The sequence below is a fragment of the Triplophysa dalaica genome, chromosome 8, assembly GCF_015846415.1.
Source record: "Triplophysa dalaica isolate WHDGS20190420 chromosome 8, ASM1584641v1, whole genome shotgun sequence".
Classification (NCBI taxonomy): Eukaryota; Metazoa; Chordata; class Actinopteri; order Cypriniformes; family Nemacheilidae; genus Triplophysa; species Triplophysa dalaica.
Genome location: NC_079549.1, coordinates 15,615,629 through 15,759,807, shown reverse-complemented (window position 1 = coordinate 15,759,807; position 144,179 = coordinate 15,615,629). Strand labels below are relative to the sequence as shown.

The 144,179-nt window shown below is 38.6% G+C and overlaps 3 protein-coding genes and 1 long non-coding RNA gene across 10 annotated transcripts; 2 read left to right on the top strand and 2 right to left on the bottom strand.

Annotated features, from left to right (window-relative positions):
• Positions 1-124: 124 nt before the first annotated feature.
• On the bottom strand, positions 125-919 carry LOC130428000 (uncharacterized). Its single transcript, XR_008907380.1, has 3 exons — positions 787-919; positions 454-505; positions 125-252 (listed from the first exon to the last, which is right to left on the bottom strand). It is a non-coding gene; the product is annotated as an uncharacterized LOC130428000 (long non-coding RNA).
• A 7,469-nt stretch (positions 920-8,388) lies between these two features.
• gpr183a (G protein-coupled receptor 183a) lies at positions 8,389-11,243 on the top strand. The gene is made up of 2 exons (XM_056755061.1): positions 8,389-8,543; positions 9,557-11,243. The coding sequence occupies exon 2, from the start codon at positions 9,574-9,576 to the stop codon at positions 10,678-10,680; it is 1,107 nt and encodes a 368-aa protein (XP_056611039.1). The 5' UTR covers positions 8,389-8,543; positions 9,557-9,573; the 3' UTR covers positions 10,681-11,243.
• A 3,741-nt stretch (positions 11,244-14,984) lies between these two features.
• gpr18 (G protein-coupled receptor 18) lies at positions 14,985-18,278 on the top strand. Of its 3 annotated transcripts, none has more exons than XM_056755193.1 (3): positions 14,985-15,072; positions 15,422-15,929; positions 16,556-18,278. In XM_056755193.1, the coding sequence occupies exon 3, from the start codon at positions 16,577-16,579 to the stop codon at positions 17,564-17,566; it is 990 nt and encodes a 329-aa protein (XP_056611171.1). In that variant the 5' UTR covers positions 14,985-15,072; positions 15,422-15,929; positions 16,556-16,576; the 3' UTR covers positions 17,567-18,278. The 3 variants fall into 3 exon arrangements, with proteins under 3 accessions (XP_056611171.1, XP_056611170.1, XP_056611172.1); XM_056755192.1 differs by having other exon boundaries at positions 14,987-15,072; positions 16,506-18,278; XM_056755194.1 differs by lacking the exon at positions 15,422-15,929 and having other exon boundaries at positions 15,060-15,072.
• Positions 18,279-30,701: 12,423 nt separating this feature from the next.
• Positions 30,702-128,474, bottom strand: dachd (dachshund d). 5 transcript variants are annotated; one of them, XM_056754813.1, is made up of 12 exons: positions 127,597-128,474; positions 81,925-82,040; positions 75,217-75,378; positions 62,254-62,426; positions 61,793-61,928; positions 59,707-59,781; positions 58,873-59,007; positions 42,851-42,993; positions 40,307-40,454; positions 38,105-38,248; positions 36,960-37,028; positions 30,702-32,808 (listed from the first exon to the last, which is right to left on the bottom strand). In XM_056754813.1, exons 1-12 carry the CDS (start codon positions 128,154-128,156, stop codon positions 32,768-32,770), a joined length of 1,902 nt encoding a protein of 633 aa, XP_056610791.1. In that variant the 5' UTR covers positions 128,157-128,474; the 3' UTR covers positions 30,702-32,767. The 5 variants fall into 5 exon arrangements, with proteins under 5 accessions (XP_056610791.1, XP_056610789.1, XP_056610790.1 ...); XM_056754811.1 differs by having other exon boundaries at positions 42,851-42,996; positions 127,597-128,472; XM_056754812.1 differs by having other exon boundaries at positions 30,702-32,805; positions 42,851-42,996; positions 127,597-128,471.
• Positions 128,475-144,179: the final 15,705 nt, after the last annotated feature.

Below are 144,179 nucleotides of genomic sequence, written 5' to 3'. Positions count from 1 at the left end.
TACACACAACATAACTTAGAAAGCTTAAAGTGTGCAATCAGTTTATTCAAAAGAAAGAGGTTACAAGCAGAACATCAAAAGTAATAACATGCACTACAGTCAGTTTTACTGTATTTGTAAATTAGTAAATTAATCTTTAAAATAAAATTCTAAGGACACTGGAGGATGTGGTGGAGGCAACAGATAAGCTGGAAGCAAGGCCAATGTAGCCTGAGACAGGGCCAAGGCTGTCATGTGAGGAGGAGGCAGCTGCTGCACAAAATAGATGGAAAAACAGAAGTAAATTGAATAGCTCATTATGATAATTTAGTATTTTTGTGTTAATTTTAATATATTTTTTAATATGTTTTACTAATAATCCTTTGTACATGTATTATTATTAATATAAAAAGGCTATTTTAGTTGTATTTCAGTTACGTGATATCTACAGTATAAGAAAGTTATTTAACTGACCTGGTTTCACCTGCTGTAAATTCATTCTTTGGAAACTACTTCAAAAGTGCCCCTACGGTGCAAAACACACGCACGCACGCACGCACACGCACGCACGCACGCACGGAGACAAACACACGACGCACACACATTGTTCAAATTATTCTGTTCCCTTCCACACTTACCCTCACAGAACACATTAAGCATATTTTATTTAAAAATAAAACTCAATTTAGTATGTTTACTGAGCGGATAGTCCTTGTACAGAACCTTTACAAGTACACACAGCTTATTTTCAACGTTGTATATACAATGTCTTGTTAAAATTGATTTCGTTTTTAATTGAACACTTACCCTTTTCTTGATCATTTCTTTTCTCATCTTCTATCCTCTTCTTTCTCTTCTCTGCACCAGACTGATAGTGCCGCCTTATCATTTTTAATCTTTGCACAGTTTAAAGCTAACGCACATGATGATTGACACTGACACAACGAGCAAGTCAATTTTCAGGCACGGCAGGGGCCCCCTAGTGGCCACGCAGACCCCATGCAACGCCTATATCGCTTATTAGGTAGGGCCGGCATTGCCCACCGGATCCCCACCACCTGTATACACCCAGAAAATGACACTCTCATAAAATGTGTTCTTTACCTGCAAACTCACATATTATTTACTGAAATATGATTTGATTTCAATATAATAGCATATATAATTGTATTTGTAGATGCAGAGGAAGTTCAAGTGCATGGGTTAAAAGCAAGCTCTTAAAGGAGTACTTCACCTCAAAATTAGCCCCCAACTAACCTTCCATAGAGGGAATTTAATATATGGTCAGATTGGTTAACTGTTGACATAAGTACGATTGTTGTGTTCATATACTGTATATGAAATTAACATAAAGTGAGTCAAAATGCAGAAGTTTCCAAATTAAATGCACTAAAAGGGTGGTAACCACCCAGACAAGACATGTAGAAAACCATACCAACCACATATTTACTTCCAACCCCATTTTTAATAAATTTAGGATGTCACGTTTCATCGTTCTAAATACTGGTGTTTTTTTTAAACATGTATGCTTTTGGCAGATACTGTTATCCAAAGCAAAATGTATGTGCATTCAGATGTGCTAAAAATTACATATTTTTCACATTCAGCTTCCTGTGTGTTTGAAAGTATTTAGTTTGCAAGGGGAGTCAGCACTTGAAAACCATAGTTAATTTCAACAACATAATCTTGTATTTCCTCATTGGAAGCCCTGGGTGTGAAACAACCGTGTGTTACTGCCATCTAGCGAATCAACCCCATAACTGCAAACCTATGGTAGAATTGTTTTTTTTCTGTGAAATTCTTGAACATCTTTGAAAATCCTTTCAGTTATACCTGGTAACTTTTGCTGTCACATCACTAGCCGCTTTGAAAAATGCACTGAAAACGCTTTGAATCACCTATCCAAAACACAGCTGTTAAAGTCAAAATAGGCCTATCCCAAAGCAAAATTACAATGTTGTAGTTAATAAATAAATCTACATATAGGTTGTCACACTTTTTGCTTTAGCATCTGTAACTCTTGGAATTTTTGAGCTTGAGTCCTTGAACTTTTATACACATATCATTTTTGTGCATTAGGTGACAGGTAAGTAGAGATTGACAGCAGAGCATTTGGTGGGTGAAGAGAGGAGAATCGGATCGGCAAAGCATATATTGATATACTGTACGGTGTGCTATAGTATGCAATTTCATGCCATGACAACCATTATAACATATAAACAATCACAAATAAAAAAAAATCTGTAAAATCTATAGATCGACGGGCACAGAATGACATGCCCTCAGCCTAATGCTATACATCTCTATATAAATGTATTTATTTTATTTATTAGAAAGTCACAATCGAGAAATGCTAATCTGTGATATCATGCATCACTTTAGAAAATAGAATTTCAAATGTATGTCTAAACCCCATCTATCTCTTAGCTTGTGAATAATACCAGAAGTTCTGTGTTTCCACAAAATGCCATCAGTGAGTTGTCCGGATACCGCGGTAAACATGTTTTTCGTTCACCAGCTAACCCCATACCAAGTTGTGTGAAGTCAGCGAGAACATGATTACCACAAACTCTAACTTCCTGCTGGGGTGTCACAACCTTCAAGACCATTGCTATCAAATCTTGCATTTTAATTTAACAAATGTATACGAAACGCAATGGAAAACACAAGTACACAAAATACACAAGTTCATTATTGCTTGCTGAAGATATGGATTGCAAAAACTATTTTTTATGATTTGCCACACAAACTTCATTTATTACAAACCACTGCTAATACAAGGCAATGGCGGAAAGATTTCAATCACAGAATGCTCACTGCTATGCCATGCCATTTACTGCAGTGTAACTGTTCATAACATGCAAATCATTTGTTGCTGTAAGCTTTCTAAACTTTCTGTTCAACAGATGTTAAAACGGATTTCCTATTTGTAACAATATATGATTCACAGTCTTTTACAAAACCATATTGACTTCCCCTTTATACTGACCAGACAAAAAAGGTGTAAACTATAAACTCACTAATTCTGACTTCCTGTGTGCATTTATTTTGTGAATAGCTCTTTTGTTAAAAAAGAAAAGAAGATATATTAATTATTTATCAAAAGTGTAGGATGAAGGCGGTACTCGTCTTCCTTTCAGCCGTAAAGCCTTTCAATAATATCATGGCCTCTTTTGGAGACACACCATCACATTATTTCGCTTTCTATCTTTTTTTTTTACGGCTGATAAGTTGGCGCTATCAGTTCATCTCAAAAAAACATGTGGGTTCTGTGACGTAAGCCTGGACAAAACCTTCAGGAGAGGATTTTCTTCGTATTATCTTCAACTTCATGACACTCAAAACGGAGAAGTCTGTTTCATTCTGACTCAAAACAGAAACTTTTATCTGTTATGTTAAAGAAATGAAATGATTTTGTTAGGCAGTATGCTGATCTCTGTGGTGTCAGTGGTCCTTATGATATTACCACATGTCAACAACGCAGTACAATTGTGTATAAAATATTTTATATATATATATATATATATATATATATATTTTCTACAACGTACTCTATGCTGCTATTAGGATCCAGTCTCTGTCCAGATGATTTAAATAGCAGCAGTTCTCAGTCATGCCAAACTAGCAGACACAGACAGCCTGGTCTCTCATGTGCGTTTGACTCACGCTGTTCTGACTTTCCATTCAGACACAGTCAGACAGACTCATGATTAAGTATGCTGTATGTACTATAAATAGTCTTTAGCAGATGCTGATATTCAATATGTCATGCATATCTGACCCAAACTGGGTTGAATTTAAAATGACTTTCATCATAGATATCACAGATTAATTTCTATTCCTGGACACACCCGTTATAGGATCATGTTTCAGTTTTGCATTTTGCTGTAGGTGTGAAACCACCCTGTTATGTTAGATAAAAACATGTCTTTAAAGCAATGTGCTTTTTGAGTTGTCACCTTGGCAGTGCAAAAGCAAGGGTGTTGTGCTCCACAATGTGTTTGGAAACGGGGTCAGTTTGTAGATAGAAACAGAATTGTTACTTTGTGTTAGCGGTTTCCTATTTGTCATCATAACTTGTTTTTTATACAATAAACTGGAAAAAAGATAGACCCTAACCTCACCATAAACCCTGTTCATGAAAAACTCTTTAATGGTTTTTCATACCAAACAGTAAGCTTAATGAACTAACAGTTTAAAAACTTGTAAAAACAAATTTAAAAAAGCTTTCTGAATGCTTTGTTTATACAGTTGAAAGAAAAAGTATGTGAACCCGTTGGGCTTACTTGGATTTCTTCATAAATTGGTCATAAAATGTGTTGTGATCTTCATCTAAGTCACAACAAAGAGAAACACAGTCTGCTTAAACTAATACCGCACAAACATTATACGTTTTCATGTTTTTATTGAACACAACATGTAAACATTCATAGTGCAGGGTGGAAAAAGTATGTGAACCTTTGGGTTTAATACCTGGTTGACCCTCCTTTGGCAGCAATAACCTCAACCAAACGTTTCCTATAGTTGCAGATCAGACCTGCACAACGGTCAGGAGAAATTTTGGACCATTCCTCTTCACAAAAGTGTTTCAGTTCAGCAATATTCTTGGGATGTCTGGTGTGAATCGCTCTCTTGAGGTCATGCCACAGCATCTCAATCGGGTTGAGGTCAGGACTCTGACTGGGCCACTCCAGAAGGCGTATTTTCTTCTGTTGAAGCCATTGTGTTGTTGATTTACTTCTATGCTTTGGGTCGTTGTCCTGTTGCATCGTCCATCCTCTGTTAAGCTTCAGTTGGCGGACAGATGGTCTTAAGTTTTCCTGCAAAATGTCTTGATAAACTTTGGAATTCATTTTTCCATCGATGACAGTAATCCGTCCAGGGCATGAGGCAGCAAAGCAGCCCCAAACCATGATGCCCCCTCCACCATATTTCACAGTTGGGATGAGGTTTTGATGTTGGTGTGCTGTGCCTTTTGTTCTCCACACATAGCGTTGTGTATTCTTTCCAAACAACTCAATTTTGGTTTCATCTGTCCACAGAATGTTTTGCCAGTAGTGCTGTGGAACATCCAGGTGCTCTTTTGCAAACTTCAAACGTGCTGCAATGTTTTTTTTGGACAGCAGTGGCTTCCTCCGTGGTGTCCTCCCATGAAGTTTAAAGTCCATTCTTGTTTAATGTTTTCCTTATTGTAGATTTGTCAACACAAATGTTAGCATGTGCCAGAGATTTCTGTAAGTGTTTAGCTGACACTCTAGGATTCTTCTTCACCTCATTGAGCATTCTGCGCTGTGCTCTTGCAGTCATCTTTACAGGACGACCACGCCTAGGGAGTGTAGCAACAGTGCTGAACTTTCTCCATTTGTAGACAATCTGTCTTACCGTGGACACATGGACATCAAGGCTTTTAGATATACTTTTGTAGCCCTTTCCAGCTTTATGTAAGTCAACAATTCTTGATCGTAGGTCTTCTGAGAGCTCTTTTGTGCGAGGCATGGTTCACATCAGACAACGCTTCTTCAGAACAGCAAACTCAAAACTGGTGTGTGTTTTTTATTGGACAGGCCAGCTTTAATCAACACATCCAATCTCATCACATTGACTGGACCCCAGGTTGGCTGACTCCTGGCTCCAATTACCTCTTGGAGGAATAATTTGCCTAGGGTTTCACATACTTTTTCCACCCTGCACTATGAATGTTTACATGTTGTGTTCAATAAAAACATGAAAACGTATAATGTTTGTGCGGTATTAGTTTAAGCAGACTGTGTTTCTCTATTGTTGTGACTTAGATGAAGATCAGAACACATTTTACGACCAATTTATGAAGAAATCCAAGTAAGCCCAAAGGGTTCACATACTTTTTCTTTCAACTGTACATAGAGTAAGTGAGAAAGAATTTGCGTGCTAATGAACAAAACAATTTGTTGGTCAACAAAACCAATGATTTAAAGCGGCCCTGCAACGGTGTTTCTTGCTTTCTGACTTCTTTACAATGCTGTCTTCTCATGCTTATCATGGTCAACTTGTAAAAAAAACGAGTTGGGCGTGTTACATAATATTTCTGTGCTCGATACACTTCCCAAGCAATCGTACATGTATCGGACTGTTTTTTTCTAACATATAAAACTGTTTTGTAACAATTGTTCTTAGTCCCTTGTTGGACAATTCAACCCGAAAAGCACACGGCACGGCCACGCGGCAGCAAGGAGAGCAGGAGAAGGAGCGCAGACGTCTCTTTCACTTGTAAGCCGGAGAGATAGAGAGCACATGTTCGCAAAATTCAGGTGTTCGTTTGTTCACTGCATTTGGGTGATGAATGTTATATAAATTGTGGATATAACGCTGGATTTGGAGATCGTTTGAAACTGATATATGGAGCCGTCCCAGCGATAAAAGATGCCGGACATGAACCGCATGCGGTGAGTGAAACTGATGTCTGTGTTTTGTTGACAATGGGTGCGCACATGCCCCTCCCGTACGCTCCGTATATTTTTCGGAAACAAACTCACAGCTGAATCTATCTTTTTTAAATGTGATCAAGCTAAATACTCCTCTCCAATACGAAGTATGCAATACTACTCTATAGGTACTCAAGATTAATTTGATATTGGCAGAAACCACGTGTGTTACGCCCGCTTTGAATTATTTGTGAAAAAAGGTTTGAAATTTGAAGAGTAAATCTGTAAATTAAATACAGAAAAAAACATTGAAATGCAGACATCTTGCCACATTGCAGAGATTAAACAATCTCTAAAAACTCTTAATATAATTTACAGACATTTGATAAAATACCTCATCATACAAGTACATGTGTAGAACAGGAGTCCACTCATTTTGGACAGTAGTTTTGAAAAAAATCACTTTCACTTTCTAACCACATCAAACAACTTATTGATGAATAATTTCCAGGTGAAAGGTCACCTCAGGAATAATTAGTCATTCCTTTAAATGTCTATGTGTTGGAGTGGAGGTAAGACATTTTGATTGCGTAAATGTGAAGTGTTTAGCAGAAGATGGAAAGATTAATCAAATACCACATCCTCTCAAATGTTTTGCAGGAAGGTAGTTTTGAGAAAAGGGTAACCATTAGTGGAAAATAACAGGTAAAGTTTTATTTAAAAAAACATGTCAGAGTTTGGCAGTTTTCTAAACATAGATATAAGACTTCAGAAGCTAAACCCTCTAAAAGCCACCTCCGTCAAAAAATGAGATTATGATGTTGAGTGAATAAACTATAATACTTATAGACTAAATACCCCACTCTGCCCAGTCTGAAATATCTGCTACAGCAGAAAGTAAATTGAGGAGCCTGATGAAAAATATTTCAACAAAAAGTTGTCTGACGGATTTTGCATCTGAATTCTTATGTGATCAAGTTCATGTTTGGCAACCATCCCATCGTTTTAAGCTCTGACGAATAAAAATATTAAATTTGACTCAATACTAGAAGCTATAAAGAACAAAATCATGGAGTGTCGTCTGTAATGTCACCCCTTATAAAAATAGATCTGTTACTTGTTCTATGTGCATAAAAGTCATACAACAGAACTACTGGGTTGTTTGGTTTAACAAAATTAAAATGTATGCACACAGGTGCTAATGTGATGTTTACACAGGGAAGTCTTTCAAAAACTAGCAGATGCATTTTTCAACTGCTAACAATAGAACGAAGAACTGGCCACTTTCACAACTGCTGTCACACCCTGTCGATGCTGAACACCATAAAGAATGAAATTCATTTTAAGAGAATTAGAACTTTATTCCTTATTCAAAACATCCCGTTTAAAAACTCTGTCTAGAAATCCTTTGCTACCGTCATCAAGTTTATTTCATCATTAGTAACATTTGCACTTTGGTTGATCAAGATATTTATTATTCTGAATTAAAGGGATAGTTCACAAAAAAAAAAAAATCTGTCATTATTTACTCACCCTCATGTCATTTCAAATATGTGTGACTTTCTTTCCTCTGCACAAAAGAAGATATTTTGAAGAATATACAGTTTTTGGAAAATGACGGTACCCATTGTTTCGTACAGACACAAAACCAATGCAAGTCAATGGGTTGGTGGTCATTGTTTGGTTACCAGCATTCTTCAACGTTTCTACTTTTGTGTTCTGCAGAAGAAAGAAAGTCATACAGGTTTAAAATCACAGGAGGGTGAGTAAATGATGACCAAATTCGAATTTTTGGGTGAAATATCCCTTTAACAAGCACATAAAAATGTTTTCTGCTTTTTTGAACTCATTATTAATTTGGTGAATGTAACAATTTAAATAAAGAAATCAAAAGAAAAGAAGTGTATCAACATGTGTCAAAAAGACATCTTCACTCGACAGAGAACTTCTGTGAAAAAGAAAAAACCTTGATCTCGATCAGCTATTCAGGAAACTATGTCGTCATAGTAACTAAATATTACAGCAAACGGCATTTCACTGCTCATTGTGAGTGTGCGAGAAAAACGTGGCTAATGCTGGACCAGGAGGCGCTACTTCTGACTCTGCCATGATCAGACCACTGGATAAAACAAAAGCACAAAACTGGGGCGTGAGAAAGCATTGGTAAGTTTATACGCTAGGATATGATTTTATTATGAATGATTATTTTAATACCTAATCATTTGTATTAGAAGTTAAAGTCAAAACGATTAAGCTTAATTTTACTAAAAGTTTAAGAATTTATGTCACTTAAACTGGACATTAATTAACTTCTTATACACAAACTTGAATTTTTTCTCATCAGTTTTTGCTTTATACAATTGGAATGATGTAAGTTATATTTTGTGATATTTTCATGACTATAAATAAATAAGGAAATTAAAAGTTGCTCAAGAATATGAAATGTATTGTACGTAGTTTGCTGTAGTGGTTGAGAGCATTGAGTACTAACACATGATGGGAAACTTCATTGTGCTGACTGATGCACATCATGACTAAACCTTTAACAATGTGATTATACTGCGATACACTAAATAAACATACTGACTAAAATAAAGTTGATTTGCTTAAAAAAATGTACAGTGCCTCTGTCTGTCGTAAATGCTAGAAGAAAATGTGGTTAATGGCATAGCAGAAGTGCAGGCATTACAAAATCACCATTACCCCATCATTAATAAGTGTTCTCTACAACGACTCGTTTCCTTTAGTCAAGGTTTTTGTTGACGATTTTTACTTCCCTTTGTGAAGGGGCAAGATTTTGTGTAGGACTGACAGGAAACACATTTCACAGCTCTAATAGCGAGTTGCGCTTGCTGTAACTGTCAGTTTTTGCATTTGTGCTGATGATTGATTTCAAACTTCCTTGCCATTCACTGTGCTCTCACACATTTCCTCAGAAAGACCTTAAACTGATCTCACTTATATTTAACTTTAGAGTCATAATGAGTTTAGATGAGAATGTTATGAAACCACACCTGGCTTGTGGTGTTTTGGTGTACAGTGTTCTGTTTACATGAGCTAACCAGTATAAAAGGACAAAAATGTTTTTTACTTCCTTTGTGAAGCAACAGAGAACCAATAGAAAAATGAAGTGTGTTTTCAGTATTGTAGTAATGCTTCTGTTTTCCACTTCTCAGATTTCACAACTGCCCAAATGGCTACGATAACAGCTCCAAACAGCACATTCAACAATGACTCCCTCGCCTGTACCAACCTGTATGACCATCGTAGTTGGGCTCATATTTTCTTGCCCATCACGTACTCCCTAATTTGCATTGTGGGATTCTTGGGCAATGCCTTGGCGCTGCACGTCATTTGGCCTAACTTAAAAAAAATTAACTCAACCACTCTCTACTCGGCCAACCTGGTGGTGTCGGACATCTTGTTTTCCCTCTCTCTGCCTTTGCGTGTTTTTTACTACGCTAAGGGATTTCACTGGCCGATGGGGGAAGGGCTTTGCAAGGCGATAGCTCTGCTGTTTTACATCAACATGTACGCCGGCGTCAACTTCATGACCTGCTTAAGTGTCGATCGCTTCATAGCTGTGGTTTTACCCTTGCGCTTCTCTCGGTTTCGAAAAGTTCACAACGTTAAGTACATTTGTGTGGCTGTCTGGGTACTGGTCTTGATGCAGACCCTCCCTTTGCTTTCAATGCCAATGACGAATGTGGAGGAGAGTGAACACACAACTTGTATGGAGTATCCCAACTTTGAGAAGATCCAAAACTTACCAGCCATGCTCATCGGGGCTGTGCTCCTGGGATACGGCATTCCGGTGATCACCATACTGGCCTGTTACTCCGCCCTGTGCTACAAGCTTCGCTTACTAGCAAAATCCAATAAACTCACAGAGAAATCAGGTCGCAGTCGCAAAGCCATCGGCGTGATTTGTGCTGTCATTCTTGTATTTGTGGTTTGCTACAGCCCCTATCACATTGACCTCCTGCAGTACATGGCCAGGAAGTTGCAGTACAAACCAGACTGCTCAGAACTGCATAGCTTTCAGATCTCCCTTCACATCACTGTCTGCTTGATGAATCTCAACTCATGTCTGGACCCTTTCATCTACTTCTTCGCATGCAAGGGCTATAAGAAGAAGGTGCTCAAACTGCTTAAGAAGCAAGTGAGCATGTCCTTTTCAAGTGTGGTCAGGACTTCCCCGGAGGGCTCTTCTAAAGATATATTTGCAAGCGAGAAATTACAAATGAACAATAGAACCTACCAGAAACCCAGAAGCAGCATGGTTGGGGATGATGATTAAGGGCGGAAAGGGACTACACACACATTGACACATCACCAGATGTGCTCAGATGACTGTGTAAGACATTCTCAAAACAACACAGCTCAGTTCTTACCTCTGGATTTTTTATCACAAACTTTAAAGCTAAATGCCAACATTTTGGGGGAAACATGTTTTGGTCTACGAAGATTATTGCACATTTCTTATTGTATTAGGTAACTTGGTCTGATGTTTTTAATTGCTTTTTGAATAATAAAGACTATGAGAAATATGAAAAGGGCTGAAACAACACAACTTCATGTGGTCAGTTGGTGACCCAGGGGATTCACATGACCTGTACATACTGCATATTTAATGTCAATTCTAATGATAATAATGTTAAAATTAACTTCACAAAATGATAATTTTCAGCAATAAAAGTCACAATAATGTTTTTATCAAATGGAGTCATGCGCAAAGGCAAACTATTCACTGATCTCTTCTTAAAGGGGTCATATGACATGGCTTAAACAAATATGATCGTTTGTTTTAGATGTAATGCAATGTGTACACACGACTTAAGATTAAAAAACTTATTTTCCACATATCGTGCATGTCTGCATCATCTCTTTGCCCCGCCTCTCTGAAACGTGCAGATTTTTACAAAGCTCATCGCTCTGAAAAGTGAGGTGTGCCATGATAGTCCAGTTAACCATAACCAGGGATTGGTTGAAAACTGCAAGCGTGTGACGGAAATGTAACACCACTTACCATATTTGGGTTCCAAAGCAATTGTACTGACAGGTACGCCCACCTTACTTGCGTATACATTTGGGTGGTCTTGGTCAAATCATACCACGGACTGACGTTGATGTGTGGTGGTGTGGTTACACGAGGCGCTCCAGGCAGGTCTGGGTAGGCATTTGCTTTAAGATAGAATGCACCTTTTGTTTCCGACACTTAAATTTTAGGTGTCTAATACAATCATGGGCAACTTATAACCGAAAAGTCACAGAAAAAAACATAGTCACGCCACATGACTCTTCAAGTTCTCTCTCACTAGTACACCTATTTTTTATTATTCATAAGCACATGGCAATGGGTGAGTTTATTTCTTACTCAGTATGAAAAAAACTTCAGTTTGGAAAGAACTGGACCAAAAAGGAAATCAATGAGTAAACTAAGACAGTTGTTTTGAGACGCAGAGTGTAGGAATAAGCAGAAGATATTTAAAGTAGCCTATTCAATCACAACTATATTGCTAGGGTTGGACTAAAAGTCCTAGAATGCTAATAACATACATATTATCTTCGATCATCTGTATGAATTAATTAATACGTCACCAAAATGTACAAGTCACTTATGCTTGCGTTCAGGACTATAACTGAATCTGCACCGGCATACTTTTACACCCTGCTACACATCTACACCCCATTAAGAACCCTGCATTCAGCAAACCAGCAGGGTCTTGTATTGCCTTCTCATAAGGGCAGTAAATCGCTTTCCCTCTCATTCTCCATCACACCTTTCTGGTGGAACATTGTTCAAAACTCGGTCCGGTCAACCACAACATTCAAAAAATACTTAAAACCCATCCTTTCTGTGAATACTTGACAGACCAATGAGAAAAAACTAACCCTCTCTCTTTCTCTCAAAAAGAAGTGGTCTAGCTTCTGTTGAAAATAGTAACTTTGTATTAGCACCTATTGTATTAATGACTAAATATAAATGTAGGGTAATACATAAGACCAGTCCTTACTATAAAAACCCAACTACATTTAATATACATTACAAGTGAGCCACGTTTAATTTATTAAATAAATAAATTCATTACATAAATAACTTCATTCAGTTATTCGTCCACATCCTGCCACCTCACACTGGGGGGCAGCAGAGCACAAGTTACAACGCCTTGTAGTGGAGTACAATTCATACAATGCATTTACGACAAATGGCCGAAAGAGGGAGACATAACCTAAAAGTTACCTAAAAGACAATTTCGTAAAACTTTATTTATTTTCCCCATAGTTGGCCTACTGGTTAAAAATATGAGAATTATTAACATTACCTTAAATGGTTTGTTGTAGCGTGCCTTTGAGGAATTTGCTCATCTGAAGGTTAACATGCCATGTATGCTTTGCAAACTTTAAACCAGAACTGTGTTTTCAGTATTGTAGTAATGCTTCTGTTTTCCACTTCTCAGATTTCACAACTGCCCAAATGGCTACGATAACAGCTCCAAACAGCACATTCAACAATGACTCCCTCGCCTGTACCAACCTAAAGTTACAACAGTTGTGCCCTTTAGAGAGTTACCTTGATGTCACTTAGTTGATTGTAGTAGTAGTTAAAGTAGTTATATTAGTAAGGTATATGAATTCCTTTAGTTTAAATACAGAAATAATGTTTAAATACAAATTATGGGGGTTATGTTCCATTCATGAATATTATTTATCATATTAAATACCACGTTCATGCTACAAATGACAGTTCAAAAGTAAAACTTACATTATCTTGCTCATGCCCCATGTTTCAATTTGAGTCAATGTAAACAGTCAGATGATTAAGTCATTGTTTGGTTATTTACATAGTCGCTTCTCTGTCATGTAAAAATCCCTCTTGGGTGCCTCCTTTCTAGACAGAAGTTGAAGCATAACTTATAGCCTACAGTAATAGAAAAGTGCTTCAATGCCTTTCGTCATTGTCTTCAAAAAAATTGAAAACTGTAACTAAACATAGAAACAAGAACATACATTAAACATCCTGACACGGATTCATAGGTCAACCTGTTTAACCACATGCAGTGAACTGTGACACTGTGGCAAGTGTAGATAGTGGTAACAGAACATTTATTTATTTTCTGTTGCTCTGTACTTAAGTTTTCTTCATTAATGAATTAAAGTGTCTTTTAAAACTAAATGTACATCTTACAGAACCAATCTTGTTTATAAATACTAATAAATATAAAAACTAATAAATTATAAAAACTAATTTTTGCAACAGCATCAACTTACATTAAGATAAAACCTATTTTTACTTGTATTGCCAAGTGATTGCATTTTCTTAATATTTATAATTTGTAAAAAAAATAACCACATTTCTTTTAAAAGATCATAAGTTCAGATCTGTGCAAAAACAATGTATTTCATATTACAATATTTATACTTTTTATTCACAACTATCACATATGTGCTCATTTTCACTTCCTTTTTTTAAGGAGGAAAGGAAATCAGCAATGTTCGCTCGGAGACAAAGCAGACGTTCCTCATTTCACAGGCCGTAAGTTCATTTCCTTAAATTCTTACAACAATCTTTACCATAAACACAAATTCCAAAGTTTTCAATGTTAACAGAATAATGTTTGTGTGTAGTAATACGCAGTGTAAATAACAGTTGACTTCCTGGTGTGGGTGGATGTTGAACAGAGGAAATGTCATACAGCATTTGAAGGGGTGAATGAATCATTGTATAGTGTAGGTGTAACGTTGGCCCAACTCTTTGAGGTGGGGTAAATATTCACAGTGAAGCATACTGTCTACTGTTATAATGGAGAATATGAATACAAAGCCATTGAGTCATATCTGAACGGTTCCACTACACTTAAATTACATGAATAACATAGCGGGTAAAAAATCAAATATATCCCTTCTTGCCTCAACCCAACCTCATCCATGGATGGACCTCCAAACTGAAGCCCAGAGTCAAGCAGAAGACCATTAAGGTCATCATCACGCTGTTCATTCAGGTGCTGGTGTCTTTTGTGCCTTTTCATATATGTTTTGTTTTCCTACAGGGGCAAAGTCAAATCATAATAAAACTTTAAATTTATGCACTTGGCAGACTCTTTTATCCAAAGCGACTTACATTGTATTATACATTTACACGACTAAGCCACCTCATAGGTATGAATTCCCATCAGATTCCATTGATATATTTATGTATTTATAGGTTTGAAAGATATTTTGTATCCAAATATGTTGGATTGAAAGTCGTGGTATAAGTGGCTTGAAAAAAAGTCCCGCCGAGTGACACGAAAAAAGGGGAAATTCATGAACATGAACCAATAGATTTAATTTCGAGACTATGTCACAAAATCCTGTGAGATTGTTTTGCACATCCAATTGTTTGAAATAACAACAATAAAAAATGTTGGTTAAAAGACATTGTAAAAAAAACTATGAAGAATTGATTTACTTCAGATAAAAGGAAAACAATTGTCTACAGATGTCATTTGATCATTTATCTAATTTGATACGCTTGCATTTGTAAGAGCAGATTTTGTGATAAAAAATGATTTAGAGATACCGCACATATTACCATACTTTGCAATGATGTTTAGTCTACCTGCCTCTACACCGTAACATATTTGTCTGCAGGACACTTCAAATGTGTTGGTTTGACACCAGATGGGAGCTTAAAAGGAGAGAAAACAAAGTAAGCCATATGAAGTTAGTAAACAACTATTTCAATGTTTTGTGAGATGTACACAACTGTCTTAAAGCAGTAATTGTCCCCAGCAAAGTAATTGATAGTCATATACATGGAAGCTGGTTTGTGCTGGTTTAAGCTGGCCATGTGCTGGTCCTCACCTGGTTATGTGTTGGTTTAAGCTGGTCATATACCGCCTCAGAACCAGCTTTAACCAGCACATGACCAGTTTAGGATCAGCTTATGACCAGTTTAAACCAGTACATGACCAGATCGAACAAGCAAATGGCCAGCTTAAACCAGCACAAACCATCTACCACACTTCAAAACCTACCTAACCAAATTTTTTCAACAGGGAAAGTGATCTGCCCATCTCAGGTCTAATGATGTTCTCCGTGTGTACTTGAGGTCATAAGATGGGCTGCAGTTTCAAACATACATTACAAAGATCTCATTTCCTGTTCATACACCAACAACCTCAGCATCCTGTGTTTAATTAAAACTCTTCAACACCAGATGCCTTCTGTTGCCACCTGCTGTGCGCTGCTCCCAGGAGAGCTAATGCTGTGTGACAAACCCTATTTTCCCAATCAATAACCAGCATCAAAATCTGTCACATCTTTACTTCTCCACCATTTTTAAACCGCATATGACACACTGTAGGCTTTAACACGCATTACAGGAAACAAAGGGGCTTTACAGAAACCGAAAGAAAAAAAATCTAAACTAAATTAAGACATCGTTTACATGACTTCCTTAATGTTAGAGCCGAGCACCACGGCGATGGCACATTGCAGCTGTCGCCCGCATAATCCTCAGAATAGTTATGAATCCAACGCACTGTGATGTGATGGATCGCTGAGGTGGGTATATTTAAAACATACATTCTGTTTAGTCTTTTATTGTTATTTTGTATTATTATAATTAAAACTATAGGCTTAGCAATTTGAAAAACAATGCTCTATGGCAAGATGTGAAATCTTCGTAAGATGTTTATTTAATTATATAGTTTAATGGATATATTTAAATATTGTTATTGAATGTTATTGAATCTTTTAGGGCACATGATGATTCAACATTTCAATTCAGACAACAGTCACAATTCAGATAGAAGCAAATGTTGATAAAAGCTAAGAACGTTAGCCCAAACGTTAGTACAAAGTTTTTCATATTTATGCAATAAAACATTGATTATTGTGTAAACTTGGAGTAAAACACTCGTTGAGAATCATTATGTGCACACACTTTCATTTTCACCAGCTTCTCTTTATAGCTTTTTTAATTCTCTTTATTTAATACCTTGAAGATATTAATACTTATCAGATCCAAAAAATCACTTGAAGCATGTTTTGACCACCAACTGATAAAAAGTCTGTATGTTGTGTATGTCAGTTGTGTTTTCCATTTGTGCTAATACTACTCCATTCTGTTTGTTTTAGATTCATTGTACAAAGAAGGCACTTAAATCTTACATGGATTTCTTTTTTAGGGTACAATCTTGCAAACCATAATGAATCAAAGCTCATCTTCTCTTACCATGGAGAACCATGTTCCCCAGGTATACCGGACTGCCAGCATAGTCTTCTATGCTATAATCTTCACCATTGGCTTGGTGGTTAACTTCACTGCTCTCTGGGTCTTCGCGTTGACCACTAAAAGACGGAACTCGATCACTGTTTACATGATCAATGTGGCTTTAGTGGACCTGATCTTCATATTAATGCTCCCCTTTCGAATGGTCTACTACAGTCAAGACTACTGGCCCTTTGGGGATGTGTTCTGCAGGATCAACGCTGCGCTAACTGTCCTCTACCCCTGCCTGGCCTTGTGGCTGTTCGCCCTCATAAGCACAGATCGCTACGTGGCCATAGTGCAACCACGGCATACCCGAGAACTGAAGAGCGTCCGTAAAGCGTTGCTGTCCTGTGCGGGGGTCTGGATCATGACCCTGGGTAGCACGGCTCCTCTTGTTCTTCTAGATAAAGAAGATCCAGACCGCGTCTCAAACTATACCACTTGCATCAAGATGCATGACATCATCTACCTAAAGCCAGACTATCCCGTCCACTTCACACGTCTCATCTTTTTCTTTCTGGTGCCGGTTTCCATCATGGTGGGCTGTTACATCATCATTGTCGACAACCTCATCCACGGACGTACGTCCAAACTGAAGCCCAAAGTCAAGCAGAAGTCCATTAGGATCATCATCACACTGATCGTTCAGGTGCTGGTGTGTTTTGTGCCTTTTCATATCTGCTTTGTTTCCCTGCTGATGCAGAGCGACACGCCGGGTTATAATACTTGGGGGAGCTTTACCACCTTTTTAATGAACGCAAGTACAGTGCTGGATATCATACTCTTCTACATTGTTTCAAAGCAGTTTCAGGACCGTGTAATGAGCGTCATCCTGTACAGGAACTACCTTAGAAGCGTTCGCCGGAAGAGCCTTCATACCAACAGCGTACGCTCACTGAGCAACCTCACCAGCGCCATGATCTGAGGATTACATCTGATAAGAACATCAGAGATTGTACAATTTTGTTCATTTTTTTAGCTTGAATGTAAACATGTAAATTGTTTTTGGTGAGATTGATTTTCATACAATTAGGAACTAATGCCCATTCCACACATATCAAAAGAGTTTAATGAGTGACTGTAGTATTGGTATGTATGAAATTTGTGAGCACAAATGAGAAATATTTGATGTTGTCCTATTTTGACAAGAATATAGTGTTCTTGCTAGTAAAAATCCACATTTATTGAATATTGTTTAAGTTTGTATGTTTAAGGGGTCACTTTTTTTTTTTAAAGCACTTTATAATAATAGGTTTTATGGAGAATTCTGGACAATTTGACTGCATTTCTTTTACAAAAAGCTATGAAATAAGAAAATGTATCAGGCCGATCGCAATAAAAATTCAATTGAATGATATGCTATAAAGCTTGATTTAATGTTCTGTAAAATAACAGGTATTATATAGAATGCCAATAGGTGGCGCTACTGCACAGTGCACGTATTTGCGACCCCAACAGTGCTTTGTCTCAATATCACCATCAGGTGGTGTCATGTAATAACAGTCTAATATTCCATGTGCATTATGTTTAAAGTGGCATAAGATCTGCTCATACTTTGCTGCGTTTTTCATTGTTTCTTTGTTTTCAAGTTTCCATAAAAGACCTGAATACTGATTAAAAAAAATTAAGAACCATTACCCACATATTGATGTTCACTGCAGTCAACATTTTTTCTTAAAACAGAGCCCACCAAAGACACTGTATAAGAAGTCTTTTACCTCTAATCGTTCTGTTTTGGCATTACAGATACAAGACTTCAAACCCCTTCAGCTTATCGAGAACTGTCAACTTACCTTTTCATGATTAACTACTGAATCAATCATGTCAAGAGGAAAACCATATCAATTAAATGGGCAATGCTGGAGTTAACGTGCCTCCAGTAAGGACGGGTTAAATGGGGACGGTTGTGTACGCTTAGATCCTGCAGAATTTGATAAGCAACAAAGGCACTGCATTAAATACCTTACAGAGAGGATTAATGATAACACAGCAGGGGAAGGTGAGTGGTTGCAGAGCCAGGGGACCAATATATTGGTTTATCTTTCATTGCACTGCACATGGAACAGCAATTGCAGTTTTGGAAATGTGATTTGTTTTGCAAGATCAGTTTTTCTGGCATAAAAAAGACAAGAATGTCTTGATTAAAAAAGTCTGTATCATGTATAACATATACAGGTATGTGACTCTGGACAACAAAACCAGGGGTACGTAGCCTGGAAAAAAAATTGTAATCGCAAAAAATACATTGTAGGGGTAAAAATGACTGATTTTTCTTTTATGCCAAAAATCATTAGGATGTTAATTAAAGATCATGTTCCATGAAGATATTTTATAAATTTTCCACCGCAAATATATTAAAACTTTATTTTTGTGAGTGGATAGCCTTTAATAACTTTTTTTGCACCCTCAGATTCCAGCTTTGTAAACGGTTGGTGTTCCTCCAGATAGTGTCCTATCCTTACGAAAGAACATAACAATAGAAAGCTTATATCTTCAATTTTCAGATTATGTAAAAATCTCAAATTCGAAAAATTGGTTGGTTTTGTCGTCCAGGGTCACATATGGTACCTGTTGATCAGGACAGTTTAAACACAGCTTAAACCACATTGAATTATACTGGCCATGTGACTTAATGTTATATATCCAAGGTTAATTTAGCTTTAAAACACATTTATATAACACCGTTGGTTAGATGTTGTGTGACAATAACACGTAAGTGAAACATTGGGACGAATAACAGCTCTACTGTAAATTAGAGACGTCTACAGCAAACACACATCACTGCACCTGATGCACATCAAAGTATAGTTAATAACATCTGACAGAGACAGACACTCTCTGAGCAATTGCAGTCTTCTGTCCAGCCCGTATGATGAATTATCTGGAAGCTCTCTCTGTAATTTCGAATCTTCATAACAAGTGCTTTTGCCATAGGAAAAATTAATGGAAACAAGATTGTCTTTCATTTGAGTTGATTTAGCCGCCTCGGCAGCCAGATGTCTCGCTCTGGGAATAAAACAGTCGGTGCTTAAACAAAGCCCAGCTAAAACTACCTTTTTTCTGCCGCTCGTGTTACAAACAAATCAGCCGGCGCACAATGGCCATCTGTTTGTTATTTGATATGTGTGAATACATGTTGTAATGACTTTGTTTGTGAATCAGTCAGTGCAGTGGAACACACGAGAGCTCTCCAAGTGGCGGAGTGTTTGGAGCTAATCATATAATTGGACACAATAGTCAATGACAAATGGAGTTGCGCGGAGCCAGCCAGCTGGGAAGTGAATATGTAATCATTGTAAAATCATATCATTTTGCATATTTGAAGACAGCTTAATAGAGTTTGCTTGTCAGCACACTATCAAGTGATGATCAGAGTGGGCCCGCAGTATTTGTTCGGTGGGATATTGCTCGGCAGCGTCTCCGGTGGGTTCAATCGAGTGGGTACAGCGCTGTCTTTATGCCTCAGCTGTTGCACAGTTTATATTGTGGTATGGGAATTATAATGGGATTCGGATGTTTGTGAGCACTTATAACAGAACCAAATTCACAAATCAAATAAGACACATGAATTGATCTGGAGGTGTTGGATTTCTGTGTCATCAGACCGCTCGAGGGGGCTATTATTCATATGCACAGTTTAAGTCTCAATGTACCCGAGTACAGGTGGTTTAACTATAGACATGTAATGACTGATGAACCTGCTTCAATGTGACGCCTAAACAGTTAAGCAATATTCATGATACTACAGTACAAAGTAGCTTTAAAGGGATAGTTCACCCAAAGAAGAAAACATTTCTGGTGCATCAATGACTACAGTTTTTTTGTAAAGTTGAACAAAAAATAAGATAATTTGAAGAATTTAGAAAACAAACAAAAAATCTTCTATGGTAGTCAAGCCCAGAAATCTCAGTTGCTAACATTTTTCTAAATATTTTTTCTTTGTTTTCAACATAACAAAGAAATGTATAGAGGTTTAGAACAACTTGAGGTTAAGTAAATGATCGCAGACATTTCATGTTTGGGTGAACTATCTCTTTAAATGTATACATGGCCAGCTTTGCTATCTTATATCCACTCAAACCCTGAACATATACATTACCTCTCACTGCAATTATTTTACAAACTTGTGTCTTAACTCATTTGGACATTTTATTATGATCTGCTCATTACTGTTTTTTACAAAAATGTGTACGATTTAGATCATTTACATCCATGCAAATTAGTAGCCATGTAAAATATCGACTCATTCCAATGGGATCAAGTTAATTTATATTATTAAAAGGGATAGTTTACCCCAAAAGGAAAATTCTGTTATCATTTATGTTATTCCAAACATGTGTAAGTGTCTTTCTTCTACAGATTTTCTGAAGACTGTTGGTGCCCCATTGACTTCCCCTGCATGGACAACACTACAGAGACATTTCTCAAACAATCTTCTCTTGTGTTACAAAAAAAGAGTCCCTTACAGGATTACAAAGACACGAGGGTGAACTACACCTTTAATTCTATTCAGAAACCCATAAAAGCAAGTCAATACAAACTCTTCATTTCAGAGAAAAATCCTGTGCAACTTAAAATTTGAGTTAGTACTTAAAAATTGAAAATGTAAATTTTGTATTATATTATATACAATGATTTCACCTTTTCAGTGTCCTTTTGAAATGACAAGCTGAGTTCAAGAGCCCGATAAACAACAGCATGGCATTGTTCAATACACGCTGCCTGCCAAGAGAACAGATACATAAAGATTTGACATTTGACAGAAAGAGCATTATACTAATAACTACTTATGCAGGGTCAGCTGGACGGCACCATGTGGTCAAGCTTCCGAGAATCTGGCCTGAAAATTCCAGTCAACACCTCAGTCTAAAAACATGCCAAATGTGCCATTTTGGCCGAATGAATTGAGGTGGATAATGGTGTCGAACACGATTTGATGGTCTCCTTCATTAGCTCCGCAGCCCCAGAAATCTCCAAAAATGCCTCATACTGCCGTATTTACCCTCACTAGCTAACACGTTAGTATTTTGTCTAGTTAGAAATGGAGAAAAGCGCTCTTTACTCTACATTACAAGATATAATCTCACTGAAATAATGCGTTCGGTGCTACGAGTCCCATTGACCCGTCAGTTAGCAGTGAAGAGGTGTGGAAAATGTACGGCTTTGATTACAGCTGCTGCTATTTTAGCGGACGGGGCTGTTGCTGATCACACACAGAGAATAGAAGCACCATTAGAGGGCATAAATAATGTACAGTCCTTTTTCTACCCTACTCAGCTAAGTGCCTTGAAACCTTGGGCTCTAGTTGTCAGTTTTTCAATAGATTAGGACAAGATTTATTTAAAGTCTGTAAAGTAGCATGTTCCCGACAGCGTTCAGGGGGATCGAGTGTTGCGCGCAAAAGCGCGCCGCCCCGGTTTTAATTGTAGCATTGAGAAGCAGACAGGCCTCGTGTCAGATCGGCTAAATATTTAATTCGTTCTCGCTTTAACTTCCCCGTGATCCATCGTATAACACCAGCGGAACACGGAAGGTGGAATTACAGCAGGGATATAAGAGACATGAAAGTTGTAATTCCAAACACGGCCCTTGCTAAAGCCCACAAAGAGAGATTTGTGTTAAGAGGAACGGATCAGAGATTTTACTCTCTTTCTGTCTCTCTCCATCGCTCGCCGAATTCGTCTTTCTTCCACCCACTTCCTTTAATTCTCGCTATCTTCTCTCTCAACCCGTCCTCCTCTGCCTGTTATCCTACTGAAGTTACAACGGAGAAAACAATTAAATCCAATTTAAAATTCGACTACATGTCTGTGTCATACCTCATTATGAGTAGATTTTTGGTATTCACAATAATTGAAACCTGACGCGTTAAGTGTGCAGGCGGATTCCCACTGCTGGGCCAAGGGAAAGGCAAAAAAACGAATGATTTTGTGTGTCTGAGAGAAAGAGAGAGAACACTAGACCTCTCCGGCGTGACAGCCGTGCGCAGGCATCCGACAGCGGGCAGGGTTCTTGTGCGTGCGCGTCACGTAGCAGCCTCCGAGAGCTCAATTACAAGATTGATACTCAGAGAGGAAACTTCATTTTGCTTTACAGATGTCGACACCGCCAGAGAAAAGCGAGGTTGTTGTTTAACATAAGGCGGTTTTGTGGAATGAGAATAAGCTCATGTGAAACTAAGAGGGCTTTTATTTTTCTCTTATATTAAATGGAAGAGTTCGTCCTGAAAATAACAATTCTCTCATCCTTTACTCAGCCACGTGTCATTTCAAACCCATACGATTGTCATCTTTTGAACAAAAAAGGTCATCTTAAACTCCGGCTGCTCTTTTTATTCAATAATGTTAAAAGTGAACTGAAGCAAACAAAATGTATGTTAAAAGTCGTTCATGTGAGTTATATTAGTCATTAGAGTCATATGATAACAACACTCAGGTAAGTAAACAATGACAGACTTTATTAGAGGAACTTTGAGCTTTTTTCTCTCTTTTTCTCCCTTTCTCTCATGTCGATTACAACACTTGGAACAAAGAAACTCTACATTACATTTGAGCACGGGCCAACGTCTGAAGTTCTGAGAACATCTCTGTTTCGCTTCAAACGCGAGAAAGACCAAAGGGCCATTTCTATATTTTCAACTTAATTTGATTACCCGCCATCCTGTCTCTGTGAATGATCTGTTTTGCCTCAAGAGAATCTTTTAATCACTTTTCTCTCGTACCGTCGTTCCACTAAACGTGCCGCAACTGTCTTGGACCGTTCCCAACCACGCTTGATTGAGAGGTAAAAAGACATTTGGGAGAAACTCTTGCTCGTGCGTCGTCAAAAGAACTGACAATTAGTTTACAGTGGCAGTACAGAGATGCTCGCTGCCTGCCTGGTCGCGGAGATGCTTTTGTCTCTCGTCCTCCATTAAGAGAGCCATAAAGGTACCGAGAACAGATGGCTGCTGGCCCGCTCTGTCCTGCATCTTTTCGCAACTGCCACGGATCCTCTGCGTCCATTAATCTTCTCTTCCGTATTCCTGTGACACAACTATATTAAACAACTCAGTAGAGAGAAAACGAAATAGAAAAGTGGGAAGGAGCCAAACAAACCGGCACAGCTGTCAGGAAGCCGAGAGTGAACCATCAGTCCACAAAAACCCTCTCTAAACGCTTCTGTAAAACAGTGCGAAGAAAATCATTCTGCCTTGAACCCGACCCCATAAAAGTGGTATCCGTGGCCGGCGAAACAATAAATGCTCATTAAAAGGCAGCTGCCAGAGATGTTGAGGACTTCACAGGCCTGGCTGGAAAACACAAGCACATCTGATTCCAATAGTAATTGAAGAAGACAACTGTTTCCGGCTGGGCTGAAGCTGGGGAAATTTACAGTGCGGATGGCAGGGCTTGTTAGAGGCTGGACTGCACAGTAGCTGAGGCCTGTTAAACACAGAACTTTGACTACTGTGCTTCAATGTCTTATTTTATCCTCTGTATTTTTAACTACAACCTGAAGCTCGGACTGAGATCTTTGTAATGCCACGAGATATCTGAAGCCCACAGCGTTATTTGTGCACATGAGAAAAGTTCTCACAGTGCATTTAAGAAAGACATCAGTGTGTATGTTTTTCCGCAGGATCAAACCCATGACCATGGTGTCGCTTGCGTTAAGCTCCACCAAATGATCTACTAGAACTGTAGCACGTTTGTCTGTGCTAACCGATCTATTGATTAATGTACGACATTAGCTGTGATAACCTTATAAAGAAAATTCCAAACGGTGGCCTACAATGATGGCATCTACATCAGTGGTGCATGAACAAGTTTTAAAGAAGGAGGGGGTTAGAATGGGCGGAAAGTGATGTTGAGCTCATGAATAATAATTAACCCATGCTAATGCTGCTATAGATGATCTTTAGGAAAGTCTATAATAGGGAGCCGCAGAGATGACATATTTTTGTAGGTAAATGTGGAATGATAGCACCGGACTGGTTCCCTCGACCAAAAGCTTATACTTTTTTCCCATTGACTTTTGGAAAATTACAAAAAGTAAGATAAGTGACTAACAACGTCTTATGAGGTTCACACGCTATCTTTACAAATGAACACAACATTTGTTATTTTTGAAGCCTAAAATCGCCCGGAAGTGAAAAGCTAACATAAGGCTAATAACAGACTACACATATACAGTCACTCGATATCAACATCACCATCGCCAAACCGTGAGGTTGCTTCTGAATGGCTGTTACAAAATTATGTAATTAATATTCTTGAGCCATTCATAAGCACGTTTATGCTGTATTGGCATTGAGATACAATATGAAGCAATATTTTTTTTTAAGCAATTCATTTAAATTATAATTTTTACTTTTTTACTGTTATTAACTTTTATTTTTAAAAAGATTAATTTAAGATTTACACTAGTTGGATTTTGAAATGTCAATACTTAAATGTCAACAATTGACATAATAATAATAATAATAAGTTAAAATAGTCAACAGATCATTGATTGGTGCGTGAGTGAATGAGTGAGTGTGTGTGCCCTGCGATGGGTTGGCACTCCATCCAGGGTGTATCCTGCCTTGATGCCCGATGACTCCTGAGATAGGCGCAGGCTCCCCGTGACCCGAGGTAGTTCGGATAAGCGGTAGAAAATGGAATGGAATGGAATCATTGATTGGCTACATTATATAAATGTTATGCTTTCCTGAAACATAAATGCATGACAATTGTTTATTTACTTCTTACATTTAGATTTAACACAACACATTTATTTTTCTGTCTGACTCTCTTGGACACTGCATCTCTGGAAATTCCATGAATTGACACAATCACATTCAGCCAGAGAAAAAAACAGTAGCCTACTTCAGACAGCCTACTTTTTCTGATTAAATATGTAGTAATGTATTTAGGAAAATCTCAAAAATTCATTTCTTTATGTGATAACCTGGATTTCTATCACTGTTTTCATGCATATTATCAACTCTGTCAGTTTATCACATTGCTGTTGAATGATTTTGTGTTCCTCTAAAGGTTTGATTTTGTTGAAATTCAAAAAGACTGGATTGGAATGGGCACAACAATACATCTAGAAATGCTGATCTGAAATGAAAATTTGTAATAGTCTCTGAATTTTTTTGAAAGAGATCATTAGCACAGAGACCATTTGCTAAAAATATACAAAACGAAAACCCACAGCAGCGAATAAGATCTAAACCACCATACACAGATTACATTTGTGTACATCCCTTCTGATGGAACAACCCTGACTCTTTAGCTGGACACATTAGCGATCCTAACGTTACAAACCTACGATAGAAATAAACTCAATCATATTCAGGCAGAAATAAAAATCCACAGGCAGCAGTCCAGTGCTCTGCAGAGTGAGGGAGGTGGCCACTCTTGATGGGCTTTTTCTCCATCAGCATGCTGAGCTAAAAATCTGTTGTCTGCGGCAGCGGCGTGCAAAACACATTAATGCGTTCGAGGCCACCATGACTTTATGAGGGACAAATATTTCAGATCGCGGCTCTATTTGGCCCCCTCTGCTGCATGTCCAGAGCAGTCACTGGCTAAATTGAAAAATCAATTCCAATTTAAATGATTGGAATAAAGAACTCCTGGAGTCAGAGATAAAAAGCCTGTCTTCTCCTAGATCCCCTTTAATTGGAAAGTCATTTCTTTAGGGTATTCTAATGGTTCTGAGGGAAGATTGCAAAGCAAAGTTGATGAGCGGGAGGAGGGTTAATAGCTTCTGTATGTGTTTTTTGGATGCGCAGCTCAGGCTTCGCGCCTCGTCCTCTCGCAACACGTGCACGAGTCTTCCTCTACAAACAGGCAAAATGAAGAAAAATCCCTGGATCAAGAAACGTCAGGATGGCTTTGCACTCCGAACACTCTTTTCGGGATGGTCTCATAAGGGAAATATCACTTTAAGCACTTATACCCAACCACCAAAACATTGGTCCTGAGCGTTTGGATGATTCCGGCAAATTCTTTTTTGTGTTTGTTTAAGGAAGGAAAATGTCTTTTTTATGTTATTTATATTTAAAGTTTGGTTGGGTTTGTTAAATCAATACAAACTACACAATATCTTCACAACAAAAAAAGGTTTTCAAAAGATTTCAGGTCGTAAATCCCATTTTGGTTATGGTTTACTTTCATTTCATGAGCATACACAATTATGAACACTTCTTAGGTTTATTATAATAAGACGCAATAAAAAACACAGTTTTCTTTTCATTACCGACATAATACCTGAACTGTTCACCGGCCACATCAGCGCGTAATCTTTAATGGGTTGTGTTCTCACTGTCATCAGTTGGCGGAGCACAAAGTGCTAACATGAGCAGTTGTTATTGAAGAAGAAATAATGGTCATTGGAGCAAGGCTCTATAAAGTAGATTACAGAGGCAGACAGGATATTTACAGATACTGCAGAGGTCAGTCTGTGTGTCTATGCTGAGAAGATGTGTGCTAGTCTTCCTGTGGAGCGGTGGGGGGGAAGGGTTGTGGGGGGGACGTGGGCGTGCGGAGGAAAAACACACAAGAACTCCGGTTGGTTTCATTTCCTGGGAAGAAAGAAAAAGTTAAAAGGTGGCCCCCGAACAAATGAAACTCAATTTCACGGCACATTATCCTTCCCTGTTCCTTTCTCCTGGCTTTCATTTTCATTAAGACCACAGACAAGCATAAATTAATAATTACTGCCCGAATGTCTAAATGCAGGCCGCTCTCCTGTAGCCTTTCATTTTCCACTGTGGCCTTGCATGTTCATGCTTGCAAAATGTTAATTTAGATAATGTGGCCTGCCCCTTGTCAGATAATTCTGTTTGGTGGTTCCACTAATACATAATGGTCTTTCTGATTAGATGACATTAAGTCTATCTTGTGTTCAATCAAGCCTGTGCGATTTCCTTCCTCGCCGACTCAAAGATGAGCAGATGAAGAACAGAGTCACATGGCCGGCGAGTCTTTGATACCTTTTACTTTACGAACTGTGCTGAATGTCAAATGAGGAAGAGTAATTATGTCTGACTAACAAAGGCTCAGACAAAACCAATGTTACGGTTTGGTGTACCTTTGAAACAGGTATTAATTGGCGTCTTGGACGTGCAATGGAAACGCTTGTCTATAAAGAAACCGTATACCTCAACGTGTCTGAAACATTAACTAGCATTTGGATAAACATGTGGGTGGGGTGTCAATGCGCTATTGCTGCTGTCTGCAGTTTTATTACTAGAATAAATGAGCATTTATCTGTGCTACAAAGTCTAGTTATTTGTTAATGAACACAACTGCACTGTATAGGAGAAGCGTATCAAGACTTCGGTGTTTTCATCTTTTCATATAGATTATAGATTTAAGGCCCTGATTTCACTAATACTGCAGGAAAGCTACATTATAAAATTGATGCTATAGAGATTTAAAACTATCATCAGACACCAAAACTGCATTCTCGCCCTAGTTCAGAGGATTCACCCAAAAATAAAACAGTGTCATTTATTCACCCTTATGTGATTCAAAACCTCTATACACCTATTTCTTTTGGGGAAGACAAAAGCAGATATTTTGAGAAATGTCTTTGTGGTTTTGTGTTCATACAATGGAAGTCAATGCACCAGCATTCTTCAAAACATCTTTCGTGTTCCGCAGAAGAAATCCAAACAGGTTTAGAAATACATGAGAGCGAGTAAATAATGAAGAATTCAGATTTTTGGATGAACTATCCGTTTAAAGCCTCTGCATTTTGGGATAGAAACACATGACGCTTCACAGATGTCGCTACAACTTTTAAACAATGATCTTTGATGATTACATCTATGGGCATGTAATAGAATATGACAACCTTAAGTATAGCACTTAAGTCACATGGAGTTGTAATGGCGGTTTATAAATTTTGGAGCATAAGAGGGAAAATAGTGTCCGTTATATTGTATAGGAGTAAAAAGATTCATTCTAACTCTCTCTTTGAAAATGTACACTTGCGTACATTTTCCAAAATATCTCTAAACCTGATCCCACCAAAACATCACACTGGTGTTAAAAGTTAAGTGATGTTTTCCTGAGTGTGTTGAATATTCATTCAATTCATCCAAGAAAACCTTTACAGAACAGTAATCTTCATCTTCACTAAACCGATCAGTAGTGCAAATTTGAGCACGGCTGAATTAGAGATGTGTGAAATGATCACCTCTGGAGGATGTCTTTATATGCATACTTGAAACAAGAAAAGCACACACTCCAAAGTGATGACATTGACACGGTCCATGTTTAGAATGAGCAATGCTCATCATAAAAGAGCTCGACAAGGGACGCGATTACAGCACCGTGGATATGTTGGTGTTTGTGCCTCAAAGTCATGTTCGCAGTGAAATGAATTTATAAAAGTATGTGCAGCGATATGAAGCAGCTAGCCGGAGGGCCGAACCTCGCTTAAATAGCTGGAGCAGAACAAGACATTAAACAGCTCGTAACTACTGTATACTTCTGTATGAGACAACGGAAATACATTATATTCTCAGATAAAGAGAATCTTCATACATCGCAGGGATTATTGTACAATATACTTATGTCACGTCTATACCAACTAACACTGTAAAACACATTTAAACAAGCAGGCGGATAAGGAAAAAAGCAAGCTGATGGACAACGCATTTGTGGCTTCTTTCCTCCACAAACCCCAACAGTTCAGGTTTCACCAGTGAGTGACGGAAACCTTTTATGCTGGTGAAAAAGCCTAACTTGAATTACAGTCACCATTGATTGCCACTTTATATGTAGTTTTTCCAAGGTTGATAGAAACTTTAACCTCATTTTCAATAAAGAAGAAAAACATGAAACGTTCCAGACCTTGAATTTTTACAATGCTGTGTTGAATTATGCAGAGATCAGTCAATTATTCATCTCGAAGGCTCTCTGTTACAGCCACGCTTTCAAAGGCATGCAAAATGGACCTGTGCATGGCCATGCTGTGTCAACAAATTTCCATCAGAACTGCTTACGACAGGGAATTGTCATTCAGTGTCAATTCTGGCTATAAGCTTTTATACATTTGAATTAACACTAATATCAATTAGGTTAAAAACAGTCAAGTGAGCGACACATTCTGTGTCAACATTAACGGGATAGTTCACACTTTAATACAAATTCATTCATTCTCTTTTCACCTTTGTAATGTTTAAAATCTGTTTATGGCTCTTTCTTCTGTGCAACACAAAAGGAGACAAAATGAGAAATGTCTTAGTGGTTCAATGGGGCCCAACGTTGTTTGGTTACCAGCATTCTTCAAAATATCTTCTTTTGTGTTCTGCAGAAAAATATTCATCCAGCTTTGGAATGACATGAGGCTTCGTAACGATGAAAGAATGTTTAATTTTGGATGAACCCCCCCTTTAAATGTCAATTTGTTTAGTTAATGTCAGTTTAGTGCATACCAGTTCATCAATACAGAACCTAAAGAGCATTGAAGAGATTGTAGTTTTTTATGCACATTTTGAAAGAGGCATTTCCCAAGAATATTGTGCCTATTCGGCTGGAAATAGGAAAGGTATTATTTCTCAATCATGTGTTGAGCAGAATGCGTGCTCACTGTACTGAGCATGAGTGACTTTATTCTGCTAGATATTGTCATTGCTCAGTAACACATGTTTTACAACTCAACCATGAACAATTTTGATTGCCCTTCAGATTAAAATATTAGCATGCTGCTTATGCAATATTACATGCAGTGTTTTGTATGAAGCTGAAATTTAGTTTCTAGGGGAGGATTCTCGAAGGACTTAACACTAGTAAATTCACATGTTACATTCGTGTAGTCAATTCCAATAAACACACTGACATTTGATGGTAAAGCAACAGTAAAAAATGCATTACAAGTACATATTTAGATTACTTTGTTGCAATTTTTTACCATTGTTTATAAGGCCTAATGAGTAATTTAATACAATACAAACAAAAATATCAAATATAATGTGTTCATAAAATTCCAAAGATTTAATATCTTGAGGTTTTACTTTTAATAACATTAACAATCAATCACTCTTGGTTGCTTATAATGACAATTAAAGTCTAATAATCAGTGACTCACAAATATTTTATTACCATGTTTAACACCATAGATTAGAAAAGAGACACACACACACTCATGCAACACTCCACAGACACGCTAAAATGCATGTGTGCAGACACAAGCACCTACAGGCTCACGCACACACACGCTCTTATTACAGAAGACATGATCAGAGAAGAGGGAAAAGCACTTTAAAACAAGACATCCTTGTTATTTCAATATTTATACGTTTGCTTTACTGCCATAGAAAGAAATAAGAAACAATATGTTCATAAATCTTGCTACAGTGTTTACTTCACATGAAAGAAAAAACTAAAAGGCAAGTCCTCGTTGATGAGGTAAAAGATACTTTAGTTTAACACAATAAACATTTGAATTGTTACAGACGGAAAACAAATGAGTGACAAAATAATGTCTATGATTATAGTATAAATAGCTGCCCCGTAACATTTGATACGTCTTTCTAATAAAGGATCCTTTCAAAACAACTTTCTTGATTATCCAATAAGTGTCTTATCACCATCATCATCATCATTATGATGATCTGTGAGGTACAATGAAAAAAGCTTTAATGTATTTAATAACAGCCTACCATTAATTGGCACAGTGTCATTTTAAACTCAAACAAGCGAAGCTATATTGTTTCGCTCTTTGTTTAAATCTGTCAGATTCGGATAGCCATAATTACCTTATTTTTGCCTTTTTATAGGCTGCAGTTTATTGTTTGAAAAGGGATTTCCCATCATTGTTGCCAATTGGTAAAAATGCTACTTAACTTACAACTTGAAAGAAATCTTTAAAAAACATCTTAAAAAATGAGGATTGTTATGCTTCCGTAGTTGATATTTAATTAATTTAAATATGCATTTTTTCAAATCTTATCCATGTTGGACTTAAAACCTTCTTTCCATCTTATCCTTTATCTTTAAAATGGGCTAATATTATTTTGTCTGCGACTTTAAGATGGAAACCTGTTACCCTGTATTGAAACCACTGACTGGAATAATAAATATCTTTTTACTGTGACACAATGAATATTAGTTATAAGGGGCCGACCACTGAGGGAAACACACTGAATTGACCGCAATGATCTTTACAACATTTTCATGAAAATGCTGAAATCAATCCATATGGTTCAGATTTATATCACTGCAAATGTAGCGGTTTATAGATAGTGGTGTTTACCTGCTTTTTCTGGGTGTGAGTGAATAAACCCTAAGTACGTAATTTTTCAGCACAGTTAAGTATTTATTGAATAACATGAATTCAGGACAACACATTTACATGCCTGCATGCTTCCTCACCATAGTGGCAGCGAATTGAAAGAATGATGGCTCAGAAACAAAACAACTCTATAAATTCAATATAAACGTTGGTATTGTGCTCCTAATAGATCTACTGCATACACAATACCAACTTTTAACATTATATACAAATACCAAAGTGAGTGAGTTAACCTATCTTCTGTTCTTGTATATACAATAATGATAGAAATAATGATGAAACTTGATTGTTTTTTTTCTATTTTAGAAAACATTAAAAGCAAATATTAGTCACTTTTGTTGATCAACATATATTCAAATTCACATTTGTCAGAGGCTCCTCTCCGAGTTTGGATCTTTAACATCTTGGCAAACAATTATGACATTAAGGAATTATGCTTTTTTTCTCTTTTTAATACAAAACAAAACCTCTGAATCAGATTGATTTTTCCGAAGCTTTCTCGCTGGTTTAAATACAGTATAAAAAATCTTCAGTGCTGTGAATTTGTGGTCAATATTATCACCGAGTGTACCGAGCGGTACGTTTTACTGTGCTCAAATTGTCACCATTGAAACAGCCAACTCATGATATCCAATCCCCCAACTGGCAAAATGAAACGCTTATATCAGTGAGAATAAGAGTCCTAATACTACATTCTGTCTCAATCCGTCTTCCACACCAGGGCCAAGCAAACACCTCTGATGGACCTCTATGAGCGCTTGACCTGTTTCTGTAACTAAATTACCCTGCGAGGCAAATCGGGAGAATCTTCATATGACATGTGATGCCGGTCCTCAACGCCACGCCATCAGTACATCACTGTGGTTTTCAGAAAAAGTCTTCCATCTGCTGACAATAAAACATAGGAAGAGAAACACGATAAGCATTAAAGAGGTTTAAGTGTGTAACCACCATTATTATTAAACGCAATTCAAATGTTGATAACCGATGTCATCATTTAAACCATCTCTGCATATTAAAGTGAAATTATTGAAATGACACATTTAACCTTTAAGCAACTGTTACGCGATCCAAACACAAATTTTGAGAATACCGACACCGCTTGAAACCCTGGATTAGCTCGTGTCCTATGTTTAAGACATTTGTTCTGACATGCTTGTTTGAACACAAAAGTGCACTCATGATGTAAAGCACTTCAGAAATCACACATCTTCTGCAAAGATTGCAGCCGTTACGTCTGCAACGCTCCAGTTTCTCTGACACCTGCAATCTAATGAGCTTTGTCCATTTCCAAAGATCCTTCATGGCGAGCGCATGCCTGAACGGGCAGCAGCTCTCTTTGCCACCGCTGGTAAACGCATCTGTTAGGCATGGCTCAGGAGCTATGTTTGACGTTTATTACCAGAACATTTCCTCCATGTTTGGGAATACTGCATCACCGCCTTTAAGCAGTGTTTTCTCTCGCTGGCACTGCGACTAAATAATTTAATCCTGATGAGTGAGACGACAACAAAACACACATAAAGTGGTGACGAATTAGAGAAGCGCTGTGATTGGCTGAAAAACCATGATAGGGGTGATACAGTAGGAATATCTATTGCAGAAGTGTGTTGGTTAACATGCTGTTTTGGTGAGATGAATTATATAAAATGTAAAAATAAAACTCCCATGATCACGGTGATACAAGCTGTGCACCACCTAAATGCAAAGCACCCTTTGCACATTTTTGACCAAAATCAACAAAACAAATGTTCATCTGACATATGTGTACATAGACCAACCACATAAAAACAGCACAGATGGAACACAATATTCTATCAACATGTTTTGTGTAAACGCCCATCTGGGGCATTTCTATGCAAACAATGATCCATGCAATAAATTGCCATTTCTTTGATTAATTAATCGCCTAATCGTGTAAATTAATCAAATTAGAATGCATCGATTGACGGTCACATACAATATAATATCATAAATCAAATTTTTTAGTATGAATCTGATGCGTGTTAATATACTGTACATACATTTATAGTGATTCACCGTGGCTGGTGTGCAGAACAGGAAGTTGATTTGGGCACAGAAAAACAACAGAGCTACAGCAGAAGAGCCGTGTCTCAAAGGCTCTGCTCTATGACCCGCTTCACTGTAGAGTTATGAGTAAAAAGTCATTACAGGTCTAAATGTCCCAGGATGAGCAACACAGAACTATAAATAATAACTAAACCGAGGATGGACTATATATAGCATTTATAGCAGTATATAGCATAAAACGTTTTAAAAAGCGGATAAAAAATCTTTAAATTATAATAGATAATCTTGATATTATTTAATAATATGGGCCCCCTCGAAAACGAGATGCTTCATTTTTAGGGTTTACCAATAAATAAATAAATAAATAAAATACTGTAAGTACCATGATGAATTTGGTCACAAAATGGTAAATATTGCAATTCTATGTCCAAGACTTCATCGACCATTATAGCAATCGTATGTGAGGTATTTTTCAGATGATATCAGATAATCCGCTCATGAGATGAGATCATCCAAACACCTGATTCTGAGAGCCTTCATTTGTTGGAGATCATCACCCTGAGACCAACTAACAAAACCACATTACGATTAAACCCTGGAATTATTGATTCTACAAACTAAAATACTAACGGCACAGATAAACCCGAAACCAAATGAATGAAAGTACGAATGACTTGTGTAAACACGAAAACAACGCAATTGCTCATGGTTTTGAGAAAATCAATTTCAGAGTGTTTGATAGCATGTTAGTTTACGAACAGCTAATCTTAAATTGACAAATTAGCATATTAATTCTGGATCTAATGGAGTGTAGCTAAACCGTCATGCGCAAACAGTGGCAGGAAATCTTCTCGAGTGGGAAAAATTGTATGACTGCCATGTTGTTTTGTGAAAGATCCCCCTCATTAAAATATGTTAAAACTTTGGTATTTTTATATTCAAATCGAGATGAAAAGTTCATTAAAGAGGATAAATATTTCATTAGATGGTAAATAAAACAAAGGAAATTTTTGGCTTCTCTCAGCACAAAATTCCTTTGAAAGATTAATTAATACATGTAAATTATGCAAATTATGCCCATGCAAATATTTTATGAAGACAATTAAGGGAACCATTAATTACTGCCTTTTTTGCTTCAGTGACATTCATTCATTTAATTTTAATTTCACTTTAACTGTTTTGATGTTTAATCTTGCAACAAAGAACTTTATCTCCCCTCGCAGGGTCGTGTAAACTCGCAGAAAACATCGCGAGGCGAGCGGTGAGAGTCTGGAGGAGATACCGGGGAGATATGTTCGGTATCACAAGGAATTAGTGGCAAGATGTGCTCCCAGAAGCACGGAGCCAGGAAAAACAGTCAAGCTTATTCTTGGAACGGATTCAAAACACTGGAAAAGCAATTAATAAACAGAGACTGTGTTAATATAGCAGAATTACAGAGTGTGACAAAAGACAAATAGAAATAATTAGTTCTCTGAAATTATGCTCTCATTATTATTTTTTTCCTTAACAGCCAAGTGTTGAAATTATAGCACGTCTCTTTGTTTGTTGTATATGGATCACGGTAGAATATTTTCTCCTCACATGCGAGTGTAATTTATCAGCATCTTTTTTATGTTTTTGCCATTCGTGAGTAATTATTCCACACTATTTGCAGGCCACAGTACCCTTGACACGGACACCAAAAAGGTTGTTGTAATTAAACAGGCATGCATTCTATTTTCTCCCCCCACACACAAACACATGCACACATCTTATGGCCAGCTTTGTATTCAATTGGTCAAGGACATTGACATAAGATTTTTTTGAATCAAAAGATTGTGTTGGGTCAAATAAAAAAGCAATTGAAGATAAATTAAAAGACTATGCTAACATGACACTAACCTTTTGAATCTTGCAATTCAACAGGATTTTGATTAATTTGTACAGAACCATCATGCCCATCATTATCTGTAAAGGAAAAATGACTCTTCCCTCACACACTCAACGTTAGTATTATGCTTTTTATATCTCAATTTATTTTTACTCCGATTTTTCTTCACAAGCACACTTGCAAAAATTAACTAGGCTAATCAAACTAGGTTACGGGGCTTTTTACTTGTGATGGGGTATTAAAATGCCCTTTCCCACATTTCCACACAGTATTTTCAATGGGAAATTGAGAGCGCTCAAGACAAAGTTTTTGTGCCGCATGTGCTGCTGGGTACAATTAAAACAGACATCTGAGCGATCTAACACTTAAGGTGTAGGTTGAAAGACTGTGACTGAAACACAGGCGAGTGTATTAAGCACATTTCTGGGGTTTTCTTTTACAAGTCAACTCTGACGATAGCAGACCAAACCATGTCTATAAATACGCATAAACCCATAAAATATGTGTGTGTGTGTGTTTATTTGAATGGGCGTGTTGTGCTCCTGTGAGCTAACTCCACTGTGGGTCATCCTAGGATAATGAAACTTCTTATTATGCTCATTAAATTGCATTGGTCTCAGCGGTCCAAAACATAGTCAGGAACGTACTGTCAAGGGGGTCTATCTTTAAAATGATTCTGTGTCTTATATACAAAGAATCTTATCTTTCAGCTTCATCTATCGAGCCTGACTGCGGCGTATAAATACTACAAAATTCTTTTTCATAACTTAATAATATCTTAATATATCCCGCTGGTAAAAACTACAAAAGCAAAAGCACAATTTTAATTGACTCAGTGGGCTTGTTTAATGTTTAATCTCCTTTGCTTAATATCCCTCACACGCCCACAAAGAGTCAGGTCTCCCACCTTGCAGACCGCGTGCCATTATCGCATCACGCACTTTTGCGGGACGAGACCATTTTCTTTGGCTAGAAATGAATCTCTTGACAGATCCAAGTGATCTTGACCTTCCTCTTGAACTCTAGGATCCGTGGCCCAGATGGCAGACTGCATGCATGAACAGCAGGCCGAGTTAAAGCGAAGCTCATATACCGGAGCTGCGCTGAGATTTATAGTCTCCACAAAAACACGTACCTTGTATTGTCCTCTCAGCATCTGTTCTGCCACTGCTGCGGTCAGTCTCTATCTCCTGGGTCAACGAGTCTGGCAAAATGAAAAGATAATGACGATTATACATCCATGACATCTGTGCTTAATTAGGAAAGTTTTTCTAACCTCGTCTTTCTTGAGGGGTGGATTGCTCGGGTCAGGGCGAAGTTTCGACTGATCACCGGCTAAGTGATGTTACGAATACTGAATAGGGCGGCGGTTTTGCTACTTTGCCTGATCTTACAAAAGCCTAATGCAGATGTGTCTAATGCAGTACTTTATATGCAACATTTTTATTACAACACCTTAAACCTTTTAAGGTCTATAAACGCTTCATGTATTCAGCTTTTAGACAGCTGTGAGATGTATATGTTAACATTTCAAATTCATCAAAATCAATCAGCCTATGAAATTTTGACAGCGAACACTCAATCACTCAGGCTAAACCAGATTTGGGTCAAATGTGTCAAGTTTTTCAGTGAGAGTTACAACACGTGGTTTTTAAACAACATTTTATACTTGTGCTTGCTTTTTGTCATGCAAGGTTATTTCAATGAAATTTGGACATGTACATGGCTCTCTGGAATTCTAAATGGTGATCAGTCCATCTGCATTCTGTTGACAAATATTATTTTTCTCTTCAACATTTCATGAGCAGTAATATAATATTCTGTTAAGCAGAAGGATAATGTTCAGTCAGCCTGTCACATTTTTACATTTGACCGATGATCAAACCTACTGCCCTGATGGCACACATACATCTGGGAGTCATCAATCTGATGTCTGCATTTACATCTGCAAGACGTATTTGTTGATTGTTACCCATCAGCAACACGTTTACAATTAGATGTCTAGAAGACGTCTGTAAGATGTTTATGAATTAGAAAGTATGTAAAACTGCCTTATCTAAGACGTTTATCAGATGTTTTTACACAGCAGATGTTTTTCAGATCTTTAGCAGACATCTTACAGACCTGTGCTATCTGGGTGTATGATACAAGACCAAATCATCATCACCACTTTTTTTGTGATAATAAATATATACTGCAACAAATTTATTATAGCACATTTGATCACATTCAATTTTGCATGTCTGTGTTTAGATGAGTTGTCATCAGAGCAGGTCTCACCGTTGAGTGATCGGAGACTTTCTGTCGGTGACGTTTGTTTCAGAGATTGCTCAGCTTGCTCTCGTCGCTTTGACTCGTATTCTAGCGCTTCTTGCAATTTCCTCTTCGCTTTCTTCTCTTTCTTCAGTCGCTTCTGAATAATTGCTGAGCACAAAAAACACACAAGAAGCTACAGTTGATTACCGGTTTTCTCATAAGCAGGTAAAACTGGTCATAAAATCTCATATGCAGAAGTGAAAGAGAAGGAGCCCGTTTATAACGGTCAGGGAGAAAATATTCATATAAAATGTTCTCATTCAATGAAAACGGACTGTGTCATTAGCAAAATAATTGAGCCAGCGATAACCTGGATTAACCTAGGTTAAAATGCTAATGAAAGGGGGTTAAGGGAAACTTTCTCTAAAGAGGGAGAGAAGACACTCCGAATATTAAACAGAATAAAGCTAGAGGGCCAAAGCGCATTTCTTAGGATCCTTCTGTGAAACTAGCTTATTAAGCTCAATTTGATTCATTATGTAGAATAAATACATATAATATGAGCATATTAAGTCACACTTAGTAATACGTTTGCGCTGCGAAATTCGAATCATTTACTGATGTCAAAATATAGATTCATAATTATGTTCATGCGATAAAAAAATACAATAGTGTGCGTAACTAGAGGCCATCTGTAATGCACATATCGCTTTTAATCTCAAAGAGAGTTGAAAATTATTAGCTAAACTATTACAAATCTGTAGTCCAATCATCACTTTCCCTTGAGAAATATTGTGACTCATTTAGCAACAGTTACCCTATAAATTACTTATTCATATTTTCATGAGTTTAACCACATTTACTTGAATGAAAGCTGTGTGGATCTTTCTCATGCACCCTGTGCATTTACAAGTTGTCTGTGTATGTAGTTACGGTAAAAGTCCTACTGCACACCTAATCAATATATGCTTGTGTATTGATCGTAATGTGAATATGCCTCATTTTGCTCAATTTATGAGCCTGTCTCTATCATCTGGCACCATTATGGAGACGTGCATGCTTTAGTATGACTGTAATCAACAGCCAAGATTGTAACTTTGCTTTTAATATCGGTTTCATGTGAAAAATAATGCTTTGAAGTTATTATTTTAATCAGATGGTTTTAAATGTGAGTTGTGCCTCTCTGTGCACGCCATCATGGGTGTTTCAATTCAATTCAATTTTATTTATATAGCGCTTATCATAATGTGGATTGTTCCAAAGCAGCTTTACAGGAGAAAAACAGAAAATGTAAAACACAGTACAGTGCATGGTGTTAATAGAACAAGCTAGATCATTCTAGTAAATAATATCTAATAAATGCAGTCTCCCGGTGAGCAAGCCAGCCAACAATGCCCTGTGGTGAGGAACCCAAAACCCACTGATAAATAAATGGAGAAAAAAAAAACTCAGCCGGGAGGGCCAGATCTCCTCTGACGTGTCACAGCTGCACTCAGTTACTTTGATTTAACGTTACTGTGTAAAGGTTTATAAAGAATACCCGTACACCCCAGGTCTCCTTACATGGAATTCGCCATCTTGTTTCTACAGTAGCCCTTAACAGACAAAATGCTCTACTAGTGTGTTTCGTGAATATGTTATCTCCTTGTCAAAGAAGCCAAAACGTGACAACATCTTAATCCTGTGACAGCCTCCATAGTGCTTAAAAAGGCAAGGGTAAGCGATGGAGTGAGCCGTTGGTTGCAGTTTGCAACCTCACCACTAGATGTCGCTAAATTGAATACACTAGACCTTTATTATACATGTGTTTTATCAGGCCTCTTAGTTTATCAGCTCATCTAAGTATTCACTACTTACTGAAAAATGTGATTTATTACTTACTGATTTATTTTTAATAATACTTTAACTGGACAACAGGCTGGAAATACAATTATGTGCATGTGTTGGATTTACAGGTACAAAAAATGCGCTTCAAAATGTTCTTGGATGCAACAGAAGAACCTTTTGGTTCCATGCAGAAACTTAAACATCTGTAGAACATTTCTGCTTCGCCAAAGGTTCTTCGTGGCGAAAAAGGTTCTTCAGATTATAAAAGTAAAAAGAGATGATTCTTTAAAGAACCTTTGGCTTAATGGTTCTCTGTGGAACCAAAAATGGTTCTTCTCAGGCATCGCTGTGAAGAACATTTGAAGCACCTTTATTTTTAAAAGTGTGATTGTTACACACCTCTGTTCTTTTGCTCAACAGCCAGTTGTTTCTCCAGGGTCTCTCTGAGCTCTCTCTCTCTAAACAGCTCCATCTTCAGCTCCGTCTTCTCCAGCTGCACTTGTTTCTCCTGAGCGCGAGCGTTATCAATCGCCACCTTCAGCAAACCCTGCGTCAGGAGACAAACATACTTTACAGTCCACACGCACTACACCTCCTCATGACTCAGTTACCTGTTTGAATGAATTACTTTTTTTTAAAGCAATGGTTCTTAATAGTTTAGGAGATAAGATGCAGGTTGTTTGCAAAGACATTTAACAATATAAACAATATAAAAAAAAACATTTAACAAAGAAGACATCTATTCAAGCTAATGACAATGATGTGACATCATAACGCACAGCCCCAAATTAATTCTGATTGGCTGAATAGCACCCAGAGCGAGAGTGATGTGACTTGGAATAATTCGTAAAGTTGTTTTTTAACACTGTTATTATTGGCTCAATGTGTAAATTGATGAAAAACCTCTACCAACAGATTTCTGTCATCTAAAGTCTGTCTCACATTTCCACAAATGGAACGTGTCTACCCGACCCACAATTACACCGATTTCTCAGGTTTATTTGTGTCTTAAAGTCTTAAACTATCTTAACTATAAAAAACATACCTACTGTAGCTCTAAAAAGCTGCATTTCTCAAAATAACACTTAGTAAAATTTGCTGCGTGAACAGCACGGTGACCATTTCAAAACAATTATTCCCCGTACACACGCAATTAAGCCAAATGCAATGGGCTATATCATACTAATTGTTCCTTCTTGTGACCCCAATTTAGACTAAGTTGCTTTATCTCAATTTTCTGCTTGGGCTGGTTTTGTTGATTTGTGTGTGAATGTTCAATCAAAACATTACTCTGAAATCATGATTAAAGATGACTGAGTGAACTAAGTCCTGCTAATTAACAACGGGGCCGAAAGTATTACGATAGATCTGATGGCCATATCACGGGAGCAATGAGTAAACCTCTCACTCCCTATACTGTACCCACATCATTAGCCTCAGAGGTGCTGCTAATCAACTACATTCATCTTTCTGACTGCTTCTTACTTGCATGATAACCACAGTAGTGATCAAAGGAGTTATGCTGAAAATATACAGGACTGTGTATTTGTTTTGACTAGCGTTGGGAATCAAAAATCAACTCCAAATTCGAAACAAACGGAATAGGATTCGGATACTTGAGATTAAAATTCGACTTCCTTTCTCAATTCCTGTGTGCATATTTTCAGAAAAGTACATGCGTTGCGTGATCCGCTGATATCTTATGAAAATGAATGATATTTTTACTATAGTAAGCATAGTTTAACTATAGTATTTGTATTTAAACGCACAGGAACCACAAACTATCCACAGTTTCATTATAGTTATAACAGTTTAACCATGATTTAGTTCAGTTGTTGTAATAAAAAAAATAATAAATCAGACATAACATGGTTCACAAATCGGTGCTCATATATAAATATAAATATGTATATATATTTGTATATATCTATATATATATATGTTTTGCAAACAAGTAGATAAGCAGGCTAAATGACTATACAGGTTGAAATCTATATGTTTTACTTCGCCTTGGAATCGAAACTGGGATTCGATAAATATCGCATCAAAAGGCAGAATCGAAATCGATAAAATTTAAACGATTCCCAATCCTAGTTTTGAGGTAACATCACAGCCGGGAGAAGGAAGGGATGATGTTGAAAAGTTTTATATGAAATTTTTGGAACACTAACCAAAGAAGTTTAGAAAGTTTAGAAAAACTAAGGAACTATTATGATCAAAACAAATATATTTACTTTACTCTATATCCCTCATAAGATTTAAATGTCCTTAATATACTCGATTTGTGCTTGAACTATGTGTTTGTGCAGTTTCTTTTTCTGTGCAGTTTCTTACAACAGTTCATCAGGGTGGACCTTTTAAAATACCATTAAGTTATGAATAATAAAAAAATATTGCGTTTTAATCTCTGCTACTAAGATTACTGTACATCACAATATTTCCCAAACAGGAGTATAGTTTAAGATACCCAGGAATGGTGATAAATAAGATTTGCATTCTCCTTCCAATACGTGCTTTCACTGGCTTTTATTGTGTTATGACACACAATGTGATAAAATCAAGACATGTGTCAGGTGGCCGGTCCACAGAGTGCCAAAAAATGTTGCTATAACAACCAGCCGGTGGTCTGCTTAAATCGAAAAGGACAGATCTCTGAACAGTTCATTTTATTGGAATTATTCTTATACTCAAATAATGACTCATGTACTGTAGAAACTTGTTTTAAAAATAAATAGTCTGATTCATTTTACCAATTTAATTCTTTAAATGTCTCACTATCAGTCTAAAGGTTCGAAGAGTTTTTTCCGAATCAGTTTGAATGAACTTGATTCATTAATTAGTAGTTTGATTCACTACCTGAATTGATTCTCTATCTGAATGAATGACGGAGAACTGGAGTAAGACCATTTAAAGTCCATTTGACTTTCTGCAGGTGTTTCTCACCTGAATGTTAGTCAGGAGGGTCTCTATCGATGACAGTCCATCAGGAAAGAGGAAAGGTGACGGAAACCCTGGAGGTAAACCCTGACCCGCCAGCGACAACCTCTCATAGCTGTCTCTCGCCGTCGGCGTGCACATTGGGGTTTCTTCTGGCGGCAAACAGAGAAAAACACACATCAGCACAACGGATGAGGCACTCCATGTAACGCGGCGCTGTAAAATAAATCATTATTTCCCTGAATTGGTGTTTATACACACAGATTGTTTGTGAGATGTAAAATTAACATCTATACAAGCATGCCCAATCAAGCACATATGATTGATAGCCCATTCTGTCAGTGTCGCAGTGCACTCTGTTATTGATGCTTCTGTGTTTATAGCCGCTATAACGCTTGAGAGATTTAACATAGAGATAGAATGAGGGACCTCTTTAAGACATACGCATTTCTGGCCATTTCCATCATTTACAGAAAGTAAATTTCTGTGTATTGTCAAGGGCCGTTCCATATGGCACAAAAACTCCAATAGGAAAAAGGCACGCTCAAGCAGATGCATATGGCGAACTGAGATTATCAAGGGCCCTGGCTCCTCAACAAAGGCCATATGGCACAAGGTGGTGAACCCTCATTGACCATGTTTCAACACTACCACTGCCCCCTTCAGCAGACTGGCAACGTCAATGCCAAATGGATTAAACCCCTTAAAGGAATCGGTGCATGAAAAAATCAATATACTGTAACTGGAAGAGAATCGGGGGAACCTGGTGGAACAAAAGAGAGGAGTAAAATAAATATCATTTATTCTCATGCTTTCTGCCGATGGAGGACACATAAATGTGCAGGTGTTAAATGTCACAGGTGGTGCTGCTGTTAAAACCCACTGGAAATAAAAGAAAAAGTATTTTATGTCTTGCCAGACAAATAAAAACAGAGGCTGGCACATTAAAGAGTATATATTTTATCACCTAGTCCATTGGGATTTCTTGAATGTCATAAGGAGAGAAAACGGCGGATGATCACAGCAAACTCTGTAGCGTGTCTTTAAAAACAGCTTTCCAGATTAATCGCCGTGTCAACTTGTTAAACATTATGCGGGTAAATGAAAGCAATCTAAAGTGGCTTGTATTAAAACAAACATAACACATTCTCTCACTTACAGAAACGGAAAATTCAATCTTTTTCATAACACAATGAATGGGTGTATTACATTCAGCATAGTATTTACATGTTTTGGATTTGGCAGATGCCTTTACCAAACATAACACAAAGTGCATTCAACTGACATTTTAACAAATTAAAATGAGCATTTGATTTATGTCAGTGAATGGTTTTTGAGGTTTACAGAGCTGCTTTTTCATCATGTTAAACATGATTTCATAGGTGTGGTTTGTTTATTTAATGTATTGTGTCAATGTTTTTATTTCCATGTCTATTTGAATATGGGGAAATATTTATGGTCACAATTTATACTTGCATACATTTTTTATGATTTTGAATTTGAATGGTATATGCCAAACTACAAGTATAATTTATCAGTAAATTCTCATTTATTAGTTTCCTATACATTATCATTTCCATGTTAGTGATGGCTGGATCAAAATCCGAGATCTTTAAACCCCTAGGTTACACCATCTAGCCACTTTTCAAAACATATTTTTTGTAAGATTGTTTGACAAATTATATAATTTAAGACATTAAGCAGACACCCTGAAGGGCTGAAATGTAGAAAAGTAGATTCTCACAGACGCTGCACAGACGTACTTCCTGTGCACAACCGGAAGCGCCTGTCAGTACCCTGATGACATCATCTGCCATTCATCAGTTCCGTAAGGGCAGACCTCTGCCATCTGGTGCACGGACCATCATAACTCTACATCTACCTCCACACACACGCACAGGCCATCAAAAGTCCACATTTATCTTCACAGCCACAGCCATATACAGGCTATCATAGGTCTGCATCCATCACTGCACACATATACAGGCCTCATAACCACCTGAATCTCCACACACACACATAAACAAACATATACACACAGACTATCATAACTCACTTTAAACCACACAGCCCTGCGCTGACACTATCTTTACCCTGTCATACCGAGCTGCCAATCACAATGGGAGACCGTCTCAGACAACATTCTGCCAGCCACAATACGAGAAGACACACAGGCCACGCCATCAACAAGCAAAACACAAGAGGATAATTCAGACTGTCTGAAAGAGACAAAACCAACCTACAAACAAGAATGTCTTGATACCATTTCATCTTTACATAAATAATAGTGACCACAGTTAAAATACGTTCAAATATTTATTAGGGAGTTTCAAGAGTTTTTAATGGATTAAACATTAAATTATTACGCAAATTTACAGTAAGTAGTGCACATCTCACGGTTATTTTGATAGATTATTTCAAAGTGAAAGTATTTTTATCTTGTTTACAAAATACAAATATCTTAAAATACAAAAAACAAGATAATAAATAAAGATAAATAATGGATAAGTAATAAGTAATTAAAAAGAAAAGTGAAAAAGAGAAAATGTAAAATTTTATTAAAATGTTAGTTTTTTACCCCACTTATCTTGTTTTAAATATAAATCATTATTGATTTTTCTTTTTTTTTGACTTTTCAAGTTTTTTGTTTCTTAAGGAAATGCGTGTTAGTTTAAAATTTTCTATATACAGTATTTGTACATTTACTAGAAGACAAAACACTACAAAAAATAAGTTGCTTTTGCTGTTTCAAGGTGCTTGTTTATTGGCCAAAAGAGCCCAACCCTAAATCTCTCTGTTATTCTGATCCTTATAAAATTTAGCATAGGTTTCTCCTGCAAAATCTACAGAATCATAGCACATCTCTTCTTAGAAAAAATTGTGGTACCATTCATTACAGTAGGACAAATGATAAGTGATCAGTTAAATGTCTTTGATTCAAGTACATACAACTTATATCATAAGGCATAATACATTAATATATTCATAATAACTGTTCTGTGTGCACAGCTTGATTAAAAGTCATAAAAGACCACATTCTGCTTTTCAGTTTTGAGTACCAAAGCCCAAATTCAGCTTCTCATACAGAATTAATATGTGTTTATACGACTCCCTAAATCATGCACAAACACTGGCTGACTTGAGGAGCCCCTCTTCTGCCATCAATATTCACTAACCCAGCCAAGCCTTGGTAACAGCTGGTCCTACATTAATTAGTTTAAAGTATTTATTTCAACCATCTCCGCAGCAGATTGCGGCAAAACATAAGAGATTATTCCGAGCATCTGCAAATGCCCTGGAAACATTCAGCCAACCAACAGTTGAATACCAGGCGCCGCTATTAGGATTTTATGATTCAGAATTCTTGGACGCAGTAAAGGCCAGAAATCCGTGGAGGGTCTCCTTCAATTTCTCCCTGATTTCACCAGCATTTTACTCCAGTTCATTACTGACTATTGGCGGCCTTCTAATGGATATGCATGTGCTATTAATAAAATCTAAAAAATAGCAGATTTAACAAGACACTTTTTACTGATTTGTTTTAATATGATCAACTGAGCAAGTGCAGTGTATACACATAATTACACTGGAATTAGAGATGTTTCTTTTCTCTTTCATTGCCAATTCGATGCACGCAAAAACGTGCAGCAAATCAGCAAATCAGAAACAATGAAGGCAGTTGGGATGTCAGAAGCCTGTACTTGGTTTGCAGCCATTGTAGTCCTGGATTTAGTGTTGGCATTAATAATACATCATCGCTGAAACCAACTTCTGCTTTGGACTCAGCAGGACCTCGCCGCAAATACAATACTGGATCACAGAGTGGTTCATATTGCTTTGTTACTAGGAAACAATCTGTCATGCATTAGAAAGCAAACAGCACATTTCATCTCAAATGACCAATTCGGCTCTCAAATAACGTTTCGATGGGCAGAATTTTGCTATTGTAAATCACAGCCATATCAGCCAAACAGTAATCAAACATTTTCTGCCCGACTGTTTATTTCTTTCTTTGTTTCGTCATTATCTATTTATAGTTCATAAGCAAGTTTAGGATGTTTTGGGCTCATTCCTAATGAGAATTTACACAAGTGATAGGATGAGTACGGATAGCTAAAATTAGTCATTGGTCAGTGAACGATTGAGAGTTATTCTACCTCAATTAAATGACTTGTTTATATTATCACACACAATCCTGTAATTTTACAAATATTATAAGCGTGATATTTTATATTAGGATATACTACAGTATATGATAGTAATATCAAAATGAACTGCAAATAGAAATGACCCTTTAGTACTGTTTGTGGTCATTCTCTAATGCACTCCTTGTTTTAAACACTCCATTTTGGCTTTAGCTGTTTATTTCCTGCCATTGGTCTAAGACCATAGACTTGGACTTAATTACAGTGCCAGACACCAGCGTGATGAAGAGACGAAAGAGAGAGAGTTGTGTTTTCCAGGTGATATTTCTCCGCCGGGGCTTGCAGAGCTGCAGCTGTGACAGGTCCGTTTGCGGCTTTCTCCCTCAAAAAATCTTTATGAAATCCTTTGAGGTCAGCCGTGTCGCAAATAACATTTCGCGCACAACTGTTTCGCAGGATAATAGGAGCCACAAATAAAAATGGGACGCTGTAAATACAACGCAATTGGAATGAAATGCCATAATTTAAAATGACGCACACACTCGATGCGCGCAAACACAATGCGTAAACACACACGCATACACCCCCTCCCCTCTCTTGGCAGCAGTGGGAGTCCTTGACAGTGTGGTAGCAATGATAAATCACCTTTCTAGTTAATTCTCTCAGTCCTTATGTGTTGTGCTGCTAAAACAGGGGCTTGGAAATCGACTTGACAAACTATGAATGTAAAAAAATATCACTTGGAGGGATCCGGGCTTATCTCCAATTTACATGTTATTAGATTTGTATTGCGAGCAGCGCTTGGACAAGGCTGGGGCGAGGAAAGGGGGAGAGCGAAAGAGATGTCGGCGATAAGAGAAGATAAAATGTCTCAAACCCATCTCGAGACCCTTTGATATCTTTGATGGAAAGTCACGACAAGGAGAGCGCAAAGCACTCGACTGATTTTTAATATGATAGACAAGACACAGGGCGATGAATGGAGCGCAAACCTTGGGAAATTTAGCAACATTTCTGCAATAAATAGCTTTAATTGACCTTGGGAGCTGAAAATCTGCCATATGTTGCGAGTTGCAGTGTTTGAATTGAGGTCCCAACGGACCTTTCAGCTGATTTCTCCAATGAAGGCACTGAGCCGGAGGAGAGAGAGAGAGAGAGAGAGCATTGCAGCATTTGGCTAGCCAGTCACTGTGATATATTGACAGGTGAAGCCTGTGTCCTTGCAAACCTGTGTTCCTCGCAGCAGGAGAATTGAATGTTTAAAACCTGGAGGATGTCAGTTCCCTCTCCGCAAAGGCGGCCTCTGCCTACAGCAGACAATTACATTTTATTTGACCTGCCAATGGGGCTGAGGAAGTTGCCTCCTTCCGGAGGAGTGGTTATGACCTTTCAGTCTCATAAATGGAGACAACACTGCATTACACAGAGGCTAATCTTTAAAACGGCATCATCTCCTCTGTCGTCTGCATTCCATTAAGTATTTCAACAGCAAACGTTTTTTACAGTATTGACTTCAAGCTTTTATAGCTTGCATTTAAAGGGCCAGTGTCCGACCGCCACCGAATTTCGAACAAATTGGAATCCAAAAGGGATAGTTCACCCCAAAATTAAAATTCTGTCATTATTTATCACTCTTTAGTCATTTAAGGACTTTCTTGCTTTTGCAGAACACAAAAAAGATATTTGGATATGGTTACCAAACAACGGCGCTCCCCATTGACTTGCATTCGTTTTGTGACTATACAATAGATGTGAAGTGGTAACGCTGTTTTTCGGTTACCAACAAAGTCAAACAAAGACAAAGTCATACAGGTTTAAAATGAGAAGAGGGTGAGTAAATGATGACAGAATTTAAATTTTTTAGGTGAACTTTCCCTTTCAAAATGTAGAATCACTAAGAAATGCGTCAAAGATTAGCACAGTATTAGCCATTTCAGCTTGTTTAAGGGGTCATTTGACACGGCTAAAATGAATAATATCGCCTGTTTTAGATGTAATGCAACGTGTATACACAATTTAAGCTTCAAAAACACTGTATTTCCCACAAACCGTCCATGTTTGTCTCTCCTCTTTGCCACGCCTCTCTGAAACACGCAGATTTTTTAAAAGCTCATTGCTCTGAAAAGATTGGTAGAAAACTGCAAGCATGTGACGTAAATGTAACGTCTCTTTTCATATTAGGAACATCAGATTCCAAACCAAGTGACAGGAATGCCCATCTTACATTGCGTATACATTTGGGCGGTTTTAGTCAAATCATACCATGAACTGACGTAGATCTCTGGGGGTGTGGTTACAGGAGGCGATTCAGGCAGGCCAGGGTGAACATTCGGTTTTAAATATAATGCATCATTTGTTCAGACTCAATTTTACATGTCTAATACATGCATGGGCAACGTACACACCAAAGAAACAGAAAAACACGTATTCGCGCCATATGACCCCTTTAAAATCAACAACATCAACTATTTTTATGAGTGCAAATATGGCTTACTGGTTTAATAAGTGCAAGGATTCAAAAGCCAACATCTATAGCATTTTATTAATGTAAGCCAATGCAAATTTTAAACTTCACTCTTCTTAAAATGTATGATGTTTAACAAAACAAATAACAGAGGGCACCCCTAAAGCTGAAATTACCTACAAAATAAAGTTTGAATGGAGTCTGTAAGCGGTCCAGGCTGAAGTAATTGCAGAAACGTAATACTTAGGGTTAGGACTTTGGAACAAACACATCATCAGAAAGCTTGAGGAATATCAAAACAGTGTTACATTACACAACTGAGCAGAAAAAAGAAATGAAAGAACGAAATGGCAAGTAATTTTACCTTTAGAGAATACGTACACATTTAGACCAGAGTGAGAAATGTGTGCTGTGATCCGTAGTGGGCAAATTCCTTTAGAATGATCTAAATGTGCATATGTTGTACATATGGGCAGGGTAAACACAGATACTTCGGCATACAAGTTATGAGAAAGCGGTAATATCTACCGCAGAGCCACAAACCCGCTCACAACCACTCCGCTTTGCTCTTTTCTGCTCTTTAATTCGGAGATGAAAATTAGCCATTACCGAATTCCTGCTGAGAGCCAAAGTCAAGTGCTGGAGTCAGTCGGCCCTGGATTAACAGGTAACATTTGGCTTGGAAAGCCTTATCTTTAAGAAATGCACGGTGCTGCCCTCTCTCACTCTCTTTCTCTCTCTCTCCCACTAATGTTCCCTACACTTAGAGATTAAATCGCTTGCTGCACAAACCCATTTGAGAGCACAGGGAAGGTGAGGGGGGATAATCAGCACAGGCACTGGGCCGTGTTTCCTAAACGCGCTCCCAAACATTACTGTGCACGGGCATAAAATTAGCGTCGGGACCTTAAAACGCTGACATTTCGCATGACTTTTGGGAAAGTGACACCATCATATTTTCTTGTAGGATATCATTAAATTTCAACTGCCCTGTGGCAGAGACTTTCCATTAATAACCAATTCTGTGTGTCACTCCCCGGCCCTCTTCTGAAATAATGAGTCCTTTGGTTTGGCTTAATAAATTGAAACATATTCTCAAGGCCATGCTGAAGACAGCCGCACAGATGGGATGGAGAAGGGGAGGAAATCTTCATAAATCCTTAACTGTCGCACGCGGTCAGGGATGAAAACAAAAGCAGCCTTTATGATGCGCAGTTTGCCGCAGCCGAGAAAGGGCATTGTGGCGTACTATTGCAGGCTTTGACATCACAGACGTGCAGGTTTCTAAGATATAGAATAAGTAAATAATATATGTGCGTAAATGGGTAGCTGACAAATTTACCGTAAATGTGTCCAATGGTGTGACAGCAAAACTCACAATGATGATAAATCTTTCCTATGCTATTTTATAGGATAAATATTATTATATGAAATAATATATTATTAACTTTAATAAGTTGCTTTATCACACCATAGGACACATGTATAGTGTACTACCCATATAATGCAAATTATGAAATATTTTACATTATGTCATATGTCATTATTTCAGTAAAATATTTACATAATACTAATATATACTTATTATCTGATCTAATCAGAGACATTGTATGTTGCAAACCTAATGACATTAAAATTTCAGTTTACTATATGGTCCATGTACAATTTTGTCATGAAAATCTTGATTTCTGATGTTCAGCCATACAGCTGAGGTTAGACCGAGCATGTGACGCAAGTCCCAGAAGAAGAAGATATCTCGTCTTTTTATACGGCCCGTGTCATATTTATTGCATAAAGGTCAGAGTGTTCATTTGTTCAAAGTCAGCGTTTTTCCGCGCTCCTCAATGTAATAAATGCAGAAGGGATGTCATTATCGGACCGCTGAGGATTAAAGGCTTGACTGCCTGTGATGACTGAATAAAAAAGCCCCTCCAATACTTTTGTTTCTTCAAGTGAGTGTCCTACAGAAAGACTGCAGTCGCTACACAATGACAACCATCGTTGTAGTAAACAGACTCTCCTCGAAGACAGATGGAGTGCTGGCGAGAGTGCGTTGTATAACCTGATAAATAAAGCCAATGAAAAATGAGTAACTAACACTCTCAAAAGGCCTTGATTTAATTGCTCTTTAAAAAGCAAGCGAATGCAAGATTTGTATGTAGTGCAGGGTCTTGTTTTACGATATGTTTGGGAGGTGAAGATCATGAGCATCTGAAACTCAAACATGTTGTACTATATAGTCTAAAAAACATTCTTGAGGGATTAGTATGAGCACGCAACAATAATCAATCCAGACTAAACGCATTCTTCGATCACTAACTTGCGCACACCTGAAATATTTCTTCAATCACAAATGAAAACCTCCTGTGCAGTCTAATGATAAAAATGTGTTCAGTTTTTGCACAAACATGACTTTTCGACAAGTGGAATTGTCTTCTCTTCATAATTGGTTGAAGTCATTACTCACATACTTGCTTCTTCGGAGAATGCAAGGATTGTCGTTCTACAAGAAAAACAAATGCCTTTCCATCTTTTGCACACAATGACATTAGAAATTCAAACATGAAGTAAAAACCCTACATAATCAAAACACTTTGATAGAACAAGCACTTGAACATTGAGAAACGGCAGATAGTCTGCAGTCTGATCACAGTGGAGTGTGTTCTGTTGAAGAAGGGCCGACATATTAATGTGATTCTTAGCAATCCTACAGGGACCGAGGATGTTTGGGGCGACAATCGACTCTGGCACTAATCCAGGCTCTATGTACTGAGCCGCTTTGGAGACCAAAGAAGAAAGACAAAAGAGAAATGTAAATGTAAACTTTTTAAAAAGCAAAGCTTAGGAGCCCCCCGTCTGACGCCACGCACGGTGGAAAAAGGATGCAAATCCATTTGCGTCTGGTTCACAGCTATAAAAATACTTAGGATTTTTAAAAGCGGACGGCGTGTTAAACATGTGGAAATCAGTTTTGATAACATTATTCATAACACTGGCTTCGCGCAGCTTGAATTAATAACACTCCATTTACAGCTGGCATGGTATTTCCAGTTAAAGAGATTAATTTTTAAACACCTAATTGACAGGCCGGGGTTAGGCGGGATAAGCAACAGCGTCTCCGGGCCTGTGGCTTCAAAGTCAAGGTGACTGGAACACTCAGATGAGCTTTCAAACACACGACTAGTGCTGAGAGAGAATGAAAACTAAGCCTTCCTGCAGTTTTTCTCCACCCCTATTTTCTTTTATTAGGAACAATTTTGTTCGCAGTGAAAGGATATAAATGCCCTTAGTATTCGGCGCTAATTACGAAAGAGTCAAAATTTCAAATTTGACACACTATGCCCTAAAGTCAGCTAACACTCGGCAGCTCGATAAGAGCACCATTATGGTACGAGCGTTTTAATACGACATTAATAAATCAGTGTAACGCCCAGACTCAAGTGGCTAAATGCCTTTATAAAATAGCAGAAACAGCCCTGTGGTAAGACATACTGTAAATGTAAGAATGAAATAAACTGTAACTGTTATTATTAACAATTATCAAAACAAATAATCATTCCAGCAACATAGATACAAGGTATAGTTTACAAAAAAATAATATTCTTTCATTATTTACTCAGCCTTGTGTCATTGACTTTTTTTCTTCTGCAGATCACAAAAGACGATATTTTTTTTAAATGTTGGGAACCAAACAACAATGAACCCCATTAGCTTCCATTGCATGGACACGAAACCACTGAGACACTTCTCAAAATATCTTCAACTGTACAGGATTGAAATGACAGGAAGATGAGTAAATGATTCAAGAATATTTTTTTTGTTTGAACTATCCAATTACAGTGATTATGTAGGCATTAATAAAGAATGTGTAGTCACATGTGTGCTTTTAAAGGGGTGGTGCAACAGTGTGTGATGAATAGAGAAGGAGAAGGAGCATGTGCAGACGTTACTTTCACTTGTGTGCAGAGAGAGAGAGAGAGAGAGAGCATACATTTGCGAAGTTCAGTTTGTTCACTGCATTTGGGAGATGAATGTTATATAAACAGTGGATAGAACGTTGGATTTGGAGATCGTTGGAGACTGATATATGGAGCCGTCCCAGCACTAAAAGATGCTGGACATGAACTGCATGCAGTGAGTGAAACTGATGTCTGTGTTTGTTGGCAATGGGTGTGCACGCGCTTTAGTTCAGCCTACCCCTCCCCCCGCACGCGCCGTATGCTTTCGGAAATAATTGTACAGCTGTATCTATCTATTATAAATGTGATCAAACTAAAAACTCTTCTCAGATAGCAAGTATGCAATACTACTCCATAGGTACTCAAGATTAATATGAGATTGGCGTTCACAATAAATTTCAATTCTCATTTCTCATTTCATTTCTAACCATCTAAAAAATCAGTTTCAAGACATAAATAACCTGTTTACAAAACAAAACAGCACCTAGGTGAGAGGCTTTGAGGTGTTTAATTGTTATGTCTAGGACGCAGGAGAGAGGTGAAGAAACACAAACCCAGGGTCAGCCTCGCCTTATTATAACAGTTGTTCTTAAGGTTTGTTTTGAATTTGAATCACAAATTAGCAACAGCAGAAACGGCATTGCTAATTGTTACATTTCCTCTGTCCAAGGGCAAGCGGCTAAATTTGTTCACAGCAGTGCGCATACAGTTAAGGGCAGATGCTCGAATATGTACTCAGAATTCACAAGGAGACCGTCCATGCTGAATATGGAACCAAGTTCATGCTAATTGCCCTTCTACTACAAAACAAAAAGTCTTACAGGAACCCGTTTGCAAATGAGAGATGAGGGAATGTTAGAACTACCAGTGCAGAGTTTAGAAACTCCATCAAACAAAAAAGCCGTAACCCTCTAGGCCAAAAGCCGCATCTTTCCTTTTTATCAGAGCAGGTGTCTTTGCAGCACATTTCTTCCTTTGAAATGAAGGGTAACATAAAACGGCCCTGGCGTGTTGTGATGGACAAGGAGATTTCACCTTCTGCGAATGATAATACATTATTAAATTTGCCTCTCTGCTTGCAAGTTACTCTTAGCTGACCACAGCATATTTATCTCTCTATCTAAGCCTTACATCTTGGCAGGAGAAAGCGTTCTGTCACTTTTAAGGCATCTCAAAGATTAGAAAGAACTCCTTCCTTTTCAACATTCCTAAAAGCACTGTCTTTCTCGGGGAATGTGATTAGCAGTCTATGGTATCACGTAATGGAACATTCATGAGGGAGAACAAATATCCAAATGAAGCGCCGTGTCCTGGAGGGACGGCCCACATTTGCATCATCAGCACTATTTGTTTCGCTGCTCGCGAACTTGATTGATCCTCTATTGAATGGGTTTTTTTTTGCACCTCTTCTTTTTCGACAGAACATACTGAGAAGTTGTTTGATCATACACTATGATTGTCTGCCAAGTCACATTTTAGATCCCCATGGCTAATGATCCAGCCTTTTGTCTTAGGAAAAGTCGGCCGAGTCAGCACAAGCCTCAGTCCGTTTCACTTTTGAAGCCAGAACCGCAAGGACACCTTAAAAAGACGATAGAAAACATGCTTGGAAAGCAAGTGTGTCTGATGAAAGGAGGGTATGCGGGTTTACAGCGATCAGGCATGGAGTTAAAGAACTGGAAGTGTGTTGCTACAAGACAACATGTTCGCTAAGCAAAAACCCATGTGGCTCTACTTTTTTGTATTCTTTTTCTAAACGTTGGACTCTCTTGTCAGTGTTAACTGGCTTCTCTCCAACAATCTAATGATCTCATTAATGTATTTATCAATGTCAATGTTGGAGCTTCAAACTATGCTCATCACAAAATCATCATTATTTTTTGTAAGATAGGGGATGAAGAAAATGTAAAGTTTTGAAAATAAAAATTTCTAATACCTTACATATGTTTGCTGATCTGTTATTTGTTTACCGACAAATACAACATCATCCTTTCCCATAATTACATCTTTGATCACATTACTGTACGTGTGCACATTTCAAACATCAAAACATTTGAACAGCTCAAACGAATCACACAACTTCCTGCACCATGCTAAGTGAAATTAGGCAGATTATTTCTCAAGCGTTATGTTCAAAATGAAATAAAGCCTCTGTCCTTTGGGTTTGTCAAGACAATAACATGAGCAAAGCGATCTAATGAGTTCTGCAAGAACAATATCTAATTCTGCCAGATGCAAAAATACATCACAGCAGATTTGCACGCTCCCTATACATCTATTAAATTGAATGCGAGGAAACTTGACAATTCCAAGATCTGACGATTGTAGTCAACATGCAATACATCAATCCAATGTTACGCTCAATCAGAAGTTCTCAGGATTAACCCTAAAAAGACGAACACACGTTTCTTAAGATTCCCTTCGATTTGAGTTTTAAAAGACATGAACTTTAATTCCATGTCTTTTGATGTTCTTGAGGATGAGGTATTTTATGATGAAATCATATAATGGCTAACACATGCTTTGCCATTCACTGACCAGCTGGCAAATTATCGGAGTGATACTGCGGCTGCCATGCCCCATTATTCATATGACTGCATCTCTGCGCTGTCTGTTTGGCCAAATCAGATCCGATTATTCCGTGCACATTTAATGCTGAATTCAGAGGGGGGGTTGTGTACATCATTCACTCTCTTACTCTAAGTCATGATCTACTGACAATAAAAGAACTGGTGATGCTGCGGTGTTGCTTCAATGTCACACAATAAGCTTGTGATGAGGATACGGTCATTTACGTATTTGAATACCGTGGTAACGACGATAGGGGCGAAAGGGTAATAATCGTATATATACTTGTCATCTGGTGATCACATACCAGGATGAGTCCATAGAATTTGTAGAAAGAGAGATGAGACTGCTTTACTTTTTCCAGTGGTTATATGATAGTCTGAATCATTACTGGAAAATGAATTGAAGTGTAAAATTTAACCAAATGAACCACCTATATTCAAAATAATTTGTGCATTCCTAAATACGTGCCATGGGGTACCAACATTATGTTGCCACTTGTCAATGTCATCAAATCTGACTCATCTGTGATGATCAATAATGTAGGAATAATTTATGTGAAAGCGGCTCTCGTTTGGTAAAATAAACCTCTGCCATTCCTTTGGGCAACAGAAACTGTTTGCAGTTATTATCCCATAAATTACTCGTCTAGTGTTGTTATTGTGGAGCGCTTAGCTACAGCTCCCGCCCCTATGTGGATATATTCACGAGCGGCTCCCCTAAGGAGAGGAACCATGTTAAATGTTTGATGTCCAAAATGAGTTTACTGCCAAAGGCTTTAGAGCCTTTCAAATTTCCTTGTTTGTCAACTACCTGCTGTTTCACGAGTCTGAGGCTTGTCAAAAACAATTCTGACAGATTCCCTTTGTGAAGCAATTCAATTAGTCCAAACTTTATAATAAATGTGAGCTAGTGCTTTCTTTGTAGCTTCACATCCTAGCGAGGTAGCACTAAATCTGTGGAAACTTCGATAACCTGGCGGAGATAGCTTTGTTATCGTTACAAACCCACCAAGATAAAGTGATATTATGAAACGTTGAGGGAAAATTGATGTCCCACGCTCGTGCCGCTATTGGTCTGCTTGGATACAGTTGACGTCAACTTCTCCATCGCAATATTTCGCGACGCGACGAAAGAGCGTGGGGTGGCATTAATTTAATGCTCTGGCGTGACCATAAAGATCAAACAAGTGTAGAAATATCATTAAAGCTTTGGAATGTAATCTCATTTGTCTAAACAAACTGATCCAATGAACAAGCCTAATTAAAAAGGCTGCCATAAACAAAAGCAGGCCAAGCCAGACGAGCCCCTCCTCTTTAACAATGGGCCACATTTATTTTATTAATCTAATGCATCATGTATCATATCATTACAGTTCAATATATCTATCATTAATTTTATTCCCTTCACTTAAGGCTTTTATTGGGATTACTTTGGTTATTAGTTGGTCTAATGTATTGGTTACCTCCAGATCCGACGCTGCGATCTCTCTCATCTCGCGGCATAAACCTGCGCGTGTTATTCAAATTGCCTCATTTATTATGATAGCTTCCTCATGTAAATTGTGCTGACTGCTCGCCCTTGCACAGTCCTCATTAGACTAATGAAAACCTTCAAACGAAAAAACTAAACAACCTGCCAAATAAAGGTCTGAGGTTATTATGAAAATTACAACTCTGGGAGCCGAGAGAAGCTCTGTTCATTAATTCATGCTCAGCAAATTGGTAACTAATTTAGTTGCACTCCTCTGCATTAATGGATTATTTTATAAAAATGTTTTCCACAGCCCGAGACCTTTGCTGCACACGTTAGAGAGCTTTGGATTCTAATCAAGAGGAGTAACATATTAAGCATGCCAGGCGTCTGAGCGATAATGCAGCGGTGACGCAAATAGACGATGTGGATTTTCACTCGGTCGGAGAGAATCAGGACCAATCTAACTCAATTGATATCTAAAGAGGCTGGAAGAACCGCTGCACGCTGGGGGACCCAGACAGAGCCGACACGTCTCTATTGGGGAATGACAGGAATAATGTTTCGCGGAACGACGTGCGCTGTGATAGCGTTATCAAAAAAAAGCTGAGATGTCAGATGCATCAATCGGTAACAAAAATAATGAAATCGGAATTAAAAAAACAATCCACCCCACATGCCAATTCACAAACCCATCCCCTTAAGACTCATGCAAACACCTCCTCCGACTCCCCCACCCATAACACCTCAGGTCTGACCTGTAAATTCATATAATCATGCTAATTACTTGGATTCACAGGATCGCTCTATCTATGGGACAGACCTACACAGTGCCTCCTCTCTGGGCAGATCCAGAAGGGAATGTGCAGCCCTGTGATTTCCACCGTGGTTTTAATGTCATTATCACCCTCTCCAACACTTCCCCAGCCCTGCCTTCTGCCTGGAGAGAACTCTCAAATCTATTATTTTGTGTTTGAACAAATTATGGGAAAGGGCCATACAACAAAGCAAACAGTGAAAATGACAAAAATTAAACGAGTCAAATGTCGAGCTTTTTCCAACTTTGCATAACTGTAATTGTTTGGATGTCGGAAATAAAGCAACTAAGAATCAAAATAAATGTTGAAATTTGAATATACTGAACAATATGCATTTCTATAGCACATATAAATATACCACACAATGATTGCCATTTTTATGCACCCGGCTATTAATCTAAGCCATTTCAAAGAATACCTTAAAAAAAACCTGGTATCAGTGATCATGTGACCTTTTTTGGCTTTTTAATAAAAAGAAGATATTTTAATATTGCTATGAAAACTTAATTAAAAACCTCATTTTAAGTATCATGGAAACTAATTTATAATCTGACTTTTGATTAATCAGATCAAATGATAAACACATTTACTAAACTCTGACCTTTCTCCAGATGCATTCTTTTGGCTTCGAGGACAATGTCGTGAGTTGCCACGTCACCCTCCTTAGGTCCGGGTAAAATGCTGGGAGACAGGCCCAGTAGTGCCTGATTCATCGACAGTCCGTTCTGGTGCACAGCTTTGGAGTGAACAGAGAACATTCAACGCATTATTCATACATCCACACACTCTCAGTCGAAACGTAAAACACCTCCAGTGATAAATAATGATTCTGGTTTCTTTGAAAAGCGTCTTTTCTCGTCCACTGGCCAGAGAAGGTGAGCATGTCCTTGGCTTTCAACTGTTTGTGACTTGTGGTGTACCTCATCTCCAAATCAATGTGCCAGTCAATCAAAATCACATTTGCCACTTTTCTTGGCACATGCAATTCTCGCTGCAGTTCTCTATTATATGTTAGATGAGGCGACAGAATTTGTGAGCAACAGAGAATACTGTCTGGTGAACAAAAATAATAATAATACTTTAACGATAAATACTTTATGACTGTAGTGGGGTCCAAAAGTAAAAAGAAATTGGTACAATGATGGTATAGTATATAGGTATTTCTTATTCTTAACATTTGTTTGTTCAAAATTTCTCAAAGACTAACTCTGGGGGGGCTCTAGGGGGGGAATGATCCCCAGATTTTCTTTGGCCCACTCAAAAATTTCCATCAGCCAATTAACAATGTAAACATTTAATACTTTTCACTTCCATTCTATTCTAATCTAATGAATAATCAATTCATCACAATTTAATGTCAATTCAATCACAGAATTTTTTTATAATTATGCATGTAATGAACTGTAATAATTATATTACTATATATATTACTTACCCATAGTCAGGGCCGTAGCTAGAGAATTCTGGGCCCCCTGATAAAATATTGATGTGGGCCCCCACCGCCTTCCAACTAATAGAGGGACATTTTATATCAAGTTTTATATCATATCACTTTGTCGTATATTAATATCTAACAGAAGATGGTAATGTTGTTGTTGTAAACCTTTTTTTAAAAGTTGAATGTTTATAAATGTTATATAAACCTATGAAACATTGCCTTAAATAAATGCATGAAGACTTTTAACAAACTAAAAACAAAAATAAAGAAAAGACAATAAATTATTAAATAATTATAAATAAAACAGATGTCAAAATGACCAGCAGTACTATATAATAGTTTTCAATCAGTCTGTATTCAAATAACTGAAGTTTACATAAAAAAATTAAGAGAATGAAGTCATGTAAATAGATTAATAGACCACTTAAATGTTTCTAAAGGCTAAATGTTTGATCAAAATAATATGGTATTGCATTATATAGAATTAAATAAAGCAAATAAATGTATCTATACAAAAGCCCCACAAAATAAATCGTGCAGAGCCCTGTTTAAATTCCATTTTTCAAGTCAATTTTTTCAATTTTAATTCTTCTTAATGTTTTCTAGAATACTATATAGTATAATGTGTATACTATACTATACCATCACTGTGATATACTACAGAGCACTAATAGTTACTAATACACATTATGCTACAAGTGTACTACTGTGTTTTTATATGCGTGGGTCATAATTTGTTCAAATTAACCAAACTTTTAATTTGGCGGGCCGCTGACTTGCCACAATATTTTAAGTCACTCATTTTCCTTGTCTATAGACCGTTTCATCGGACGCGCGCACACCTGACCCCCAGTTAACTTCCGGTTTGTGTTTGGCTAATGTCTAATAATATAACTATATATACTTGATTTAGTTTATGTTAATATAAATTTGTATTATTTTATTAATGTATAATAATTACATTAAATAAAAATTTGTTTAATGGGTCCTGTAGTTTGGTCGCATTTAAACAAACCGTATAGTAAATGGACATGTAGCTGTTGAGCTTAGTATAAATTGGACTAAATTCTAAATACTGGAGAGGCAAGTTTAGCAAAGACACAGTTATTTTCGGTTTCTTTTGATTGTTATCAGAAATAATCTACAGGCACTCTATTGTTTGTGAATGTGTCCCGGAAGTTCAGTTGGGGTCACAAAAGTGCGCATGCGCAGTAACGTTTGTTTATGTTTTTCAAATGAAACCGTCTATAACTTCATCAAAGTATACTTCAGCTGAGCTCCCTGCCGTCTCAACTCTGATTGGCTTTGTTCACGAGCTAGGTGTCTGACTTCCAGACTAAACCATTAAACTAATTTTGGCGAGTGGGAATCACAAATATTTAGAAAAACATTTTCAACAAATTTTATGCTTTTGTGGAATTCATTAAAATTTCATGTATACAATAATCATATATTCAAATTATTTACAAAACAGGTGATTTAATAGTATCACTGTTGGACTTTGTGAGGCCCCTGTGCAGTGGGGGCCCCTAGAATTGTCCTTTCACCCCACTAGCGAACTCAAAGTAAAGGGTTGATTTCATTTATTTCGAGATTTAAGTAAAATTTCACAAGCATTTTCACAAGGCTCTGCTGTATCTCAAAAAATGAAAATAAACTAAACGGTTGTTTTATAAGACACTGCTCTCATAATAATGTAATAAAAACATAGTGTGTCATTATAGAGCGATGAGGCACATACATACAGCCCCTCTGTGATTAAGGACATGCTTTTATTTTATGGCACAGCTAATGATGTGTGACAAGCAAGAAAAACATTTGAGATGTTTTGTCTTCATACAAGAAGAGCCCGAGAAGAACAAATGCATATAAAAATCACAGATCGCTAAAATGTCCCATTTGCCAAGTATCAAAAACAGTGGTGCGGGTCACACGTGCTAAGCTCCTAACAAGAGCCATTTTTAGTGTAGTATTTAGTAGCCCTGGTGAGCGTGTGTTGTGATGTGCGGAGAGACTGAAGGAGACGAGGGACAGAAACTGAAAGACAAAGAGAGTGGGAGATAGATTTATGAGGTGAACATACGCATTCTGTCGGAGGAGCTCTCTGTGTGCGCGGGAGAGCTGGAGACGCTGCTGCTGCGCTGGGATGAGGGACGACTCCCCGGCCTCCTGCCGTCTTCCAGAGAGGGGGAAGGGGAGGGACTGTCGGGCACTCGTTCCTGCACGGGCAACAGGAAAAACAAACTCAGACACGGCGGCCATTACATGACACACTCTATGCACTGAACGGCTCTTTTCAGCGAAGCATTTCCACGCTGCAAGGGACGCAGAAGGGTCTGTGTTTTTTTAAATCCCCTTTTCCCCCACCCCGTTTCGTCTCTCTGCCTCCTTTCCTTGCTTTTCCCAGGCTATTGTCTGACAGACTGCTCCCTGCAACGCCGTATGAAAGCAAGGATCACACACCACCCACACCCTCCTCCACCTTCCCCCAATGGCTGATGAGAGATGTGCACGACACAATGAGAGAACGGCGCTGTGGGTTACCTTAATCACTGATGTCACCATTCTGGATGGGGCACTCTGTCCCTGTGCTGCGGCGGCCATATTGGCGATGGTGCTGAGGTGGTTCATCTGACTCATCGCCATGGTGACGGATGCGGGAGGCAGGCTGACAGGGATCAGGGGGTGGGGCATCATCATAAACGGCAGTTCCAAGCCTAAAGATGAGAGAGGAGAGTAGCCGATTAATTAATCATTCTTAAGTTCAGTGCAAATGGAAGACCCGTGCGACAAAAAGAAATGTGTAGTGCTAAAGAAGAGTGCAAGATTTAAAGGATCAACGGTATAAATTATTCACATTTGACCTATCGTGTGTAGTGTGGCTTACAATGTAAATATTCATTAAATACTAATCTTCACATTAGACAGTGTATTGTATAAAGATTATTAGGTATTAAAAATATATATTGTAATTATTTAGTTGAACGCGTTTTCAAACCATTATGCTCATTAAAAACATAAATATTCACTTCTGTTATTAATAATAAATACGCCTGTTAATAATATATATGGTTAAAGTGATTGAAGCCATAATAATATAATCATGGTCAGAAATTAAAATATTTATCTGTTTCAAATTGGGGAAATTATGGAAATATTTCACTATTAATAGTAAATGCATTTAAAATACCTGTGAAAAAATAAGGCAAACATGAAAGGCATTACTTAAAATGAGCTAAAATGAGCCAATTAAAAATAACTGTGTATCATGAGAAGGCTACAAGCTAATTATGAGTATTTGTGCCAGAAACTCCATTGCTCTTTACTTGTATAATAGAGAGCTTTTAGCTTCAACATGGCATTTTCAGTCTTGTAATTAGTTGTTCAAAAATTCTAGGAAGATGCTTTGCTGGCTAACATTAAACCTTTTTTTTCTACGTACAGTAGGCTGTCATAACCACATAAACAGTAAATCTGAATATAATTTTGTTTGTGCAAGTTCATTTACAAATTTACTGCACACACAAATACCGAGTGCAGAAAAATATTATTTTAGTGGTCATTTTACTTACTTTTAAGAATTTAAAGAAATGTCATAATCAATATATCCCTTGGATTTATTTTTGTTGCAATGCATTATGGGATTGCTTTACCTATAAAAGGTTGAACGTAGTGTCTTAAAATGTGCATTTAAAACAGAGCAATAAACATATTCAAGGCTTTTGATGAGAGAAAAAACAGACCCTGGTAAGACATCTGGATGTACGCTAAACTCATACAACATGTAACAGAGGCATACAGTGCTACATTCTTAGACAGTGATTAAATAGGCAGAAAAGAAACTGTCCCCTTTTTCAAAGGACACTTCCACACAAATAAGGTCACAGCCTGGTGTGTGTCCCTGAACTGAAGACCCACTCACTTCCACTCCTGACTTTGAACTAAAGGATCAAAAGTAACTGGGAAATTTTGGTTTCGGGCAGTCAAAGGCACCGCTTGAGTGCTTGAAAGAAAACTTCACTCTGCAAAGGAATCCATCGAGCGACTGCCCCGCCATCCGTCCCACACGTTCCCTTTATCGCTCTGCTCAAGGTAACGGGAACAGAAGGATAATGCACAGAGCGGCTCAGTGTTGTTTTTGTGCGAAATATCAGTGGCCATAGGCTGTGAATGAGTCTACATCAGTGCTTGAGAAAGGAAAGAAAGAAGAAACCCCCCTTCAGTGTCACCACAACTCACAGAAACGCTGTACATTTCCATAAGAAAGATGACCAGCAGATGCTCAGGGAAAACACATTCCCCAACATTAAAAAGGAGGTGGAGATTAAAAGAACGAGAGGCCAAGCAGCACCTTGTAAAGGCGTCTCTCCTCGAGTGCCGAGTCTGAATCAATTACCGCTCGCAGGACCGGACTCAATTAAAACCTGCCACGGCGCCAGCGTGTGATTGCAGGATACTTACAGCGCCACGTCGAAACAAATTGAGAGAGGCATTCATGCACGTATCTACCTTTCAGAGCTTTCGAGGGCCGGATTGAGTGCCGCCGCGCCTTTGTGATTCGCCGAGTGAAGATATGACTGGATTTCAGGAAATCAACATTTACAAGAGGGGAGAAATGTATTGCAGTCTGATAGGACTTTGCTTTTGTGATTTAAATAGGCGTCCTTTATCAAACCAGCAGTGAATGAGGTTGTATTGACCGACTTCTACAGTGCAGAAATGTGTGTGTGAAGGACTTACAGTAGCAGACTGCTCTCACGGGCCTAATCTCTCTCTCTCTCTCTCTCTCTCTCTCTCTCTCTCTCTCTCTCTGTGTGTCCCACCTCCTTTTCATGTTCTGCCATCCTTAAGTGATGTTTCAGCCATAATGGCCTATTCAAAACCATAAGAAAACATGATACAAGTTAAAAGAGATCCAAGGCTTTTCATACGGCGTGAAAGGCAATGAACTGTGGATTTTTGGAATCCAGATGTCTTGTGAAGCAGCACATTGTTCATCAAATGTCTTTTTTCTTCCTTTGTAGTTTTCAACAAATTAGTCTCAAAACAAAACTCTTTTAAAAACTGTCAAGGCCATGGTCTCCTATTGGTCAACTTTTATGCTAGGACAGACCGGCTATTTTTAAATCAGCAGTGCACTTTAGGTCACTTTAGATAAAAGAGTCGGCCAAATGCATTAGTGTTAAAGTTTAAGAATTGATAATTATTGATTCAATAAAAAATCATCGCTCCTGCTTTCAAGAAATACATTCTTATTTAAAGTGGATTTGCTGTATACAAATAAGCACATTTCTGTATACTTGTAGTAGACAAATAAATGTGTCGTCTGGTGTGACGGCAAAAAACTTGACAATGAAGATACATTTCTTGTGCTTTTTCATATTATAAATATGACTAATATAAAATAATATATTAATATTACACATGTGCGGTATATTTGTCAACTACCCACACGGCTCTTTTTGACGATATAATAATATCATCATACACATGAGCTGTGATGGTCCTTAAAAAGAGACAGATTGAAACAGCTATTGTCTGGTAAAAGCTGCCCTTCAGAGCGCAAGCCTCCTGCGTTATCCTGTGAGGGAGGAAGCTTTCCCTTGACAAAAATTAAACCAGCTCCTACTTGGCACTTTATTATCTCTTCAACTGAGTGATTTATTGTTTGTGGAATGAAAGCAAAAGAGGAGGAAAATTACATTTTCAGCTCAGGCCGGGCCCGTTCTGCCTTCACTCCTCTGTCCTGGAAGAGCTCACGACAAACAATAATGTCAGCTGTAATTGATCTGAGGTCGCCATTTAGCCCTCCAGTAAAAGCTCACTATTTAAGCGACAATCCGCCCTGCTTGCTCCTCAGATGCTGTCTAATGAAGCTGTCCATCTCTGCTATTTACCTTCTCTCAAATGGAAGAGGAAAGATGTACTGTATGAAGCAGAGCCAGGAAAGATTTGCTTTGCTCCTGTGAAATAAGACCTGCGGATGCCGTCGGAATGTGTAATTGGCTGCCGAAGTCGAAGACGGGGGTTCCGGCGCTAATTAAATGACTTGTTTTCTGGCCTATCCATCTTTGTTTGTGAGTGCAAAGCGACAGAGCAGAATGCTGGGGATGTTCTTATCTAAACAGGCGTTGTTTTGGTCATCCCTTTGATATGGGAGCCAACGGCTTCCGCCTTTTGAAGTAGCTATTGAATTGGGATAACAATTTAAGTTCTTTTTTATCTCGCTGGAGAATTGCAGAATGTTATTTTTTGCCTTGTCCATTGTTATAACAAGGTCTCACCAGTTGCATATACAAAAATCAATTAAAATATTTATATTATAACATGGTGCAGGGAATTTTTGTGGGGAATTTTAATAACACAGAAAAGTAAAATCACAAACGGCTTTGACATTCAGACAGCAAAAATTTACACACAGTATTTTAATTGGTAACATGATATAGGCTACTCATAAATACATTCTGACTACTACAAAAGACCTTCAACCATAAAAAGAGCAGAGCTCCATCTGTGTAAAGGAGGTGTTGTTGGAAATAAAAGCATAGGTCTTTATAACAGAGACGAGACTGCTTTTCTCGTAAGGGTATAAATTGTTTTTTTTGTCCCAGATGGCTCAGCTAGTCAAGGCTGTTAAATGCTGTAACTCATTAGGGCCTGTTAGCAGGGAAGGTATTTCTTTGAAGTAGCCACCCACTGTCTTTCTGTGTCATTGAGATCTTTTTCTTCCTGCGTATAATCATGAAAAATAACATCTTGTCTTTGTTAATATCTTCCAAAAAATCATAGCGAAAAACACACCTGTACACTTTCACAGACAAAATGCAAGCCATTTCTGAAGATGTTAAGAGAGAAACTGCATACCTGTGCTGTGTAAAAGAAAGCATTTACTACGCTCGTTATGAAGTGAAAGTGGTTAATAAAAAACACACGCTAAAGAAAAACATCTATTACACACTAGTGAGTGTAAAAAATAATGGCAACAAAACATCCCTGGTTTGATGAGGAAGCATAATTGCACAGCCGCACAACCCTCCACAAACATCAAAGCAAACATGTGATAAGGATTACAGAGGAGACAGCATTGTTTTGTTATTTATTTATTTATTTTTATTCTTCCTACAGGAAAATAAAGACCCAGCAGCAGTTCTTGGCATACGGTGGTTTCAGTCCAGTGCAACTACCTGTTACGCAGTCTGGCCATTAACAAACTATATCGTTTTGGGTACAGAATAATTCATCAATTACATTTGAATCTAAAGGCTCAATGAATAAAAAACACAGTGGGGGGGATTTCCTATAAATGAATGCTAGCTGATAGCGTGGTTTATTTATATGCTCAGCTGTTTTAGTGGCCGATTCAATTACGGTATTATGCAAATCAGGCAACTGACACGTCCAAAACTGCTGCCATGATCAATAGAATAAAAACACATTTTATTAACATGCATTTACTGCATCTGCAGGTAAGTGCATACCAGTAGTGAGAATTTTTCAAATAAGGCAATAATAAAAATCCTTATTTGCTTAGAGATTTTTCTAGTGGTTAGTAAATAAAACCCACATACTTGATCTGCACACAAAAGTTGCACGGCTGTTTAGTAAATTCCCACCAGTGGTGTTTATGGATTTTCAGTATAATTTAATTTTCATCTGATTGAAACTCTGTTCGAGAGAATGCTGTTTTTAATAGAAATCCGAGTTCTGTCTCTCTGGTCTTTGTATGTGTTGAAATGTCAAAGGCAATCAGTTGAACAAAAACATTGTGAAATTTAAAGCCACAGCTTTTCTCTAATCTTTTGTCTCTGGTGAGCGCCACAGTTTGGTCTCATCTAGACTGTAACTTGATCTGGTTAACCAAATTACTCGCATGGTACAAGATGCACAGACACAGGCCTTCAGGACACATTACTGAAAGCACACCCAATTTGGATTTGAATTGGTTTCAGCTTAAATTTGTCCCGTATCATTCTCAATAAACTACTGCTGGTTTGGGGGAAGCGGGAGGGAGAAGCATCACTAGCAGCTGTTTCCACAGTGACTACAATATATTCGAGCCCAATCAATAACCGTCTCCCCCCTCCTTCCCTGTGGGACTGTGACACCCAAGCAAAGTGGGGGGGGGGGTCTGATACTGAGCAAAGGGTCCCGTTTAAAAAGATTGCTTTCGGTCAACGGCAGGCAGTTGTCATTTGACTTGGACTCCGAAATGAAATGTATTGAACAGCGTTATCAATCACAAAGTGCATGGGTCCATGGGAAGGCTTTCCTTGGGATGAGACGGTCACTTGCCTCATCTGTTCTAATTACAAAATTAGCATCACGCTGGAGAGGCTGTATGTTTGTTTGAAGCTGAAATTCCTTGTGAAAGGAGATTTGTTTGGTGTGTCATACCGCATGCGCTTTCAAAGATACCCCTACTTCAGATGCATAAGGAAAGAAAAAGGATTTAAAAAATGATAATTTGTATATCTCCGCTTTTCTTTTAAGTGCAGAAAAGGAGCATAACGTCACCCCTCTGATTTTTTCTACTGAAAAAAAAACATATCTATCTCATATGATTCTAATATATGAGACAGAGTTTCAGAAGAGAGCTCAACAATCTCACAAACTAAAAACCAACGTCTGCTTTTAAAGGTCAGAGAATTGTATATAAACATTTCTCGTAAACAAATTTACAAATACATTTACAAGTGGCTGGTGATGATGGCTAGTAAATAAATATAAATTAAGAGTATATTTGAAAATGTTTCTGTGTGACAGATGAAATGAACTGAAATGTTTATTTCTTTTTTATTTCAAATGTAAATCAGCTACTTGATTTGTAAATCATGCATTCCAATGACCCAAATCAGCCTTTTATAACGCAAACTAAAAACAACACTTAGCCTTCACAAATTACCTTCCTTTAATTTTAGCAGACCGCAGACATAATTATGAAATATAACTGAGAGTCAAATAGAAATCCCGTTAATGGCATAATGTATCCCATTCTCCCTTAATACATCGGCTAAATGTTTTGTGTTCTACAGCAGCATAAACAGTCTACTTTTAGTAACTTAAGGCATCGGGATGATTTGTTCTGGCAGACGGTCTGACCCAGAGCAAGATTACTTGTCTAGTTAGGGTTAACGGGGCTCCAGGCCTGATTGATACCCATGAGTGATAATGACTGTGCCTTCATTTCTCATGTTCTAATTGCTGCAATGTTATTATCACTGCAATAATCACTGCAATATTCCAAAAGCATCGCATCCTCTCTGTCATCATAAGGCGCGCTGGTTACGCATCACGCTGCCGTTTGTTTATCTCCCGTAATTGAGTGCAGTGAGATGACCTATCGGAGGAATATTCTAAGCAGTCAAAGTGCACGCATCGCTCGCATTACGAACTGCAAAAGCTTATCATCTGTGAAAGGTTGAATGTCATTTATTACATGTATCGCATTTACACCATGTGACATTGTCTTTTCAAATTGCGCCGATCTCTTCATCCCTATCTTTGCCATGAAAGGTCACTCAATTCCACTTATAAATGCAACCTGACAGAGATTAGTAAAGAGCGTTGCACGATGCGCTGCGTCTCACCATCGAATAAAACGCCTCTGAATGAATTCATCCAATTAATGAAGAATGAGCTTTAATGTTGATGACGCACGACATGTAAACCGGTCACTTGTTTTTATTTTATAATGAATTTCTAAACTCGTGCTTCTGAAAGACGGCGCATAAATATTTTCCTTACAATCATTTTCTATACTGTAGCACGCTCACTGCAATACAGTAGAGCTGGGCTGCTTTTCAAAGATGATGGAGCATGATACGGATCATTACAGAAATAATGTTTAATCAATTCCCATTTTGTAATCTGTTTCTGCAGTTGTAGGCATTTGTGTACATCAGTGCTTTGCGCATTTTTACCGCACCCCCGCTCCTAAAACCATGCATATTCAATTTTATGCTGATACTAACTGTCGATGCAACCGGAATTAAAACAAGCAATTCGACTTCATTAACAAAGTAAGTGATTATCGAGTTATCTTTTGAAATTCTATTAAAATGTGTGACGCTCTCCACTTATCTGTCACCTGCTTCCCAGGAGCACAACAGCCTAATAGAGGCACTCAGAAGCGAATGCCCAGGAGAGACCGCATCTCTCTAAACTCAGCCCTGCTTCTCATCCTGGTCTCAGAGCTATTACTAACGCTTCCTGCCTTCTCGCGAAGAGCCCTGTTGGTGCTTAAAGCTAGACAAAACAGCATTCAAAAATGTAAACCGACACAGGTGAGACAGCTTTGAAGAAAACCATTTACTTTCCGGAACGCTAAATGACTCAGTCAGTGAGTAATAAGAAATGAATCGTAGGCCTTGGTTCTTCCGGCGCGACTCAGAAGTAAACTGCGTGGTTCCCCCTTTAGCTGTGGGTCGGTTACTCTCTTAGCTGAATTTTAAAAGAGAGACTTAGGCTCTGATCCAAAATCTAGCGCCTACATAGGCATCTACCTTTTAAGGCGGCATCTAAACAGACGGTTTTTGGAACAAATAGCGCTCATCACAAACAGGAATTCATAACTATTTTACGAGGTGGTTTATTCATAGGCATTTGTTCATCTGACAAGAAAAAAAGCAATCCCGAATTCCCACCCCTGACCCCGCCCCTAACCCTAATGCCTAAAAGCAAATCGTTATATAATGTACGAATAAGATCGTACAAATTCATATGAATTAGCCAAAATTAGTCACATCGTGATATAGTAACGTTTTTGCTCGTGAGATTGTGTTGGGAAGCGCAAAGGAGACTTGACTTACAGACAAGAATCTTACTAGCAAAAAGTATTTTTAACTACTTCATATAGATCTTTTTCAGTATTGAGCACACATTTTTCTAGTTTCATCTTCCACTTTGCATCTTGCATAGCTTGTCACATGGCATGACATGCCTTCTCCACTAATGACATATGTGATACCTAGTTTTAGAAAAAGAGAATCAGAAAAGCAAAAAGACAAACCGCAATAATAAAACCGAAGTTTTATGCTGTTTGCCGTAACCTCTCCGCGTTTAGCAGTGCGAGGCTGGCAGATTGAAAAACAAAGCACAACCCTTGTTGGATTTGTCCTTCCACAGTGTGGGGTTTATTATTAGAAAGGACATAAACAGACTAATTAAATCACAGCAGTCGAGGCTGAGATGACAGCTGGTGTTGTGTGTGACCAAACAGATCCCTATCAAAGAGCAGGAGGCATGGCTCGCTCAATCCGTCCTCTATGGGGAGCTATTTTAAGAGGCCCGGCATTGAGCATGAACGCTTTATGCTAAATGAGGGCTCAATGTACAAGCTGGCTGATTGTAAAGAGGCGACACTGCCCCAATGCATGATGGATGTGCCTGCTGTAAAGACAATGGATTCAGGGTCTACGTTTTTTGATAGGCGTTGAAGAAATGTGACAGCGCTCATCAAACAGATATCGCGCTGCTTTCGACTTCCTTTTGCCGACATCAGTGTCAGTTAAAGATGCCGTTGAGTGCTTGACGCAGTGATGCATTGAATATGTGAAGAGATTGCTCCTGACAGTGTAACATGTACAATGAGAGGCATGAATTCTTACAGTTATTATTATGTGATTGCAAGTTTATCCGTATGTTTTTGCATACAGCACACGTTTAGCAGCACCCTAGATGGTAACTGTAGTTCACCTTTGATCTTTGATCTTGCATCCTGTGCATCTTAGGTATACACATAATAAATAATGATTAGTAAAATTGAGATACTTGTACTAAGGGACTGCCAAAGATTAATATATTTTGAATAATTATAAGAAGCTATTAAACACCATTGGTTGACTGGCTGCATTGAAGTCACAGATGAGAAAAAAATATAGTTTTAACAAGTCAATAACAGCAAGCGCAATGAAAACAACATAATCAATCGCACTGCGACGTTTGCAAACAAGGGCTTGAATTATAACACCAATAATTGATTCCCCTCCTCCCTGCTGCTTTTTCCCGCTCTCCTGTGATGTCATTTCCAATCGATTCCTTCCTGTGTACAATGATGAGAAGTTTCCCGAGTTTGTTTTTTTGCTTTGACACTTTCGCCCCCTGCACCAATGGAAATTTGCAAGCTGCACCAGCAGCTTAACCAAAAAGGATTAACTCCCATATCCAACCGAGAACACAGATAATGCTCAGTAATTGGTAAAAAATGAAGATGAATGGGACAGCAAGATAAGGACCAATTAGCTCCTCCATGCTTACAGCTGCGGTCTCTCTACAGATCCATCTCTTGAGTGCTGGCCTTCACCGCCAGAAGATGCCTGGCAGAATTAGCGGCCTGACCTCATCGATGGTGGGAGGCCCACCCATCATCTCCCTCCCCTTCACTTTTAATTCCGTCCCTAACATAGACACCTGTCACCGGGCCTGACGTGACTCCCGCTCCCCACGTCCCCAAAACACTAAACACCAGGTCTGGGCCAGGTCTGAGCACGCTAAATCGCTAAATGAAAGAAACCCACACAAACATGCACGTTGACGCGAGCACATGCCTGAAAGTTTGTCGCTTATTTCATTATGGCAGCATCATCTGGTTGGTGATACACACAATTCCCCCATCTAATTACGGAGAGGATTTAAGGTCCATTAACGTTGCCGTGGCAAGGAATCGGAAGCAAAATGGCACCCAGTGGCCACCAAGAGAGATATTCTTTCACCTTCTTCTATTTCTTAACCCAGTGTCCAGAAATGCAAGATTTCTTTGTGGTTTTCTGCCGTTGCACAGATTACATTTGAAAAAAAAGTCAATTAATAAATAAGCAATTTTTCCCTCTTGTTGAAAGGGGCAGGTGATTTCGTCAGGGAATAATGAAGGTTATGGTTCAGGTCAGCTCAATGGATCACTGTTTGTTTCTCTTCCAGGCAGTGTTTCGTACATGTTTTGCTTGGTTTGTGATCTGTAATCGTGCCATTTCCCATGAGTCAATGAAACAATCCACATTGTAAGAGAGGGGAACCACCACCTCCTTTAGAAAAAGCTAGCGAAGAATCAAAGGGAACTAAACACAAAGCTAAATCGCATTCACCGCCTCTCTCGCTCAGGATGTTTGGACGTTTAGCTCAAACTTAATTTGCCTGACTGTTTTTGTCTCTTTTTTTGTAATTAATAATAGTGATGCAAAAGTGATTGAGTTAAATATTTAATGCAGAAGAAATATTAGCTCATCCAATTTGCATCTTCACATAGACAGCATTTCCAAAAAATAGAGTACAATGTCCTTCACACTTTGTATTATATATTATATAATTTATGTAATAATTATGATCAAACACAATAAATAAATAAAATGATCCGAGGAAAAAATGAGAAAATATGTTTACAAAGCCCACTTAGCAACAAATAATAATAATAATAATAATTATTATTATTATTAAAATAGTTAAATTATTATAAGATATGTTATTTTGCTAAGGGAACTTTGAAAACATTTTTTAACTATTGTACCTAGCAACATTCTAGCACACCATATTAAACACACTACAGTAAACCACATATGTAACACACTTAAAAATTGTATATTTCATTTTTCCGACACAATCCTTAACAATGCCTGGTGCATGATTAATATTGAATAATAATTATTTATAATTATATAAAAACAACACTTGTCATTGGGGGTGACGCAGTTGGTAACCCAAAGTGACATTTAGAAAAAAATAATTACACTCGCATGTAGCTACGTGCAACTAAAAAAAAGCTCATTGCAGGAACAGCTGTTTTAATATAGCACATGCTCATTTCCTGCTCATGACATTGTCCATGTTAAGCCGAGTTCCTCTCTTGTAAAGTCATGCCTATATCCGTAAGATGATTTCAGTCTCTGGACTCCAGCTGCATAATGTTCTCGTAAGCAACACAGAACAGGCAATCACGGTCTAAAACCATTAGAGCCAATCACTGTGCTCAAAAAAGCAGAAGTCAGCAGAGCACTGTAGGCCTTCATAAGAGTTTATTTTCACAGTTGCCTGTTTTCTCTGGCACTCTTTTAAAACACCCTGATGTGATATCTCTCTCGGTTCTCTGGTGAAATGACCTTTCCGTTTTAATGCCGTAATGATCCGGAGCAGTGAGGGAATTTGCTGGAAGAAGGGAATGGAAAACACTGTCTATTTCACTTAAAAACCTAATTTATGTTGCAATTAAAGGCTGAAAGGCGCTTGTTTTTCCCCTCTGGCTTGCCGAATAGAACCAGCTATATTTCGCCCTCATAACATGTGGATGACTCCTATTGGCCATCCCGTCACAGGAGAGTGCTTGATATAAACAAGAGATTGAAATGACATCCAGTAATCAATATTAGGATGGCTTCAGTACCAAACATCATTTGTCTCAGCCTCCGTTCTTTTGACCAAACGAAGCATTAATTCAAATCATAAATCTGAGAGTGATTTAAATCCCAGAATGAGAGCCCGCCTGCCTTTAATGATTTATTTTCTACATTTCTGCAAGCGAGAGATTTGTCCGTACGCGGTGACAGGTCACCTTCAAACGCCAGAGGTAGACTGTTCATCACCATGCAGACTAGCATCTCATCGCTGCGAGTAAATATTAAAGTAAAAGAATCCAATTGATTGTGGATGGGCCGAAGAGGCGTCTCGGCCATATATTTCACTCAGAGCTTCTAATGCCTCTCTAGTTCGGCTTCTCCGCTCACTGCGGAGCCCAGAATTATTATTCTTCAGGGAGCCTGCGTGCTCAAGGTTACAATTTAAATTGTAAAAAGATAAAAACAGTTTCTTATTAGCCCCATTGCCGCAGCCTCGCCTATTCCGATTCGCATTTATCTTTATTTCGGTGACCTCGTAAGCCCCCCGCTGCTGTTAGCTGTTAGATGACCTCAGCTGCGCGTGGTTTCCTTCGATAAATCTGCTAAGAACGCGCCGTGTTTTGCAACAACTCGCAGTGTCAAACGCAGCTGGGAAATCCTTCAACGCAGGGTGGATATTCACAATGGAAATCACACGCGCACGGTTCAGCTCAGGGATTATGGTAACTGAATCATTTGTAATGGATTTGTGGTTTAATATAACAGTGTAATTTCCACAAAAAATGGCTTTAAGTAATGTTGCAAAGAGAGATGAAAAAATCCGAATGTATCTCTGAAACGATTAATTGGAACGGGGGACATTCAAAACCAATTTTCTTCACCAAATTGAATTAGCGGCTCGCTTAATAGCTATTAGCTTTGGGATAAAGTGCTCATGGATGCATTTGATGTGTAGCTATTTTAAAAGTGCATTACCTGCTAATGATGAATTTGGAAACAACCAAACAAACAGACTTCTTGAAAGGAGATTACACAAAGCTTCCTAGTTTCCTTATAGACACAAAAGTTTGCCGCTTAATGTGCAGGTACAGTTAAAGCGCACATCTAAAAAATGTTCCCCGGGAAAACAGCATGAGTTACATTTAGTTGCACAACTTTCAGTGTATAGTGTCTGATGTTGACTTACCCACACCGGAGCTGAGATCTCCGTTTTCCGAGTCAGCGCAGTGCTGGGTGTTGTTGCCGTGGTAGCTGCTCATCACCTCCAGTTTGATCTTCTTCACCTTCATGGCCTCTGCGATGGCAGCGTTGGTGGCGGCTGCAGCTGCTGCAGCGGCGGCTGAAAGGCCTGTAGCGGCAAAGCAGGAGGTTTGAGTGCTGTATCATAAAAATTCATCTGGTGCAGGGAGTTGTATAGGATTATATATTATTATTAAAATATATTTTTTGTAATATATTATAGAAATACAAAATATTTCATATACAAATACACAGGAGGCATGGGATGTGTAAAACTTATGAATAATGGGCGGCCTGATTCTACATATAACTGCTGAAATTTCAGCAAAATTCTGCACTCCGGATCCATACGGCCTATTTACCTTTAAACGTTTAAAGGTCCGATGTGTTATTTGGAGGATCTATTGACAAAGATGCAATATAACTTACTTTAAAGACCTTACATAAGGTTATGTTTTTTTAGCTTGGCATGAGCTATTTCTATCTACATACACCACGGGTCCCCTTGCATGGAATTTGCTTTGTTGTTTCGACAGTAGCCCTAAATGGACAAAATGCTTCTTTTGGCAAAGAAGCGAAAACGTGATGACACTTAACCCTGTGTCAGCCTCTGTAGTGCTTTGAAAGGGAGGGGTGGAGTGAGCCGTTGGTTGCAATTCGAAACCTCACCACTAGTTGCCGCTAAAATTCATATACTTTAAGTGAGGCATTTCAATGCTTGTAGATCAATCATGAACAGGTTGTGCCCTCAGATGCTTCTTGATGATGGTTTTGCTTCTAGAACTCTTAAAAAACTCTTTCTACAACAGCTATAACTTTCTCCCATCACTAGCACCACTAAGTCTAGCACCACGTCTTAAATAGAGCAGATCATTGGCATCCCGTCCCTATGTTGTTTGTGATTACACAGTTATCTCCATCGGACTGATGCAATGTTTTCAGCTGGAAACCTGACTGTCAAATACGTCTTCTCTCATTTCCGTCTCGTTTTCTCTCTAAATGCAAAGATGACGCTGTTGTGCTTTGATGATGACAGATGGAGTCAGGAGAACTTATCGAGAGTGACATGTTGCCATAGTTTCTATTTGTAAATAAACGGGTAGGGATGTATGACAAAGTGAAAACAAACAGCCTGAAACAGTGGGAAACCAAAGATGTGCTCAAATCACGCACGGTCTCAAAGACATGCAAATGTCCATGACATATCAAATAGACACACTTCGAGTTTGAACATTCCCATCTGACTGTGATTTCATTATCATTCCCTCTAAATGACTGGGAACGTTGCAATTCAAAGGCTCCAGTGGCAATAATCATTTTTTCCATTGTTTGATTTGTTTAAAGGGAGCACCACAGAGCCGGGGAGATTGGATAAAGAACTGACTCACTGTCATTTATTCGTTTTCAATGACAAAACACCTGAACGACTCGCAGAAAGTAAAAGTGAGATCCTTGAAAGAGACCTTGGATCCATGAATGAAGATTAATGAAACGATGTGAATGGATGAATCAGAGCCAAGCTATTTTTCCACCGGTGTTCAGTGAATCCTGTGATCTGTCTCATTTTATACCTACAGTGTATTGAAAGTGGTTATAGTACAATAGATTCACATATGAGATTATGAGGCAAAGAGGATTCTGGGAAAAATGAATGATATAACTCTTTAAATTTAGCCTAAATTTATGCAAATGTATCATGCTTAATAAACATAAATAATTAAAAATAAAATAATTTTATAAATATGTTCAAATGTTCAAAAATACCATTTTAGCAATTTATATTACTCTATCATGCTAACTAAAATTAAATAAATAAAATAATAGTTTTATACATATTTTATAATTTAAAATTTTTGAACTAATACTTTTTAAAATAAAATAATTATTTAGATATTAAAAAAAATCAATCTACGTAGTTGTTGGTTGACTATTTGTCTAGATCATAAATCATAATAAATTCATGAATGTACAGTATCATTATTCATTAAGAAACATTAGCTTATTAAATAACATACAATCAAAATGTTATGGAAAATCCAGTTATTTAGTATCAATCAGTGAAATGCTCTTTGTTTCATGTCCCTTTTAACTTTTGTTTCCCCTGATGCAAGGAAGCCAATGGATAAATTAATTCTCGCTCAGCTGTCACATTTTCCTGACACGACTCGACTGTGGCCATTTGGCCTGCGTCTCTGTCCTGAGCGTGGAGAGAAAGTGGAGTAGAGAGATATCGAACATGTGGCATTAATACGGCAACTTGCCTTCCCAGCAGCAAATAGGCAGATGGTGCAGGTAACATTGCATGCCACCGGCTTTCTGGGCTTGTTTGCATTTTAAAATACATTAGTACCATATTGATGTATCGTATACATCATGTTGGAGTGGGCGCTCTCGTTTGCTGTTGCATATGCATGCCCTACAGCTGCGAACGGATCTTACCCCCCCCCCCACACACACTCATAATAAATATGGCCTACAGTCGCACTGAAGGTCAATCTTCATTTGTGTCTAATGGGTGAGAGTCAACTGTTTTCTAAATGAGATGTATGCGAAGCGTAGACCCGAGGAAAGAAAATACCGAATAAAATTACCTCTCGGTTGTTTGCGCGACAAAGGGCATCTGAGCAGCGTTTAAGGGAATTATCAAAACGGCAATTATTCAATTTGATAATGCGTCAAACAAAAACACTAAAACTGACCTGGTGATATGGGATCTCCTACAGGTGTGAATGTTATGAATAGACAAGTTATCATAATTTTCAACTTAATTAGTCCATTACAGTATATAACAAATCAAAGTGGTTCTTACTTAGTTGTAACCCAAGAACCGTCTCATCAGGTCTGCTCTGACAGACAGCAAGAAGAAATGCTAAATACAACAAACCACACATTAATACATTCCTTGGAAAAATCACCCAAAAATGAAAATTCTGTCATGTACTCACCTTCTTGTCATATCAAATCTGTATGACTTTCATTCTTCTACCAAACACAAACGATATTTTGAATAATGTTGGTAACCGAACAACGGGGGTACCCATTCACTTCTATTGTATGGACACAAAAACAATGCCTGGGTTTACCAAATTTCTTTAAAATATCCTTTGTGCTCTGTAGAAGAATGACAAAAATGACAAGAGTGTGTAAATGATGACAGAATTTTCATTTTTGACTGAACTTTCCCTTTAAATATTAAGAACACATTTTGTTTCATATACTTAATTTTCTATTAATTCTATTTTTAAACAATAATGATGCCCAAACGAGAACCATGGTACTGACGTTTCTTCCAAAAATTTCACAAAAAGATCATTAAATACAGACAAACAAGACTGTATTGAAGTATATAATTGTATATAACGGCGTTTGACTGTAACAAAATACATCTAAGTACCAGTCTAAAAAAATGTTTCTTCACTATACCAACAAGTCCACTCGTTGTGCCCCGACAACAAGCATCCCACTCCTTCCTCAATTAGCATTCATTAGTATGCAAAGCACCAACAGCGCAACGTTTTGACTTTTGAAAGTCACCTTTAAATTCAGACGCCCATGTCTGTTTTCTCGCAGACCGAAGGATCACTTCGGCCACATAAACAGCCGTGGCTGAGAGACGGCGAGCGGGCAGACGCGAGACGGCAGCGAGGGGAGGGGACTCCTTTGACAAATAAAGATTCGCATGGCACTGTCACACTGCGCACAAAACAGCAAATAATAGAGATGCGGTCTGATCGTAGCCCTTGGAGCAGCTGTCATATTAAATAATAATGAAAGATCTATTAATATGCAAAAGAAACCAGAAGCAGACTAGCTTAACGCTGTCATGCCTCTGAATATTGTCAAAATGTTCATTATTAATTAACATGCGGGCTGCCCTACCTGCTCAATGTCAGAACATTCCTATAACAAATAAGAAATGTATGTGCCTCCTTCCACTAATAGTGTAATTAAATTAAGATCAGATTAACTTCACATCAGTACACAAAGAGTGAGTTAGCCAAGCTGATGATAAGCAACTGCTTATCTACTGACTTAACTGTGTGGGCTCCTAATAGAGACCGAGGTAAAATTTCACCCTGTTTACTGAGTCTGTTTGAAGCGACTGATTTAAGAAATGCATTTGAATGATACCATTTGCATTATCTATCGTAGAGCAGGACCATTAAATGCTGCTTCTCAAATGTCTCTAGCTATTCTAGTTTTTATTAACTGCTGGCTTTGCCCTGTGTGTGTGTTTAGAGGTGTTAAAAATATATTCTGAAGCTTAACTAGGCATCATCTCTTCTTGAGGCTTAAGGTGTCATCCGTTTGCGCCACGTCAGCCCAAAGGAAATAATCGCCTTTGAAGGCCAAATTGTCTGTAGTGCATCTGAAAGAGAGGAGTGATTCTGGACCTCAGAGGGGGACATCTGCTCTAAAGGCCAAAATCCACTTTAATAAATGGAAACAGACACAAATGATGATGTCCTTTCTGAAAGCAGGTGGAAGTCATTGTATGAGTAACAGACACATGTGCAAATAGTATTGGGCGTAGAATGTTGTCCTTTGCCACAAAGCTGATTTGTTGTGTTAAAAGCATGTGCTTTTTGGCAAGATAATAAAGAATGTATCTAAAAAAGGCCAGTTGTGGGTCGCGTGCCTTTTGCTTCCCTAGCATAGCTTTTCTGGGGGGAATTCAAAGAAACATAAAATGAAAATTACACCAAATTAAATTTCTATGTGAGTTAAGCCACCTCTGAGGAAACTTGTTTATTTTTAGTTATTTTTTTGCATAATGGCATTCATATGCTGCTCTTTTAGGATTTCTTGTCTATTTTGTAGATATAGAAGCTTGTTTAATATAAAGAAACAGGGTCTGAAACCAATAACAAAATCTTATTTATATTATTATTATTTAAAGGTACAGTATGTGAAATTTAGCGGCATCTTCCGGTGAGTTTGCAAATTGCAACCAAAGGCTCACTCCACCCCTCCCCTTTCATAGTACTTTTGCTTCTTTCCCGAAGGATATAACAGAGCAGTTTGTCTGTTTAGTGCTACTGAAGAAACAACATGGCAAATTCCATGTAAGGGGACCCACGGTCTAGAAATAGCTCATTTTAAGGTAATAAAAACATAATGCTTCATTATGCAAGGTCTTAAGACACCGTTGAAGACATAGTTATATATTCTATATTGCATTTCTTTCAATAGATCCTCCAAAAAATTACAAATTGGACCTTTAAAAGGTGTGGGGACAAATAACATTCTATTGAACATGCCCTATTGAAAAAGCCCTAAACCTTTGCAAAATTATTCAAGTTGAATGAACACAATAACTTGAAGCTGTTTGTCACTATGGTTCATGCTCTTCCAGACCTGGTTCCTATCAAGATGACAAGAATCGATCAAAGGCGAACATGAACGAAATCTCACTACATTTACTCACTGTATGCCAGCCCATCAAACAACAAAAGACCCTCACAAACTTGATTGTTTAAAATGTTACTTTTCTTCAGAAGTCCTAACCGAAATGTCAAGATCAGAGCCTTTCTTAAGGTTTAAAGGCCTGGATTTCAAAAGCTTTTTGTCGTGGTTGTTCGGAACTTAATAAGAGAAGACTCTCATCCTGGACTCTCATCCTGTACGGCATGGCCTTTGAGATCATGTTTCCAAACAAGACACTGATAGGCTGACCTCACTCAAAACAGGAGGGGCCCCTGTACCCACATTCACAAGCCGCAAGGCTCAATAATTCTTTAGGTCCATTGTTCGAGACCACCTCAATTGACAAGTTCGAATTTCGAAACACTTTTGTCATTAACAGAAAGAATGCTACACTTGCAAACTGAACTACATAAGTAGAAAAATAATCATGCAAAAAACTTAATGGAGTTAGCACTTAAAACAACAACAAAAAAAAACACTGACTGGTAGATTCAATTATTGTTTAAAATCTATTTAAAAGCTATTTTGCTCAGTCTAGCTATTTTCTTAAAGCAATACGTTGCTGCATGTGAAAGCTGCCTATTTTGCAGTGTATACGACATACTTTGCAGGACAGAAAAAAATACAATACAACGTACCAGATGAGAATAAACAAATAACTATATGGCTTTGTGCTCAATAATTGCTTAAGAATTCGCAAGAGGGCTTTCACAAGAAATAAACTGTGCATTAACAACGAGTTAACCGTAACCTAATGACTGTGTATTATTAAAAGATGGCAGAACAACTGAGACCACAATATGTAAATCAGCGCGCTTTCTTGCGAGCGACTTCAAAGGCGCTGCAATGAAAACCAGCCGTAAATAGAACAAAAGCAAAAAGACCTGCTCTAGGCGAACTAAAGGCACAAACGGCTGTTGTTGATTGTTGTGGCGATAAGCTTGCTTTAACATCACGACGGCTTATGTACATATAGCAGTGAAGTGGATTTAATCGGGCTAATTAAAATCCACTCAAGGCAGAATGCAGCATCTCTTATAATGATCTGCGAGAGAACAACTCTCCACTCCAATTTATTCTGGAGATGTGGCTGATGGGAAGGGAGGGGGCAGGTGGAGATGGTCAACGGTATGGCTGGTAGTTTGGGGACTGTCAGGTTTCGCAACGTGCCATTTAACGGATGGGCAGCAGGCCGCTGTGAGAACCTGAGGACGCCCGTCTGTGTTACCTGTAGGGGGAATGATTCCTGGCGACATGAGGCCCGGCACGGAGTGCGGCATGATGTGAGGGTTCTCCAGCGATGTCACACTCTGGGTCCGTTTGGGAGGCCTCCCGGGTCTTGAGCTAAAACAGAAGTGAAATGGTGGACAGGGTGAGGCAGAGCGGGACACAGGAAGTATACAAAGTGAGGACAGAGGAGGTGGGAAAAAGAAGGGGAGGGGTGAGGAACATAGGTTGGCGTTAATGTTCGGACGGCTCCACGACGCAATTGCATTTCAATGAGCCAACATGTACTGTAAATAAATTCCTTTTCAAGGACAGTTGCTTTCTGCTGCTCGACATAATAGACTTCCATAACTAATTAGATTACACAGTGAATTCATTTCCTTTATTGAAGATCAACCACTTTTCGATGCATAATTCATGGCTCGTACCTCGTTACCTGCCCCTTCGTATTAATATCCCTACACTATTTGAATTACCTCGTTTGCATATGCTAAAATCCGGCCATGCGGCTTTCAGCCTGGAAATTACATGTTAACTTGTTATAATTATTGCAGTCAGGCCCGTATTGATTTATGAGACTTTTAAAAACCAAATATGTGTAGTTCTCGTAATGAATGATATTCTCCGGTTCTTCAGGAAATTAAAAGGCAATGGCTGCCTTAGGAAATGTTCTGCTCGCTTGATTTAATAGGAGTTTTAGCTGGAAGCTGGTGTGAGCGAGCGACTCGCACCGGTTCTCCGTTTATGATGGAAACTTTTATTACTTTAAATGAGTGACCGAGATCACGCAATGATTAATGACACAACAAGTACAATACTGACAGAGGACAAAAACGCCCCTCCGAGCTGATTGCCGAGCGTTTTCGCACATTGTTATGTTCTGTTCATCCATGCGTTTTCCTTCTAATTTATTGTAACAACGCCGCGTGTATAATGCCAGAGAGACATTTACAGAAGTGTTCCTTCACAGACAGCTTCTTGGTGTGGTTGTCATCATTACATATAACATATTTTTGAAGGAGCGTCTATAAATTCGCAGCGCTTGCATTACAATGGCAATGATTGAAAGAGACCTTCATTAACTGAAGGTCTTGTTCTCTACTTTTCGAATGACTAAACAGGACCTCATTTTCATGGTCAAAAGGGAAGAACAGTGCATTCGCTGGGACCCAAGGCCTTTTAAGAAGCTCACTTATTCACATACCACCAAAGTCTGTCATGTGTATCAGTTTAGCCCATTTACAGATTGGGCAGATGAGCTGTGCGTTTCATTGCATTTTATCATGTTTTATTCCTGACAGGCATGAAATTGAAACGGAAATTCTTTACTCTGCACGCTGAAAACCGAGAGGCTATAAACTTCAAGCCATGTGAAAGTGCAACATTGGATACAGTCCGGCCTTGGGCGATTCACACTGAAAGGAGCTTGAACCATATCAGCCTGTTGATCATCAAATCATTTCCACATCACATCACACAAAGCACATCATCCTGTTCCCCCTTGACTATAAACATCTCTGCAAGGAATTCTGCATTGTTGTTTCAGTGAAAACTAAAAATGTCACGAGACAGGGGTTGTAACACAAGCAGAGTTAACAAATTAGAAATTTGCCCCATCGCTAACACCCTGTTGAGGTGACAATAGAAAAGGAAGACTGTGTGAAAATACAAAGGACAAAACTCATTTTTAGGCAGAACTGTCACATATTCTTTCATCTTGAAAATCCATTTTAGCAGCTTATAACTGGCATCAAGTTTCCTCATTGACTTAGTATTTGCTGTAATTATGAAAATCTCTACAGGCATGTAAGCAAGATAGAGACAAACCGACTTTCTTTTCTTAAAGGCACAGATAGATTATACTTTATCCAATTTTGTCACAGGAGACCCAGAGAGAATTGGCACAGATGAGACCTCGAGAAAAAATGATCATATGCCCGACCCACAGAAAGTCTTAAAATGAAATTCCTCCTTCTATAGAAACACCTCTTTGATCTTATGAGGGAGATTTCATGACAGTTTTGCTGTCATCACATTCAATGTACTAGACTGAATTATTTATGAAAGACCTCAATAGACAGCATGTGATGGTAAAAGCCTTCAACCCTCCCTCAACAATGCCAAAAGCGGAAAAACTCAGACAAAAAATGGACAAAATGTCACATCAACTTTAGCTCAGGGAAGAGCAAGGGATTGTGAACAAAGCAGACGTTTAGCCTCTGAGATGGTGCATTTACGTCATATCTGAGGAAGGTATAAAGAGGAGCAGGATCATGTGGCTTTCGTAGGACTGTAACAGCAATATTTTTAAGCAAATATCTGAATAATCTGTTCCTCTAAAATTGACAAAAAAAAATATGGTAGACAGATTTGATTATTTACTGACTTTTATCAGCATACAGACCCAGTGCTCGTTCATTTTCATTTTCATTTCAAAAATTGAATGTTGAATTGCTTTTTGTCACATCACAACAGCTCTATACAAAACACGCTGGAGTGTTTAACTGAGATCCCATCATGCGATAGTACAGCACGCTTTCACTTATACCAGAACAGCCTGCGCTCAAGAGTACACTGCAGTCATGTAGCTGAGATATGTATGAGCATTCTCTACTGTTTGTCGCTTCTGTAAACAGCGTTTATGAGGTCAGCGAGGACGACGGGACAACAAGAGCTGGACCTTCACAAAAGAACAAGTACAGTTTGTCATGTGCTGAATGCTGAGTCCTTAAATAGCCCAGCACAAAAAGTCCTCAAAACTAGGCTATTAGAGCACAACAATGGTTCATGAGATCCACTTGAGTGTAAGATATGCCCTGTCCACTCGAATGCTGGATGTCACCACTACCAAACTTAGTTACATCCTTTTCCTTTTCATTTCTTTTCATTTTTTTGTACCTTTGGGCTATACTAACACACAATGGGAGAAACTGTGCGTGACATTTTTTTCTCAGTGTGATGCTGAGGAATTCAAATAAACATTTTTCACCCCTAAAGGAAAAACACAATGTTTGCTTGCATTTCTTTATTAAATAAAGTTCAGTGGTTTGTATTACTTAGAAGGAAGAGAATTTAGTGGCAAAAAGTAACAAGTTATTAAAAATTACATTTGTTTTTTAGATCAAGTGTAAAGACATATTGTATACCCTACAGTCATAAGTGTTATATAGCACTAAAAGTGGTTCCTGGCTTGTAATCATGGGGGAACCACTTTAAGTGCTATATAGTACCATATCTTGGTGCTTCTGTGGTTCTTTGGCGGTTCTTTGGGAAGACCGAGGTGCTATATAGAACCCTTGAAGAAACATACAGGAGCTTAACAGGCTCTTTATATGGAAGCGGTGCTATATTGTTCTTCAGCGGTTCTATATAGCACATCAGTCGTCCCAAAGAACCTTTGAAGAACCTCTAAAGATCCACTGAAGGACCATGACATGGTTCTACATTGCCCTTAAAGTGGTTCCCCTTTGAGACAAGAACCACTTTTAGTGCTACATGTGTATACTGTAGCACCATTTTTTTGTGAGTGTAAATATTATTTCATTTTAAGCATATACTGTACAGTGCGTAGCTTATCATGGTGACAGTCTTTAATCCATTCAAAAAGTCTTGCTCAAACTTTCTTTTTCAATATGACATATGTCAACACAGGATAGAAAACTAGGCTCTTTAAACAATTTTGTGAAGAAGATGTTAAACTAGCATAAATCCTGTTTCTTGACTTACACTCCCCTCTTTTAACAATAAAAGAGACCAATGGAAAGATGCATGGGTGAGTTGATTTCGAGGTCAAATAGAAAAATCAGCTCTATTTTGTTTTCTTTAAAACAAAAGTAATAAAACTTAATAATTACGCACCACTCTCCTTTTAGCGCTCACATTAGAGTACATCATATATCCCAACCTAAAAACCTTCAGAGATAGAAACTTGCCTAAGGCCAAAGAGTGGCAAATTTGGAACAAATGTAGGAATTCTGCTTTTTGTTTTGCATTCACGATGAAAAGAAAATAGAAGTGAACTTTCCCTGAACCATGCTTCCTACAACGGACTTGGTCCATGTTGACCCAGGAGTTCACATTGGAACATGATCTCCTCCGTCCCACCACATTGAGAAAGCAATCAGATTAGACCCCCACAATATACAACCATCTCACTTTCACAATAAAAAACTAATTTCATCCTCTCATGTGTGTGACAATGTTTTTCCCATTAACATTTTGCAAGTGTAATTAGGAAATATTTATACTTAAAGGAAATGACAATGGTGTTTGCGTTAAACTTATTGTCCATTAAAATATAGTAGAGCCTTTAAAAAGCTTTTAATAGTGAAATAACTTCACACAATTGTGAAAAAACACATTTTTGATCAACCAACATTTACACTAAAACCAAATAGGTTGTAAAGCCTTACAATATGAGGAAACGCATTTTGACTGCATCTGATGAAACGGTAACCTGAAGTCAATACATGTCTCGCTCAAGTTTACAGAAAGAACATTCCCTTTTGATTTGCCTCAAATAGAGCAATTAACCTTTCCCGTCCTCTTTCTGTTTGTCATTGGGCAAGGTAAAGATGAAGATATTTATTCCATTTACTCACAGTCAACCAAAACAAGCGGACGAATCACAGCATCTCCGTCTCTGTAAATACAGACCCTTGCAGCAGCCCGCCAATCAGGCCTTATAAAATATTAACACAATGTCATTGCCCTTTCCAAATCTCTAACCTAGAGTTTCCTAATTGTTCCCTTTCTTTATCTCGCAGAAGCAAAGTGTAAATAAATTAACAAAATAGCTTTTATCAGCCCGAATAACCTTTTAACTGAGGGATTATCACTGGTTTATTTTTCATTTCTTTTCGGGCGATAGCAGCACATGCCTCATTGATTACTTTGCTGAGGTGGTGGCCGGCAGAGAAAACAAGGGCCTGATAACAAACCGAGGTCTCTGCACTACAATAACACACTGCGCTCAGATTAGGGCCCCTGACTTTGCAGCTTTGCTCAGTTTTATAAGATGGAATGCTGGCCGGTAAAGGTCCTCCTTTCTAGTATTCAATCTTTGCTGTGGACACCATGTAAGATCCAAGCATATAACTCAGGCTGACTGATTACAATACTACGAATTTACTATCTAAAACATTAATTCCCAAACAGAGGTGTGCAGATTACATTAGTAAGCACGTTGTGTAGAAATGCCCAGAAAAAAACCTGGCAAACTCTCTGTAAATGACATAATGCCAAATGAGTCCCGTTCCTGATATACAGCACTGTGGAAAGAAAGATAAGATGTTTCACAAAAACCTAAAGACAGCTATGTTACATCTGCTCTAATGCGTCAGTAGGAAATATCAGTTAAAAATTCTCATGTCATAAAAAGTCATTGTACATGTGATACGCAAGGGTGGTCATCAAAAAGAGATTAAATTCTTTCAACCCTTTGGAACACTTCATTCAGTTTTGACTGGAATATTTTACTTTTTGTTTTTTTTTTCAATTCAAAAGGGCTAAATAGTCCTAAAAAGTATCATTTTTATTGCTGACTAACATGACAATTCTTTCAATATTCATTCACAATGAATCAGAACAAGAAAAATACTATAATATTATAATAATAAAAATATACTGTATCATGAATCATTGCATAAATATTATACAAAACCATACAATTCCTAACAAAAAGAAAAGATATTTGAAGAAAAGAAAATTATATTGATTTCACCAAAAAATTCTACTAAACCATAAAATATTTGTATATATGTATACTATATTATGAATACTGATTTCACCTTAGGTGTTCGGGCACTTTTGACCAGGATAAGTAAGAGGATTGATCCACTTTATATAGTTACTGAATAAAAACTATTCATGCTGTTTTCATGCTACCTAAAACTTCTGCACAAAATTTTACAAATATTATAAATCATACCTGCAAGAGCAAGCTCCACCCCTGCCCCAGGGGCTACTTAAAAAGGTTCCAGGTGGCACTTGGTTTTTAGTAAGATTTTGCTTTGTCTTTGTTGCCTGAAAGATGTAACTTCTCATCAAAATTTGTACAAATGACACTGTATTTGTAGTCGCCCGGGAGTGATATTTCATAAGTTGAGTGTTTATGGTACTTAAATTCCACCAAATAAGCAGTGCAAATGACTTTACTTTTGTTAATTGTCCCATCTGGATGTGCTTTATTAATAAATTCACCATTAGGCCTTTCTTAGGGAAAGTTGTTTTCTCCCAAAACTGTCAAAACTGAATGACAAACAAGATGTCATTAAAAAGAGAAGAAGGTACACAGCGAAACTGGATTTTAAAAGGAAATTATCATTATAACAATCATTTAAAAAAATATGAAATTTCAATACATTTACTACAATACATCACAACAATCAATAGCTATTTCTGAAAAGCCCATTTATTTTCTTTTACATTACATTTATTTTGAGATGATCTGATTCAAAAATACTATTTCAAATAATTGTTTGTAATGCTAGTTTGAAAATACTGCTTTTAAAAAGTTATGAACCACCACCGACAGACCAGGACCATAATCGCATTGCAAATCTCAACAGCAGAATGAAACACTAACATCCTCGCTCTACTAAACCTCTTTGATTCCACACATAGACCGCCAGCATCACCTTCAACTTCCATCCTGTATGTTTTCAAAAACAAAACAGTGGAATCTGCAATGTTACCCAACGCTTAAGAACACCGGTGTCTGTCTTATTCATTTACACCTGCGTTTGAATGGAAACTCAGAGAGGAGGTCAGGCATATAGCAGCAACGGCCCGTTCCACCACTGCATTATTCACCCCTGCCTCATATCTCAATTTTATCTCTCTTTTTATTTGCATTGAACTGTTGTTGCTTTATCTCTACCAGCTCTCTCTCTCTCTCTTCACACCTGTCACCCTCAACCAGGTAGACTCCTTATCAGATCCACATAGATGGATTATGTGCGAGCACCTCATATAAAACGCTTTATAAGGGGGAACAGCTGCTTCCGCTGGTAAACCGTGAACTTTTGTGAGGAACAATATATTAGATCAAATGCAGACAATCAAAGGGAGCAGTTACCCTCAGCGGTCTACAAATAGTGGCTCTCTATTCCCCAAAGACGGTTTTCTTCTCAATCCTTCAACAACCCCGCACTCGACGTAACATTAAGAGATACAGTACAGGTTATTAAAGCGGCCTTCCTGCTGCCTTTGTGCACTACACGGTCTGGTTAAAGATCCGATTGCGCGGCCACGTAGTCACCCGCGATTCAGTCGAGTTTCTTTCTTAGCTTTCTTTACATAGCCGTCTCCTCGCGTAAAATTGCCACTGCGCAGACCAACTGCTCGCAAATTGATAACAACTGCTAATACGACACCGCCTGAGATAACTTGAGAGAGGGAGAAAAAAGATCTGAAAACATGATTATTTCAATGCATCATTAATGACAAAAAGCCGATTCCTTAATTGCGTTCTATAATTGTAAAGCTTAAAATTGTTTGTATCAGTGCTATTAGCACTAATAAGGAGCAGCCGGCCTGTACATCCTGGGAACTGATGGAGAATTCCTAATTGGTTGACTTTTGCGTGCCTAATGGACGATTCTCTTAATTAAAAAGAGACTGCAGAAAATGCTATGGATCAGACACGGCAGAAGAGGGAAACAAGTAAACGTAGCTTATCAAACCCATGAAAATGAACAGTTCCAGGAAAGTAAAAAAATGAGATCGGTAGATGCGATTTCCAGAGCGATATTTATTCATTTCAGCCCCTTTGGTTAACAAAACGGAGATGTGCTTATCTTTAGAGCGATGAGGAGAGCGATCATCCTTTACTATGCGTAACCGCAACCCATATGAAACAAGTCTTCAAAACAAGGCTTTAAAAACTTACTAGTCAGGGTGCCTTTGAGGATATTTAATTAAAATCTAATCCTGCATTCATTAAGGCTCACATAAATTAAGCTGTCATTCATAAGATTTATGGATTCTCATTTGCATATTGCATACAATTCATCAATTACTCAAGTATGAAAGGAGCACATTTCCCTTGGAGCTGCCTGCTGCCCTGCCAGCATTTGAAATGAGAGAAAGAGCGATACTGTCAGGCATTCGAAACAAACTTTCCCCACAATGTCTGCCTCTTGATTAATCTAATTTCCAAGGCATCCTTTTACAAGATTGTACACAGTCCAGCTGCAGTTTTCAATTATATGTCCTGTCCTCACCGCTAACTTTGAATGGGAAATAGATATAGCGCAGGGCAGGCATCCAACCCTGATCTCCTCCACATCACATGCCTGTTTACTCTGATCTTCGTAAATTAAAAAAAGAGGTGTTTTAGAGGCACGGAGGGGGGAGGCCGAGGGGAAATGCCGTGATTTTATTTGGTGGGATGTCAGGCGAAAGGCTCGCCGTGTGATAACAGCATATTTCCTGTCACATTTACATCCGGCGTGGCGTGGCGTGCCTTCTGACGGAGGGAGTGTTCGCCCGTTGCATAAAACGACTCCCCGTTTGGAGGCAGCTGCGGGAGAACGCCGGCGCGAACGAAGTGCTTAAACCAAGCCGAGCGTGAATATCTCTAAGATAAAAGGTCAGGCAAAAACAAACAGATGACTTGTGAAGATGAATAGAATTAATTGAGTCATTAATATGCATGGTTAATAAAGCTCGAAAAAATTCTACGCGCAGAACAAAATCATTGTCGACTATTCTCTCTTAATGGCCCATATTTTCAGCTCGAAGGGATACGGGACGTGTACGTATCAATCTAGGCGAAGGGGGGATTTGACGAACTGCTCGGGATAACCTCGCCGCCGATTGTTAAAGTCAGACAAAGCAAACAAAGCGAACTTGTTCTGTTGAGGATATTAATTCCCAATTAATCCCCAATTCTGGCAAAGGAACAGACCAGTGCAGTAAGTGAAAGTCATCTTGAAGGGTACTTAATTGGTTCCCCATAGTAAAAACACTTGATAACGAAGATCAAGTCGCAGTTTATTAATCCTTCCCTATTGTCTTATGAAATTGTTGTCGAAAGGAACTTCAGATAGAGCCTATAGTTAAGACTTTAATGTGCTTTTAATATTAACAGCAGGAAGCAATTAAGAGGCCGCAAAACAATTGCACTCAGACTGATGCATATTAATTCAGAGAATATGATTTCAGAATCAATACGATTAAGGCAGCTTGCCACACGGATAAGCGCGCAAACGCTGTCAAACACACACACATTTCAAAATCCAGAGGCTTTTAATTTTAATGGAGAGAAAAAAAACATTCATTCCACATTAAAAGAAATTACGATCAAATTATGTTTCATAAACATACATTATCCTATGCATTTAAATTAGCAAATGACAGAACAAAGCCTTTATTGATTTCAAGGATGGCTGTCTGTCATGAAAAAAACGACCTTGTTGCTCATTTTCTCCTTTGCTTACTCCAGCTTTAATCCTCCTAGTAGCATGGCCTTGTAAACCAACGGTTTCTGTGTTGACAAATTTTTACTTGTCTCCTACTTGTATGTCACTTTGGAAAAAAGTGTTTGTCAAATGAATAAATGTAAATGTTTTACAGGAAAATGGACCAAAAATAACATTTGCATACGTGTATCTGCTAAAAGGAAATGTCAACTTTAAAGCTAACACACAAACACAAAACTCTAATTTACCGGGGTCTATAAATGTCTAAATGTAGGCGACTAAAACAAGCTGTGATACTAATTATAACATGAGCAAATATCTGATATTGAAACGTGGTGGGGGGTGGAGCGGGTTAAGGTCTGTTTCCTCTCAGGGACAAACAAACTTAATGTCAGAACTAAACAGGAAGTCCTTAATGATTAACATTAATTGGGCTGTGGAATCGAAGTCCTGCGTGAAACATTAAACAAAAATGATCCACTGTTTATACTCGTTTGGCTTTTTTAATAATTAATGAAATGTAAATATTCCAGGGAGTCCAGAAGTGATCTGTGGTGGGAGAGGAAGCGTGATGTTTACACAGCGCCGCAGAGAGTTTGCATGGCAGAGAAAGAGGTTACAAATCCCTCCCGTTTCTGGGCTTCCAAGACAGAAGTTACAATGTTTCCTCTCTTTCAAGGACACCGCAGGAGTGTTTTGTGCTTTGTCTGCTTTGTGAAGTGAAGCAAAAGTTTCGCTCCGTGAACTGCGGATTCTGATCAGATCAGCCAGATGCACTTAAACTGCTATTTACCTTGAAATCAGCACAAGTGACCCCAACCCACCTCTTCAGCACCACTGAAAATGGGCCCTTCTAACCGAATCCCCCAGTTTGGGCGAAATCAAGGCCCGGCCGCTAAACACATGACAGTCAGTCTCATCCGTCCGTGTGTGTCTCTCTTTGATCCTTTAGGAGGAATCAGCGACTGCGTGTGGAGAGCAAACAACCAGAACCTTTTAATACAGTCGGAGGGAGAAGCGCCCCTCCCGATCAGGAGACAAATCGAACGTGGCGCGTACAAGTTTACTTTCATCCTCGCCGTCTGATTGCCATCAACTGCCAAATGTGGCATAATGGCAGCGAGGCGAGGCCCGTGTCGTTAAACCCACGAAATGACAATTACTCCAGACAAGCTTTATCAGGGCCCGTGACCCAGCCGCGGCTCCATCGCCGCCACGCTAACTAAATCACTTGCTTTATTCCTGGAAGCTCTAGATTCCATTAAAAAGCTTCATGAGGAGGTAAGAAAAGTCCATTTAGGCTCAGCGTGAGAGCAAACAGTCCGACTCAGCACATCACGCAAAGTCTTCACACCGCTTGATGATGTAATTCTTAATGCACGGCCCTGGTACACATAAATCTTAAACGAGACATCACCTGAGAATTTTTTTCTTTCCTTCTCCGCTATCTCTCTCTCGGCTTTATGATGAATTGTTTGCAACATCTCTGCGACTAAAGCCTTCAACCTCTTCAAACCGCTGCCTCTAATAACTCGTCGCTACAGGAGGGGTGGGGGGGAACATGACAGAATGATGAATATCACAACAGACAGCTCCAATATGGTACAATTTTAGCAGATCAATATCGCGCCGCAATATAAGAAAAAAGAAGCAGATATTAGTCTACACAGTGTATTACAGATGAGGTACATCTCTGCTCTCTACTCTAGTGCTGGACCTCGCCGATATTTCACGCACGTCTCGTACGCCGTGGCTTGAATATTCACGGATGGCCGTGGAAACTAATCGCTTTGAGGGTCGAACGGGCATCTGCTTAAAATTAGCATGACGCGCTAACGTTCGGAGTGACTTCCGCGGACAAGGTTACTTAAACAGAAATAAACTATGGTAGGAGGTGGGCAAGATGCTAGAAGCAATTATTCAGGAGGACGGGAATTTTCCTCACAGACTAATAAGAGATAATAGCTTTCAGGAGAAGTGAACAGCTACTGTTGCTTCTACAGAGAGGACTACGGTCGTCCAGAAGTATAAATAAGACAAATAAAGTGAATGTCAGACCTACTGTATAAGACACATTTATCGTATATTACGGTACGATTTATTTTATGAATATACTGTTTTTAAAATGATGAAAAGATAAATAATGAATATTTATCACAAATCAAATACAGGAAGTGACATTGGTCATGTTAACTTTTAGGCCATTCAGTTAAGTCTCAAGGGGGTTTTGTGAAATTTAGTGAAACTTAACCGAAAACGTATCAAATTGTCACGCAAATAGCACATTTTCAATGAAAGTATATATTAGGAAAGGGTAATGTATGTTTGTTAATGCTGGGTACAATTGCTCATTAACTAAAAGTAATAAATGCTGTGAGTGTTTTTCACTATTAGCTGATGTTAGCTAATGCATTAACTAATGTTAACAAATACAAACTCACTGTAATGTGTTACCAAGAAAAACATTTTTTAATGGGTTCAGACTTTTAGACCCTATTGTATATTAAGCTGGATGGAGTGTGTGCAAACAAACATCTGTATGAGACTTTAGACTTAGTGTTACAGTAGTAAACTACAATAAATAATTGGGCAAAACAAATCAATTCGATACTCAGGAGCGGTTATTTAGAAAAATTTAAATGAGAAAACCAGATTTTTTTTATTTTTGTCTTCATTATCCATCTCAGCACCATGTAACAGAATTCATAAAATTCACAGCAGCATGGGTTCCATTCTAACTAGACACCACTGACCATATTGCAACGGGCCGTCTCGCTCTCGGTCCCATCAGCGAGACAAGTAAGATGGTCTGGGGCAAGAGGGGGGATTGCAAATGTTCATAATGCATAATATCTCCTCTCACCAGGGAGCAGAAGAGGGGCCCCTTAGCTGTCACCGGCAATAGGTCCCAGCCATTGTGAGAGCTCAAGGTTCGTTAAATACTATTAATGGAACACAGTATCCGTTGTGCGGCGAAACTTGTCAGCATTTCATTAGAGACTGATAAACATATAATAGAGAAGTGTCAGGCCCAGAGTGGAGTGTGTGACAGACCGGTGGGGGCAGGATTTGGAGGATTTCACTGCTGCGATCATTCATTCCCATGATCCACTGCTGACAGACAGAATGATCTCAAACAGTCCGGAATGTTACAGGGAGGAAAACCAGACCCACTGTCTGAATTGGGACGACCGATACAAAGGTTTGAGCAACCAGACTGACTGTATTCCCTGAACCTCATCAGAGACCTTTGTGGTTCAACTGCTTTAAAAATGCACCTTTGGAATTATGGGTTAACATGAACAAAACAGGTTTAGTCAACCCATTATAATGCCAGAAAAACAGTTTTTTGGTGCAAACATTTTTTTATAATGTAACAATATCTATTCACCCATTTTTTTATTATTGAGTAAATATTTATTGAATAATAATAATATAATAATATAACTATATAATATTATAATTTCCTCACCAACACACACAGATAGCACAGTTCATATCATTTATCAGCTCAAGTTCACCATTTCACCAAAAAATGAGCTGTAATACATGGCACTTTTGTACCTCGTGCAAAACGAGACACTTAAGTCTGTTAGACCATCAGCAATTGATCACCGACACTGTTAATCAGTTAATCTCCTCTTCTTCCCAGGCTTGCAAGAAATATGTAAAGAAAGATAATTAAAAACGTGTTAGGTGAAAGTCCAGCAGTCTTGCTCCAAGTGTATGTTCTCACAATGCACGCTTTGTTCGTCTTATTAACCTTCTCGCTACTCAGCGTGCCTATAAATGAAATCTTTAGCCCTTTACATGTGAAATTAAAACTGCAGTCCCCTGAGCACTTTTAATTATTCCTCTCCTGAAAAACTTCCACTTTTGTCAGCCCGCTTTATTAGCAAAGCAGCCTACTCCCACTCTCTCTCTCTCTCTCTCTCTCTCTCTCTCTCTCCCAAAGTCTGTCATGGTTCACTCCTTTGAATCTCTCTCGCTCTCCTTTTTCCCCCTCTTTTCTTCCAGCAGGCCTGTTAAATTCTCACCTTGCACTGCCCTTGTCATCAACCCGATGAAGCACAAAGCTAGGCAGCGAGGGAGTGTTTACTCATTTCCCCAGCACATTATCTATCACATTAATCACAGGCCCGGACCTTCTGGACACAGCGGTCTCCTGCTCTGCCCTGGACTCTCATCAAACCTGACCATCCCTCTCAGTGCAATACACTCGGTAAAGATGAAAATTCCACGCCGGTAAGAGCCACTGTCTCTTTATACAGAAGATAGTTTTAAGAAAGATAAGTCAAATGCCCATGTTTCTCCATATCAGTTAATAATCAGGGAAGAACACAAGCTGCTTGACATAAATATGCATGATAAATGAAGTCAGTGTATCCAATTAACTCAAATTAATTGCATGTAAATTGCATCTGTAGTTTTTCCTTTTTTTACCGCACTGCTCGCATATGCTAAACAACCTTTTCTCAGGATTTTTCTGTAACGTTTCTTATGAATGGTCTAAGGACTAAACTGGAGATCAAAAAAGAATTACTCTTTCGGAGTAAAATGAAGCTGAAGTTTTTGCTATATAGCTAGTTGGGTACACACTAGAATACATTCAGGCAAGGATAAACTAGCATAAAAAGTTTAAAATGTATTTCAAAACTATATTTTAGTATATAGTGTAACTCGTGATGCAAGCTTATTTATTGGCAAACAATGTATATTTTCATCTCATTAGAAAACAAATATAAATAGAGTTTACATTACAAAAACTTGTCATGTTGAATGATATTTAAAAAATATATTAAATAAAATGTATTCTTTACAGGCTTCAAAGATTTTGTCTGTTTAATAGATAGTTCTGACAGAAATTGACAAAAGAAAGAAACTAGAGTAAAATGTGAGACAACTATAAGATAAAAAGCTATAAACAGCATCTGCTTCCAAAAAACAATATCCTGTTCTTTTAGATGCAGCAGCGTCTGGCAGCTGTACTATCCAAACAGATAAACAAATGTGCCCCCCTATTGAACTGTGCCGATTTAAACATTTCCTTTGAAACTGATGTGTTCCAGGCTCTTCTAATAAAGGTTGTGGACACGGAGTGTGAGGCCCTGAAACAAGAGCTCTTTACAGCAAGGAAGAGGATGTTTTAGGAGACGCTTAGCCACAGGCAAAGAGTCGGCCAACACAGGGCCAGGAACTTGTTTGTGAAATTTGTGCTGTTGAATTGCAAGTTCTAATGAGGTTATGGACAACAGCAACAGTACTATAAATGATCTGGCGTTTCTCTCTAGTCCTTGTGGAATTAACGTTTCTGACCGACGAGGAGCGCCGCTACATCTGAAATGCAAATAAATGGGCAATGTAAATAGTTTAGAAAGCGAGTTTACCCAGTGAACAATGGCCTGTTATGAGACACAAATGCGCTAAAAAGAGGGACACTGGTGTGGGGATGGAAACGGTAGGGGGTGAGATGAGCCAACACAATGCAGCCCTTCTCCTAAAGCAACTTGTTATCAGGCAGAACGCAGAACCTCTTTCAATCTGCATTTAAATACATTTCATTCCACTCGCTCATTTGCATTAATTTCTCCCATTATATTTGGAAATGGCCAAATGTCTAGCTGACACAATGTGGGAGCCCATCACCAGAGAGAGAAGCCCCACACCTGATGCCAATTTTAGGCCTTTGGTTCTTTTCAGTGCCCTGGCCCGATCTGACAACTCCAGTTCTTTGCAGTCCAGAGGACTTTTCAATTGGATTTGCTTGCGGTGACAAAATTGTTTCGCTCAACTGAGGGTTTTTTCCACTCTGTGAGACCGAGCATCTATTTAGGTCCCATGGGAAAACCGGTGCCGAATGATTCTCAGTGGCTTCTGATTTCCACTATTTGTTCAGTATTAGGGCCACTTATCTTTCAAAGAAAAAGCTACATGTGGAGAGAGAGAAAGTGACAGAGCAAAATACAGCCTCACTAACGGGCCATTGTGCGCTACGGATCTGCATTCAAACACGAGGACCCCTCTCTCTCTCTCTCTCGCCCGCTTTCACACAGACTCAGTTTTGCTGCAGTCAATTACCACCGCTAATCCTGCCCGCAATAGGGAGTAAATATTTCATTACTTTTTCAAATAAACACTCAGTTTGCCTTGCTGAAGTGTCATCCACAAAGCAGAGAAACAACCGGCCACTTGTATTTCATGATTTTTTTTTATCTCTGTACAAGTGGGCTTTTGGGTTGCTAGAACAAACAAAACAGGAGAGAAATGAGCTACACTCAACTCGAAAACATTTTAGCAGATACAAAAAGAGAACTAGAGTGGATTTCTGTTGGGGGGTTTCCGATAAGTGCCTTCGGACTGGGTTTCTTTGCCTCGCTAAACCAAACAGTAGGAGCGGCTCTGTGAAAACCTCCATAGACACCATGTCATTCCCATCGGCCAATAAAGCGTGAGCTGTCTTGGAGGAATTAGCGGCCTGACTAAAAACACAAGGGGGGGAAATGACAGAGGGATCCTGGCGCTTGGTGCTCATTAATCACTGCAGCGTCTTTGACCTTTCATTTGCCAAGGGCGCTGAGGGAGGAGGAGGCGGGTGGCCGGGGCAGGGGAGGGAGAGACGAAAAGAAAGCGACAGAAAAACAAAAAAAGAATGACAATAGTCTAGAAGATGCCACAACACATTTTTAACGAAGAGTGAAATTAATCGGCGACATGGTTTGTTAATAGAATCGGGCACCCACTGGCTTACTGTATCGCCGCTATTATAGGCAGGGTTACAGTTGGGCCGTAACAAATTCTTGAAAAGAAGAAAGCAACAGATCGGTTTAGTTTGTTCTGGTACATTAACATTTATGCATTTGACAGATATCGAAAGTATTTGTTTTAAGATGTTCTAAATATACATTATTGTAGAGGGATATCGTATCTTAGCGCAGCAGAATTACATTTTAAGCTTATAAAATGTAACACTTATACATATAAAGAGAGAGCAAGGAAGGCCTTAAAAAGACAGATCTTATCTCAACAGATTCACAGATACTTATGCAAATTATTCAAAAAGCGCTGCATCAAGAACCAGGCGTGTAACATGGCAATTGGTCGTCATGAGGAATATTCTCAAACTTCAAGCGAGCTCCCCTCCAGCTGGAGACAGCACTGAGAGCCTGAGAACCCAGCAGAGGCACGGGGCCCGGGACCGCTGTGCCGTCAGGCTGGGGGTGGGAAGTACATGTTGATTTAAAGCGCAAAATATTGAGACACACGAGCAGACACAAGCTCCAGCTGAAATGACACTGAGTGCATTGCTCCAGAATTAAATGTTTTCACTTAAGCTAACATGTGTTAGGATTCACTACCAAAAGCCTTTTTACCTAACCGTGTAAAAGCCTGTGAGCACGAGCGTTCCATTAGTGTCACAGTCAAAGGCCAAGCCATCCTGAGAAAGCTCATTTATATCAAGACTGAGGTCATTCTCTTGCTATACGTTAAGTGGGAGCCGGACGGCCATATGGCCGACACTCAATCAGAGAAGTTACTTGCTGCCATGCGGGAACGTGTTAGCATTCATTAACTCGAAAGAAATCAAAGTACAAAGTAATCAAATTAAGGTTATAATTCAGAAACTTTCATAAAGCAACTGCTGCGAGAGTATTAAGACATACTGAATCCCGGCGTATGCTGGATTAATATTGTTGCTTGTGACAAATATACATATAGTCTTATTTTTAAGACTAATTGCAGTTCAAGGTTAATTTAATCAGCCCATTTCTACCTCTGAAGTGCTTGCTCCAATTTAATTGCCTATTTTTATTGCTTCTGTGAGGTTTTAATTGAAACCAATAGGGATCCAACAACAACTGTGACATGTTGGCGTCTGGGGGGAAGCTATAAATACGGGAAGAAAATATGTGCATTATTAATGCGATTTCTTTATTACACAGAGTTGGGTAGGGTTTGTTTGTGTTTTTATAGTCAGGGAACTAAATTATAATTAGTAATTGCTTTATATGCAGATTCATTAAGCAAGTTCAACTAAATATGGTTAAATGAAACTTCTTGGAAGACAATCCACTGTGCACATGCCACACCTGATCAACCCAACAGCAAACATCAAGTATTATTGGCAACGGTGATTTATTGGGTTATTTTTGCATGCATTAAAGCAATCAATCGTAATGGCGCTATGTCTTAACCATGAAAGGCATTACGCATTCAAAAAAAAAAAGGATTGCATAGCTATTGACCGAGCACTGAACATCAGCACAAGTCCTTGGTATCATATTCTGCATAGCAGCTTTGGCCATTGACACTATTGATTTGCCGCTCGGTAAGCGTTATTGTTGGATCTCATGTTGTCTCATTGTGTGCGCCGCTGCATTTTCCTATTGCCCTTATAGACATTTCCATAAATCTGACAATATTCTACTCTATTTCAAGTACCAAAACTTTAAAAAACTATTGTTGTGTTAAACAGTGTACTGTAGTTAGAATAGCACAACACGGTGCATGTCTGAGATCTGAACGAACCATTGTGGGAAACATATGCTGACAGCGACTGATCTTTAAATACCAGCTCTCAGACAAGAAACAAAAGGAGAAAAGAATAATATTTTGGTGCATTACGGAGCAAAGCGTCTGAAGCCCTGTAGCTAGAGTGGAAAACAGCACCAACTCAAGCCTGACATCTGTATAAAAACAAAAATAATCTCCTGTCATCGGAATGTTCAATGACTTCTATCACCCTGGTGTCGAGAGAGACCGGCGGCGCTGAGGACTGGGCTGTTATGCCGGGTTCAGTGGTTTGGAATGCATGCTAATTACCATCAAAAATATGTGTCACTACCCTGTATCTTCACCAAAGGCTTGCCAAAAGGTTCCCTCAAACGTGAGATTAATAAACTCGTACTGCTGTGTCAACAAAACACATTACATAGATCACGTGAGGCCGTGTATTAATGCCATGGTTAAAATTTTACATATATGTCTTAGTCAATCAAAAAAAAAGCAAGATAAATATTTTACTCACCGTACTTCTCTGCATTATTGATGTAATCGTAAATACAGCAGGTCAACGCAAGCTTTGCGAATGCACCTAAAACGAGGGCTTGTGTTACAGTGGAAATTCACACAGTGCATTGTCTGCGGTTGTCACTTTAATCTAGACCGTTGCCAAATCCTCCAGTGCTAAACAGGAGCAAGTCTTCCCCTTTAAATAATTGATATTTTCTGATTAAATGTGGCAGTTCATAGATAATGAATTCTTTATGGCGGCGCCTTGAGCTACTCCACTGCCCCTGCTCTTGAAGACAGCTTTATGGAACGTGCTGCCCAAATTTTGAAAGTTTAACCTATGTAGATCAATGTGCTTCCTTAAAAGAGTTTAATAAATTAAAGTGCACGGGGCTCTTTTTTCCTCTGCGAGCAGAAAAAAGCTGATGAGACAGGTTTAGTTTAATCTCAGGCAATAGAAGTCATTAACCATTCTCCTAGGAATTAAAATATAGCTTGCCCTTTTCTTCTCTCACTTATCATTAGCATCACTTTAATCTCCCAGCGTTTCACACTGCTATTTTAATCATTACTTACTGGCTTTTGACAACTGAAGAACATGCCTCACTCTCGCTCATGCAATATCCCCATTTTGGCTGACAAATGTAGGACATCATGTAAAAATATCTAAACTTTCTCTCCCTTTCAATAACATTCATATCAGAGTCCTTGGGGAAATGGATGTGTGTTTGTATCGAAAACAGCAGGATGGACAGAGAGGAAACCAAAGGAAAACGAGAGATTCGACCGTAATGGCAGAGGGATTAGGGGCTATGTGACAGTATTTGCATTTATCATGTTGTTTAAGTAGATCATGGATTGCATGTATTCTCTTATGTGGGTCATTTGGTGAGCTGGGGCCATCCATTTCTTTGTCCTTGACTCAATGGAAATATACAGAAAATTGCATTTTTTCCCTGGCCGAATATAAATCAAGAGTTACCCACTGTCTTTTAATGTCTTTGACAGATATAGGCCATGTACTCTAACTTTGTTTCAGCTTTTTTCACAAGTTGAGCTTGTAATTTCAGAGGGAAAAAAGTCTGACAATTACAAATACGACGACGCTACATCTTTTCAAGAGCAGTTAGTACATCAGAGAGTACTGAAATATACTGAATGAAATATTAGCTACGACAAAAGAAAACTGTTGGGTATACACCGTGTGAGACAGATGTATTTGTTTTGCTTTGCATCAGCTTTAGCATTGCTTTGCGGACAGCCACTGGAATAATGCCGGCTATTGTTACCCAAAAAAACATTTCATGGTAAAATCTCTCAATTTTAGATTTAACACATCTGTCCAATATATTCTGCACCAATAAAACTTTGTACCATTAAAATTATTTTACCCTAATGTAATCTGAAATCAATAAAGGGACAGTTCACTCAAAAAGGAAAGTTCTGTCTTCATTTACTCACCCTCAAGTTGTTAGAGAGAATATATTTGGAAGAATGCTTGTAACCAAACAGTTCTTGGCCACCATAGACTACCATACACACTTAAAAATAAAGGTGCTTCACAATGCCATGAAAGAACCTTTTTTGTCTAAATGGTTCGACAAAAAACCTTTAACATCTTTTGTTAAAAGAATGTTCAATGACGTTTGATTCACAAAAGGTTCTTTGTGGCAAAAAAGGTTCTTCAGATTATAAAAAGGTAAGAAGGAAATTAACCTTTGACTGAATGAGTCCAAAATATTACTTCTTGCAATATTTCCTGCACTGTATTTAAACATGTTCACCGAATCACTGTAAATATTGAAATACTTACAATATAATTCATGCAGTATACTGCATTAGAAAAAAATGACTGTCGAGGATATGGATGTGAAATATGATACAACAGATCTGACCCCTATAGCGACAAGAAAACCTGATTCACTTTTAAAGAAAAACAAAAAGAGTTTCTCCTGCAGTTCCTCATAAGTCGCGATAACAGTGTGTAGTTTTGATCACATGCCTGAAGAGAGGTATCTCCCCCCACCCCCTTTGAAAATCAACACCAATCTTTAAACGGTTGGAAACAGTTTATGAACATTTCAACAATGAAATCCCTCCGTTTACATCAAAAAGATGCCAAAATCATTTCTGATCTCTATCCAAGTTCAAAGGCAAACTTAAAGTGATACTTCAAAGAGGCGTGTAATCACAGACACACAGCTGTTAAAACAATCTTTTGTTAGTTCATTGTCTTCAAACCAGACTCTTCACGAAGCCATAAACCGAGGGAAACAGAATCAAATAAGTAACGCTTCGTCTTCATAAGTGGGAAGCTTTGGTGTCTGACTGAACAATATTTCTTACCAGAGATTTATGTCTATTTACAACAGCGTGAAATAATACAATAAACAAAGTGCAGGCTTTCAGTTCTGTGAAAATTAAGAGGTTCAAGCTGAGTCTTTCTGACAGATAAAGCACTGTGTTTGCTTGTGTGTGTTTGTGGAGGGGGCTGCACTTTTTATACATGTACCAGCCTGCAATATGAACCCATCTGAGATATGATCAGATTCATTATGACAAGTAAAGACCAGTGTTAAGATAATTCCCATGCACACAAGTCATATAATATTTGTATGCTTTATTCAATGAAGGATGAGGCTTTTTCTTTTTTCCTTTCAACAATAGAGCAATATACACAGTACAGTTTCTTCAAAGAGCATCGAGACCTGATGAGAAGGTGCCTTATAAAAACCTACTGTACTGTAGACGAATTTTAATGTGGCCTGACAGGGAAACGGGGGAGCGGAAAAGATCGACGTAATTTTTTAATACACCTTGCTTTAATCCGACGCTAAAGTCCATTGTCAAGGGTTACCGGAGATATCGCCAGCAGCTGTCAATCAAGCGCTTGGTCAAATTAAAGCACAGCTCTATTAAGTTACGAATGGGACCCGAAGGCCCACTATGAATCAATCATATCACCGCCACAGTTATGCTTATTACAGCTAAACATTAGACAGACCTTATAAGACGTTTTGTATTTAGATAACACAGGGTGGCCAATTGTCATGCATTTAGATTATAAATAAGCAATGATGGTTTTATCACTGTCATTTAAGTTAAAGCTTCCTACACTGATATTTAGTTTAGCATGTTTCTGCAGATGGGGAGATAGAAGGAAAAGGAAAAGTAGAAAAAGTATACTGTAGAAGATCACTAACCTGAGTTGGGAGTGTTGGGACACAGCGACACCGAGGATGCCATGCAAGAAAAAAGAGAAAACGAAAAGTTAGAAAAATGGTAAGGCAAAGGTTTGATGAAACAAAAGGACATCTAATCATTTGTAGACCTGTTCTTTTTCAATCAAGACACCAACAACAACACTAGATGTCAAACATTTCTGTGGTGAGACAGAAAATAAGGTGCTATACCACATTTTGAATGTTGATTTTGGCACATTTATAGGGAATAATGTAAAAGTACAATTCACTATAACAAGATAGCTCAATAACACAAAATGAGTCTTCTGGGCACATAGACATATATACATAAACGTAACTGGACAATAATGACCTATAAGGTTCAGCAGAAAAAAATCTTTACTTTTAAACCCTTTAAGGCCACAAACAGCGTAAAATCTCATTTTGTTCCCCTCCCAAGTTTCCTTTTTCCAGCAATGAAGACTGTAGTCTGTCATCAAGGTAGAAAGTTGAACACCACTTCATCACAACATTAAACTTCTTTTTCTGTAATATCTTGGAAATGTACATCTGATAACAGATAAAAAGGAATCCCAAGTGTCTGTTATACTTCGTGTTTCTCATTTATACGTCAACTGCATTTAATGTTTGAGTACCATAAATTAAGGTCTGGTTAAGTGCATGTCATTAAGCCGTTAAATTATATTGCACCAGTGCACCTTGACTGTAAATTTCACACTGGAGTCTCTCATTAGCACACGATGCCACAGACAGGTGAAGTAAGTAGGGATCACGTGGGACAGAGATGTGACACATTGTGTTGTGACCACAACATAACACCAGAGACCAGAGCATTCACCTGTTAAAACACATTCTTGAATCTCTCCACTGTAGTGTTTACAGGGTGTAAAACTTTTTGCCACACCTGGCATGGTGAGTGAACTGAGAATATATACTGTTAGATCTCTTACCGGCCATGAAGCATATCTTTGTGTTCCTATGACAATAGCATAATTTAACAAATTTCTTGCATATTTGTGTCAAACAGTGCACATGTAAATGATAGAGTCTATTTATCATTGAAAAAGTTCAATTTTTATCATCTATTCAACCTCATGTCATTCAAAACTTCTATATTCGTTTTTTCGTGGAACACAAAAGAAGATATTTGGGGAAATGTTTTGGTGGTAATGTGCTCATACAATGGAATTCAATGGGAGCTAATGTTGTTTGATTATCAACGTTCTTCAAAATATATTTTTTTGTGTTCTGCAGAAGAAAGAAAGTCATAGAGGGTTTAAATGACATGAGTGAGAAAAAATAATGAAAGAAAGTGGACAAGAACTATACTCTTATAAAAAAAGACATGACAGTTTAGTCCTAATGCGAGTATTATTCCACATATGTCGTCATATGGAGTTTGGTACATTTAAAAAAGTATTATTAGATGTTATTGTAATTCAGATATTGACAACACGACTCCGTCATTTCACACTTTACTGAATGCTAAAGGTATTCCCGTCAGTGTGCTGTGTGTACGCGAGCGTGTGTTTTTGTGTGCACGTCGCTTTCTGGCTAGCTCCATCTGGAAGATTCAAGCACTAGGCGGCTGTCACACAATAGGGAGACCAAAGCCTGCTGAAGGATAACAAATGACTTCATGGCAAAACAGCTATTGAAATTCTTTCAGAATGTGGCATTAAAAACAACTGAACAAATAGAGATAAGAAGGTTAGTAGGATTTGAAATGAGATTTCTCTCTCTCTCCCACACTCTTCCCCAGCCCTCTGTTAAAGAGCTAAACAAAACAAATGGAGCTTATTACTGCAGATTACCTTACATTGGACAGATTCACGGTGTGGGGCCAACTGTAAACAAAGTCTCTCTCTCCTCTTACAGAGTACGTGCCATTTATAACACTGAGCAATCATAGCCACTGCATGGCTAGATAAAGGGAAATGTATGCGGGGCCTGCCATTTCAAAACACAATCACTTAAGACTGTTACTACGTGTGTTACCATAGCAAACACTGATAAACTAATTATTCCCTGCTATACTGCTTATATTATTGCTGTTTAAATGGCGCCCAGGGGATTGGGAGGGATTTCGGCGTGTAAGCAATGGCAGAAGGGATTCGGAATTAAAATGTGCACAAAATCACAAGGTCACTAATTACCAGAACAACATTTGGCATTTATTTGGAACGTTGGTAAAGGAACGAGGTACACTAACACGTACCTTTGGCCTTTCAGATATATTCGACGGCAAACACGAACGCCTCTGTAGCCATTAATCACACCGCAGGGCGTTCCAGCGCCCCACACCTCAACCAATTCAATACCAAACTTTCGACGAACTTTAACGGTCCGCAGCGGTAGCGGCCGGAGGAAGATAAATAGCGTCGGACATATATTCTGTTCATTTGCCACTCTCTTTCCTGTCAGCAGCCAGCAAAAGCTCTCTCATGCAATCGGATTTATGATTTATGCCCGGCGCCGCCGAGCAACAGGCTCCAAGCACGGGTAAAGCGGCGGACTCTAGATTTATCATCGGCCCAGTCCATCTAACAATCGGGCGTTAAACAGAACAAAAACCCATTCCAAATAAATTCCCACTGTATTTGTGTGCCGATTTGATTTACCGGCCTTTGGGGAGGCACCATTTGGTAGCGCGAGAGCGGCAAGATGTAGGTGGTGCCTGAGAGAAAAGGGGGAAGGAGGGGGGACGCATGTGCCAGAAGTGTTTATTGTGTCAGGTTGATTTATTGAGTGAGCTTCATTTCACTGAATGTTCTCAGATATTTATTTCCCTAAAGGCCCCACAAAGATATGAACAAGCCCGCATCCACATATGTCATCATAGCCCATTTTACAGAGTCAGGAGATTTCTTTACAAAGATGGGGGGGAGTTTGAGGGAGAGCACCAGGGCACCTTTCCATCTGCGTCGTACCGACAGGGCTTCTTAAAAAGAGCTCTACATGCAGTCGGCTTTTAAACAAAGCTTCGTCAAAGATCTTTCGGGCGCCCAAGTCTAAAAATACACAAACACAAAAAAGCCATCTACCTCGGCAGCGCATGGTGAACTTCATAATTCATTAAAGAAAAAATCAGGGTCCGAATAAAAAAGAAATGGCTTGACGAAACAAAATGGCTCTTGAATTCAGGAGAAGGTAAAAAAGGACAAGGACTAAATGGCAGCGCAAAAGAGAAAGTGTCCGTGAGAGATGGGAAAACAGTGGGAAAGTAAAGCAGATGGCGCTGGCCTTTGATTTTCCAGATGGCTGTCCTGATTGGTGAGCTCGGTGACATCGAGTTGTCTCATTGACATGCTGCCTCCACTTTCTCTCTGTCCACAGGTCCCACCCCCCTCCCTCTTTGGGGGTGCACGTCTCTCTGCCCCTCCGCCCGGGCATGACTTGCCAACCCGGCCGCTCACGTTTCAGCCAACCGCCTGCTGCCGCTGTTTTTCCAATATCAGTAACAAGACGCAATTGTAAATGGCACCTTTTATTTAAAGAAGCAAAAGCAATTACTATTGTGAGGCCTGACTGCAGCCATCACTAATTAGGAAACCTAATATAATGTTAATATTAGAGGTAAAAACGCACAGCGCATAACAAACTGCTATTTGTTGTTTTGCTGAGAATAATTAACCTTGACTGCTAGTCATTTTTTACGACTGTATACATATAGATGTCTCCGTTTATTAGCCAAGCAAATAAGTCCTTCACTGCTGACACAGACAAACAATCCGTCAATCTGCGCCCTATGATTAGCTTCCGAAGGGAAAAAATCCATAAAATATGATCCTATGCCCTTATCTGTAAATAAATCTCCATTTTAGCACACAAGAACAGGAATATTAAACAGTCAGGGGCTAATTTAAATTGGACTGGCAAAGAGAATTAAACGCAGAGGCCTATTCCGTGACCTCGCCGGTACCTCGTATTTTCGTAGGGTCAAATCATCATTACCATAGTGCAAGCTCAGAAACGACAACTCAAAATTCCCTAATTACTGTGTGTTTACTAGGGGCCACAGGCCTGCGCACAGTTAATGAAACATCACGGTCCAGGCCTCTAGGGCCCAGGGGAGACGGGCCCTCCAATGCAACACTTGCAGTTCTGCTTTTCCACTCGGTATGCAATTAATTGATCCACGAGCCATATTTTATGAGGCATTCGAGGACAATCTGGAAGCAGGATTTTGTCTCTAATACTACAAAGCAATACCACCACCACAAAAAAGAATGATAAGTACTCGAGTTGTACCCCAATCTACTAATGACTGTGTTGCGTGATAAAACACAAGCACATCACCTAAATACCACTAATTAGGGCAAGTGCATGCATAACCAGCAGCCAGAATAACCAAGAATGGTTTGCATTGAAAAACAAGAGCTATAGTCCACAGAATCTCTTTTTACACATTTACTAGCCCACAAGCCGTCCGCGGTACCCTAGCCGTCTCAGGTTCGGTCGTTACCCAGGCAAACCACGGAAAGTGATTCCCAATTGTTGTGATGTCATGTCTAAGAGCAGGGCAGACTATTGATACTATAAAAAACACGCAGCAAGGGCTAGCATGTGGCAGATTGCTTTCTCCGAGCCAGTTTTAGATCAGTATAAGTACAGACAGGGGCCGTGCTCTCCTCTGCACTGGGGACTGAAAATGAGAAATAAGCATTTCCGGATGTATTCCGCTGGCCACAGAAACAATTTGCTGTGGGCAAAAAGCCGGGGAAATGGGATAAATGGGCTGCGCTAGCAGAGAGGAGGCTAAAAAAAAGTTATTGCTGAAACCTGAAATCTTTTACAGAATTATAGAATTAGGAGAGTTGAGATGCCAAATTATCTCAAGGTAGAAAGCTGGCAGAAAGATGCCTGTTGGATCATTCCACAAAATCCTGTCGTCTACAGTATTGATTATCATTTAATCAACAAGTATCTAGTACAGTAGATCCTGTCTTCTTCAAACTCTAGTATTAGCTGAACAATTCATTTCAAAAGTAATACAATTTCCCATAACACCTCCTGCCCATGTCTTCCATTGGTTGACAAACAGATAAGCTCACGCCCTTGACTGAATCAATGTTGGTGTTTTAAGTTGGCATGTCTAACTTACACGTGTCTCTATAAAAGGGGAGCAAAAAGCATTTTAACATTTCAGCTTTAAAAGTGTAAAAACACTGAACTATTTCAAGCATCCTTACAAAGCTACCTAGCCAACTCCAGACAGCAGGATTGTTACCTCAAAATGTCAAGCTTGCTGAGAACCCGCATGGCATGCACAATGACATCACATCTAGTCCAGAGGAACTCTGCATGGGAGTGCCCCTGTGTTTCAGCCATAAATACCTAAAGGTTGAGATACACTGTCTATATTCGAGCAGTTACGCTGGGGAAACATCACATGGACATGCTTTGGTGTGCACAGCATGAAGATACAGGAACAGGTGCAATATGTCGACATTTGAAAATATGATGACAACAATCATTGCTAACAGGTCATTCACTATACATTTCCTTCAGCTTCTCACCCAGGTAAGACGCAGAAGGCTTTAAACGAAGTCCATTATCATCACAATAGCACTTGTCTCAATTATCAAGCGCTTCTATTGTAAAAGTTTTTAGATCGATGGCTGTAAAGGAATTCGGTTTCTTTTGAGAACATAGGAGCGGTTGCCAGAGGACACAAAGAAATGAGTGCCGGCCTGATCTTGGCGAGCTACTAGAAGGCTGTTTTCTCCACTTAAGCGGAGCTGATTGGAGGTGGAGGATTCCCAACGCCGGGGCTGATTTCCATAAGAAGGGGAGGACGGGTTCTTAATGGGGGTCAGTGACAGGGCCGAAGTCTGAATTGGCAGGGGTGCATCAATTAGTGCGCGGGCAAAGCTCATGCTAACGATAAGGTGAGTGGATGGTAGAGAGGGGTAATCTTCATTAGAAGCACATGAAAAATATTACAGGCTCACAAAGAGACGGCAAATGAGAGCGTGGCAAAGGGCACGATAGAAACATCCTCACTCTTCGCAAGCTCAATCGAGAGCGATTCTGGCCCTGCAGTTATGGACTGAACGTCCAAGACTTCGAAGGGATGTTTAATTTCATAATGCTCTTGTTAAACGGCATATTTTTTTTAATTCAAAAATGAGACATCTCTTATATTGGAGATATGTTTTTGCAGAAGGATTTGGTTTCAAACAGTTAAACATTAGCGTGACTCGCTCAGTGGAAAACTTCAAGCACACAATGAGCTATTAATGAACATCCAGAAGAATATTAACAAACGTTTACGGAGAAAAACATAGAACTAATTGTTTTTCTGAGAATTCTACAAAGCAAGCTCTTTTTTTGTTCATGAATACAAAAACATCCTCAGCTTGTTTTGATGATGTGGGGAAAAAACGCCTTATTGACCATGCAATGCTTCTTTCACAATATCTAATATTTCTGACAGGAATCATAGACCTTTGATATGCAGCTGCTTCGACTTAATAAGGCAAGACATTAGTGTACACGTGTAAAGTGCGCTCATAAATTTGTGAGAGCGGATGCGAGCCCAGAAGTAGAAATGAATTTGATTACATTGTGTCCACCTAACCAAATGAACCCCATAATGTGAACATTGTGCAACCAAGCAAACACCCCTTCGAAGATCATCCAGGGGGTTGTATACCATTAACGCGTATACTGTGGAAAAAAAGACATTGAACAGTTTTTTTTGTTTCCGCAGGGCGAACAGCCGGGGCACAATCACTGTGAATTACAGTTGTCTCCATCACATCAATATCCGATTTTTATGATCTCTTAACAAAATCTTTGGAGCAGATAAATTTGAAACACCGCAATGCAATTAAAGCCCAATTCGATTTAGGCCAGCGCAATCCATCAGTCAAAGGGAAACCAAAGGAAATCTATTATTAGTGAATTCCTACATGTCTTTTCCAAAAAACACAAACAAAATCGTGTTCTCACAGATCCAAAATACCAATTCAATTATTCGCTCAGCTAGGGTGCATTTTCATATTATTACACAAAAACAATACTAATTACTAGCTAAAGTACTGGAGCTGAGCTTCGCCAAGTATGTCATCATACCAAAAAGTTCTCCATTCAAACTTTTCCTATTAATTATTACATCTTTGGAGATTTTATTCTCCGTGCTCTGGGGAATCATCGTGATGTTCTTGGTTCAGATGAAGTCTCAATGTAACCCATAATCCTATTTGTCCACTTCAGAATCAGCGTCATTATTTACAGTAGGGGGAGGGTTCAAGCGACCCCATCTCAGCTCTTTCAGCTTTAAACGCTATCATCTTCAAAGGTAAAAGAGGATGTCGATTTAAAATCAGAAACGTATCGCCGATCTCTACGCTCCTTAAAGTACAATACATCTCCGCTGATTAAAATACATCAAAGCCTCGTCATTCGTTCCTCTGAGCAATAAGGGTGGATTTTAATTGCAAAATGTTAAACCTCACAATTAAAGGCTTTGTGCTTCTTAAAGCTAGCCCAAACAGACACAGAGAGCGCAGCATACAAATGAGCCGGTAAGAGGGAGAGAGGAGAATTAAATGATAGCATTAAAAGCGCCCTGTTAAATGATAACGCTGTAGAAGACCAATCACGACGTGCACCGATAATGCTACAGTGAAATATGTCAACAAATTGCACTTTCATACTCTATCGTTTTTCTCTCAAATTAAAGCCTTCCCTTTAAAGAAAATACATGTTCGAGTGTCTAAAACAGGTGCCTGTTTGTGAGAACACTAATGTGCCTGCCAGTGATAAGCAGTTCAAAATGATGCCATCCTGCTGTAAATCGAGGAATGGCCAATACAAACAGTTAGTCAATTTACAGTATATACAGCTACGATGAAGCGCTATAAAGCTGTAACCGAATTGCTGACATCAGATTACCAGTTTACAACGCAAAACTAACCGGACAAATCTTATCAGTATTTGAAGGATTTAGAATAAGGGAGTGAACTTTACACACTTCAGTTTATAATACACCTTTACAATGTATTTACTACACAAACTATTTAAATGAGGTACATTTTAGTCAATTTAGCAAAAAGGATGAGAATTTCTGTGCTAGCAAAAGCAGCATGCACCAATACCTTCAAATTTCGGGGGTGATGAAATAAAAAGATACATCAAAGTATTCAAATATTTTGACCTGGTTTACTTCCATCAAAACGCTCAGGGCATAATTCAGTATATACATTTTCTTATTTAATATTTTGGGCAGGAAAGCCGTCTGAACACACCTCAAAGCCATGATGAAGCTCTATAAAGCTGTTACCTGACTGCTGCCATCAGATTACAGATTTACAGCGCAAAACCTAACAAGACTAAGCTTATCAGTATATGAAGGATTTATATTAAAGTGAACAAAACTTTACACACTCTAATTTATGGTTTTCTTCTAATAGATTTACTCCAACAAAAACTATTCATATGAGGTAAATTATTAGTCAAATTTTGCACAACAGATGAGAATTTCTGTGCTAAGCAGCGTGCACCAATAGCTATCACTGGGGTGGGGAAATACATAGATAAAGTATTGCAATATTTTGTGTCACTTCGTAATTCAATGTATTTTGTTACTATTTTTAATTCATATAAAAAAAAACTCAAAGCAAACCTGTAAGATGCAATACTATGTGTATTGTGGGGTAACCGATACAATCGATTCAAAGGAACAAAACAAAAACATTAATCACAATATTGTTATTTTGACCCATATATAAATGTAATATCATATCACCATGTCCCTGCTGTTCACCCCGACGACAATCCTCTGAAAAATTCCTCATGCACACATTAAGAAGCAATAATTAAAAGGCTGTGATAGACACGGCATGCTTCTAACAGACCTATCAACAATGAAATTAGGATTTGCTGGCAAAAGAGCATTTCAGGATCCCTTGGAGGGACTCATGAAAAACACTTTCATGGCTAACCCATCAAAAAAGCCTGGCCGGCGGAGAGCGAGGCTGCGCGGGACGCCAGCAGGAGGATGTTATGTGAGGGTCTGCAACGTGCGACCTCTCATTTCATCCTTTAATAAAGAAACACCCAGGTGGCCTTGATGCCTTACAGTTGCCTGGGGCTCCCGAGCTCAACACAGGAGCTCGGCTCCACGTTGTTACCCTGCACCCCTCTCTTCCCCGTATGCTTTGTTGTCCATGCCATGTAACAATTTGGAAGTCTGTTATCAAGATCAAACCGCTTCTCAATCTCAGCTGGTGGAACTTGTTCCATTGCCTCACTGATCGACTTGCCCGGACGATAGTGTTGTAATGGCGAGGTGGGGAAATAACTTTTCGACCAGAGACGTGGTAGCTACAGTAAGACTGTGGGATCGGTTTGTGGGCAAGCATTGGGCAAGTCTAGGGACACTAGAAATGTTGCAATTTGGGCCTGTTTGGTAACATTAATACAAATACAACATCACAAAATGTATTAGTCCCAAAAAGGGCCGTGGTACTTAAACGCTACGTGCTTAAATGATTCTTGCGTCTGACAGAAGGCAGCAAAATTTGCCTTGAGCTGGTCATTTTTCAACTACGCTGATTCAAACACAAACATTGTGATTTCATTGTGCAAATGATCTATGTGTAATACTTTCATAACTTCCTGTGTGAAAGGAGCCTGTTGGCAAGGCTCTCAACAGCCCGAGCAGTCAGAAAAAAACAGGTTATCAGAATTTCTGTAGGCCATTTTTTTAATTAGCTTTCACAATTTGCGCTAAGATAATGTCAGGGAGCTGATGAATTTAGTCTTGGAAGGGTGGCGAAAAGTTAAAGTACTCGGCACTACATCAATAGAAAGCATAAATGCTTACTGCTTATACTGACAGATGAAAATACATGCGTGTCGTACGGCTAAGTCAGACAAAAACCAGACACGGGCACACACCCACTCGTCTGTCAAATCTAAGCATTATGGTGTAATTGCAGAAAAGGGAAACTATTTACAAACTGTTTTAACAGACTTCAAATTGCATTTATTCCACAACGTGCATGCAGCTTTAACAGTTTCCTGTCTTTGATTTATGCATTCTGGTCCTGTGAAACTTTCGAATTCATCAAGGTAGCTTTAATTCAAAAACAGACCCGGTACGGTTTCTCAAACAGAGGCCGTCTAATTAAAATTATTGTAACTCTGACAAATTCTAGACATAGTTGCTACTTAACTGCGTTGTCAGGCCCCGCGCTCCCAACCTGAATACAGATTCTCCACCTGCCCGCCATTCCGTATTGTTCAAACTTTTCCAACATACACCTATTTCCCCAGTGGGAAGCAGGTGGTGTGTAGAGGTGTTTACGGAGAGAGTCTAACTGACAGGTGGCGGGAGGAGACTCAAACAGCTGCATACGAGTGGAAAAAAGAGAGAGAGAAAGAGAGAGAGAGAAAGAAGGCAAACAGCTCTAATACCCTCAGGGTTGTCAACTCCAATCCCCCAACCCACAATGCTTTTAACCAAGCAAACAGAGGAAAAACTGTTGCCGTCTCAAGACATCAGAGTCTTCTACCGAAGCCAGCGATCTCAGGCTGATTTCGTAGGCTTGAAATGGATCACAGAGGCTCGGAAGAAAAGACACGAGGGTAAAACTCCAGCTTAACTAAATGGTGTTCAGCTTGTAATAAATAAAATAAACAGTGTTGAGAGTGAAATACGATGGGGTGAATTTATTATAGGAATAGGTTACCCCAAAATAAAAGATCTATCATTATGAACTCACCCTCTTTACATTTATGACTTTCTTTCTTCTGTAGAACATAAAAGAAGATATTTTGAAGAATGTTGGTAACCCAACAATGGCAGTACCTATAAACCTGGATTGGTTTTGCGTTCATACAATAGAAGTAAACGAGTAATGCTACAATTTGTTTACCAACATTCTTCAAAATAGCTTCTTTTGTGTTGTGCAGAAGAAAGAAAATCATACAGGTTTGAAATTACAGAATTTTTATTTTTGGGAGAACCAAGTCTTGAAGCAGTTGCCACTTTTGTTAAATATAGAAGTTTCAAAGCAAAAATTAATTTTCATAATGTACATAATGGTGCTACAATTAAAATGATTTCAAATTAAATGTTGGGTTGTTTAAGATCTAATGTATTTGTAAAATACAACAGAAATTGTAAAATGAAAAGTGAACACCCCCCCCCCATGTAATAAGAAACACAACGTTTGGAAAAAAAGGTTGTTTGCAGAGTGCAACATCAAAATCAACAAGATCAGATTTTACCGCTTTGTTTGGTTCTGCCAAGGTTAGGAGACCCATTCCAAATTTCCTGGGGCAAAAGAGGGATGTGTGGGGGGGGTAGTAGTGGTGTTGAGTGTTGCACGAAAAACGATGTCATGCAGATAAATTACTCGTGCAGATCAAAAGACAAATCAACGGCAAAAGACAAAAGATGCTGACGAGCTATGAACAATGGAGAACGTGAGATGTGGGGATCACTGCAGACGGCTGCGGGATCCAGCTGTAAAGAGCACAGTGTGGCTACGCAGATGAAGTTAACGGAGCGCTTCTGGTCACACTTTTGTCAAAATAAGTATAGAGGGAAGTACTTTGCAATACACCGATGCATTAAGCGCTTCAGCCACACAAACAAATAAACAAGAAATGCATCAATTGTTTGGTACCTGTGAGAGTATATTATGAACAAAACAGACAAGGAGGCAGTGTGGCGCTCTCCCGGTGAACATCGGGCACTAATCACACAGTCGTTCACATACACCACTAAAATAAGTAACACATCACTTTTATGGTCTGTACTGTCCTGCCATTAACAGCTGGAGGAAAAGACAAGGCCATATGAGCACAACCTTGAAATTAAATGCCTTTCATGTTAACCACATTCAGAGGTAATTATCTTTAACAATACATCGACTAGCGCATTTTACACAGTTAGTGTGACGCACGCATCATTCACTTCAAGTGCAAGAAAGAAAGTGCAAACTAGTTTAATCAAAATAGGGCTGAGATTGGGTCGGTCCATTTCCCTAATAGATTTAGATAGAGGGTCAGAGACACTTTTAGGTGTCCACCAGTGGATTTGCATGAACGCAAATATACGCTTCTGGGTCGCAGCATAATATAAATAGCCCAAGCCGTCCTATTCTAAACAGCAGTTATTCAGAACAACTACAATGATGAAATTAAAGGGGGTACGTAAGGGGGGGCAAGTTCCTTTAGCCACAACAAAGGAAGGAAATCCCACTTAGATTTGTACTTCTTTCTCTCTCTCTTCCACCTTTACTGGGTATATCGGAGAACAAACAGTGCCTGAAGCTGGCAGCCACCTGCAATGCATTCCCCACACCACCCCCCCATTAAAGTCCTTCACAGAAATCAGAATTTAATAAATCACCCTGGAGTCTGACAGAGTTTATCTCGAGGGGTTGCTTTGACTAGGGAGGAGCGAGCAGACAGACAAAGCCTAGGACGATAAGACTTGGAAATTAAATACAGTTAGCCGTTTAAAACAAAGGCTGGAATGTGTCGCAAGCCGCTACGTTACCATCAAAAAAACCCGTTTTCTTATTTCAGAAGAAAAAGCAGGGACAGAAGGTCGTTCGTTTCCGTTTGGCCGCATTTAACCTCATTTGCATGCTTACTGTCAACATATCTCTCTTTTGCAGATATGTTTAAGAGCTTTCATTCAGGCCTGAAGTTGACATCCTTTTTATTAAGGCACGGGATATAAATCATGGTCTCTTACACATGCACATCTCAATCTGAGATCTCGCTCTTGCTTCCTTTTATACGCATGACAGGTGCGACACGAGTCATCGCTTAAGTTATGCGAGCGCGTGTTATCTACGTGCGCACACAGATATCCTCACTTAACGTGTTGAATCGCACAGATTATTTACAGAGACGTGCGTGATATGTTCGTAGAATTTATGTTAAAGGTAAAGTGTGATTACGGCACTTTTAGCATGACTGAACATTAAAATAATGACTGTGTTTAAAATATATTTTCAATATATTAAAATATTATACATTAAGGATTTAAACACTTCAAGTTTTAGGGCATGTCAACTAGCCTCCTCAGATAGCATACCAATGGCACAAGAAGTGTGTAATGTCTTTTTCAGATAAACCAACTCTAATGAAGGAGGTGTGTTTGAGATTCTAAATAAGCATTATACTCTGTTTTTAACACTCCAGGTTCCCGGAATTTAGGAGCAGACGGTGGGAACGGGGTGACCTGCGGGCCACGCCCAATGTGTCCCGACTCGCCCCGCGCCACCGACGGCCTGGCCTGCTACCTGTTTCTCAAACTGATGCCTTCCTGCTGGGCCGGCTCGGCTGGAGAGCTGTCAGCGTTTTGCCCTTTCTGGGGCGCTGCGCTATCTCTGCCCGCACCCGTCCAGCGTGGCCTGTTGAAAAGACCTGTCACAGCCTTGCGAGTCTCTGACATTCCTATTGGCTTGACCCTGACCCTTTGAGAAGCATACTTTAATTATCCTGTCTCAAATCTCCTTCCATGGCAGAACTGAATATACATATCAGAGCCAAGAGAGCATGTGCGCTATTCTTTTACGTCCGCGTATAAGAACCCCTACTCAGAGCCGTATGACCCTTGGAATAATATTAGACTGTTTGGAATGTGACTGTGAGACTAGCAAGAGCCACAGCTGTGGAAGAGGTTTCTTTATCAGGGGAAAATTACATAATGCCCTAACAACTATACGAGCCGTTTCCAGCACAACAAGACAATGCTGGAATGCCTGGACGATAAAAACAGAAGACATAAATACGATGCATTGTTTTAGCTGGCTTCCTCGATATCCTCCAATTAAACTGGCCTGTCAATGATAGGAGCGTAAAGACACTTTTGATCCGTGTAATCATATCTGCGGGCTTGCTTTTGTATCGCATTCCTTTTCTGAGATTTGAAAGGTCAAGAGTGAGGGGACATTTGATAACTGCACAATCCTCGTACTCCATTTTTCAACCTGTATTCTTGGAATTGGGAACAGTGCAATCGAGGGGATGAGGAAACTGTGTCCGAACGTATAACCGTAAGATGAAACTTGAGGAATTTTCTGCACTGAGACAGAAAGAGAAAATAAACGGATTATTTGATGGGTATGACAAAAGGTCAAATCACTGAACAGAATTACAAGGTTGCTAAGTGAGCCAAACGTCTGACCATAAATAATGAGTGAGGCAAACCTTGTTCTCCTTTTAGCTGGAAATTTTGGAAGGTTTCAGGAAATTGTCTATATACCGAATCTGCCTCTAAAGCAAATATTTAGCTTTCAGCTTCATTTATGTAATATGTAAAATATAAATATTTGTTTTATTACAGAAAAATTGACTTTTTTATTACTACTTTTTTTAATAAAGTCAACTTAAACCTAATTATGTTTAAAAATATTAATTTAGCAAACTAAATATAACAACAGAAATATAATAACTCACTGTAAACATGTGCTCGATTGATTTTCATTCTTAAACCTTTCGTTTCTTAGCATGCCATTCGTTATTTATTTAACTCAAAAATAAACTTTATAAAACAAAGACTTGAGAAAAGGTTAAACGACATTATCACAAATTGCCATAAATGAGTTACACTTTTTTATATTTATAATGAACATCCACAATAACCTTAGAGAAACAAAAATGATTCAATCATTTTAATCTTACCTGGAGCTTGAAGTCTGTCGCGGACTGCAAAACTGCACTGAATGTGTTTCCAATGTTGCATTTTAAATGAAGGCAAGCAAGCATTTTCAATGACTTCTCATGAAAGTCGAGAACCGCTTTTGCGAGGTGGATGGTGGGATTTATTACTATGGTGGATAACTCTCTGACGCTGGTCGGGAGTATCGAAAAAGTTGCTTTGTGCAAATGAGGATATGCTTCCGCTGGAGGTGGCATCAAAGCATCACAGTGAAGTGCAATTTACTGACTTCCGAAAACTTAGCATCATGAACAAAACTCTGTATAGCAGTCTGCACATTACAATTTTCGCAAATGAGTGAATAATGTCCACATCGATAGGATCAAAAGAATGAATTTGTAAGAATAATATATAGCAAAATGCATCATGGCATTGTAAGTATGTCAATAAGTGTTTATTTTAAAAGAATCTATCATTATGTATTTATTTTGATAATGAATATGGTATATGAACAATAAATATAACACAACTAATAAGAAATATTTGTTTTTTAGATAAAGGTCTGTAGTACATAAAATGTAAAACATAATAAATATATAAGCCGTCAGCTTTTCATCGTTTTCAAATACGTCTGTGTCTGTACACGAGGGATCCAAATGGTACCTTATAAGCCCGAGATACTAAATGACCCCAGAAATATGACCCTTGTGACAATACAGTTTTCTAAATTCCCTGAAGTTAAAGAGACATAGATAAAGTGTGTTAGTTCCTGTTTTGTCAGATCATTGACCCACACCGCTCTCTGTACGGCCTGCACGGCCTTCCACAGTGCACTCAGCACGGCTTTCGCCTCTACCTCCTCGGCAGGACTGTCTTTCCCATTAAATAAGTCCTATTCCACTTAATGGCAACCTTGGGAGATCCGGAGCGCTTGAAAGCACTTACACTTAACACTTTGTAGTCAGAGAAAACGTTTTTTTGATCTGCTCATGTCATTTAATCATCCGTATTCTACCGAGCTACTCAGAAACAATTTTGCAGGATATTAACTTCTGGCTAAACCTTGCTACTGCCATTTGTGGTTCCACTCAACCAGTGGTCCCGTGGGGGCCGGAGCCTTCCTCGCAGCTGTAATGAGCTTTACTGAGCTGAATAAAATAGTTAATAGAAAGGTAAGATCAAAAATGCATGAATCATGAAATATTAGCCAGATCCCAATAAAGAGTTCCATGAAAGTCGCTCTGGTTAAGCAGACCATTGTTGGACAGCCTCAGCAGCACGAGAGACAGTTTAGTAGTTTATTGAATGGGAATACCATACCTCCTCCGTGTATAAAGTTACTTAAGTGCCTGCCTGCAGGGAGAACCATGTCAAATCGCATTGAAAATAACTTTAAGGAGCAAATTGAATGCATTAGTTTAAAGGGAGGTGATGTCTATGGGGACTGCTGACACATAATACTAAATTATCCTAGACAAAATATATTGAGCAATGGAAAAGTGATTCAATATTCTTTCAAACGAAAAGAAAAAGCATTTTTGCTCGTGGTGAGAAAACCTACTTATTACTTGGCTGGCATCATTGAAATACACAGACAGGCAGTGCCATCCCATGAAAACCATTTTTGTTCCATTACCAAAAACTAGGTCATCCTCTCATAATTGTCAATCATGCAATAAATCTTTCTGTGCCACAAATGAATACTGCACTGGGAATGAAACAAAGCTTATTGGCATGCATTGTCAGCTTGACTTAATTCATTCTCCTTTTCAGCTGAGCCTATTCATATGTGAAGTTTACGGACATCACACTGTCTGTTTCACAGTGGAATAATAGATGTGGACGGACACATTATGCTGGGAATGTTGTATTAGCGCAGCGTAAGCTGTCTGCATGGAGACACAGCTCACAACAGAGTTTAATGTGAGACCGGATCCAAAACCAGAATAAATTATCTCTCATATAAACCACAATTCTCTCCCGAGCACATTAAATGTAAATATGTAAATGTATGTACAGTCATGAACCCACTGCGCTTCTCAAAAAGAGCTCGAACATGAAAACAAGCTGGAGAACTTTCAAGGGAATTGTTTTCTATGAATCATCTGTTTGTGACATCATGTTTTAAGATAAATCCACAACTCACTTTTCTTGGAGTAAAAGACAACAAACAGTCCCACGGGGGGGGGAATAAGATCTATTAAATAGCACAAGCTTTTATCAGAGATAAAAATACATATTCTCTGATCTTTTTCTAGGAAAAAAAGACCTTTCTAGTTTAGAGATTAAAAAAATAAACTGTTCTCAAACCATGCAAAGATTTGCCTGGACACAAAAGCATACGATCAAAAGTCAAAAATGTTTAATGTGAACACAGACAATTTCTAAATAGATTCCGATATCTTTATTTTTAAAATGCATTTATTATTAATTTAAAGAGAAAACTGAAACAACCAAGCACCCTATTAAGTTTTTTCATCAAAAAAACCCAGCGATCTCTGAGAAATAATGTTTTCCTCTGTAGTCTGATCCGTGTTTCCTACTATGTAATTGTGTCTTGTATCTTTCCTCTACCTCACAAAAGCTTGAAAACAATATCTGTGTCTGCCGCAGCTCTGGGCTCACCATTTACCTTCTCCTGCCAGGTGTCGTCGGTTTACAAATATCTGATTGGACGGACAGGAAATGCAGTCGTACGCCTCCAGCAGACGAGTTGGGTGTCATGTCTCTCCGGAGCAAACTGTCAGTCTTTTAGAAGAGAGTAATAATAGCTGGGTGCCACAGCTTGCTATGGAGGGGATATTTTTTAAAGAAACCCTAGCAAGACTTTGACATTTGAGTCTAAAGTAGAAACTCAAGCAGAGCATCATAGAAAGAGTTATCAGAATAGCTGTCTCATTGGAGCAATGTGAGAGCCTCTGGATTGCTTTCAAAGGAAGAAACACCTTTGTTTGCTGATAATGAAATACAGGGCAGCTTTCAAAGGGGGGGGGGGGTTCAGATGTTGTTGTTAGGGAAATGCCAACAGTACACTACAGTTACTTAGTATATGTGCAAAAACAGACTGCGTAAAACTAAAAGTTTGTTGTGTGACAATGTTGGCATGTTGGCCTTCAGTTTGCATTCCTCTGCAATAACATGATAGAGCTACACTCTAAAAGCACAAGGCCTGCTACAGTAACTGTTTGCTTTACTTCAAAACCAGATGGAAAGGTCCGGTTTAGATTTTCCTATGTAATTTGAGAAGAAACACAAAGTAACACAACCAAAAGTAAAAAAAAACGTTTGTCACACTGTTACAAAATATAATCAAACCTAAAGCAATGATAATGTTTTGAAAAATAGCGAGAAAGATGCTTATGGGCCCTGCCTCAAAATAGGCGGAGAACGAGACACAACAAGCAACCACTTCAGCTTGCTGCAACATATGGGATCCTCAGTGGCAACGAGCGCCAATATTTTGGCTTTCTATTATAATTCAATTTTGCTAAATTGACTTGATAGGCTTCTGTGCGGTCCGTGAGGATTCAGGCTTCATAAGAGAGGCCCGCTTTGTCAAAGACTCGTCAGAGAGCACATTCTTTGAGGTCTGATAGAGTTCCATTCTATTCTCAAGTGTCATTAGCTGTGGGCCAGGTAAAGATTAGATAACAATCAGAACTTATGAGATACTTTTGGAGGTGTTAGAAGTCTTGCTCAGGGAGGAATGTCGATGGAAAAAAATGTGTAATATCCTCTTTTCTCTCATTCCATGGAATTATAAAATTGGACGTCTTTCGTTGTTTCGGTGCTACATATTTTAGTTTAAAGAAAACAAATGTAAACGCATATCTGAAAAAAGATAAGCGTAAGTATATTTCATTGCAAATTCAAATTTCTAAATATGTAATTCATGGCAGAATTTTAAAAGCAGTTTTATTGAAGGTTCTTTATAAAAAAATAAGAAATATTGCACGAGGGCTTGAAGTGAATTAAATGCTATTTATTTTGTCCTAAGAAAAGAGTCTCAAGCACTCCAGAACACTTTGTTATTCTTTGATAGACTCATGGCGCTCTCATTGCGCTATAAAGTGTTTCTTGTTGTGATCTAAATGAAAACAGCCTCCAGACCTCACTGGTCACCTGTCCTTCACTGCAGTCTCGCCAACCCTGCTGATTGGCTTCTACCGCACCTGCACTTCAAACATCCAGCCTTTGCTGTATTTTTCAAAACCACAACGCTCGTAAACATCCATCACAGCATTCTTTCTTTGTTACAACAGAGTAAATATCTCTCGTCCAGGGTAGATTTCCCATCATTCTCTTTAATCACAGGAGAGCGGGAAAAAAAGAGGCCATTAAGTTCAAACAGCAGAGATATTTTCACGACAACACGGAAATAGTTTATATTGGAGGAGATTCATCACTGGCTAGTATCTTGAAACTCCGGGGGGGAAAAACAAGAAAAGGACATTTCTGGAATCCCATATGAAATTGCTTCCCTGAAGTATTCTTTTCTTTCCTGTCGGCTTCGACGTGAAAATGAAGCCAGGGAAAATTAACTCCTGATACGGCCACGCTGAATTAGACAGTGAAAAAAAAATACTTTTTAAGGATTCTGGCCTTGTCATTTTCAATTTTCTGCTCTTTGGACATGCTTGTATTCAGATTCCCGAACATCTACTCGGCATATCAATCCTAATTAGACAATCTGGGTCCGCGAAGGATGAGAGCGGAGTTATTTGCATAATTTAATCATAAATACTCAGTGATACATATTTCCGAATGCATTTGTACAATCATCTTTTTATCCTCAGGGCAAAAGAATTAATATGATTAGGCAATAATTCTTCAAAAAAAGGCAGGAAAATAGCAAACCAGAAAGGAGACTGTCTTTTTAAACTCCAGCTTTGGGCTATATGAAAAATTAATTAATTTCTGGAGAAAATCAATTTCTTTATGTGACCATATTAGACAGAGCCAAGCTAAGGCTGGAATCGCTCTCCAATCACGAAATCTCATCTGCTCTCTCTAACTTGTGTCAGTTGTGGTTAACGTCCCTGTGCGGGCATCAGTGATCTGCACACTGCTTCCTAAATATGCTGTAATGTGGAGGGGATGGTGGCTAAAGAGGTGCCAGAGAGCCTGTAACACATCACTTTTCTACCGGCAATCTGTCTCAGGTGCAGCTACAGAGTGGCTAGTGTCCCGGTCCTGTCTTGTTTAATGCAGCTGGTGCTCTAAAGAAAGAAATATGCAAATCATTTGACACGCTTACATTTGCTTGCTTGAATTGAGGCTGATTGATGACTCACGCCGTCAAAAGGTTTGGTCAATGCAACCTGTTCTGAGAATCATGAATATCCGCTTGTATCTTAATTAGAATTACGTTCAATTGTACCACATGATGCGAAATTCGATGGATTATTAAGGTCAAATGTTAGGAGGAGATTCTAGGCTTGTATGTGCTATTACGGTAAAGCTTTAACAGTGTAAGCATACAATGCAGTACATTAAAGCCCACAAACTGTTCTTCAGGCAACCAACCATAAAAAAGACAATCGATAACATCCGCTGGATTCCAAAAACAAATTGTCAACAGAACTACTTCATTTAGATTTGTTAAAAGCATTTCTGTCCAAGAAACTAAGCAATGAGGTTTTTTCAAAGTGTTTAAAATTAGAGATGTCAAGCATCACAATTTTATCTGCATCACATTCATATCAAACTCAGCATGGCTCTTTTTTGTCCTCTCGCACACTGGCGACGGATGCCAAGCGCACGGGTTAATATGAACACACGTGGCTAATCCCATCAAGCAGAGCACCAATGACTCACGTCAACAGAGTGAAATAAAAAGCGATGGTTTGTCCGCTTCATTTTTGATCTATCGAAAGCATGCAACGGATATAAAATCCCTCATATGATTTGTAAGAAAGGGCTACAGTAAATCTGTGATTTTAACAAACCTTTAAACATGCATCCACCGCCCCCCCATGCCCCCCCCCAACTCTTTCATCCTAATCAGCATCTGTCTCTCTGTTTTTTGAAGTTATTATCGCCCCAGCTCCCTCTTGGATGTGGTTGCTGGGTGACGGGTATCTTAGCACCCACTCTGACTGGGAATGATTTGAATTCGATCCAAAGATTTCCCATGAGTACCTGTAAACACATCCGTGCCTTGTCGAAAACAAATATATCAGAAGAGCACTGCAAAGAAAGCGAGAGGAGGAGAAAAAAGAGCGATAAAATCTGCCACTGTATGTTAAGACGCACCCCAGAGTGCTAAACAAAATAATGACGCTTCTCCTTAAATATGCCAGTTTGTACCGTACACAAACAAAAATATTTCGTCGAATGTGATGCTCTTGTGGATGAAGGATACGAGAAAAAATAGAAATGAATCATAATTGGTTTAAAAAAATTCTTGAACTCATTAAGCAGCAAAAACTACCCAGACATCTGCATTACATTAATAAAGCATATAATTTGATATACTGTAACCTAAAAATGTAAATTAAAAAATGTTTTAAACAAAAGTGATTTTTAGAAGTTAAACAGTAAGGTAACAAACGCATCTTACCCTGTTTTTTACAGCATATTGTTATTCCAAATTCTAAATAAATAAATAACTTAATACACTGCATTAACATGCATCTATTGAGCCTTTAATTGTTGCAAATGTCTGTCAATTCATTGCTGCATCACTGCCAGGGCCGTACACAACCTGAAAACCCCTCCGATATAACAGCTGCCTCAGCATCTACCTGCAGTTCCACCACCCTGATGTTTCAATAACCTTTCCTTAGAGTTCAAGTGTCACCAAATGTCATGAGCCATACCGTCCCACACGGACAAAATTGAAAGGAAAACAAGTAGCTAAAGTATTGCTCCTCACACAGCAGAGTCATAACTCTGAAAGCAGAGAGATTACAGCCCTGTATCTGTCCAGCGGCAGAAGGCGCGCATTAATCTGTGCCGAGGGTCCTCAGGAGAACAAGGGGGTACCAGCGGAACACGTTCTCATGCGGAGGGGGAACGGGGCGATTCACAGGGACTTCTTTCAAAGTGAGCGGACAAAGATGTAAGGCCGCTGTTATCCCTTAGCAAAGAGGATTATTAACACTGGACCGCACGCTGGAAAAGTGAGCTTAAAGTGCCGCGCTACACATATCCAAGAAAAAGATTCATGTGTCGAGGGATGAAACAATATCATCCTTGAGAGATACCACTGTACCATAAAAATTAAATTTAGGCTGTTTTAGGTAAAGGAGTTTCTTCCGTCTTAAATGTTCAACATCTAAGCACACAACAAGAACCGAACGCAAGAGTTACGACTAAGCGGCCTGACCTTCCGCGTACAGAGAACCAAAACAGATGTAGATACATTAAATCCACACTGTAAATAAGAGCCGGTCCCGCCCGTATGTTTGTGCTCAGCAGATACCTTTGTCCATACAAATGATGTAATCCTCCAAATGGGAAGCAGACATGGAGGAGGTGATTGATTTCAGCATAACACCAGCAGTACCAGGTGCTTTCACAGACAATTACAGGCCCCTCTACAGTATGCACCAGTAATAGGCCAGCACTTTAGCGTCATTAAAGCAATGGGTAGCACTGCATTATCCTTTAACCCCATCACTGACCACTCTCCCTCACAGCCCCGGAGTTCAAACCACACACTCGATCACCTGAGGACCCTGGGACTGTCGGCACGGGGAGGGGGAACCGGACAAAGTACAGACACAGGCCCTGAAGGGGTTTGCAAGGAGAGCATGGACGGATCGCTCTATTAGGACTGCTGATAGATAAACAGACACACTGTCCTGTCATACTGCCACAGAGGAATATTTGCATGCTTCACACAAGCATAATTTTCATCAGATAAAATATCAAGTTAATATGTTAATAAATGTTGGAAAATAAAAACAAAACCACATATCTGTTGCAATTCAAGAGATGTAATTGTATTATGAGACTGAAGTTTAAGAAATAAAACTGATGGAAATTTTTAATTAAGAAAAGGTTTAAAAATATGTGAGAGAAATTAATTTTTATTCCACATTCTCAATATCTAAAAGTAGCAAATACAGAGAAACATTTGGGAATTATAAGAAAGGGTGTAATAATGTTTTCTGTAGTTATTTTCTCAAGCTTAGAGCATTGATACATAGTGGAAAATAATTTGGTCTTAAAATTGCTACTTTGTGACATCTGCAAAAAATAGATCACACACTCAAAATATGTGTACATTTCTTAATTTAAATTATTCACAGTCTGGTCAAAATAAGACAAATAATTTAGACTTGTTTTAATTATAGTGACGTTGTTAATGAACAACTTTAGTTCTTAGTTTTTGTGGCTCTGAAGTTTGCCATTGTTCAACACTCATATTGCTGCACACTGTACAGAGCTTATATGTTTTCAGGCGAACTGTCAACATCCTGACATTTTTAAATTAGCTTACTTTTTCTAGTAATTATTGGGCCTATTCACTTGATCACTAAAGGGTGACATTAAAGTTTCAGGGTGAATTATTCACCAATGTTACAAGCAGTAATTGTTTCCTGTGTGATTTTGTACCTTCAAGCAGTGTATCACTGTCATTAAGTATACAAGCACTTATTGACTATGATTTGATTTTTCCCCAGAGCAAGAAAAAAGTAGAACGAGATTTACGCCTAGAAAGACTACTTATACATGTGAGAACATTTACAATTATATTTCAGACAAGCATGCATGTGTAAACTTAGACTAAACAAAATGAACAGACATCTATTTAAAGAAACAATTATCTTATAATCTCATAATGATCATAATATTGTTTGCAAAATGAACAAATACGGAGACTTAAATTAGTAAGCTTTAAACAGACAACTGTAAGTAGTAAAATCTTTCGAATAAAAATGCTCTCACACTCTGAATACACTTGTGTATTATTACTAATATATATATTATTCAATATTTAGTCACATTGATTCTAGTAATTACTTACAAAGATAGAAAACCTTCATTTTAAATATATTAAGAATAAACTTGTAATAATATGTTCATGTTTACCTACTAATAAAGTTGCAGAAAGTTCAGGATATCTACAACCTCGTCATCTTTGAACTTGAGGTTCATTCTTTTTATCATCAAATTAGCAAAAGAAACTTATTTAAAGGTTCTATTTTTACGATTTGTTCATTTGTAACTAGATGCTGACAATGCAGAATTATATAGATAAATATGAATAATTTAAAGATGTCTTGTGCAGACTCGAACTGGGTCAACTGCAAACTAATTACACTGTGGATATTGGTTCTTAACCTAGTAGCGCTAACGTAAAGTGTAACCAACATTTCCACTTCATTTATTTTCTAACTCGCAACTAATTAAATCTATTAAAAGAGCCGTGAGTGTTCTTCTCTCACCTGGCATTAGTGCAGTCGTTGTAGAGGGTCTCGAAGTCCTTTCTGGAGATGAGTTTGCAGCGGTTAACCCCGGGCTGGATGGCTCCCAGTCCCCGCAGGATGCGGACCTGCTCCACGTTACACACCACCGGCGTGATCTCCAGTCGCTTGAGTTTGGTGTAGACGGTGTGCAGTCCCCCGACCAAGTGTTTGAGAAACAGGTCAAACGCCTGGGGCAGGCAGATGAGCTCGTGTCCGTCCACCGTGAAAGAGGCCACCTTGGCACTCCTAAGCTCCACCATCCTGCACTCATTATTCTGCGGGGTATTTTCAACAGGGGATGGGGTAGAGTACACGGGCTTTCCGGGCAGATTGATGCTGGCGCTGGCATTGATCAGATCCGATCGGAACAGATTCTGGGTCGCCGACTGAGACGGAGATCCTGAAGTGGCCGAAGGCGAGGACGATGATGCTGCGATCGCGGAGGATGATGATGACGCTGATGAAGATGATGAACAAGTTGAGATCGGACACGGCTGGACCAGAGACGGCGGGGGAATCAGAGCAGCCGGTATGGCCATGGTGTTCTTCACCTATAAAATAAGTTCAGTTTGAAACGAGAGCCGGTTCGCAAAAGTAACGCAAAGAAGGGGAAATCCACCGGAGAGCGCTCCGCCGATGCGCGAACGGATGAGGAGAGGTGCCGTGCAGAAATTAGAGCTCTGTGAAAGATTGAGAGAGAATGACAGGAAGAAAATGAGCAGAAAAGTGTGGCTCTGCACTGTGGATGAGTTGTTGTTGTCACAAGGTACAGAGAGGGAGGAGCCACTATCAGCCCTTTGAAACGGAGACATGAGGAGTCTAATGCGACCCTAGAGCGCGACTATCAGTGCAACTATATACAGAACATTTCCCGAATTTGCTTTACTGCCATAATGCACGATACCTTGCGCTTGTTCTTGATAAAACTATACGCTTTGTTGCGTTCAAGACGCTTCTTTATTTCATCTTTTTAAAAGTGCGGCAAAGCCTTTTTTTGCGGATAGAATTGATGCTCCGTGAATATTAGATAATGCATACAGCAGTCACTATTAACAATTAACAAGTTTTCTGCAGCATTAATGAACGTTGAGAAATATGCAATTCTTCATTTTTATTTCAAATGTAATGACAAAAAAATATGAATTTAACAGTAACCAAGATCATTAAATGCTGTAATTTTCATTCATTGTCAAGTCATAAAAAATAATTAATTTTTTAATTCATAAATTAATTCATAACAATACAGTGTTTTTCGAGTTTTAACAAATAACAATTAAGACAGACAATAAGCAGAGACATCTTTAAACAACAAACTTAAAAAAAGTATAATTAAAATATGAATAATTTTATGACTATTAGTCAATGAGCTGTTGCATAATATAAAATGTTGTGTTAATTGTCATTTTGGGCTAATTTGTTTCTTTTCTATTATAGTAAATTCAGAAATTACAGAAAATATTACAAATAGACATTCACATTGTGCAGAATTGATGCATTAAAACCAAATAAAATAAGACCAAATAAAATTCAGTGCCAAATGAAGCTGAAAAGGTTTATCTCTATTCACTGGATTTAACTTTCATCTTTGCAAACAAACAAATTATAAGATACAAAAAGTTTTAAGCATGTGTGTTTTTTCTTTTTCTTTCTACAAACAGCGGCATCAGGCATTGATCTACAGAACTTTTTGAAAGCAAGAAAAAAATAACATGTGGTTGTCCTCACTGTCCTCACAGGTCTATTTTTTGGAGTTTAAAAACATCTAAGTATTAGTTAGTCAGATCCGATGTTCCTTAAAGATAAGCAGGACAGCATTTCAGAATTGTCATTCAGACACAGAGGTAGCATGTAGTGTAAAAATCAATATCCACTTAAAATTCCAAGCCAGACAATGCAGCTGCCCTTTATGTTGCAAACCTTTGCTTAAATATGCATCATATTAAGATTTCATTAAAAACATAAATGTCATGATAGTTTGCCAACAATTTTTCATGTTAGCATGGGGTTAACTGCAAATGATGGCTATAAAATTCTACAGGCAAAACCGCTAGCAGACATTTGTTTAGAGAAGAATGATGATAAGACAAAAAGGCATCCACAATCGCCACAGGACCTCTATGATGTCTTAGATTCAGAGTCTCTTAATGAGCTGGGTGGGCCTGATGAATCAAACTTCCATTAGAACAACAGCCTTTCAATAGGCAAACAGCAGGATGCACCATGCAGAGAAATGCTCCATGCAGTTGCATTACAGTACAGTGCAGTGCATTCCAACCTTGAATGTTCATTACGGGCATTGGATACATTAAGAAAGGCTTTGACCCTCATGTATTGAATAAATACAAGTTTTTCTGTGTGAATAAAGGACTGTTTGTACATTAGATAATTATTCAATGTGCCATGCTTAAGAGGAATGCTGGTGTGCCGTACATGAAATGCAATGATAACACAACCCAGCTGAGAGAAGGTCAAGCCAACAATAATCAAGAGGTTCAGGTCAACAGTATGTAAATTACATTCAATGCATGTCCACCTTGAGTACAGGGTCATACATAATAATGTGTAGACAAATTCACGGGAAACATATGGGCAAAAACATCCTATGCTTCTTGTTTTCAAATGAACACAGTGAGTATTTTAAAGGGATAGTTCACCCAAAAGTCTAAATTCTGAGATCATTTGTTCACCCTCAAGTCCAAACCGGAGTAAATTAAGTTGTTCTGCTAAACACAAGAAACAAATGTGAGCAAAAAAAATGTGTAAACCAAACTGGTAAAGTGAACTATTATGGTAGTCAATGGTGCCCCACAGCTGTTTAGTTTTTATATTCTTCAAAATATCTTCTGTGTTCATCAAAACAAAGAACTTAAAACAGGTTTCATGAGGGTGAGAAATTGATGACAGAATAAAATGTTTGGGTGCAAAAAAAGAAAGTAAGCAATTAACAAACGTCAAATTAAACTTGATGTACAGTTGTGATCTGACTATATGAAATGAAAAATATTTGAGTCAAGAAATTCCTTCCACAAAAGAATGAGAATTATTAAAAATCACCAATCTCTTCACAACATTGGCATTTACACTAATGGCGCTTAAAAGGAATCCATCAAGAAGGAGAAACGGATGACACGTTACCATAAATGCGACCACAAATGAAAACAATCAGACTGTTTGATCACTGTGGATAAAATGCTACTTCAGAAGACAATTATCTTCTAAAGGATCATAAAAGGTTTTCTGTTTTTTTGGAAAATGACATTTAAATGGTTTCTAAACAGTGCTTGAAGTTAGTCAATGAGATTAATGGGTTTCTTCCATGTGTTTACAGTATGTCATCAGAGGCCCGTGCTGCCTGCAGGGGTATGACATGACATATCTAATGAGAAAAGGCCCACCGCAAGACCGTTTGCAAAGAAGACCACATGCACAAAGGTTTACAGCACTGATGACTAACTCATTACACTTTGTTTATGGTACATGAACAATCAAACCTGCTGACAACAAAGCTGCTAATTTATTTCCCGATTCCACGCACGCTGGTTAGAGGACTTAATAAAGGAGAGACAAGGCAACTCGGATTGAACGTCGTGCACCGAATGCCCCCGTCTTCATGAATCACCGTAACGCTAATGCATCACAGCAGAGCCGTGTTTAAAAGTAGAACCGCGATATGACGGGGGTATGATCAATGGCGCTGTATATTGTTTGATATAATAATTTATTCAGCCTATAAGGCTTTGATAAAACAATGTTGAAAAGCAATTTAAATTAAATTCATTTAAATGTCAATTCTCATGGTTAGGATTTTTCTATAATTGGCTATTTAATTAAAATAATTTTCACAGTCATTAATACAGCCTGCAACTTGTAGTGCACTGACATGTTTTAATTACATGGTATTAACAAAATTGATATGCTTTAGAAAGCATGGTGAATAAGAAATAATTACACCAATCATACATCATCCCCCTTATGGACATTAAGAGTATTTCAGCATAATTGATGAACTTTGAAAAGGGAGATAAATAACTTTAATTGCACAGAATAGGCATACCTGAGAAAAAATATCATTGCATTGCGACGCGCTGGCAGGTTGCACAAAACGCAGCGTCGCTTTCCTCCCCATCTGATGAATAAACATGACTTCTAAGCAGTAAATATTTGGGTACATCTGCTAGTATTGTGTGCCTGGCTTCCGCCTCACCTTCTGTTGTCTTTTTCCAAGAGGATCCAGCTTATGATGCTGCTCAGACAAACAGAGTGCAGGGGAGACAAATACTTATTGATTTTGAATATTTGTCTCTTCAAGGTTGCATGCCATTGACCCCATCCATCCAGAGACAACCCACGAAACAGACGCAGTCAGAACACGGCAAAGGGCAGATGACAAAGCCATGGTCAGTTCTATCCTCAGTCATTTCAGTCACTTATCGTGCATCACCCTGAAAGACAAGACCTTATTTTTTTTCGATTCACTACCTAAACAAATAGTATATTTTAGCATACATGTACACAAATGACAGGGTTAATGCAAAAAGCCTCCCAATTAGAGCCTCTTCATTTATAGCCATAAGAAGGAAAACTTTATGACATGCAGTTGGGGACTGTCATTAAATCAGATGCGAGGAGAATGATAGCACACTTACTTTGCTTAATGAGAATGGAGGTTCTCCCCAGACTGGAGTTTTGCGAGTTCACAAAGCTAAACTACGGCTCTGTCTGTCTTTGTTGTCCTCTCATCACAGATGAGATCAAAAAGTAAACAGAGACCAAATGTGCTCTAATAAAACTAAAGATCTTTTAGCTGTCTCATTTCCATAAAGCAGTTGCTGCAGAATTCAGGTATGACCTTCGGAGACATAATTAAATCAAATAGTTTTGTTCTTTGGTCCCTGATAGAAATTTTGCATGTCAATACAATTTGTTAAATAACCGCAGAGGGAAATACCGGTTTTAATGTATTAATGTCCAGGTTTATTCCAAGACATGTTTTAATTAAAAATGTTAAGAAAACATTGGTTTTTCCCTATTAAGATGATTGTATAAAGTGCGGCAACTTTAGTGCAGACATGCTGCATCTCTACAGAAACTCTCAGAGAAAATTTTCCAAAGATAACAGGGGGGTTTTCCAGATGCATTTCTGAGTAAACACCCAGGAAGTAAACACGATTACATGAACATGACACATCTAACAGCTCAAGCCAAAAACATCTAACTTATTCTTTGAACACCTAACATCATGAAGCTGCACCAAAAAGTAATCTTTAAAGGTAAGACAATGCAAAGTAGGTTTTCTGAAGAACAACTGCATGCCACGGCAAAGGGCAGATGACAATTTAGCATAAATGACAGACATCAATTCCTAGTTAATTTTTATGACAATCTAAGGCCTGGTTTCCCAGACAAGGCTTAAGGCTAGTCCCAGACTAAAATGAATGTTTGACCTGCCATAACTGAATAGAACTTGCCCCAAAATATCTTAAAATATATAAGTGCCATTGTTTTGTCTCAAGATCCACACCATTAATGTATTCTTCTAAGGCGTTTTTATAAAAGTGACATAAATATCTTAATTCAACTAAGGCATAGTTCTGGTTGAAGATAGCCGTGTCTGTGAAACTGGGCCTAAATTTCCCATGTCTGCCTATATAAAGTTCCAAACCAAAATAATACCGTCATAAAATCATGCATTTGAAAGTAAGTAAATAGTATAAAACCAAATCAATGTTAAGCTTCCGAGCATGAACTTGAAATGAATCATTACATGTAATACGAATTTACGCCGCCATAACAGAATGATCACATGTCATGCCTCTCTGATGCTCAGATCTATTTGCGTTTGTTACGATGACGCTGTCCTGCCTCACAACTCCCTCTCTCTATCTGTGCATCCTGTCTGCAACTCTATCTGCAAATCTCAAGAATCACTTGGAAAGATGCCAGCCAAGTGTGTTGTGAGCTGAGCTGGCAAAACGTCCAAGCGTATGTAAATCACTGCCCCTCCGGTGATATCGGTCTTTAAAAGAAAGCTTATTTCATTTTTTCAAAAGAGCCCGCTGGATAGCTGCACAATTACTCTACGGTGCCCTGTACCCCATTTAAACCGCACAGACTTTTATATCAGACGAGAGATTTGTGGATATCTAAATTGGAAGGTAAACCCGTATAAACAGCAGTAATTACGGCGCCATTCACAGGCGCTGTTGTGCGCGTTCGGCAACAGCCACAGTGATTAAAATGAATCTCCATCGACTTCTCCGTTAAATTGCTGGCAGTGGTGATCCTTTGACCTTTCCCATTGATTGAACATAACAATCACAATTCAATTGTAATGCAAAGAGAACATTTGTTATAATGTACATGAGATGCATGAGCCATTTCCTAGAGGGTTGAAGTAATCAATGAAGTGACTTCAAAAGGAACCTGCACAAGACTTCATGGTAGGCAATATATCGAACCCTGTAATGCGTACGCAAACATTCCGACGTCTGTTGCATGACTCAATACACGTGCATCACATGAAGAAATTACGTATGTTGGAATCCTCTGGTGTCATTTCACGTGCGCCGTGTCAGTGTCCAAATGTTTTCATTTGTTGGAATGTTAAGCTTTCCCAAAATCCATTGCACGTGGCGCAAAGGTCTAAGAAAAACACAGAGACTGACATTTCCCTGTTATGTTTTTAATTCATTGTTCTCTGCACATCCACTGATTAGTAACATCTGGATGTTACACCATTGCGGCGCGAGGAACACGTCTGGTTGTAAAATGCCATTAAACTTGTGGTGAAACCGGTCTGTGCCTGATTACTTCTATGTAGTCCTCCTCTCTCCCTCCCGCTGACCGGGAAGGAAAAACTTCAAATAACACCGGCTGATAATCAGAATTTAATCCTGATTTTTAAAGCAGCGCATTTCAAAAAGTAGCTGGAGAAGAGTACGTGAATAAAGTCCTTAAGGGAATTTTGAGAATTGAGAGATTATAGTTTACACGCACATTAAACAGATTAAACCAGTCAGATCTCAAAAGGCAGTTTATCTAATGGAGAAAATGTACTGCGCTAATTGGGTAAAGTCTGAGGCTGAAATTACACATGAGCGACGTTCTTGTAGATTTAAGGGTAAAGTTTGATTAAAATCGCAAGGCTAATCAGGGCTATAAGCTGCAAAACATTCCCAGAATGAAAAGGCGGTCGCCACACAAAAAGTAATCGTCTCGAAAACCTTGCGCGATGACAGATTCAATTCCATTTGGTAAATGTTTAATAAATGTTATTCAAACACCGCCGCCTATCTCACTGTATTCAGAAAACAAAAGGAAACTTTAATTGCTTTAATCATTCCAAGCTTTGACGTTGTTATTGGCTTTAAAAATAGCAGTTAACAGTAACTGTCTTGTAAAGGAAATTGAACCACATTTGCGAAATGATCCCCAATTAAGATATGGCCATGCAGACCAACAGAGTTGAACTGGGGTGTTGTGTCTGAGGAAAGCAGTCGATGCCATACAAAGCTATTCAATTAGCTGAAAGACCCAAAGAAAACAGGCATGTATCACTTTAATCAAATTTAAAATGACTGCATCCCTTTTGAAGATTCCAGAGCACGGACGTGTTCATTAACAGATATCTGGACGAAATGAGCCGTAGGTTTTCCAACGGCGCTCAAACTTTCGGAAGCCAGAAAGCAGACGTCTTACTCCTAATGCGTTTCAACATTGCAGCGCTACCTTTAATCTGCACTGAAGGGAAATAATGCGTTTCCTGCCTTATTTACCATGCTTACTTAACAAGCGCTGTACAATTAGAATTGTTAATAGATTGAGAAACAAAAGGACTTTGAAGGTGGGAAAGTGCTGACATTATTTCACAGAGGAAAAGCACCCCTGAGGAAGAAAAGCTCTGTAATAAATGTAGTTTCCTGCGACGTTCAGCAATGAAATGCTCCTCGCTCTCATTAGAAATGTCATGTAGGGGACGTAAATCAAAGACAGTTAAAATTTCATTGCCGCCACGTTAAATTACACACTTTGCGCATTGGACGGCAACTGTGTCAACATTGTAATTTCGCTTTATTCTCGTTAAATGTATGCACACTTTTTACAATCCATAAACAGATCCGGAATAAAAGTTAATAAATGTCAAAATTTGCATTCGAGAAAAAAAGGCATCTTGCTGCATTTTTGCAAATATCAATCTATGAACCTTTCAACATTTTGTCAGGCAAAATGCTAATTGTACCTTTAGGAATTTGGGACACAGTGACAAGAAATGAGATGGCCTGTCCTTTTAAATGCGAAAATCAACTGGGGTGGCATACAGAAACCCTGGCGAAGCCAAAGCAAACACGTTTTCTACGTGGAATTATCAGCGCATAATCATACTTCTCTCTTAGATGAATACGCTGCTCCCAGATGGAGAACACAATAAATTCCACCTCTTGTAACCGTGAATTTACATTGACCTATCTGACTGAGATAGTTCAACATCTGTGTTTACGGAGTGTATAAATCAGACAATTTTACAACATTTTTAACCTTTTAATTTTGAATCAAACTACCATTCTGATAAAAAAAATTGCCAATCTTTCTCACCACTAATGCTCCACGGTCAACCTGCTCGAGTTTCTTCTTCATCTGTTGCATTCTCTTTTCAACACGGAGGCAAATTTAACAAGAGAATTAAGAGGTTAAGAAAAGTGCTTACACCAAGGTTTCCGCGTTATTTACTTGGAATTGATTTTAACACTTAAACAGAATCCTAACTAAGGGCATATGTTGGCCAGGCCATCTGCATTTCCCCGTAAACACACATACGTATTAGTCCAAGAATATCTCCCAGAAATGCCAGCCAAATCTGGCAATATGTGTTTTCAAAACAAAGCGTAATTTGTTTGTTTTTACCCTACAAACACGCTCTACAGCGTCCTTATGCATGATTAGCAATGTTGTTCTTCAAAGGTCCTTAAGAGAGTTTGATGCAGTTCTCGCCCGTCTTCCCATTAATCCAAGCTCAGTTAAGAGTCTGCCATCTGGACGTGTGTTCCTAGCGATAAATATGATTTAGAGTTGATTCAGACATGTTTCCTGCGCCGAGTGTGTGCGGATTTCAGAATTAAATGACACAAACAAATGTAGAGTGGAGAGCAAATTAATATCTCTCGTTTCAGAGCTACGCAGCAAAGCCACACCCTTAATCATAGCCTGTAATCATTTCACATACACAAATATGCAGGAATCCAATTATCATCTGATAGAGCCCTTGCACAAATAAAGGGATCTCGCTACATACAAAATATCTCTTGACGCATTTTCAAATGACTCTGGATGTTCCTAATTTAGAAACTTAGCTAAAAAACAACACTTGACTACGTTAAGTTATTGGAGGATCCAGCAGAATAATATGACAATTTAACTGCATGTGTGAATATCAGACAATTTGGATCCTAACATGCAACCCTGCGGTGAGCTAATGTTGGGTTTCATCTGTACCAAGCAACAGTGACCTCTACAGGGATTCGAGATGGAACACCCTGATACACATTTGACTTCCTGCAGTAAACTGCTTTATGACAACAAGCAATGTGAAATTATTTATAGAGTCACAAAAGCTACAAAAGTCACCCGAACTAATATTAAAAAACACATACAAATAGTAAATAATGTTTGACCCAGGCTGTGAAATCTAGTGTTACATCTCAAACTAATTCTGAGATCATGTTAATATACAGTATATATGACAGAATGTTCTTGCGTCGTGTTGGATGATATTTTTTTTGAAAACAGTAAATCACATTATATATTCTAAAAAATAGCTTATTTCTTTGAGGCATGAAAGTAAATAGTGAAAATCTTGACAAGAAATATTTTAAATTATTAAGATCCGACTTTAGCCACGCAGTGGTGCCAGAGAAAATGTCCATCAGGGCAAAGTCTAGGACACATCCAGGTGTAACGGCAGCACAGCCAGAAAGTGCTGCCAAGACATTTCTCCCTCACTTCTAAACTTTAGCAGAGGAGTACAAAGTCTCTTTCATAGAGAGAGGGGGAATTAAAGAAAGGGTGCCAAACAACCAGAGCCAGAGCCAAGCGCTGTATCAAGCACAAGGAATGAAAGATGGAAAGATAAGGGACAAACCAAAGAGAGCAGACCAAACAGGAAAAGCAAGTAAGCGGCAAACAGGGGGGTGTAGCCTGGACCGACCCAAAGTGTATGGTGGACGCTCACATTGCACGTATCTGCTTTTGTTTAGGCGAGATAAGTGAAGCATTTTTTTCTCTTTCCTTAAAAAGCATTCTTGAGTGATTTCACTAAACGGTTGAACTTCTTATTTCATTAACCTGCAAGTTAAAGGGATAGTTCACCCAAAAATGAAATCATGTCTTCATCTAGTCCCTCCTGTCATTTCAAACCTGTATGACTTTCTTTATTCAGCAAAACACAAAATAATATATTTTGAAGAATAAACAACAGCTGTCCTCGTTCACTTCTATTGTATGGACAAAAAACAATGCAAGTGAATGGGTACCGCTCTTGTTCGGTTACCTACGTTCTTCAAATTATCTTCTTTTGTATTCTACCGAAGAAAAAAATATCATACAGGTTTGAAATGACAAGAGGGTGAGTAAATAATGACAAAATTCTCATTTTTCGGTTAACCATCACAAAAAATAGACCGGTACCCTGAACATAAAAAAATTCAATGCAAATTCAACTTGTAATATTATGAACAGAAAATGCAAATAAAATGCAACATCAGCAAGTGCAATGTTGGTGAATTTCCTTATTTGGTCACTTTTCTTCTTGTGGTGTTCGTGTAAAATCCAGTCTTAAAAAAAGGTCCTTCAAAAGGTTCCTTGATGCCATGGAAGAACCTTTTGGTTGAATAAATAACCATTAACATCCGAAGAACCTTTCGGTTTCACAAAAGGTTCTTTGTGGCAAAAAAAGGTTCTTCGGATTATAAAAAAGTAAGTTTGGAACTTTTGGATGCGTGGTTCTTTGAGGAACCAAAGATGATTCTTCTATGGTAATGCTGTGAAGAACCTTTCAAGCACCTTTATTTTTCAGAGTGTAATGTGATTCTAACTAATTCAGAAATAACGCATAAGTAACCTATTTAAGACTAGAGACTAAATCCGGACATCTTGTTTTGATTTTTTCTCTCTGTGTACAAAAGACACACAAGCCATGTTGTGCCCTTTTCCTCGCTGCTGCTGAGTTTTCTTTTATGTATTCACATTCAGTTCAGCAGTGTAAAATCCTCCAGAGAGGGAGCATTGTGCTGCATGTCCCCTGGGTATCACATCACATAGCTGCATCTCTCATCCACACAATAAAACACCCAGAAGATCCAGCACCGCGCTGGCTCCGTTTTTAAACACTCGCACGCAATTTGAGGAAGATTAATTAAAATGCTATTAAAGCCGCTGCTGATTGTGTCGATTCTCAAAGACTCTGCAAATTATTCCACTTTAACTGAGGCCTTAAACGAACGGACTGAATAGCCTTTCACTCATTTCACCCTCGGAATAATAAACATCTGTTATGTCATTGTGCGCAGAAAGAAAGGGACATGTAAAATCCCTGTGATGAATATGGCAATGCGGCGGGAAGGTTCTGCATCAACAGAAGATCTGCAGCTACAGTGTTACAAATGTATGAGCATTGTGGTTTTATATTGCCTCTGTTTGAACAATTCAAAGGGCCCGGGGTCTGCTCTAGTGGACTTGAATGTGTAACCTGTGGTGCATAAAGTGAAACATAAGGCCAAGCAATGTTTAGCAATGAAGCTTTGGCTAATAGGATACCAAGCCCAAGGCGTTAAAGGGATAGTTCCCCCTAAAAAAATATTTGTTCACCCTCATTTCGTTTCATCCACAGAACAACCGCAGTACCCATTGACTTGTATTAGCCATTGTTCGGTTTCCAACATTCTTTAAAATATCTTCTTTTTGTTCTGCATAAGAAAGTCATACAGGTTTGAAATGATGAGGGTGAGTAAATGAAGCCAGCATTTTCATTTTTGGGTGAACTATCCCTTTAAGAAAGAAGGGTGTTGATTACAAAAAACAATAGATATATGGATGGTGCATTCTATTGCTTTGAAAATTTGTCTGTCAATTTCTGGGGCATCATTGACTTCCATAGTAGAAAGAATCCGTATATTTTTGCTCTGTTGAACACAACAGATTTTTTTTAAAGAATTTAGGAAAAAAACGTTCTGGGGCAACTCCGTCTGAAGTGCCCCAGAAATATCAGTTGTTAACATTCTTAGAAATATCCGTCTTTGTGTTTAACAGAACAAAGAAATGCATACCAGTTTGGAACAACTTGAGATTGAGTAGGCTAAAATGACAGAATTTTCACTTTTGAGTGAACTATCCCTTTAAGGCACTTTAAGTACCTCTTTCCTGTTTTGCTGGCCAAGAACTGGCCAATTGGCCAAGAACAACCCACAAAGAAAGAGCCATCTGATAGACTTCTAAAGAGATCAATCACAGTTCACGGTCTGTGTGCATGTCATCCAAGGCTAAGATCACCACGGGCTAATACAGTGCAGGTAACTTGCCTCAGCCAAGGTATAAAAAGTAGATGTAATATAAAAAGTTTATCACAGACAAATGATTTTCAGAGAACAGACATAGTATCCAGTGCCAGATGTACAGACAGACTATGCTGCCAGATGTAGTCCAGTCATCCAGTCATATGCTCAATGATATAGAAATAAGACACAACATATTGACTAAAGGCACTTTCTGTAATGTCTGTTCGATGTCTTTGTATTATTTTATGTAAGAGCTTGATAAATGTGCTTAACGGCATCAATCTGGTTAATTAAACGGAACAACATAGGCGTTTGTTTAATAAATAATATTGCATGGTTTTGCATTATAATCAATACAATACATAGCTCTGTTTACCAGATTTCTATTTGCCAACTCCACAAAGGCTAGTTTATTAACTATATATCTTCCAATAACACGTTTTAATTGGTGAAACAAACTCTATTGTTTTATTCTTTGCATGCTCATTTCACTTCGCAGTGTATTAAGCTCGTTGCGTGATGCAAATAAGCTCAATAGTCTGGTTACCACTACAAAACTATCCCAGAGGATTGGAAACTCTAAGTTCAGTCTCATTTCCCACTCGGCGCTCAGCAGTGGCGAGTCCTCTGCTCTCTGATCTTCACTAGACAAAATGAGACGCAGCAGCTCGAACAGAGGAAGCCCGGTGCACTCTATTCCCCACGCTACTTGAATAGATAATGCTTCTCTTTACTTTCTTTATTCCTTCAAAAAAAACGCATCAGAGGCCAAATATTAATTCTCCCTGTCATCCAGCAAAGCAAGGCGTGCGTACGCACTCAGCATACCAGCCTGTGTTTTACTATGATTAAGGAACACATAAAGGCCTTTTGCGGGGTGCTTTGAACATTGGCATTGAATTCCTTTTTTTTGTGCATATTCAACTTATTCCCCCACACTGCTGGAGGCTGATCTTAGAAGACAACATAAATGAAACATATAACAGGTAAAGAGGATAGGATTAGTGCTACCGTTGAGTCGAGCATCTCCATCCGGATGGGCAGGTGGATGAAAGGCCGTCGACCGCTCTCTCCTTTCGCCGCGCCCATGAATCTCCTTTAAAAAATGCCAATAGCTGTGATTGCTTAAAGCTCGATCCTTCGGCTCCATAAAGATGTGCGTGGAATCACATCAAGGAGTGACATTGACAGAGGAACTGCTGACTTGCATCAGTGTTTGTCTTTTGATGTGAGAGATCAAATCGATGTACACACACCCACCGAACGACACGCTGGGATGGGGGAGCGGCGGGATGGGGATTAGCATTCCGCAGCCCCAAGTGGTGAAGGTGCCTGCTCGCCTTAAATCATTAGTGTTTACGTTCGCCCGCGCCAAATAATCAGGATTTACCAGCACGACTTTTCGCTAAGAGCTGAAAGGAACGTTCTCCCGCGTTGAGCGAAAGATCCTCTTCACTTTCTCAATTATTAAGTGGCTACATGGGAAATAGGGAAACATTAGCAGGTGTGTAAATTTTTTTAAAGATTAAGTGCTTCAAAAGAGTCACCCAGGGGAGAAAATAGGAACGGGAAACTGCCTTGGCAGTAACCACACAGTGAAACAAACGCTGGAGCAGAAAATGGTTATAGGAGATGCGCTGCCAAAAGTTAAGTGCATTTTTTGAAGTTAATCTAAGGAGTATAAATAGAGATGAGAAGCGTCCAAATGAAGAGTGGTTAAAGAGTGGTAACAAAATTCAAACCTACAATACACTGCAATACACCCTGTTCTCAAAGAAATGGCCAACATCTCCCACTTATTCCCAATAGTATTTTACACTTATGTATTGTTCGCAAGTTATGCGAGTTTCTATATATACACGTGCTGCGCTCTTTCGTCTATCTTTTGTACGATGACTATAAAAACTGTATAATTCACTACTCAAATATTGATCAGTCATTTAAAATTAATTTGTCCTTCTTGGATAATGTACAGCTTTACACCCTGAAAATAAATCCTCTCAGCATCCTTCACAAACCTACACTTTACATCAAGGTCTTGATCGCCCTGTCGGGGGTTTATATGGAGATAATAACCAGCTGTCTGTATATAATGCCTTCCTTTAGATCGAGAGCCTGTGAATTCCTTTACAGTCTCTACTCACGAGCAGAGAAAACAAGTTCTTACGAGATAAATAACCTTGGCTGTACCGCAATCCAAAGAGCTGCTAATGAATGTAGCGAAAGTGTGCGACAGAACAAAGTTGTTAAGAGTTATGGAGGAGTGACTTTGCGGTTGGAGTATTGCGCTTTTGTACATTATTTGAATTCAAATGGCTTGCTTGTAACTTTGCGCTAATGATCAAAGTCGAGAAGGGAAAATTCTCCTGAGTGCAAGTTATGAGGACGAGCAGAGGAAAAATGCTTTGCTACCCCTCTTTGAACACTTTTATACTTTCCAATAAGCTTTGTTTTTTAATTGGCTGAAATTAATCTTAGGGATGTAGATGCCTGATTTGCATTCATTAAAACTCAACCAAAGAAGTCGCGCTTAATTCCAATCAAATTTGCTTAATTATGCATGGCGAGAGAATCCCAAATGAGCCGAGGATTTTTGTGAGCTTTTCGCCTTTTTTGTTTTCCATAGCAAATAAAACGCTTTCTTTTTGTTTCCTATAGCAAATAAAATGTAATGAAGCTGTCTCTTTGTGTTCCGCCGAACGCCGAGGATCCGGGCTGCGGCACCTTGAGGCTTTGTTGAAAAACAATATTATGGCTAAAGTAATTATAGGAATCTGCATTTTTCATTGTTAATTGTGGATGTCAGCATCATTAATTTTAATTTACAGCCGGCAATAAAATTAAGAATACTTTGTGCTGATGTTTTAAATCATGCCAGCGAAGGCGATGCATTATGCAACTTAAATTTCAAGAAGATATTGATTAGGGCAGATAGCCGTTTCTATGAATCTTAAACAGGCAGATGGAAGATAAAGCCTGAGGTATCACTTTCACTCGCTGTCACTGCGGTGGATGAGGGAAAGGACTTCTGTACTGTGATGTTTGGCAAGGAAAAATAAATTACGGGATTGAAATATAGAATGAACACACGAGAGTTCAAAACGTGATGCAGACTGTATTCTATTCATTGGAAATGAAGTTAACAAAACGTGGTGAACTTTTATATGAAATTAAAATCTAATATTTAAGTGGTTTAGCTGCATGAAGAACACACGCAACGATATCTCTAAAATGCATTGTAAATATAGAACATGAAGTGGTGCCCTTTTCTTTTTTGCAAACAAAGACAGCCTACAGGAAACACATGACTTTAAGTATTTCAATCAGCATGTATTCGCTGCCAAGAACCCCCTCATACATTCAGTGATCTATGTTTCTAAAGTGACAAAATATGTTGGACTGGCAGCAACAAGAATCACTTTAGCATGTTTCTATTGTGCAGGACTACACAATGTGCTCTCACCATCCAACACCATTTGATTAATAGCCTCTTTTCTTCTGAGGTGTACAGGATATATCCAGCTGCAAGAAGCTTTGGAGCATTGTACCTGGAAAACAAAGGAAGAATAAAATTGATCTTTCTGGAAACAGAAATCAATGCATAGTTATTTCCTGTTTCATGCATGTTATTTACACAGACTCAATGATGCGGTCTAAAAATTCCCTTGTATCTGGGGGGTCTCGGTAAGTGTAAGATGTAGATGTATATTTAATGATTTGTCTGCCTGATTATGTTTTTTGACATTTCAATTTGTGTCCCTTAAATCTGGGGTGAAAGGTGAATCCTAGTAGTGCATAATACCTACATATCTACAATGTAAAAACACAAAAAAACTCCTATATCATATCACTAGTATTCATGATTTAAGCAAAATGTCAAAACTGCCAAGAACAGACGGAAAGAAAGATGTCCAAGTAAGATACGAAACTGTTTCTGAACAAACAAAAACATTACTGCCAAGGAATAAAAAAGACATCACAGCCAGGCACGACTGTAATTGCCATGTTTGTGGTCCC

Coding starts and splice junctions, on each gene's coding strand:
- gpr183a (XM_056755061.1), top strand. CDS start 9,574: ATGGCTACGATAACAGCTCCAAACAGCACATTCAACAATGACTCCCTC.
- gpr18 (XM_056755193.1), top strand. CDS start 16,577: ATGAATCAAAGCTCATCTTCTCTTACCATGGAGAACCATGTTCCCCAG.
- dachd (XM_056754811.1), bottom strand. CDS start 128,156: ATGGCCATACCGGCTGCTCTGATTCCCCCGCCGTCTCTGGTCCAGCCG. Junction 75,379..81,924: donor AGGAATCATTCCCCCTACAG/GTAACACAGACG, acceptor TTGCCGCTACAG/GCCTTTCAGCCGCCGCTGCA. Junction 42,997..58,872: donor AAGAATGCATCTGGAGAAAG/GTCAGAGTTTAG, acceptor GTTTGCCGCCAG/AAGAAACCCCAATGTGCACG.